Source organism: Takifugu flavidus, chromosome 10 (assembly GCF_003711565.1).
Source record: "Takifugu flavidus isolate HTHZ2018 chromosome 10, ASM371156v2, whole genome shotgun sequence".
Taxonomy (NCBI): domain Eukaryota; kingdom Metazoa; phylum Chordata; class Actinopteri; order Tetraodontiformes; family Tetraodontidae; genus Takifugu; species Takifugu flavidus.
In genome coordinates this window covers 14134257-14278435 of record NC_079529.1, presented here as the reverse complement: position 1 = coordinate 14278435, position 144179 = coordinate 14134257, and the positions used below count along the sequence as shown (strand labels likewise).

The 144179-nt window shown below is 42.1% G+C and overlaps 4 protein-coding genes and 1 long non-coding RNA gene across 14 annotated transcripts; 2 read left to right on the top strand and 3 right to left on the bottom strand.

Moving 5' to 3' along the window:
* Positions 1-49620: 49620 nt before the first annotated feature.
* LOC130532608 (uncharacterized) lies at positions 49621-59386 on the bottom strand. 8 transcript variants are annotated; one of them, XR_008952374.1, is made up of 5 exons: positions 58393-59386; positions 56888-56949; positions 55795-56737; positions 55425-55705; positions 49621-50657 (listed from the first exon to the last, which is right to left on the bottom strand). It is a non-coding gene; the product is annotated as an uncharacterized LOC130532608 (long non-coding RNA). The 8 variants fall into 8 exon arrangements; XR_008952376.1 differs by lacking the exon at positions 58393-59386 and having other exon boundaries at positions 55795-55937; positions 56661-56737; positions 56888-58382; XR_008952372.1 differs by having other exon boundaries at positions 55795-56949.
* A 482-nt stretch (positions 59387-59868) lies between these two features.
* On the top strand, positions 59869-63395 carry pou3f1 (POU class 3 homeobox 1). Its single transcript, XM_057045336.1, has one exon. The coding sequence runs from the start codon at positions 60014-60016 to the stop codon at positions 61169-61171; it is 1158 nt and encodes a 385-aa protein (XP_056901316.1). The 5' UTR covers positions 59869-60013; the 3' UTR covers positions 61172-63395.
* Positions 63396-83386: 19991 nt separating this feature from the next.
* Positions 83387-85561, bottom strand: utp11 (UTP11 small subunit processome component). Its single transcript, XM_057045801.1, has 8 exons — positions 85370-85561; positions 85138-85199; positions 84951-85053; positions 84722-84838; positions 84421-84514; positions 84205-84335; positions 83839-83949; positions 83387-83734 (listed from the first exon to the last, which is right to left on the bottom strand). Exons 1-8 carry the CDS (start codon positions 85427-85429, stop codon positions 83651-83653), a joined length of 762 nt encoding a protein of 253 aa, XP_056901781.1. The 5' UTR covers positions 85430-85561; the 3' UTR covers positions 83387-83650.
* Positions 85562-89179: 3618 nt separating this feature from the next.
* fhl3a (four and a half LIM domains 3a) lies at positions 89180-110363 on the top strand. Of its 2 annotated transcripts, none has more exons than XM_057045375.1 (6): positions 89180-89416; positions 106113-106277; positions 106923-107097; positions 108291-108460; positions 108574-108760; positions 109194-110363. In XM_057045375.1, the coding sequence occupies exons 2-6, from the start codon at positions 106122-106124 to the stop codon at positions 109352-109354; spliced, it is 849 nt and encodes a 282-aa protein (XP_056901355.1). In that variant the 5' UTR covers positions 89180-89416; positions 106113-106121; the 3' UTR covers positions 109355-110363. The 2 variants fall into 2 exon arrangements, with proteins under 2 accessions (XP_056901355.1, XP_056901353.1); XM_057045373.1 differs by having other exon boundaries at positions 106923-107103.
* A 9822-nt stretch (positions 110364-120185) lies between these two features.
* Positions 120186-138277, bottom strand: rspo1 (R-spondin 1). Of its 2 annotated transcripts, none has more exons than XM_057045693.1 (6): positions 137821-138277; positions 133373-133780; positions 131214-131408; positions 126853-126996; positions 126276-126503; positions 120186-122724 (listed from the first exon to the last, which is right to left on the bottom strand). In XM_057045693.1, exons 2-6 carry the CDS (start codon positions 133467-133469, stop codon positions 122522-122524), a joined length of 867 nt encoding a protein of 288 aa, XP_056901673.1. In that variant the 5' UTR covers positions 133470-133780; positions 137821-138277; the 3' UTR covers positions 120186-122521. The 2 variants fall into 2 exon arrangements, with proteins under 2 accessions (XP_056901673.1, XP_056901674.1); XM_057045694.1 differs by lacking the exon at positions 137821-138277 and adding an exon at positions 136068-136284.
* Positions 138278-144179: the final 5902 nt, after the last annotated feature.

Below are 144179 nucleotides of genomic sequence, written 5' to 3'. Positions count from 1 at the left end.
AGAGTTGCGATGATCAGTTCTGTGCCATCATTAATTTAATTTTTTTCTTTTTCCTATTTTTTTCCCCCCTTTCCGCTGACCTGAAATACAGTCATCGGGAAGCACGGTTCATGGCATTCGATGATTAAGAAAGAACCTGTTTTTTCACTCAGGTTTGGCTTCCTTTTCCGATCTCCTGCGCCCTGTGAGAGCACCGGCTCTGCAACTTGCTGATTTGTAAGGAGTCGTCCACAGGTAATTCTTTTAGTGCCACGAGAGAAAATACAGAATAACTCAATGCAAAGCATATACAGCACCTGACAATTTAATTCTCCTCACATTTTTACAGTTCACTCTCCTCTTTGCATCACTGCCAGCAGCATTGCAAAGTACAAATACAACATGGCAAGCGTGTGCAAATTCATCATTCATTCGGGAGGATACGAACCGTTGCTTTGAAGCTAGTTTCCAGTAAGCTGTTTGAGCTGCGGAGGGACATAAATCTCCCTGCACTGCTGCCCTGACCTCGTTTGTTCGGCCCTGACCATTTCTGACTTCAGGCGCGCAGTGGAAGGATAGGCTACACCCATTGAGTCCTGGACCAAGGAAAGCACCACGAGCCCAAGGGTAGGCAGGGTCAAGTGGCCTGTCGCAGGGGTCAATAATTTTCAATAACCCTACTGGCCCAGAGCACAAACTCTTGACCTCAGCTGTGGTTCTACACAGAGTCAAGCTGAATTACAGGTCGAGCCTTTTCCACCTCCGCATTCACCTCTGCTTTGTCTGGCCGCACAGGTGTCAGAGGCTCCCGTATACCTAAAAGGTCAGAGGTCTCTGTGCAATAGGGCATCCTCTTTAAAATAAAAAATCACTTCATTTTTTTTTTTGCTTGGGTTTAATAATGCCTTGCGGTTGCATCGGGTAAAGGAGGTCCACAGTGTAACACCCACGCTTCCACCTGATGCAGCTTCTAGACGTGTCACACGATGTTTCGTGCTGTGACACACCCGCATCGTTTCATCCGAGTGGAGCATCTGTCGTCTTGTTGATCTGGTGATCTCTGTTTTTATTCCTTCTATTCTCCCTTGGAGAACAGGAATTTCTGTTTTTTTGAAAGGTCCGCTTTTCTTTTCACAAACCACGGCCTGCATGCAGGTTTTAGCAAAATGAACTACTGCAAGTTTCTCCCTGCCACAGCAGCACTCTCTGAGCACCCCAACCTGTCAAAAACAGACCTGGGTATTCTCCACCAAGCTAAGCGTGCTGCTAAGGATTAGAGCATCAACAAAAAAAACAACCAAAAAACCGCCAAAAATACACACTTAAGTTTCTGGATGTTGAAATCTGAAGCTATAGCAGCACCCGTGCAGCATCCTTATCTGACCTGTCAGGGTCTCAGCCAGCTTGATTATTGGAAGGCAAATGTGCTCACCAACCAATTTAAAAGTTTCCTTGTGTTTCACCAACCAATGTGATTATTTAGGCTAGTTGCAGTTTCTAATAACAGGATCCAGTTTTTTTTTTTTTTTTTAAATGTAAAGGATATTGAACAATGTTAAACTCGGGGAAAAAAAGGGAAATGTTTGGAGAACCTGCTTGGAGAGCAGTGAGAGCACAGCTGGAATGTTGAGAGTTTGTTGCATGCTGGGGGAAGATATGCGCCTAAATCGGAGAACCCCCGCTGAGACAATCACAGAACTGGGAGTCTCCTTATTTGTTTAGCAGCCTGAGATAAATAACAACATTCTGCTCTGAACTAAAATACTCCCCGTCTCCTGCTCTCCTTCCTGCTTAGATCTCCCCCCACACACACCTCCTGCCTTGCTCGCTTCTCTCTTTTGCTGCCTTGACATTTATTTGTATCTTTGTTGCTCTCCACATCTACCTGTCTGCAGCTATTCATACAGCCAGAGGCTAGCTGTTTCTTTTCTCTTTGAATTATAATATCTCCTCTTCATTCGCCTTTGCAGCTGTTCTAACTGACTTGGATGCTTCTAAATATTATGTGGGTGATTTTTTTCCCAGGAATTAAAAAAAGAAACATCTAAATTTGAATAATATAAATCTGACTTATATTCACATTTATTAAAAACGGTGTTTTCTCATTAGCCTGTCACCTCTTGGTTTTGTCAAGGATGAATATTTTTCTAGTATTTGAAAAATTATCCAATGGAATTATCATTCGTCGCGGAAATTATGACAAACTCACAACTGATTGTAGCCTGTTTGCCTTCTAAATATTCCTGTAGGTATTCTTTACTTACCATTATGGTAATTCTCTACACATTTATCAACAGATCTCTTAAGGGTTTAACAAAACAAGGTTCTGAAAATGAAAACTTGTTCTCATTCCAATACAACTGAATATTACTGAATTAAAACCTACATAACGCCCACAGTGGTTAATATAAGAGTGAAAACTACAGCTGAATTTCAAAAGTGATTAGACGACTTGGTTGTTATCACCTTAATTTTTTTGATCGTGAAAGTTTCATATAAAACAGCAACTCTTGTAAATTATTGTTGAGTTAATTCCCAGATTCATGTTGTACAGCCATGTTTTTGAAAGACCATACCCTCGCTATAGATTCCAAACATGTATGAGATCATCAGCAACAAACCATTGATTGGCATTAAAGACGTCACTGTAAAGAAGCTGGTGTATGTTCAGCAAATGAGATTTATGGTGCATTAGAGCCCCTCTTATAGACCACTGGATACATCATTTGGTGAAAAGTGTCAGAGGATGTGTCATTGTGTGTGTTTTAACTCAGTACTGTGGGACTGCAGACGTGTGACTAACAGACTCTTAATTTTCTTTATGGTAATTGATGTAGCACATTTCTTTTTATGGTTTAAGCATATTTTTGGTTGTAAATCTTCAGAGCGTGCCTGGGGAATATGTAGGTATCTTGCTTTCCTTCTTACGAAGGAGAAAATTACTGTTTTCTGCAGAATGCTGTTTGTTTTCAGAGTTTTGAACTGGAAACTAGCAAAAAGTCCCTGGGTTCTTTTTTAGTTTTACAAGCGAGATGTCCGCAAAGCCTGATGGCCCACATCCAGACTATGGACCTTTATAAAAAGATGTCTCTTTATTTATTTATTTTCCAGACGGGCTTAATATTACTGACCCCGACTGATGGAACCTAGCACCAATGCCAGAGGCCAGGCGATGGGGGACTGTGGAAATTTATGAAGTTATTGATTGACTTGTTTGGCTATCACTAACCTTAGCCTGTCACCTGAGCAGAAGCAGGAAGGAAACCATAAACAATTTTCTGAACATGTCTTTTTTTGTGTGTGTATTGTGGCTTCTCGACTAAATATTAATCTCTTAATTCTAAATTTTTAATCCGGACAGAGAGAAAATAAATGCCTCTGTCCGGCAGGCCCTGGTAAATAATTAAAATTGAAAATTGATTGTTTGCACCGGTCCTGGGATTTATGGGATAGGGGTCCCACTGCACCCTCGGGGGACCCACTCCCACATCTACACTCACCAGCCTTGTTCCAGTGTACTAAGCATTTTTTCCACGTTATTCCCCACCTAATATGCTAAAGAGAGTGTGTGGGGGATGAAAAGGAAATGAAGAGGAAGAATAGGGGTACCTTTTACTAGAACACTATATGGCACTTTATTATTTTCACTTTTCAGCGAGTCAATGCTTGAAACTCTCCCGTTGATCCACACAGATCCAATATGTATTTAAATGTCCTATCAATACATCTAACGAGGTTAGTTTTCCCACGTTTTGCCAAGGGAATTCTGTTCAAGGGAAGTCATATCTTTTATGCTCAATTAAATCCCGGTCATCAATGCAGGGAAAAGTCTGAAATCACATCACCGCCTCACCCGTTTCCCACCCGCCTCCTCAAACCCTCATGGCCCACGCTGTGGTGGTTCCTAACCACCACCCGCGCCGCTGAAAGCCCCCGATATGTAACGCACCTCTAAACACCAAGGCACGCCTTCCTTCTGATGGTTACAAACGGAGGAAATGTCCTCGCCTCCCGACTGTGGTGGCCTGCCATGTCAGCCTCAGCTGACTAATGAACGCAGGGAAAACAAATAATGTCTCCTGGTCAAATTAATGAGAGAGGAAATGCGCCTCACCTAAGGTTCATTTTTTATAACGCCGGCTGGCTTTCCCGCATGTATGTGGGCGTTCGCTATAATGATAATTCATGCCATGTATAGTCTCGCACATCAGGATGAATCTATCTGGTAACCTGTGGCTCACATATTCACTGGCATAAATCTCCAACACGGCAACATGAAAGAAGAACAAAAGAACGTGCATGTAATGCTGCGTTGTTCCCCTTAAATTCACAGATAATGGTTGTGATTATTAATTATTTGAGTCAGCCTTAAGCCGTGATTCTATTGTCCTTCAGTCGTGCCACCTTACAGTGTTGCTCCGTAAGCACTGCGCTGGCAAAAATTCAAATTTCTTCGTCTCTCTTGTTGCTGGCTGTGAACAGTCAGATAACCTCCACGGTTATGCTTAAATAATTAAAACAGTGATATGAAGTAGAACGCTGCTCCTTTATTTATGAGAGAGGCATACACAGTGAAGTGATTGTGTTGAAACCAGGCGAGTCCTTGATCCCTGACATAAGGGGTTGTATTTTCAGGGCATATTTGAATATCAATGCTGAGACATGATCACCCCACTAGCACAGCCTGACGACGCACACCGTCGGCATCCGGCCCACCACCACCACACACCTGCACACATCACCAGCGAGCCTGAGAAGAAGAAGGAGAGGGGCTGTGATCAAACACGGATCAGTCAACTGGCAAATGTGCACACCTTCCACTCTGCTGCAGAAATAGTGCACATGAACCTGACAGTGCTTTGATATTTATCTCTACAGGAACGCCGGCACTGGGAAACACATTATTTGTTTGATTGCTTCAAAATAAAAAAGCTAAAATCTGAAAACTTCATCAAGTCTGTTGTGGTGAGTTTAGTGTGGCAAATTCTCCGATCCTTGGTTGTTGGACAACCACCACCCTCACCACATCAGTAAACGCACCATCTAGCTCACCGTCACCTATCATTCAGCTGTAGGTCTCCCATGGAATGGTACACAAATAATGTATGTGGTCCTTCTGCCATCACCATCATCGCCTCAGAAATCAATTACTCCCACCGTGTTCTTGTTGGGCTACTATCGAGCTAGCGAGAGCCCACACTTTCTTAAAGGGACGCTGTTAATCAGGAGGGGCCACAATTTATTTCAATTTAAAAAAATGAATCCCTGAAGGTATCACAGGCCTACCTACTTACGTTAGCACTCACAGCACACTCCTCGGCCCTGCATTGGCGTCCCTTCCTTCACTCCCTGAACCAAATTGTTCAATCAGAAGCACCAGGGGAAACAAAAACTACTCCGCCACACGATCCATATGTGTCCGCGCATCAGCACGTTAGCGCACACCTGCTCCCGCCAACACACAAATGATTAGTAACGGTGCATTTTGGGATGTGGAATTTTTAGTGACTTCACCTTTCAGATGTGGAACGAAGGGAGATGTGTCAGAGCGTGTTGTGTGTTGCGTATGTCTGTTTTTAATGTGAGAATGATTTCGTCACGTGCAAAAATATGGAGAGAGAAAACAGTCACCTTTGTCAGCACACATGCCCACCACACACATGCACGCATACACACGCATACACTCAACCCCTCTCACTGCCACGGAGCCGTTTGTCAAGACATTGATATCATCATTATATAGAGCCTGAAATGGATTTATCAACACCAAGAGGGGGAAATAAAATGAAATGACATGGTTAGCTAGTGAGGTTCTTAGCATTTTTATTTTGTTTTACCAAAGTAACCAGCATTATGCTGTGCTGGTACTACTTTGTCTGCTCTTGCACGATCTTTCGACCCAGCAGAGATATTATTCACGTGCGCAAAATACTTTTTAAGAAGCGCAGCTGGACTGACTGTGGGATACAGGCTGGTTGGTAAAAAGGAAAACAAGCAAAAATAAAATCCTTGATTAATATGTCATGTTAGCGTTGCATTCCCCTTGATGGGTCCTTTTTTTCTGCCGCTCCCTCAGAGGTGGAGAACCAGAGGTATTTGAATTAGAGAGGGGAAAGGGAAAGGGCCTCATTGATGGTCTCTGCTCATTAAATATCCATGCTGAGAGGGAACGCCGAAATCTTCCAGCTGCAACAAACTGCACCGCCCCGGTTCTGTCCTCCTTACCTTCACTTCTATCCTTGCTATCTTACACTTGCCGACGCACACACACATCATAAATTTGACACTCTCCACTACAGAGAAGCATTCTCCCACCTCTGGACTCCCCCTTAAACCACAACCACAACATATGGTTCTATTAATAGCGTTCACACATCAGCATTACTATGCATGGAAACCTCCTCTGCACTATTAATAGGACATGTCCAAATCACTGCTGTCGCATTAGTGGCTAACCACTACAGCATGGGGAGTTTAAACGTTGCTAACCGAGCATGCCTGGTTTATTATGCCTTGTGTGAATAATAAAATACTTTCCCTCTCTCCTCTATTGCTCTCATCCCATCTCGCGCTTCCCAGCCCGCTCTCTAGCTGCCACCCTCAGTCTCATCACAGCACTTCTACATACATGTGGGAACTTGGCAGAGCACTTTGTTTGAACACTGAGTAGCTTGCCTTGTATCCTGAATATTTAACTTTCTCTCACGGGCTAAGGTTAACATCACTACAGAAAGGGGCAGATTAAAAGGCCGTCCTAGTGATTATCTAAGTCTGAACTAATGTTGCTCACATTTCTGATTCTCTTTTCATCTCTCCTTGATTCTTTCCTTCTTAAAGATTACAGCTAGCTGCAAAAAGAAGCAATAAAGTGCCATTTAAATAACTGCTATTAATTGTTCATGATAAAATCCGCTAATAAAACCTTGTATATATGGTTATTATATGCTGTAAAGCCAGTGCTTTACTAGCTGTTAGCGTATTGTGGTGGAGCTGAGCCGTTAGCGGAGCGGCGCTCTCAGAGGCCAAATAGGATATAGACAGGCAGTGTGTGAAGATTTGTTTCACTTTTGAACATATTAACATTAACAAGTATAAATGTGTTACATTACAGAGAGCTCACCTTATTTCTGCTTTATATTTTTTACAGGTGTATCTTCACACAGTACCGCCTTCTTCTTTTACTGCCTGCCGCCTTTTCTCTTCCTCTTTTTTTCTTATAAGGAGGAGTTCTCATGGGTTTCCATTTCATGTGACACGCCAACAAGCAGGGAATATAGCTTCTGTTAAATTGTGCTTTTCTTTCATGCTATTTTCCTTTCACTTCCACATTTTTGTCAATTCAGTTTACTTACTGTTATCTTTGATCTTTCCGATCGTTAAAATCTTTGTTGGATCTTTGTAACATTTTTTTCCATTTAAATTTCAGACTGTGAACATATTTGGTGTAAACTTGTCATCTTAGATTTCATTAGTTCTTTTAGTCTTAGCCTTTTCCTTCCATTCCCACTTTTCCATATTCCAAATGTCATGACCCTCAATTCCCCAGGACTCGCCTATCTTCTCAGTCTCCTTGGTCTTGCTTTTAGCCTCTCATAAGGTCAAGGCCTTATGGGTAAGATCCAAAACAGGAGAGGTCCATCATTTCTGAAAGAAATTGATTATTGATTTGGCACATCAGAAATAAGAAGATGGATATATGATACAAGAAGAGCAGTGGAGAAATAGAGACCTCAGTAAAGAATATTAACAAGTGTAAAAATTCCTTGATTTCTTGTCCTATTTTATTCTCCTTCCCTTCGTTACGGCCTTCGCCTACTGTAACTAATCATAAACAGGCGTTAACAAATCCGCAGTAAATCCAACTGCACGTGTGTTTCGTGGTGCAGGAGGGGAATGTCAGTGTGCACGATGGGACATATTACATGTCAGATAAATGTACTCTATTTTACCCTGTGTGGGGGTGGGGGTTCCGTGAGGTCCGAGTTCCTGCAGTGTTGACAGGTCTCTCGCATGTCCTGGCCACTCTAGACTAACCAAGGTTGGGTTTAATCTTATAATGGCTGAGAGAAGGCCTCCTTAAAGCAAATCGCAATGCATTGACCAAAAGGCTCATGCATTATTCAGGCCACCGTTTTTTTTTTTTCATATCACACAATCTCAGTGTACACACGCCCAAACACACACACACACACTCCTTCACTCTCATTTGCACTACTGCCTGCGTGTAGTGAACTCACTCACTGGCGGTCTATGTGCCCTACAGTAGACCACAAGTCAGACTGGGTTTTCTTGTAATTTGGATGAATGATCGATGCGTCACTGTGTTGACTGAATTAACACACTTGATGTTTTTGGATCAAGGGATATTTTGTTGTGTTTCAAATAAGGTTTAACTATAACGACCAACTGCTCATATAAGTCGGTTGTTTTTTTCATTAATGTGCCTGTTAAATTCAACTCACATTGGTTGAAGGAATCTCCCTTTATGGTTATGTTACCTATAGACGTGTGCTAATGTTGGGGGCTTTTCACATTTAAGGAGTATTCAAGGAGTACACCAAAAGAGAGATATCACGATGGGAAGAAAAAAGGTCGCAAATTTGAACCCCCAAATTTTAATTTTATTTCCATTCTATCAAAAATTCCAGCTGTTGTTCCATGTAAAAATGTATATTCTCTATCAAAGATGGAGAATACGTCCGTGTTTAATTGTTCGTCTGAGTTAAAACCAAAATGACACACAGCCCTGCACTTACAGACAGGTCCAGTCACTATAAGGAACGTATGGTTTTCTTTTCAGAACCACAACTATTGCTTGTGGTGTCGGTGGCAAATCACAGATAGAGACAGTTGTTTTTAGCTCAATATTTAGAATATTATCCCGTTTCAAGAGACAGCTTAGCCGTATTTTGCCTGAAGGGACACTTAGAAGCACATGAATATGCCCCGACCCAGACACAAAGAGATGACACCACATGCATTCGCGCACGCACACACACACACACACACACACACACGCAAACCTACATTTGAACAGACAGACACAAACACAGACAGTGTGGACATAAGCAGGACTGTGCAAGGTGTTTGATGCATACATAAATACACTCATCCATGTGTGAACATGTGCACAAACACACACACACACATGTGCAGGCTCATACTTCTACTCACCTTAATTGGCCTGCCAAGCATCACTTAAGAAGCCTTTGAGACTGAGACAGAGAGGGAGTGTGAGATAGACAAGGAGGAGGAGAAGAGAGGTTCAGTGAGACAGACAGAAGTAGGGAAATGATAAAGGTATGACAGAGGCGAAGGAGATCAAGAAAAGGGAAGGAGGAAGGAGAAGAGAAAAAGAAAGCTCCCCATGTGTTTCTCGGGGTAATTACAGATGCAGATTTGTGTTGCCACTTGCAACATGGCTGAATTCATTTCCATCTTCGCTCTGCCCTTCCCTGGGGTCCCTGGGGAGGTACAGACAGAGCTCTGTGTGTGTGTGCATGTGTGTGCGTGCGCACGTGCATGCGTGCGTGTGAGCGCGTGTTCAGTTCCATGTCTAAGTGTTGAAGGAGGTAAATCTGAGAATCTGCATAACAAGCTGAAAAAAGAAGGAAGGGAAAGGAGGATGAGTCTGAGAGAGAAGTGGAGTCTCCTAAAAGGGGACTCTATATTTGACATAAGACCCAGAGTGAATCAGAAAATGTATGTAGAGACAAACTGGTCATTCTGAAACTACATATTTATAAAGAGACCTTTTTTTGCACATTACAAATTGAACTACACGATGTCTGTTTTGTGTTTGTGTACACAGCAGATATTTATCAAGATATCTTTTTGAAAAAATCATTATCACAAAGATTCCTAATCAGGAAAATCAACGAAAATTGGTATAAAATTTTCATTTGATTGCTTCCTTGATGGAAATATGTGTATACTGCGTTTTTCTAGTAATCTCTTTCCCATTGCCGCCCCCCTGGACATTAATACAAATGAAAAAGTCCTTTGAATAATATTTAGTCCTTCAGTGATTCCTTCCAGATATCATTTAGTGTTACATTCACAGTCTTATATGCATTTTTCCCCCTTCCTACCTTTTTATGTGGAACTCTAATCATCAATAAATAATTAGCGAACCGGCTCCAAGGTTTAGTTTTGACTTTCTTAAAAATCAGTTAGCTTGTAAATGATGCCTTCACTCACATTAACAGAAAAACACTGTTTTGTGCTGTTTCCAATGCAAAACAATACAGGTGTTTGATGCCACATTAGAACCCCTAGTGAGCGTTTAGCTGCAGCTTGTCCTTCAGTCAGGAGAAGATTGATTGCCAGCGCTCCCCCTGCGTTCTGTTTATGTAGTGACAGGAAATGGCCACCAGGGGCGTATGGAACACAGTATAAAGTGGATGTTTGAGTGAAAAAGGAAATAAATACAACTTAAAGTGGCAAAAAAATAAAAGATTGTGTGTGTGTGTGTGTATGTGTTTCTACAAAGGAAATGACCAAATAGAGACACATTAAAAACAGAAAACTTAAACACACACACGCTATGCCTATCTTAGTTTTTAATCCTGTATAGCAGACACACACACATACACACGCACACACACACACACTTTCCTGTAAGACCACCTGGCTTCGTGCTGCCAGTCTGCCAGCCAGCACAGCAGCCAGAGACTTGGCCCGATTAATTATCTCACTGCTAATTGAATGTAGAGGGACTCTACAGGGATGGGTCATTAAACTGGTGCGGCGTATGTTTGTCTCCACTGTTTATCTATCCACAGCTAAAAGATACATCAGACGCAGTGCACACAAACAAGGCACAGGCATACGCAGGCTTTACTGAGGTCTACTGTACACACGTGCCAACACAAATGATGCTCATCCCTGCAAACATCCAACGTCTTTGTCTCTCAAACACACATACAAGCTCTGTACTCACAGGCACCATTCTTCAAAATAGTTTTAAGGGGGAAAAGGATTCATTATGGGCGAGCACAGCATGGAATTTCCCTTCATGAGCCTGAGAAGATTTGAAATGTAATTTGCACCAGTGAGGTAGTTACCTGTCTTTTTACTGACCCGCTGAAGTAAGGAAATTGCTTCTCTCTGCCTTATGGAGTGTTAAATCGAAAACTCGGATTAAATAAATAAATAAACAACAGACTTGTAATTTCTTGAATACTTTCCATTAATGCCACATCATGTTTTAATTATCAAAGAGTGTGTGCTGACTTCTTCTGGAAGTCTTAATAATAGAGTGTACAGTATATGGGGTGTAATTAATGCAAAGCACTTTAGGTGTGACAAGCAAGCCCTTGTTCTTGGCATTAAGCCGACATTGTTTCAGTGCTAACGAGAGGCCTTTCGCAGGATGCGGCTCTCTTCTTCTTGTCTTCTCCCCTGTATTGGTCTTTATCACTTCCTCCATGTTACTGATGTCATGTAATCCTTGATACTGTGACATGTAATTATGTTCCATCCCAGAGACAAGGGACTGGAGATGAAGACTGAATTTTTATTATTTTCTTTTAGTGGTCAGCAATAGAAAGTTTAAACAGAGTTAACATAGCTTTATTAAATAAAGGGTTATCTCTTTGTTCCTCTCAAAATTCCTAGTCAATTTAATACGACATACTCCTATGAAATGTTAATATTCGCGATACAATTTATCAGCCATCTGTTGAGTTCCTATTTAATGTGCTGGAACTCAGATACTCCTCTAATCTTTATCTTTATTATCATACCATTGACAGATGTTTAAAATTACAAATACATTAGAAATTTTGGAAGCAAAGAAGTCACAGACTTACAAAATATACCCCCTTCTAGTTTCTTAGTATTAAAGTTAGGTCAATAGCTGAATGCTAGCATGCAGTTAAACTTTTAGACTTATTTAACTACGTATATCTCTACAATTCTGTTGTTTTTTTTAAAAATGGAAACAAATATTTTAAGCATTATATACTAACGCCACCATCACTGGCTAGTAGACCTTATTATTGCCTATATTTCTCCCACCATGATGAAATAATATTGTTTGGTTGTATTTGCATTAGGGACCCTAACTCTGTATTCAAACATGTGCTGATGACCGTCACTGAGTCCCCCCCCCCACCGCACGCCTGCAAATGCATAATAGACATTTCACAGCTCGTCTGGGGGTAATGGAGCCTGGCTGGGCCTGCTGAGATGGATCGCCCCCAGATGGGGTTGAAAAGGGTGATCTGGTAGGATTCACAAGGCCTCCAGGACTAAAGCACGACACTCCAGCAGCCACGGCTCCTCATGGGTTTTCATTTTGTTTTGGCAGAGGGGTACATGATGGAGTACAGTAGGTTTTGTCAAAATCTTTGAGTGGAAGATGAATGCGTCGAGTATGACAAGAAATTAGGAGGGTATACACAAGTCATTCTCATCCAGACATTTATACTGATAACCAAATTATAGTTAGAAGTAAGTCGTCTTTCTGTTTGTGTGTTCCAATGAGGACTAAATAATGCAAAGCTCAACTGAACAAATACATCTAATTGCCCAACTCAATAAATTACCCCATCTCTTGTACAACCCACTAATTTCCTTGAAACTCAACCACAATACAACATGACTGTGCTGGTATTTGGACTGGACCTTTGAGGCGAGAAGCAGCTGAAGTTATAAATGGCGCGTGGTGGATAATGTCAATACTTTGTGATTGGACTGAGCCTGCTGAGTCGCTAAAGGTCAGGGAGGAGCACTTTGTTGATTGTTGTCCAAAGACAGCCCATTGAAGGTTCTCTGATAGGGGTCATTTGGTTTAAGACACACTGAGAGGTGAAGTTATCAGTCTGTGTCACTGACGTTTCCTCCTATAACGGAAGTGTTCTCTGAAAATGTGGCCTTAACTTTTGTTGTAGCAATGAGAATCCCTGAAGTTTGTAATCACTGTATCCATTTCACAGATTTAAACGAAGGGTGCCTTTAACGTGGTGGTGTTGAAGAGGGATGTTTTGTTATAACATGTTGATAAAAGGTTTCTCAGATATAAACGATACCCACACATACACAATAATTGCTCAATATATTTTTATTTTGCAGCTTCTCATCCTGCTATAGAGAAAATGCCATGACTGATTAGACATAAATTGGAAAAGTCAGGGCATGTCCCTGGTCCCTCCTTTTAAAAACCTCCATAGTGCAATTAGTTGCTTATTTCCTAAATTGGTTGCAATGGAAAACATCTATCTTTGCTGCTACGCATCTCACCCGCTCATAACCTTTAAGGATGCTTTAATCACAGCTGTCTTAATGTCCATGGAAACACCTCCACCACTTCACATTATGCATGTATTAACATCTCCTATTGAGGCTTTTAGGTCTAATTTCATGAACAATGTTCCCTTTGTGATATATCTGTGAAAAGTGATCAAAAACAGAAGATGCAAATGCGGATATTTGCTGTACCCATTCATTCGGAGGGTTTGCGTGTGTATGTTTATACGTGCGAGGCACATGTATTTGTGCTCACGACTCCGCTTGTCTCAGTGGCTCTTCAAAGGCATTGAGTGGTGCCCTTTGTGGCCCCCGCTCCCTCCCTTTTCAGTCTAGCTCCTTTTGTCTTAGTGTTTCATATTTAATAGAGCTGGCTCAGAAACAGAGCAAGTATAGGTACCTGAGCCTGAGGACGAAGCCCTACTGATGCCTGGTTGAAGTGTCTCCTCTCTCTGTCCGCATCACTGCCAGGATCCTTTCAAGAGTATCCATGAGCTGCACATCAAAGGACATCATTCACAATGATGTCTCCCTATTCTCTCAGGACTGCCTGGTCATTGAGATCCCCCCTCCCCCCCACCCACCCATCCCTCGCCACGAACACACACACTAGCCCACTTTCAAACAGGTGTCTTGACTGATAAGTGATACACATATCTAGTGGCACATAGAAACAAATTTGAGTGCAGCCTCTCCCTATTGCCCCCTTACCTTTCCCAATTTGGCATCCAGTCTTACCACACTCTCTTCTGTCTGTTTAAGCAAATGGTTCCTGAGTCTATCGGTACACTTCATTTCAGAGGTAGAGGGTTTAGTAATATAAAGTCCCATCAATGTATTCATTTGTTTGTTTAGAACTGTTTGGCAGCATTTGGGACACTTTTTCACTGCTCAATGTGTGGAGCAGCTCAACGGCACCACTTCTTCTGCACCTTCAACTGAACACTGTCTGTTTGGAAAGAGTTCACTTTTAATTCTCAGAATGTGTTTTCTTGGTATTCAACACATCCGTTGGCTGGTTTGTGGGTTTAATTGACATTATCTTGGCCAATCAAAAGTAACCAAAGCAACAACATTTTTAAACGTTTTATTCTAGGCCTTAGTTTTGGTGTGTCAAATCTTTTTTTGTCATCTGCAGAAGTTCCCTATTTGACTGAAGCTATTTTTGATGTGCAAAAGTCGACATGAAGCCCAAACTGATACTCAGGAGGAGACAAAAATGTCCAACCAGTGGTATCAATATGGCTTAAGCGGACAAGCCAGCAGTGAAGGAAGGAATAAGCAGCCTTTCACATTCCCCGTGTGCCTCATGATACCCCTCTTACAGTAGCGATGAGAGCCTATTGGCTTATGTCAAACTATCTCCCTGATTTTATAGCTGGCTTTCAATCACCTGCCTTGTGAAGAACAAGAACACATGTTACCTATTGATCATCGATCGATGATCAATTAGGTAAGCCATTTGTCCAATTAGAGCAAAAGGTCCATCCAAACCATCCACGGCTTATTTAGCTGTTTGATTGGAAGTGAGCGCTGGGAATGGATATGCTTGCATAATTGATCAGGAACAGGTCTTTAAACACTTATCTCTCATCCAAGTCCGATAGTTAGGCCATTCAGGCTTCCACTGAGGAAATTGTGGCCTGTAAGAGGGTCTGCAAAAGATCCACTAGACTAAACTACTGTGCTAGGGGTCAGAGAATCTGCCACGTGGTTAATTGTTATTCTCCATACACCTTATGATGATATATTATATATGACTGTAATGTGTTAATGTTTAAATGTTTATTATTGTTATTTTCCAATGCAGTAAATCTTGTTACAACCACTTATTTTTGTGTGTCATGGTGATCATTTTGCATTGTCCTCTGGTCCAAAATCTAAATCTTCAATTGCTCTTTGATAGAGGGGGGGTGGTATCTCACCACATCCGCAAAAATAACTCAAACCACCAATAATCTCAATCCCTTTCTATTTGTTTAATTGGGTTAAAGAGGTTGATATCTTGGGGGTGGGGGGGGCTAGGGGGTATTGAGCACCGCCGTTGTCCTTTTTCACAAATCGTCACCAAGCTTTTTTCTTTTTCACTTTTTTTCGACCCCTAGCCCCGCCATTTTGGTATTTGCCATTTAACCAGTCAGCAACAATCAGAGCTGACAGAGCAATGGGAAACAATCGAGGCCGGGTCATTGGAGGGGAGACCGAGGGAGCAGGGGGGTAGGGATCGAAGTGAGGCCCAAGCAAAAAAAAAAAAAAAGCATAACCCCAGTGGAGTGTCCCGCCTGGTTCTTTGTGCGGTCAGCCAGTGAGAAAATGGGACACTTAAATTCTCTTCTACATCCACCTCTTGCCATCAATCCCTCTACTTTTTTCCATCCATATCTCCTTCTCGTTTGTCTCCCTCACTCTTTTTTCTTTTCCCTCTTTGTGCCACCACCCAGAGGGAGGGCTCAGAGTGATAAAGTGACTGATGGACACTTTTCCTGCCATTTTTTCCTTCCCTTTCTCTCCGACAGAGTCTGTGACTGCGTGACACCCGGGTCGCTGATTGACAGGGGGCGTGGAGGTGTATGTGTGTTCAGACGGAGTTGGGGGGTGGAGGGGTTAGGCTGGTGTAAAAATGATGGTGTGTGTCTGTCTGGATGCTTTGTGGGGTGATGATGGTGTGTGTGAGTTTGGGGGGGGGGGGGGTGAGACAGGGAGGAGCGTTGATAGGATGGGAGAGTTGAGGGGAAGAAGTGTGAGGGTCAAGAGAAGAGGGGTGGGGTTGCTGGGTTTGGAGACGGAGCTCCGTGCACTCGCCCTCTAACACTCGCTGTGACAGTTTGGAGGTTTCACACTTAGCTGCTCCGCGTTGTTTGTCTGCGCGCCTCTATCGGTTTCCCATGTGAAAGTGCGCCCTCACTGTCCTCACTGTCCTCTTGTGACCGTTGGGCATCACAGCAGTCAGAACCAGGGCAAAGACGGACACTGACAGCTGGGCCTGGGTCTGCAGACACGAGGCGCGCGGCACCTCAGACGAGCTCCCTCTGGTTCCCATGCTCGCCTCAGGATTTGTTTGTTGTGTGTTTTACTTCTTTTGCATTTTCTTTAACTGTGTCAATTATTGTGACAGGGCGACAAGATATTAAAGTGTTTTTTTTTATTGTCCAAAATCTACCCTAAAAAAAGAAAACCATGAAACTCCATACTATCCATTACTACTTGTTAAGTGTATATTTATATATATATATATATATATAAATCTCAGTCACTGTATGCATAATAGTGTTTTAGTGTCTGGAAAATGTCACACTCAGTTGACTTCATTGCCTTCAAATATTAAAATAATACTCTGATACACATAATTGGAGGTCATGTGCTGGCAATTAAAAGAGTATCACTAGGTTCTCACTAGGCTCATCGTAAATGTATGATAATTTAATAATTTTGCCACTGGTGTCATAAATGGATGATTGATTAGAAACAGAGAGAGATGGGTGACAAATGGGTGGGGTGAGTTGGAAAGCACGCAGAGTGGGTGGGGCGGTGGGAGGAAAATGAAGGGAGAGCAAGGAATGAATTAGTGATGGGACAGGGGGAGAATGAGGAGGAGAAAGGGGGAAGGGAGAGAGGGAGAACATTCCTGGGTGATTCAGCACGAGGGAGCAGCGGGGAGTGGATGGACAGAGGGTGGGATGGATGGATGGAGGGAAAAGGAGGGGTGACAGGACTCCCCTCAAGCAACAGGGACAGATGGCGTCCCTCAGCGAACAGAGTGAGTCCCAGTTTTCACCTGCGGCCCCATGGGAAAATCCCCCTTCCTCACATATGTGGGCAGACAAGAGGCCCTGGAATGCTTGTGCAACACTATAGCAAGATGACGAATGCAGGAGGAGGGTGATGGAGGGAAAGATGGAGAGGCACAGAAGCGGGTCAAGTACTAGAGGATAGTCTGGAGGAAAGTTTAATACACACAAAGCATGTGGGATTAGAAGATTTTGGAAAGTAGAAATTAAAGGAATATATAAAAGGAGAGGGTGAAAAAATCAATAGGCACCATGTCTGAAGAAAGAAAAGTAGCAGAAAAGTTTCATATGGTGAAAACTTTTTGATGGATACTTTAGGAGTGCCGGAGCTGCACCCTTTGAGATGCCTCTCCTTCTCTCTCTCCAGTTCCCGTCCCTCCATTCTCAGCCGTCATCCTCTTTCTCCCCGCCTTGTTTTCATTCCCCTTCTTGCACTGTCCCTCTCTCCCTTACTCCCTGACTGTTGGGTCATACAGATGGTGCTTTTGAGGTCTGTGAATGGGGTCAGGCCAGGTTGGCAGGGGAGGGGGAAGCAAGGGAGGACCAGACAATAATGTAACGATTCGGCCCGGCCCCCCCAGACCAGCAGGGCCGTGAAGGAGAGTGAAAGTAAACAATGGCCCGCTGCTGAGGGGGTCAGTGGGAGTGGATGGAGAAGAGGAGAATGGGGTGTACAGGGGCAGATGGGGGGGGTGTCGGTCTCCCAGGGTCTTTCTGTAAGCTGTTGTTGGGATGAGGTTGAAGTACGTGTCTGTGAGAGTGTGTGCACACAGGCTGGCTGCTGAGGGGCAAGGAGGTCACAAGGTAGCCGCACTGCAGTGTTGGCATGTGGTCCGCATTTGCAGCCTGTTTTGGAAACTCATTACGGCAACACTCCTTTCAGTTAGAGCTTCTGTTGTCTGCGAGAGGCACCTCAACATATTTTAATGAAAAGAATTCTCTGAAGGAGTTTTGCTGCTTCGCTCCAGTACGAGTTGGCTAAAGTTGCCAACCAAACTCTGAACAAAGCTATTGATTGAATCAGTTCAAATGTTGAATATTGTCAAGCAACTACAAAATTCGAGAACAAGTTTCTGTTTATTAATTGGTTCACGCATTTACTGCAGGTCTCTTTTTTAAGAGTTTCGGTCAGTGTTCCTTCTCCTTCTAGCTAGATCATTGTTCTCTAGGCTGCCATGGATTGTATAGGTTACCATCTGTGCAGTGGCAGCATGTGCTGTGTACAAATGAAAGGCAGAGCAAACAGTGACAGTTGACACATGGCTAAGCAGACCCTAAAGATGCTGCATTGATCTAATTGACTGGAGAGGTGAAAATCAATGCTAGCGATCAGCAGGCCCCAGAAATCCAGTGATTTGCACAATGACTTTTGCAGCTAACCAGATGTTGGCCCTTTTTCAGAGTTTAACAAAGTAACGGGTCGGCCTGAGTGCATGTCTTTGTAAGAGAAATGCTGGCAATTGATCACTCTCCAGAATTTTTTATTTATAATCTCTCATTAGAAAAACACAGCTAGACTCAAATGGCCCAATTGACCTTTATACCTTTTTATTTGATTTGAATCTAACTTGAAAATCAGACAACAATAATAAAACCACAGATTCTTGTCAAGTCACTTTTTTGGAGGAGTTTATTTAATTGAATTTTAAGCTATATTGTTTTTAAAGCAAAATGTCAATATTTGACTCAACCTTTGATGCAGGAATAAGCCCAAAAATACACCAAAACAGACAGTTTGTTAGAGGTTAACATTAATTCATTAATTAATGTTAGCAGACCTGTAACACCAACCAATGTTGTTTTCACAATGGATTATGCCTCTGGTACATATACTGTATGTACAAAATTAAATACTTTGCCCTTTGACTTTCTTTACTCGACACTTTCCATCTCTGGCTTTTGATTAACGGCTGATGAGAATAGGAAAAAGACTTGTAGTGTAAAGATGAGAAGGCAGGAGACAAGCAGGAAACAAGTCACCAGCCACACAGGAGAACATCTCCTCCACCACCTCTATTATCGAGACAGGAAATGCGCGCATGTGTGTGTGTGTGAGCGTGTGTATGCGTGTGTTGGAGAGAGGGGGGAGAGATAGAGAGAAAGACAGTGCTCACATGTCAAAACTAAATGTAAAACAGTGTTAGGAAGTGTTTTGGAAAGGGTTAAATGACAAACATAGAAATGTGGAAATCCAAAAGAACAGCTTCGCTCCTGTTGTGTCTGAGTGGCACGTCTGCACAGAAAACCACTGTGCCAACGCACACCTTTTATAGCCCTCTTTCAGTTTCAGATACTGATCTGCATTGTGCAGGACACACAACACGCAACTCTAGCTGTTCTGCTAATTGGTCGTTTTCAAAATATGCTTGAATTTGGGATACAGTGACTATTAATTATAAAAGACAAGTAACTGTTTCACTTATAGTTCTGTGGCTTCATCAAGTTTTAATGTGTTAAAGTAAAAAACACCTCCTCTTCCTATTATAGCATGTCACATGCTACAGACTCTATAAAAGACAAGTTTATTTTGTTTTCTAAAGGTGGCAAGAAGACAAACATTGTGCTCTAGACAACTGTCTTTGAGGAAGACATGGCTACTAATTGTTGGGGTAAAAGAGGAGTATGGGTATTCATGGGCTTTCCTGATCACTGTGATCAAGCCTTGACCCTAACAGGCTAAAAGAGGTCAAAGGTCAACAGTATACCTCAGAGATCAAACCTCCTGGGCTTCGCATTTGTTGCAGCGTGCTTCATTCACTTTTTCGCTCTATAATCAAGCAAAATAAAGTTAAAACAGACATTTTGATTAATACATTTTAATGTATTCATTTTAATTAAACAAAAACAGACATTTTGACCAGAGATGCTCAAACATTTGCAATGCTACTGTAAACCCTTATTGTTAAACAATAGAGAAACAAGATTGAAGTTTACTACCTTTAATATCATTCTAAATTAACATGATTCTTGAAACAATAAACAACTATAATTAACTTTAAACTTAACATTCTGTCTAGAAACCAGATTCTTGGCATCTTAAAATGTCCTTCAGGGTCAGATGTTCCAGATGTGAAACAACATCAAGATCACCGCTGACAATTTTCTGTGACATTGTGGTTAAAAAGCAGACATATCCAAAAAAGTACATGTAAGGCAGCAAATTCTGCTGTAATTGGTGATTTGTACATTACGTTTGACATAAATGTGCTGTCAGAATGACTCATCGGGATAAAGATGTTGGCAAGTTGACTTTCTCTTTTACTTAGACTTATTTTTTTTTTATGCCTGCTATAGCACAAAGAACAAGGTTAAACATTAGATACAGTCAAAGTGGCAAAATAGAAAAATTCAATTCAATACTTTCCACTAGGTTCAAATGTATTTTCTCATCCATCCTTGAACTTGAGCATCTTAGTGAACATTGTGCAATAAATCTACATTCAAAGGTCATCAAATGTCTCGTGGATAATTTTGGTTTTTCCTTTTCCTCCCTCTGAATTCCTGAGTCAAATGAATTGATGCTAAATCAGGAACACGAAATGATTTAGAGCAACCGTTTGATTTTGAAGCGCTAACTTAATTGATGCTATGGAACTGGACATAACAAATGTTTGCCTGACTTCTCCAAATGTCAATGGCACACATTACTATCTGTTTAAATACTGCATTTACAAGATGAAATGGTTCAATAGTGATGCTATATAGGAAGAAAACTGATTTGTATATGGCCAGCTGTTGAAAAAATGCATGAAATAATGCAGATCATTATGTAAACACTGAGCATGTATATTATTTTCATTGATATATAGTTGTTCTTCATGTGTAGTTTTGGTTTTGTTTGTCAAGACTGGGAACACGAATTCTTGGCTGCATTTACTGTCAGATTAAGAATACCGTTTTAATTTGTTACCTCACAATTTGTCAAGAATATGGATCACTTTAATGCTGAATTTTCTTGATCTTGAGGTGGGATTTTGCTGCTTCATGATTTCCTCTGGTTTTACTTACTGGCAGACTGAGCTAAAGCTTCAGAAATTACTATTTTAAAAATCAGAGCAGCTTCTAATTCTGTGATTCAAAACTGACATTCAAAATGTGGAGGAAAGATGTAAAATAACTTGGTGTATCCCCAAGTTATTTTAGAGCTGTGCTGATGTGCTATTTACTTCACAATCTGGACTTTGTGTAGGTCTGACAGGTAACAAAGATACAAAAGAACTCATAATCATAACTGTAAATTGATACTGTAAATTAATTGTGACAAGGAATTTAGTTTGTTTGAGCTTCAACATACAATATATAGAAATAGAAATAGTAGTAAACCGTCACCTGTTTACTAACGTGAGACTAAATTGGAAAGATTTGGAGGATCCGGATGTTTAACCTGCAACTGTAGGCGTCCTCTCTGGTGTTTGAGGTTTGCAGCAACGCCGACAACATGTCTAGGTAGGATGCAGAGGAAGGGCACATGTGGGAGAAACGGGGGGAAGTGACAGTAAAGGAGTAAGCTGGTCGGGGCTTTTAAATGGGGCACAGCAGACGTTGGGCCCTGGCCCTAATTGATCTCTGGGTAATGCAAAGGGCCCTGCCTTGGGGGCCACTGGAGGGGTCATTAGAATGCAAATATAACAGCATGTTCCTTCTGCACACTCTAGACAGACACTGACAAAGTGGGGAGTGATAGAAGGAAGAGGGACAGTGGAAAAAGAAAAATGGTGGGCCTGTTTCTGTCATCCACCTCCTGATCTCTCTTATCCCCTTTCCTGCATGCTGTATACCTGTAAAGCAAATGAATTAAAGTAAGTAAAATACGTGCACCACCCAGCTTTAAAAATATTGGTTAATTAAAAGTTTTTGGGCCACAAAAGAGCAGCAATCAAAATGCTGTCCCTTACATTTCTATCTCTACAGTATATACCGGTACATCACATCCAAAACCACAAAGTGTATTCCTTCTACTGCGGGGGGGAGAGAAGGAAAATGCATGCTGGTTCTCCACACGTTGCCCTGCCTTTTGTACACATGTCTCTCATTATTTGTCTTTTTCATGTCTCCATTTTTAAGACAAAAGCTGAGGATATCCATGGCAGGGGAAGGGGGCTGGGGCCAGCAAGAGTAGGGATCGTTTTTTTCATTCTCCTCTAATTGACGTGAACAGTTCTTTTGACCCTAATTAGCGCTCTGTAATCTCTCATTTGCATATCACAAAGGCAACAGTATTTGCATATTGTAAACGAGATAGAACCTGCATCTGCATGCTTTCCCTTGTTTCTTAGCCTTCTTTCTTCTTTGGTCCTCACCCTTCTCTCTGTCTTTTTTGCTGACACAATCTCACCCCCTCTCACATAGGTACAAAGCCAGGAAGTGGCAAGAGGACAAAATGCAGACAGGGACCAGAGGGAGGCACTGGATAAATGGCACGAGACATGGCCCTGGCTCTTAAATGGGTACAATCAAGGAGAGGGAAAGTTCAAAAAATTTGAGAATTTATGGCTACAACTTAAAACTGCTCCAAATTAAGGGTGAGATCAGTGTGAGGGCCCTTGTCTTTCAGCATCTTTGCCGATTATCTCCTATATGATATAACTGGAACAGGAACACAAAAATACAACAAGAAGAACAACCAAAGAGACTTCCTTTATCTTTTTCTAGTATTGTGTATGTTGGAGCAACAATTTCACCAAACCAACACTTAGATTATTTGGGGAGCGGTTTTCAATACAGGTTTGTCAATAAAGGAAACCACAAGATGTGATCGGGGAGGTAAATAATGTAAACCAAAGGGGACAGCTAAAATTGGCATTGACAGCAGTTGGGGTTCCTGATTTTGGAAAAAGACAAAGCAGATCCTTTGACAGTCCTCCATGTAGATATCAAGAATGTGATAATATGAGTAGAACTACGTAGCAAGATTTAGCAATATTTGCTAAAAGAGAATATGGGTGACAGCATGGATGGGAATGGTCACACATTTGCTACAGTGTACTCATGCGTTCACTTTGGGAGCTGAATCAGACTGAGTGGTGAATCTGCCAACTGAAACTTTTAATGATACAATACAGTAATTTAGAGTTAAACACGCACCACAGTGATTAAACATCCTGGTTAAAGCAATACTCTAAAAATCTGCAGTTTACCAAATGCTCCATTCCGATTCCTTCCTTTTTTCCTTCTTACCCATTTTCTTACCCTTTTTTCCTTCTTTCCCATTCACTTTGGTTGTTTTTAATAATCATTTTGATTTAATATTTGACATTTTAAATTACCACCATTGTCATGGAAGCAATTTCAGACATCAGTTTTTCGTCTACATAAATTCTTCCCTTTTAAAAACAAGCCTTACAAAGTTCATCCATCGGTTGGAACAGTTGGATTTCAAGGTGACACGAAGGACATTCAAAGACAGCAATCTTTGGCCCACAGCTCCATGTTTAAATGTCGCATTGGTACCATCTGTGTCCACTTCATGCAGAATGTCCACCCCTGAAAAAGTTCATGCTGCAGCCATGTTAAGGGCTGAAGTTGTTGTGCTTGCAAGTCCACATCCCTTTGTCCGTCTTCCTCTCTTCCTTTGACCATTCTTGTCTTCCCCTTGTCAGTCTTGACCCAACGTTGTGCTCTATTACTATGGAAATGGGGGCTAATTGAATGGCCAAGGTGTAATGGAGAAGACAACACTGCCTACATTATGATAAGGAGCCTAGACAATAGCCTCACGTCCAGGGTCACCACTTGCCGATACGGTGGACTTAAGGGGGGACAGGCGTCCTTCTTGACCCATCTATCTATCTATCTATCTATCTATCTATCTATCTATCTATCTATCTATCTATCTATCATCGTCTCACAGCCTGTTTTTTGTCTGTGAACGTTAAAACCATTGTTAAAACTGAAAAAAGGGACTCTTTGGCCTCAGATATTATTTCTACATGTTGTGTGGAGGCACAAACAAAGTGTGTAGGCAGCTACTACAGGTAGAAGATGTGTTCACTGTTGTCTCATGGTGGGCAGAGAAGTGGATATCCGTTCGCACAGATGAAAAATAAATGGGGATGAACACCTGTTTTGCATCCAAGCTGCCATGAGGCCAGGGTGGTACGGAAGTGAGAGGCATTCATTTGCTCTCATTCTTTGCATTCGGTAATGTATTCAACAGAGAGAGGTACTCTGTCAAACCTGTAAGCGAGGGGGTCCGCTTGTACTTCCTGTTTTGCATACATGAAATTGTCTCCTGATTGCAGTGTTTTAGGACAATGTTGTACTAAACGCTGCTCTTTTACCATTTTGACACCTTAAATATTCACAGGGAGTGTAACCCTGAAACACGCCATCAGCAAAAGCACTGAAACAAGCAATCCCATACTGGGGAAGAGGATTGAAAGCAGGCATAAAAAGCAAGCCCTAGTAAACTTTTGTAGGAATACACTTGATTTTAATTTACCAAGGAATAAAATGACCATTTCAATATTAGAATTTTGATTAAGATCTTGGCTATTTAAGAGCTAATGTGGAAGGCCGTCAGGGTAATCTGAGTTACTAAATTACTTTCCCCTCATTTGTTTTCTTGTCTTCCCTTAGATTAAATAGAGCATTTTTGTGAAGTAGCAGGCAAATAACATTAAATAAGGCATAAAGTGTTCTTTTCTTTGATTTATTTATATTCTAGAAACTGTGTCATCTTTGCAATTAGCATGGTACAGTGTGTGAGGCTGCACTTGTGTCTCCTTGAATAGATAAAAGGTGGTAGATCAGAGTAAAGCCTGTTTAAGTGCTCTCAGCATTGTAAGACGGTCTGCAGTTGATGTTTTCATCAGGGAAGAAACTTTTAACCCCCACAATAGCGTCTTCAATGTTTTTGGATTTCTTCAGAAAAGATCCAGTGACATTTTTGTCACAGTTTTGTGGGTTTATTACAGTTCATTACTTGAAATGCTGACGATTTTGTTTGTTTTGGTCTCAGATCCTCAGAAGAGCAGGTAAAGTGGATACTAAGAAGGATGGTACTTTTGTCCATTGTCATATGTTGTCACCGTTGAACCCTGAATAAACCTAGTACTGCTTTCTTGAACTAAAAAATGGTAAAAAAAATTCTAATAAACAGAGAAGTGAATATACTTGATCACATATTTTGATATTTGATTACAATCGCATTAGTCTGCATCAGATAAATAACTTTGCTTTAATGCTAGAATCCACAAGTGTTTACTTGATCCTCACCTTTTCTCCCTAGTGCCCCACCCCCACCCCCCCGCCAAATGCCCTCTGCCAGTATGCTTCTCACCTTCCACACTTTGTTGATGTGAAACTCCTCGACCTGAGAGACCCAACAGCCATGCATAAAACATGTCATACATTGCTAGCGCTGCTACTCAGGGCTAGCCACCTTTTCCTTTATACAAAGTGCTTCTTCTGACTTTCGAAACCCGTAAAAAAAAAAAACAACTTTAAGAAGTTGGGCTCTGCTGGCTTTTAGAGTCTTGGAAGTCTTTTAGGCGAGCTAGAGAAAGGAAAAGTAAATGTGTGAAATATGGCATTTGGATGAAGGGTTGCTTCCTTTAAAAAGCAGCCCCCTACACACACACACACAAGCACACAGACACAGGCACCTCTACCGTTGCGCACACTGAGCCTGGTAGGAACACCTGCTTTGACTCTGCAGCAGGGTCAAACAGACTGTACATCCCAATCACAGCAACACCTGAGTGAGCAGAGCATCAGCGAGGAAAAAAATGAAAAACAGAGGAAAAAGTGATGAGAAAGACTGCAAAGAGAGTCAGAAATAGATGGAGGTACAGAGAGAGAGAGGAGAAGAGGTTGAAGGTGGAAGGGAAATGCAGACTGGAAAGACAGTTGAAACCCTGTCCTTTGCATGGTTTGGGTATCCTCCACCTTTTCCCACCTCCTCCTCTTGATCATGTTGTTGCTGTGTTTTTCACCCCTGCTGAGGGCCCACTTGCGCCCCCCTACCTCAACCCCATATTGGATCTCAGTAGGCATTTTTTGCTTTTAAATGAATAGGTAAATGAGAAACTGGGTCCAATCGAAGGCCAGTGGTGGCTGGTAGGGGTAGAAAAGGAGGAACAAGTAGCAGGGGAGCGGAGGCAATTGGGTCTTTGGGCGGAAACATAAGCCCCCACCCTTCATGCTAAACACTTCACACACGCACACACACTCAAATGTCAGGGGTGGCTAAGAGCCCGGGGAAAAGCACCTCATTTCAATATGGCCTCCTGCTGGGCACCCGTGATGCAGAGACTTGGAGTCCCCCGCTCTGAGACCCACTGATCTGTGATAAAAGCTCCCCCTGCATCCTCATCATCCCCTTCCAACTTCAAAATCCAATACCAACTCTTCCAAATTGCATACAGATTTTTCCTTTTTTTACCTCACATCTTCATGTGCAGCCAGACTTTGCCTGTATTTAGCCTCATCTGTAATCTTTTATTTTGTTGAAATCTTAATATTAATTCAAGTGTATCAGATATTTCATTGTTGTAAACATGATGTTCCTCATGTAAGTCTGGTTAAACTACCTTGATTTGGAGTCTTTCAGCATTGTTGACATTCTATCGCAAAAAGACAATCAAGAAAAGAAAGAATTTGAGCCTGTTCATTTATTGCGCACAAAAAATGGACAAGAGAAATCCAAACATTCATTATTATGTCAAACAGTGACAAATTCTTAACCATGTTTTTAACGTGTGATGTGACTTTTTATTATCATTTGCTTCAAGAAGGTAAAGCAAGGTCACTCTTAGGATTATTTAGAGAAAATAAAGCAGAAACGAAAGACAAATTAGATATTGTAAAAAGATGGAAATAAAGGGCAGGAGTGGAGACCCCAGCACAAAGGTTGGAGCAGGGAGGTGAAGTGGTGAGCTGCTGTGCACCCGTGCCATGGTGGTTCGGTTGAGCCGGTAGAGGGGTCTCCAATAAGGCCCGTTAAAATATTAATCCTTCCCCTCCTACAGCTGGAATGTGACACACACATACACACAATTTCATCAACACTCACCGAAGCTCCCACTGGTTCCTGCACCAAGCCTGCAGAGGGCCCTGAAATATTAATGTACAAAGTAAATTAAAGCGGCAACAAAAAGAGATAGGGGTTTCTCTGTCTCTTCCTGTATATCCCACTGCCTATTCTTTATGACTGCATGAGGGGGTTGCAGTTGGTGCGAGGGGGGAAGAAGAAAGTGGGAGGATGATAGAAGACGGGGGGAGGTGAAGAAGGTGGGTGGCAGATAAAGAGAGAGTGACATGTCTAATGAGTTAGAGAGGGAAGATTGGGTTTTTCGCCGTGACAGTTTTGGACCGTGGTGATGAGCTGAATGACTTTATTCAGAGAACTATATGAAAAATATAAAAGTTCAGAAACTTGGAAATATGAGCACACTGGTATGGAGAAAATACGTGGAAGCAGAGGAGTTTTACAAAGGTTCGATCAGCATTATTTTGAAGTGTCTGGGTCATGTCTTTTTTTCATCTTCTCCATATTTTGCCCTGATGTAAGGAATAGAACATTAGGTTGAGACAGGTCAGTCAGTAGCAGAAACACTGGACCCTTGGACCTTGATTGGCAGCCCTTCACATTTCCACCATAAAACAACCTTTTATATATTTTGTTCACACACCTACAGAGAATCTTCACAGTTGCTCTTGGCAATACTTCACTCCAATTATATCATTTCTTCTGTTAGTTCTCTGTCTATAATAATATATAATAAGAAGCATATAGTTCTTCTTGATGATGCCAACTAATCAAGCTAAGAAAGGGCCCAATTACCAACTCTGGAGTAAATTTCAAAAATTAAGCACATCCTGATATCATTTAATCAAATACTTACAAATAAAGCAATATCATAAACCTTTCACACTCCTGCGCTCTCACACACATGCATACGTACCTACACATAGACATAGAGCAGCTGCTAAGACTTTATCTCCACCATCAATTTTTTTTTCTGCATATGGCTGGAGCTGCTTATGCATGTACCATGAAGCTGTACTTTATCAAAGGGCCCGTCCTGGGCTTGGGGCCATGCATTATTTAACACACACACACACTCACACACACACACACACACCACACACACACACACACACACGTGCACACAGTAGCTTGGGCCTTGTTCCAGGGCCTGACTGGCCACAATATGCATTACTTAGCTATTTGCAAAGAGCAAATAGTAATAAAGGTCAGCAACTTCTCAAATCATTTTGAAATCGAGAGATGCAGAATTTAGCTTGAAATGATGCTTATGACGTATGTGGAAGGAAGACTATTTGTAGGCATATGTGCATAAAAACAAGATAATTCAATAATAGATGCTCTTTTTAATGTTACATGTGTATCTGAATCCAGACTTATTAAAATTTGCCATGTGGATGGCTGGGTGGCTGCCTTATCCTTTTTTCTAAGACAGTTTCCCCTCACTGCTTTGAAAAAGAATTGAACCTGTAAGATTTTGACAAATGTGATATACAATGCTTCATAAATGAAATGCTGTGGTGAAATGATTAAAACAGCTGTATTGTAGTTTTTGCCTTTGAATATGACAAATTTGGGACTAATGGAGGGATTCGTCAAGGAGAACCCGAGGCCATTGCTGCACACTTGCGTCAGCCATTAATTACAGGATGCTAAGACTGTAATATTGTGTGATATGTGTCTTTTTCTTCAACAGGTGTGAGGTGTCAACCAAGGTACCCAGCTGCTGGGTCACCTCTCTTTCACCCCTCTCACCTCCTCCGTCTGAACAAAATGTGAATAGTTGCAACAGCCGTGGCAGACTCTACCACATGCACATGTATACGTGTGCATGTGCGTGTGTGTATGTGTGTGTGTGTAAGATCTTGCCTCATCCGTTCACTGACTTGCCTGGCAGGTGTTTAAGGAGGCTCTTGTGATCTTAAAGACCTCTCAAAGTTTGATTGGAATCTGATTTATAGCTAGACTGGTGGATTTACGTGTCAGGGTCAAAGGAAGAGTGCTTTGTACCAATCCCAACCCCAACAACACAGAATGGAGGATTCTTTTCAAAATTCACCATGAAAAAACACTCCCCGTGGTCATTTTTTTTGTAGTTTTAGCTGTCGTTCCTCTGGGTTTGATGAAATTGGGAGACAAAAAATCTAGTGACACTGATGAAGAAATGAGAGTAGAATCTGACGAAGTCTCCAGAGTACTTGCTGGAAGGATAAAACTGTAGGATAGTAAATAAATGAGACAGTTTAGACAGAGCTGTGCTTACATTTCAAGATGATCATTTTCCCGGGAAGGTTTCGGATCAAGTAACCCTACATGAACTTGGGAGTGTCCCATTTTTGCATGTTTTGCAGTGCGATTTGGTTGCGTTGGCTTCAACATGAGGGTGGAACACAAATATACTGTTTTGGAGTTCACAGGTGAGCAGGTGGGCCAGGAAGACTCTGCTTGTCATGTAAATAATGAGTAAGTAACAAAATAACCAGAAATATGTTAACATTAAGCTTAATAGCCAGTCTTTGATATTACTAATGTGTTTACACATCTGTATAAGCCTGCTTTGAAGGAATGGTTACTAATATGTTTTAATGACAAAACTTCTAAAAAAAACAGTTTTGCTGAATAATTGCAAGGGCACACAAAAAACAAAATCAGTGATTTGAATTGTGTCTTTTTTTACTTTACAATCTGTTTTTTAATTGTTAATAGCAGTTGTGACACAGAAATTGCGAATCCTCACACCGAAACTTTTTGATTTTGATTTCCGATTACTTTAAAGCCATAAGAGTCGGAAAAAGATAGTTCTCATAACCAAGAAGGATGAAGGCCAGGACATGCACGTGTCATTTTATGAAGGAAGTGAGTTTGACATTGTCTTTATGAAGTGAGTAGATTGTATTAATATTTAGGGCAATGCAGAAGAACAGAAGGTGATGGGTATACTGATGAGCTCATATTCTCAGCTTTCAACTCTGACCACCCCCCCCCACACACACACACACACACACACACACACACACACACACACATCACAGCCAGCAGAGAGTGTGGTGAATTGTAGAGGTATGGGGTGCTGTAGACTATATCAGTCATCAAGGTGTGTGTGGGGCATAGAGGGCAGCGGATGACCGCTGTGTTCCCCATCCGACAGGCCTCCGAGACCTCAGACCAACATTGAAAACATAACCTTTGCAAATAAGGAGCAGGGAGACGATGGACAAAATGCATGCACTGTGGTGGGAGCATGAGAAGCAGAGACAGATAGACAGACACCCACCTCCAAACAGGAAATGTTAATGCAGGAAGTGAACTCCAAACGCCGACATGTTTCCGAATGACTTGTAAACATCTAGTGTTCCCATCTTAACAGAAATATTTCAAAGGATACAGCGGAGGTTCTGACCCAAAATCGGATGCGTGTCCCAACCTGCAATGGCAAAGAGGACAGGAACACGGAGGCATGCAAGGAATCACTTGTTTTCATTTCATGTGGTGTGGTGATGCTGAACTGAACACCAGGTTCTCAGAGTTTGCTGCAGTTGACATTCATGTATTGCGTGGAATTGAGATGCTGGACTGCTGCAGAGCATGTGTGACCAGGGGCATCATGTATGAGAAGTATGTTTGACTTGTGAGACCGTGGATGGTCTACAGCTGCTAACGCTGGCTATCGCCCCCTTACTGCTGCTTGAGGTTCCTCTGGATGTACAGCGAGATTTTCTCCACTCGTACGCTTTATGACATAGCTCCCTTTCATGGTCTGTAATGCAAAAACTAGCTCATGTTGAGAATGCTTTTGCTTTTTTTTTTAAAGATGTCTTACAACGGTCACAGCTCACAGATGACAAGGAATAAGAGCAGTCTAGCACATTTTGTGTGCCTCATTGCCCTCACACCCAGCTGCAACATGCTTGCTTACCCCAACAAAATGAAAAATCAATACATGTCTCCCATCTTCCCCATCTTTGCAGGACAATTGACCCTGACACCATGATCTCTCAGTGTGAGCGATATTATTTCCAGTAGGTTGGGCAAGAGGTAAGAGACATATTTTTCAATAGGCAAGCAGGACAACTCTGAAGGCACCTTCCCGCCAGCGGCCAATAAAGTCAAGTACAGGCCATCGGACACATGAGTAGTGGTGGTGATTCTATGCTTCATAAAAATGCAGGTATTTATAAAAAAAAATCAAGATTGAAAATAAATACTGTGTTTTATATTTAGCTGTAATTAGGGAGAAGTCTGTTAAATTAGCATATTTGTAAAAGAAAAAAAAACACCATCGTCTATATTTTGAAGAGGCTGTTTCCTTTTAGCATTTGTTCGTATTGCTCCAAATTTCCATTTTTTTTTATACCTGCAATAACTCGGGGACAGCGACTCCCTGCTGAGGTGCTCTCTCAAACGCAGCCAACTTTTAATGTATTAAAATGCACACTGTCAGCACATTTCTGAAATTATGGGGTAGATTAAACGGCAACTTTGACCCACCTGTCAGAAGATACAAGCTTTTTTGCTGAGAGAGATTAATGCTTTGCTCCAACATTTTCTCCTGAACCCCCCTGAATGTTAATCAGAGCCCACGAGCAGCAGTATAGGGAGACTGGTCATTAGGTGAGGTGGAACACATTGATTTTTAATTTTGAAATGCAAATTTGTTTGCCACCCTATTTGTACAGTAATCTGACCTGCGTGCATTCTTCTCAGCGCTGCTCAGCACTGTGGGATACTTTGTTTGAAAGTGAGTGATTAGTTTACTTTTCCTGCAAGTTGTGTGGAAGTTCACATGACTACAGACCTGGCTGTCCTGTAGTTGGCAATTTTAACGCTGGCAAAGTGAATTTTGTGCCAATAATTCTTATTATTGCCTCTACCAGTGAGGTTATGTGATAGCTGCGGTTTATCTATATGGCTTTGACCAAAATATCTTGAAAAGTTATAAAAGGATTTTAAATGAAATTTTCAGGAAAGCCTGTGTTATTATTGCCTATATATAGTAGATATAGTATCTGGTTACAAACATGACCTGAAGTTATGTGATAGCAAGCTTTTTTTTAAAAAGTTCTTACAATTTAAAAACCTTTGAAAATTGCTCAAAACTTTGAGTATTTTAAGATGAGCTGTCAACAAGAAAATAGAGTAACTAGAGAGGAAGTCATGCATGAGGTCACAAGCCTAACCTTGCACCTCAATGCAGTGTTCCACTGAAGCATGTGGACATTGTGGACATTGATCAGTGCAGGCTGAGGAGGTGGCCATGTTTCTGACCTCTGCTACCCGCCTCCTTAACAGGACTGAGAAATGGGTCTGGATACCGGCAGGGATCAGGCCCCTTAGGAGACACGGACCAGTGAGTGGAATAAACAAGACTGCGGATGGAAGAAAACACAACAGGCAGCATGAAAGGATGTTACAGGGATGAGGAAGGGTTATAGCAAAGGCTCTGCTGCAATTGATCCATTCACCTTCCCTCACACCTCTGGCATCGCACCTACTGTCTTTGCCAAACACCTGCTCTGTGCAAGCTTTGTCTTTGACTTTCCCCAGCACTGACGACCCCCCCTCATCTACATCTCCATGACTGACCTGTGTCGCTCTCACGGCTAGAGGATTACCTGAGGGTTTGCAGGGTCGCTGATTTGTATAGGTTGCTCTTTTTAGCTGACACTACTCTGGAGCTACTCTCACTCCTTCCAGACCACGTGAGCATCCGCACGCTTCACTGAATAGCCACCAGTGCAGCGGCGGTGTAAGTCATGTTAAAAGCGTGTTAGTAATATCAGGGGGAGACCTACCCAAACCTGCAAGTCTGTCAAGGCGTGTCACAAATTTGGCTCACATCGCCTGCGGGACTGTCAGTCGGAATTAGGAGAAATTAAGACATCTCTCCCAGACGTATCTGGCAGAAAGATAGAAGCAGTGGCAGGGCTGGTAGATTGACATATGTGCCACATATTCATTTGAGTGTGTTCACGGGAGCACAAGTGGTGTCAGCGACGGCACTTCCTCACCTCAGTGACAGTGAAAAAGGCACTGTGATCAGTGCGGTGGAAGACGCAGCGTGAGGATTTGGATTAGCTATGATAATATGATGACAGTAATTGAGCTTGTCATAATTGCTCAATCACTGTGCCTTTCCCCGGGGTCTGAAAAGCAACTGCTAGCGCTGTACAAGCCTTCATTACAGGGGTGTGATATCAGAGTAATTCATTTACAGTAGCAATACTGTCATTGTAATCATATTGTGTACATTATTAGATTACATCAATATAGAAATATGGAGAAATAATTCCATCTGTAGCATCTGAGTTAATGGTTGAACGTAAAGATGCATTTGTAAACCGTGGCCTGAAATAATGAATATTATTGTTTTCAACTGCTTAATGGCATGACCTTCTCATACTTAGATTTCAAGTCTGTTTATCTAAATCCTGGCTGTCAAATACTGATGTTTAATCCAGCAGTTACACTGCTCAGAAGTGAGATTTTTAGTGTTGATTGACTTAATAGGAACTGGAAGGCTATTAGAAGCACATCGCGATGCTCCCTCTAGACTCAGACAATGACAGAGGAGGTAGGGCAGGAGGGATGGAAGTAGGGAGTAACTGAGAGAAATATTGGGACAGTGAGGCGGCGGTGACAGGACCACCTCGTGACGGAATTTAGTGTCGGATTTTCTCCACAAGAATCTGGACCAAAAGGCCCCTCGCCATGAACGAGAGGACACAGAGGGAGGAAAAAAAGAGGGAAATTGGAAAAAACAGCTGAGGGTGTAAATAATTCATGCAGACAATATGACTTTTTTATGTAAATTCAGTGCATTAACCCTCTATTATAATGATGGACGACAGATACGGGTGATGTTTCCTTGGTAAGAGCTAATGGATGACCATCATAAATTCACTGCACATTTTATTGTGTAGCTGGGAAAATTGTGCCTGCAGGCAACGTTGTTTACTTTTATGTCAGGGAGGAGGAGAAAAATCCTGCCGGTCTTCAAAAGGAAAGAGGGGGAAAGAGAATGGGGAGTAAAAATAATGGGGCCCACACAGAGTGCCTTGTTTCCTACCTTCTGCTATGTTTGTACCAAGCGGTCCCACAACTACCTTGGCGTGTGTTCATCCCCTTGCACGCCCCTCTGCCTCTCCTTCCCCTCCACTTCTTCCTCCCCTCCAGCGCTGTCTTCCTCAGAGAACAGCGGGGTCTAGTCGCATTAGCAGCGCCGCACTCCTCCACAACGCTCGGATTACAGATTACTCACTTTTGCCGCCGCTGTTCGACTTGAAATTTGGGGAGGTAGAGGGACATCATTTTTCATTACTGTCTTCTGTGAGCAACGTGATGCTTGCCAGTGTGTGCACAAGTACTGCAGATGGCATCAGCTCTCATGAAATAAAATGCATTTTGAATGCTCGTCCGCAGAAATGCAATTTAAGCCATCAGCGAATCAAATGCATAATTGATTAATTCAAACTGGAGTGAAGCTTGATGGTGTTTGATGCCGACTCCGTAGCAGATAAGACTGAAGTAACAGGCATTCTGTTTTTGAGCCTTTTTTTTTATTGATGATAGTAAGAGCGCTGTACTGGTCTGATCAGTGCCTGGTTAGCCAGTCTATCATTCCCCTTTCTGCCTTATAGGCTGCCCCCAGGCCCTGCTCAAATCAACACCCTGCTGGCCCTCTCTCTGTTTCTCACTAGCTCGCTTTTCCCATCTTCACCGCCCCCCTATCTCTGATTTATCTGCTAATATTGGCTCCCTAATTAAAACTAGAACTGTACGTCTCATGTGTCTTGTTTTGGGTGGATTTTAGCATACTACACCCCATTCCAACCTTCAACCATTCAGCCTTTTCCTGGATTCTGTTCTGGGCTTGCTTGGAGCACACAAATCAAGGAGAAAAAAAAACCTATCAAGGGAAAAACCACGCCAGTAGTCTTGGTGAAGCTTTCAAAGAGGTGTACATTTGCAGGGAATAGATTTAAAAACTCCTACCATTTAATAGGTTAACACTAATAAATTAGCATAATCTGATATTTTAAATCTGATTATATTAAATGCAGGTAGGGGTACAGTATTATGGATTATACTAGGGGAAACACAACAACTGGAAAATGTTCATACGGCCATGTTCTAAGGCTGCTGAGGCAGAGGGGTAGCAGATGGTGTGAGCCAGCTGTTTTGCACCAAGCTGGCAGTGGGCACACATGGAGACACTAAAAGGCCCACACTTTCACATAAACACATGCACTGGTCTGGCACCATCTGGATCTTCATAGGGATTCTCTCTCACCTTCCCCAAGGACTTTGCGTACTCCCACGAGGCCACCACAGTCGCCCCGGCACTGCTGTAGGACTCACACAATCGCACCATAATCCAAGACTGCAGGTATGGCTGACCAGCACCTGTCTGGAGGAAGTGCCATCTATTATGGAACCTGCACACAGTTAAGAATTAGCACTTACCCACCGCCCTTCCCCCCCAAATCACCCATACACACTCCATAGTACATGGCTAAATGGGCCAAGTAGATGGTTATAGCACAAGTCATATATGTTGTCCTGGATAAGGGAGCCTTGCTAAAAACATGATGATAATTACCAACCCAGCTGCCTTGTGCCATGTGCCATAATAGGTCTCGCCTCAGCGCCGGGTCCTCCGAGACTTTCCCCACCCGCACGTTGCTAATTTCTCAATTTGTCCGCCACATTCCCTCCCTCTTTTTACCACGCTTAACCTTTCCTGGCTAATGTACACCTTCACAGCCTCTTTGTCAAACCTGGGCCAAAGTGATACTTCCTAATGATTCACTTAGCTGGAAAGTGATGCGAGAGATTCAAATGAACAAACAACAGCGCAAATCTCACAGGGGAATTTGATTAATTTCATGTACATAAGGAATTGACAAAGGGACTGAATAATATGGTTTGTTCAAAAGGCAACCCGTGCTTCCTAGGTATTTAGTAGATTTTGTTTGTGCTTAGAAGTTCCATCCTGTGCCCCTGGCAAAGTAGACACTTTGTACAGTGTCGGACCACTTTGCAGAGCCCAGCAAGTGTCTGGGGAGCATATCTCCATTGCAATTGCTGGAGGAAAACCAAAGCTTGGTGTCACACCCTCCTCTTGTTTCCAGGCACTTGGAGGCTGTTTATCTAGAAAAGAATAACAACTTGTTTTATTCATGTTGGGGATGGAAGACATTCTGCCCTCCTGAGAGAAGGGGGTTGATTGGTATTAGTGGAAGAGGGATAGTCGCTTTTTATGGCAGAACACGCGTTGGTCTGTGTGTGCAGGTGCTTCTGAATACTGGTGTTACACCTATACCCAGGGGTATTGTGTTGCTTAGGGGCAGTCTACTGTTGAAGTCCTTTTTCATGGAGAGGGTAGGATAGGTCGTATGTTACAACAAACCAGTGTTTGCACTTTAACCGTCTTTCAATATAGAACAATCTACATTTCATTTTAGGACATGGCTCATACAATTTATATTTAAATGAATAAAACCACCATTAGCCCCTTTCCCAACAGTATGTATCCATTCCTTAATTGCTTTGTCGTGCATAAAGCACATATGTGAAGCTCTCCATAACTGCATTAATCTATAAAAGGCTTATTGCTGCTGTGCGCTTGTTTTATTCTAGTCACTGTGTAAAGAACTCTTGTGGATACTAATTTGAAGCAGAGAGCAAGATTTATCTCCTCTCTCTGAAACCCCACCTCTATTGCAAAGAGGTAATTAATTTGATGCAATTAAAATATTCATCATCCGACTATTAATTAAGCTGGACGAGTGCTAGTTGTGGTTTTAATAGTGCTGCCATTTAGTGGTCAAAGTGACAAACCTAATGGGGCTACTCTGAGAAAAAGATGGTAATTGGCTTTGGCAATTCCATTTCTACCACCAACCATCCTCTCACCCACCTACTAGCTCATCAATAATTTATCTAATTACTGATATTGTGGCATGAGTCACTCTCAATTTAGGAGACAAACATGATTATTTAATAATAATAATGCTTCCAAACATATGCAATGTCTCCTGGCCTGCCTCATTGCCCTTAATTTTTAATGAGTTGTTAACACAATGGATAAAAGGGACCTCAACTGTACAACAAAAGAAGCCCATCAGTGGCCTTTGCCCATTAAATAATATGAGGAGAGTTGGAGAATTACTTTAAAAACATTCTATCGGGAGGGCTTAGTGTGGAAGTTCTCTATTTCACCGTGCGTGTGTGTGTGTGTGTGTGCCTTTATTATATGTTTCATCGATTTAAGAAAAGCTGAAAGTGGAAAGCTTTGTTAACCTCTCACAAGGTGTCTTCGGGATTCAAAACTGCACCACAAAGGGTATGGTTAAGGAGAGGGGAGGAAGGGGAGATCCGTATACTATCCACAGCCCATAATGATCTCAATAATAACCCTGACAACACTCATGGACATAAAATAGTGTGTGATATGGTGATAAGAGTGTATATGTGCAGTTGGCTCGGATTATGAGGAGCAGTAAAACACAGAGAAACTCAGTGAATATGCTGGAGGTAAATGAAGTCCCAGGGGGGTAATATTCACCTCGCCATAATAATTCTCCTGCTGTCAAAAGCCAGCTAGCTTTGCTGTATGTGTGTGTGTGTGTGTGTGTGTGGTGTGTGTGTGTGTGTGTGTGTCATGCACCATGAGCTAAATACAACTTTTCTTCCTTTCTTCATTTCTCTAGGTGACTAGTTCGACAACTCCTAACTTTATTAGTAGCAAGTAGTAACTAGTCATTTGTCCATTGTGCTGTCAAGCACAAGGTGAGTGAAAGAATGCGGAGAAGCAAAGCAAACTGCGATTCCTGCCTTGCATGAGTGGCAATGGTCAGGGAGGAGGGCAGACACAGTCCACTGAGGGACGTACTGGGTTTTATTAAGAGCTTCAGGGCTACAGGGAGCAGTGATCGGAAGGTTTGGTCTGTTGAATATGTCCCTCTATGTGTGTGTGTGCGTGTGTGTGTGTGTGTGTGTGTGTGTCCATTGCACCAAATGCATTATATGACACTCATTAGCCTCGTGTTAGCCTTGCTAGCTGTGATGCCCTGCGGCAATGGGGTCGCGTAGAAGGTTATGACTTGATTACACAGTAATGCATTTACTAAGATCCGCGTGTAAGCAAGACATATTGTTCATGCAGATTAAACAGTGGATTAAAAAAAATGCAATTTTTAGTAATCTAGGTCGATTGTCAAATGAGACTCTGTTAGGATATTCCTCTTTAAAATATAACATCTGTTCTGAAAGTAGGTCCTTTTAATGTAATTCATGCAGACCGTTAATAAAAAGAAAACAGCTATGTGTGTGTTCAGATTGGCAACATTGTTTCAATAAATAAAATAAAGACAGATGAAGAATTGCTTTACTATAATGTCTACCAAATTTTCTGCTAATAAACAATTGAGGGTGTCATTGCTCTTATGACCCCTGACCTTTCTTACAGCGCTACCATGAGACTAAAATTTTACTTACATACTAGAAATACAATATGTATGATATTGACCGACTACATTCTCTCTCCCTATAGATTCTGGCCTCCGCGTTCCACTTGACTTCATGAGATGTTATGCGGCTTAATTTACATTTTCTGGCACAATTTTTGTGCATTTCGAAATGCATTTTTATTTTTTCCCATTTTCCTTAATACCTAGTCCACGCGGCAGACGGAGATAATTTCTGCAGCACCTCTACTGTTGTTCTTCGTAGGAATTTCAAAACGCAATTGAAAAACAGAATAAAAAAAACTCAGAATTACCAAAAAGTTTGGAAAACAATCATTTCTGGCCTTATTTACTGTCTGAGAGGTCATCCAAATTGTGCATTACTCTTGGTGTGCGTGCATGTGTGCCTGCAAGCATGTGTGTGTGTGTGTGTGTGTGTGTGTGTGTGTGTGTTTAGGCTCCTACCCAAACTGAGACTCTCTACATGAAATTAGTCTCTCTGGGAAGACAAGAGGCATCACTGCGGCCTCCTCTTTGAGCCAGCTGGCCCAGCCCACAGCTGCCCAGCCACTGTCACACTGAGAAGCACATGTCATTGAAAGGAGACATTAATTGCCTCTGTGCTTTGGTAGCAACGCTCACTAGCTGTGCTCAGGTGCACCTTTGCTGCTGCCTTGCAAATGAGATGCAGAGTGTTGGTTACAGTACCTCCTTCCCAGAATAATTGACCCTTGGGATCCGCCTCGCGGTCCACCCAGCCTCCTACTTCTCTTGCTTGTCTCGTCTTCTTCGCCTCCTCCTCGCTTCTCCTTCTGCTACTTCCAAGACAGCACAGGACACCTCCTGATTGGTTGGTCGTCAGCAGGACGGCGTTGGCCTCCTCACCCAGCAGCCTACTCTACTTTTCCCTTGCCATCCCCAGCTCCGTCACAGTGGCATTCATTTGGGGATGAAACTAGGGAGGTCCATTACCGCAACCTTTCAGGGAGGTGCACAGGCCCCTCCCTTTTTATTTCTGATTTTGAAACTGCCCCACCCAAAGCGCCCACGTTGCTTTTGTTGTCAGAGCTCAGAGATTTAATGAGGTCTCGATAAACCAATGTGTTTTCATCTGGACCTTTGAAGGTGGTGTTATTTATTGATAGCTGTTGCACAGGTCAAGCTGAATGCATCCATCATTTTACTGTTCACAATGCAATGGTACATATTTTATGGATACTTTCTTTTAATTTGGAAGGCAGTGGTCAATGCAAGGTGTTTATTTTACTTTGTAAATTCGAAAAATCATTTGGACAGGAACGCCTTGAGTTGTCAGATCTGTTAAGTGTGGTTTGCTAAGGTTAGCATCAAAACTAAAGTGGAGATGTGCTTCTGGGATGCTCATCACAGGGGCTCCGTTACCGGGACGCTTGAATTGGCGTCAATTTTGCGCCGGTGACTGTGGCGTAGCTGTCACACCTCTGTAACACTCCTGGTAAATCTATGGTCCTTCTGACTTGTTAATTCCTGTAAATTGTCGTTCGCTATCAGGAGTTTTGTTTTGCAGTCCGTGGAGAGGAAATGCACGTGCACACCCGGTAAGTCATTTGCAGAAAGCCTTGTGTTTGTGCTTGCCTTCCCCTTGAGCATAATATGCAAAATGTGGCAGGGAATGACACTGTTAATCTTGAAGGATTACTTTCCAATGGTCCAATTTGTCACAGAATGGGTCTATGCTCTTTCCTTGTGTACTTTGTGCATAGCCTGCACTCTGCGTTTCTTCCTGCTTGTGTGCACTTATTTGTGGTTGTTAAAATAGTGAATTACTGATCTGGTGAAATTGAATAGCGAGCCATCTGTTCAGATGTTTATCTTCATTTTCTCCCTTTTTGTGTTCACGCTTGTGTATTCACACGTCTTATTTAGAACATATGTGTGTGTTTGTGTGCAGGAGTGTGTTTCATGTGCAACCCTAAACTGGCGGGAAGCTGCCGATTTGGTGGAGAGGCCAGCTCTGGCAGAAGAGGGCTGCGCTTAGTGCGTTTCATGCTTAATTCAGTGTCAATTAGTTGACTGCTACCTTCCCTCCAGCAAAAAGCACAGGGAGAAACACAAGCCCACAGAAATCCTCTGGCTTTGACAGGCGCAGTGTTCAATCATTTATCCCAAGGCCCGGGGCCACGGAGCACTGTCAACAAACATTCCATTGAAATCATATCAAGCCTCTTCTGTTCCCTCATTTTTGTGCGCTCACTCTTTCCGTCTCCCTCTGTCTCTTTATGTTTCACTTGTTCTTAACCCTCTGCTTCCTCTCTCAGTGTGTTTTTTTCTCTCTTCCTCCTCACCCTTCACCCTCTGGGAGTTCTCGCTGTCTTTCACATGTGGTTCGAGTTCAGTCTTTAAGCCTTCCTCCCTCCCCAGACTAGCAAAGTGCTAATTTGTTAAACTGCCCCAGTTTAACTGTCCCCCTCCTCCCACCAACAACTGTGGCACGTGGTCAAGCGACGGGATGTCAAGGTTAGCATCACAAATAGTGAGATCACAGGAAATGATACATTTTAGCTCCAGTTTGGTGCCCTTGATGTTTTACTTATATGCTAACAAATGGAGAAAATATGAGCAACCAAATTACAATGTACAAACTCTTTTAGCTGTGACATTTACAGTGAACACAAACATTAATGGAAATATCACCTCTTTTCTTAAAAAAAAAAAACAGGATGAAATTTAATGGTATCTTTGATCGTAGGGTTGAAAAAGGTTTAAAATCAACAATATTAGAAATACTGAATATTAACATCTACTGTAATCTTTCATCTTTACTTTTCCTTTTACACTGAAGCAGGTATAATTAAAAAAAATAGTAAGCATGATAAATAATTTAATTATCCTGGACAAATGTTCAATATTTATGTGTTGTTTTTGTTTATTTTAGAACACATGGGCCAATTACATTCACAGCTAAAATATATTTGCTGGTTCTTTGGTGGTTCTGGCCCACTGGAATTCCTGGAAACATGCTGATGTTGGATTTTTTGCAGGTAAAGTGGACAGAAGCCAAATGTGGGGTTTTATCCCTGCTTCCTCTGCTTGGGGGGGTTTACAAACAGACATATGGAGAAGGGAGGAATTTCCGATCCTTCCTCTCCACCGAGCATTTATCCCAGGAGAAATGTAACTCACCTGGGTATTTCAGTGTTGGAAAAGTAATAAATAAATGTATTGGATTAATAATTAAAGACAGCCTAAATGAAGATAGATGCTATCCTCTAAAGGCATGGTGGTATCTCTAAATCTGAAAAAGCTTAGATGTTGTTGTGATTGTCTCACTGGTTGAGAGCCACATACACACCATCAGTTAACGTATCTGCTCTTATTACCTTATTATTATAGTTTATTTGATTTTATTGTAATTACAAATAGTCTCAGTTAAGGACTTTTGACAGATTACAGGTCGCAAAGAATTGAGATTCCAAGAACAGTTAAAATATATGCACGGTTTGTATGAGTTAGATATTTATGGGCAGACCCAAAACCCACAATGTGTGAAAAACAATTACATCTGAAAATGCTTCGAATTGATCTATAAATATAGATAAACCTTTTTTTTCTCCACATTATCAACACAGTAGAGTCTCTGTGAGAATGCTCGCCAAATAGCCTGACTTCTCCACTTGCTATTCAGGTTACCTTCTACAACAGAACAGTCTCTTGAATTAGTCCCTGGACAAAGCCAAATTAATATTTAAAGATCATTACTGACGCCCCGAAGTAAAACAGAGAGGCTAGGTAATTAATTGATTGAGCTGGGTGGTCCGCGGAGAGATTAGACCGGATGAGTGTTGTTTATCTCTGTTGTTATTGAAGTATATCCGATCGCTTTGAGCAAATGACTTCCTATTGAATGTAAAGAAGGGGGACACGCTTCTGTATGACTGACCTGTAAGGCATATGCAGTGGGTTCATATTCTTTCAGCTATATAATCACTTGGGTATTGATTGCCCCCTGAGTTTTTCTACAGAATGTATGTAGTGTAAATTTGCCAGGCCGCTAATCTATTGTGTAATACAGTTTACAGTACACTTGCACGAGGCGGAATTTGGAGCCCAATTTCAAATGCTGCTTGGTAGCAGATGCACTTGGCGAGACAATCAAACGCGTTGTACATCATTTGGCCGATTTCTTGTATCAACTGTTGGATGCGAGCAGAGTGTCAACAGAGTGCTAATTGTTGTTCGGCATTTTGATTTATCACAGTCTCAAGCCAAGAGAGCACAGAAGATGGTGTTGCATTTGGCACCGTGTCCTGCAGCCACATGCCAACGGTTCCCTGTGAAAAGCATAAAACTGATGAAGATTTTTCAATCATTGGGGTGAACACAACTGCCACCACTGTCCACATGTTGCATCAAACTGTCCGACCATAAAAAGAAAAAAAAGAAAAAGAATCGGACTCAGATCTGAAAGAGGCGCACTTATTTGAATCAACATTTTCAATCTTCAATAAAGGTTTGCTCCTTTTAAAAGAGAAAAAAATCATTTAAATAACCATTAAAAGGATAATTACATACTCTGAATATTTGGTTATGTCAGAGTATATTTTGTCCAATTAATATTACTGAAGTCCTTAAAAATATCTTTCACTTTCATTCTACCAAAAGTAAAAAGTAAAAACTGTTTAAAATAACGGTATTTGTTAATGTAACACTTTTCTGCCATTTTGTTTTTCCACCTAAACATACTCTAATGGCTACAAATGTAAACTTTGCATCAAACGTGTGTGTGAGGCACCACACAAAAATAACGGCTCAGGCAGCGTAACGACCAAACTTTTCCAAGCCGCTCCGAATGTCCTTGGCTTAGAACACATGTAAAATCATTTTGGTCTGTTTTTTTCCCACCCTTTTGAAAACATGTTGTGAAAGGAGCATTCAAGATCCACGAAGGGTTTCACAAGTTTTTGGAGATGTCTGTCATGAATGAACATGACGGTGTGTTACATTGCCAGCTGGCAGAGGAAGCCGAGCAACTCCCAGAGATAAGCGAAGGGCCAGCTGGAGGCCTGCCGTGGGCTTTAATATGCTCTTCACCGTTGTTGCTAACTCCATCGTCCCATCCTGTTAACCGACACAACACAACGATAATTGTGCATTAATCAAGGAGTTTAGTTACCCATTCCCATGAGCCAGTGGTGGCGAAGGAGAAGTCTGTGTTTCACTATTTGCAAGACTCCCTGGAGTTTAATTTTGGCATTTTTTTCTGGCGGGTGGGGAGGAACTTGGATATATGTGTGGTTGCGATTTTCAGAGTTTAAATGGAGATTAAGGGTAAGATGAATATGCTGAATGCAAAACCAATTATTCATGATTGTCAGCATGATAGATGAATTCTCAATTTATTCAGATACAACAAATTTATATTTTGCTGACACGATTTATGTCTTCTTTACGCAGAATTGAGGAGCTATAGGAGCTTTTTTTTTTAGAATCGTAACTTTTTCCACCTGAAGTGTCAGGGTCAGGTTTGGAAAATATTCACAAGAGAAAACTTTAGCACACAGATTTGCTCCCGAAGACTTGTTTTAAATTATAAAAATTCAAAAAACAACCCTGAAAGTAAGCGTGGCTCTGTGAGAAAATGCTTTTCACCCACACATCACTGCCTGGTTTCCTGTTTTCCTCATTTTTATGCTACAGGCTGGAATCAATCATCAAGTCAGGTATCGCACACTGATACTGAGTTCCTTTTATCATCCGACAGCTTCCCTCCATTGCATGGAATTACTGACTACACGTTTGGTGACTTTTTGGAATTACTGCTGGCTAAAATCTTTCTTTATCTATCTGCCACATGTTAGACATTTGTATGGGACACAGTTCAACTTCAAATGTGCAAATAATTTAAAGGGTGACTTAGTTTTTAGGATTCTAGAAAGTGCCAAATAAGTAATATTTGTGTCAAGCTTCTTCTCACACAGAAGAAGTCAGTATCAAACAAATTCTGAATTCAACCTTTAACTGAATCATTTCCAATAAGTGCAAATTTGGCCTCGTGGGATGTTTTCCATAACAGACGCAACATGTCTGGCCTTTCTGTGCTAGGGGTCAAAAGCTGTTTTGCGGCTGTGTCTGCGATAGCAAAGCTTCTAGAGGAAGGCAGAAAGAGCAAGAGAGTGTGTGTGTGCGTGCGCATGCAGATGGTTCACAAGCCAACCTTTCAATTAGGGCTGGAGTATAAATATCCGTGGCTGATTGGAATGTGGCGGCTGCTGGCACAAAAGGCTCCCCTTGGCCTGTTTCCAAGACCCCGTCGCTCACTCACCCTCAGTCATGCTGGAGGCCGCCCAAGGTTACCTCCTCAATGGGTGCACTGATTTCTAGCTCCCTGTGTCTGCCACGACCACCCTTTATTTTCCATTTCTGTGTTCCAATCCTTCCGCTCCGTTTCCTGTCCATCCCATAGCTAACATTATATTTGAAAGAGGCCTCCAGTGGGAGTTTGGATGTCCCAACTTTTCCCTCATACTATCTTCTGCGGCGACTAGATCTCAGAATCCCCCTTGCGAGAGGTGTTAACTGGGTTTCAAGCTTAGACATTTTCCCTATGAGATTTTGTGTATACTTCTATATATTTCTGCCCATAGCAAATGTTTGGGTTCCAGTCCAGCTCTTAATCTTATTTAGTCAATGCTGCAGGTGAACAGTCCCTGTATCCCGCCTGGGGAGACCCTGTATATCCTTCACAGATTATAGGGATGAGCTCCCAGACAACTTATCCCTTCGTCCCAAAAGCCTGTCACTGTAAGCTGTCTGAGAAATTATCCACACACCCAGACACATGGCGAGGGTTTGAAATGACAAAGCAGAAACGTTTTGGGAGAAGGAGCTGTTATCACTGTCACAAAATGAGTTTAAATGTTGTGTAGTGCTCAGCCTACAAACAGGATTGAAAATTCTTCACAAGTCAGTATGACCTTCCAGCAATCTTTTTTTACTTTTGAAAATTTGAAATTTGGATTTTTTTTCTTTTCTTTTGAAAGACAGTGATGCGTATTTGAAAAAATCTCTGGCAACATTTTGCAAAAATGTCTTTCTCATTGTCAGGTCTCAGCAGTAATGGCATATTTCTTTGTTAAGAAACCTCCCCTTTTCTTCTCATCCCTTCACCCATCCCTTGTCCCCCAGCCATCTCTGGAACCCACCTACCCAAGCTGTGTGAGGGAACCCCTCCCCATCCCCTATGCATCCCTCTGGAATCAGGAGAGATTAAAAATTAGGGGATTAGTTTCCCCTCCTAACCCTGTAATCCAACAAAACAATGCTTTCTAACGTCAAGCGTGAGTTTCTGAGGCGTGGGTAAGTCCTCCATGTCAGTTATTCCTTATGGATGGGTTCCCTCAGAAAAGACGCACACTCGCTATCTGTCTCTGACCACCTCTTATGTCCCAACCCCCTTTTTATGAACCAGGGTTGTAATGAGGCAACATGGGAGATGGGGCCTAATATCTACTAATAGGGTCAGTGGAATAAACTGCTTTATAGGGGTCATTGTTGGCACAAGGACGGAAGCTAAATGCTTGTGTCCTTTGGTGAGGCAAGTGGTGACTATGATTTCTTTTTTAACAACAATACAGTGTCAGGGTATAATAATGATTTTGATAACATTGTGGCACCCTGGTGATGTAAGACACATGCGTGCCACTGAATTAAGGCCCTGTTTTAAATATGTCAATGCCAGGCTGAAACCAGAGCTATAGCCAGGGATGCACTCCTTTAATTTCATCGCTCTGTCAGCTTTTATTAAAACCCATTTGTCACAAAGAGAGAGACAAAATGAAGAGGAGAGAGAAGAGAGCAGAGGGTGAGAGAGTGAGTATGCAAAAGAGGGGGGCAGTATAGAGAGAGAGAAAAGGGAATTTGGAGACAAAGACTTTCCTGAAATTGTTGTTTTGAGGAGGGGCAAGTGTTATGGGTGATGTTGAGTGTGGGAGAGGGTGGGGAAGAGGGGTGGGTTGCCACCACCTTGGGGAGTGGGTCTTATAGGTGGAAGACAGGGATGTAAGGAGGAGTGGGCAGGTCTGAGGGGCTCTGCGGGAGTGATTAATGATGAATCTGGGGTATACCGGACTACTGGGACTCTGCCATCCTACTCATCTGCCTTCTCCCCACCTCTTCTCCGATCCCAGCCCTAACCACCCCACCTTCTTGCCCGTTTGTAACTATCAAGGGATGGGCTCATCAACTATCCGGCTCGGTGTCCCCGCAGTTTCTTGAAGAGACTAATCTATAATGTGTCCGGAAATGTGTCTTTCCCAAATCTAGTGCAGGTGCTTTCTTTTGGATTGCAGTCATTTATTGAGATCTAGATTAATTAGTCTCCCACTCTTTAAACAAGAGGGATTCCTTCAGATTTCACACGCAATGACCCACGTATAAGATGAATGTGTTTTGATGCTTCTTTTATTGAAATTCTAACAGGATTATGTCCAAACTTACATCTTTTATGTTGATCTTTTGAGCAAACCATGAGCAGAGAAAAAATTGGTGAGGCGGCAATTATTTATTTGCACTGGGAGCCAGGCTATGGTATATTTCAGTGTTTATGTGCCTGTAAAAGTGTGTGTGTGTGTGTGTGCGCGCGTGTGTGTGTGTGTGTGTGACACACAGTCTTCCCTCGTTTCAAAAAGCTTTGACTTGGTGGCAAACTGAAAGGGCATCAAAGAGGCTCCGTGCCACATTTCCACTTCGTCCTGTGGTCCCTTCCTCCCTGTCATCTACCTCTAACCCACGCTCCCTAGCACCTACAATCAAAAGAAAATTGAATGATTCATTATATCTCCCCGCCTACTTTACAAAGTGAAAACATAAAAAATAAAAGACAAGAAAGGGCTTTCACACCCCTCGCTGAATACATTTAACATTCATCCTATTCATTCCTCTCTTTCTAGCAGAATAGTACATGATGACATTTGATGGAGAAGAGGCAAAGTAAGGGAGAAAACAGAAGGAGAAAAGTGAGAGTACGAGGAGAGCGGGCGACTAAAATGAAGTGTGACAACATATGAATTTCAAATTTCCAAGGAGACATCAAAGTGCACCATCCGGGGTGTCTCTCCGACAAGGACACTTTCTGATTTTTAATTCCGTCCCCTGATTGTATCGTAGAGGCCCTAACGAAGAACGGAGAAGTAACACCAGCAAGTGGCATCAGGCGGCGAGAGATAGAGCGGGAGGATGATGGCGAGAGGGGAGTGGGGAGTAGCACAGAGGAAAGAGAGAGTAAGTGAGATCAGAGAGGGTTAGAAGAGATAGATCGTAGAGGAGGAGGAAGGAGAGAAGAAAGAAGTGCCTCATCCAAACACGGGCGGCTCGGCCCTTTGTTGTCGCAGCGATCATAGTTCCGCTTTCATCAAATGAAGAAATGGAGAAGAGAGACAGTGAGAGTGGGAGCAATCCACTCCTTTTTCCGCTGGGGTGACAGGGACATGGATAGGAGGAGGGCAACTTTTTTTCAGCCCTTTGCACATATCAAATCAAAGCTCCTTTTTCAAGGACTTATCGTGTTGTGCACGCTTTGAGCAAAATGCTGTGGGTGGGAGTGAACATTATGCTCACTTTAACCTGAAACAATATGTTTACACAGATTTTAGCTTGTATAATCACAAACTGTCATATAGCGCTAATCGCTAGTCCTGTTTATTCTTTTTCTGCTTCAGAGTTTAGGCAGCTGATCAGTACCGTATCCGTCTAATTGCCCGGGAGCTCCTCTGCTGGAGTGCGGCAGGCCTCTGGCATTCCCTTCCTCTGAAACCTCTGCTCCAGTGATGCTGAGCAGTACCAACAGCCCGCCCTGCCCTAAATCCACGCCAGGGGTCTATGGTCTCGTAACCCAGAGGGATCCCCCATGATGGGCGCTACCCCACAAGAGCTCTTTGGAAACGGATGGGAAACCCCAGGGAAGCAACAAAAAAGTTGGAAAGGTCATACAACTCTCCCCCCCCTCTCTCTCTCTGTCTCTCTCTCTTCCCATCTCTTTGACATTCGTCCATCAATTTGATTTCAACATGCACATTTAAATGTTACAAAGAGCTGTTCAACATTTTCTGTCACATGCAGAAACAGCTAAAGAAAATGTAAACAAAAAAAATATATATATTTTATACCCTCATTTAAAAAATGTGTAAATAAGTGTATTCGTTTATTGACATCATGCGATTATTATGATTCAAGAAATACTTTTCACAATTCTTTTAAGTAAAAATGCTTTGTTATATTTAACTGAAACACATAACTTGGGAAAATTGGGTAATATCATGACCATGTTTCTTTTTAAGCCAACAAAACCAGTGAATCTGTGAGTTCAATCTCAGGGAAGAGAAGGTTAAAGTTTCAAAGTTGTTGAACTTTACAGGCCTGGAGCTAGAGTCAAATATAAATACACCTGATTTATGGTTTTGTGAGCATCACCTGTTCAAATAATCTGCTGCCACAGCAATGTCGAGCATTTTCAACTACTTTTCAACTATAGATTTTAAAAGATTTGCTCTCTCTATTTTTGTTTTTTTTTTTTTAAACTCAGTTTCATTTTTACTAATAAAATGTAAACTTTGGACAACTTAACGGATCACGGGATTAAGACAGAAGGTCAAACAACCCCGTGACATGCACACCACGTCAACTTAATGCACAGGGGCACTCACAAGAGCCCCTTCTTGGTTGTGGAGAGGGGAGCATGGTGAAGCAGCTGGGAGACGTGGAGCCACAATGGCCCTTTAGGGCGAGACAGTCCTAATCCGTCCCCCATCCCACCGCGCCAGTGAAAGGGGGCCTGTCAATCATAGCAAGGCACCCTCAGGTCTCTGAGATGGGCGTGCTTAGCTTTAGGATTTACAGTACCTCTGTCCCCACCTCCCCCGCCTCAGTCTTATTAAAACGTCTGCAGACAGAGATACATGTATGCACATGTGTCCGTGCAGGCACACTTCTTACAAACACAGACATGCGTGCACTTTGCTATCTTTTGTCAGATGTGGCTTTATGTGACCTTCTTTGGGCTTATTTCAGTCTGGATGGAAGAAAAAGACCATTGCATCAAAAAAAAAAACAAGCTGATGGCTTCCTGTTCATATGGTCTTAAAAAAAAAGGCTTCACTTCAGAAACAACTTCATTTACAGTTTTTATTTGGATGATTTGTCATGACACAGAATACATGAGAAAAACAGCATCAGTTGAAACGAGACAATGTACTTACATTGTACAAGTTATTAGGCAGTGGCAATGTAAAATCAGTGAAATTCTGATCATCATGTTATATTGCAAAAGGCCTGGCATGCACACACACACACACACACACACACACACAGAGGCAGGCTTTCATACATACACTAAACCATAGCGAGAAAGAGTATGAGTAAACAGTTATTTAGAGGTGTCACACATGGCATGTTATATCCTCTGGCACAGGGGCTTTGTGCGTGTATGTGTGTGTGTGTGTGTGTGTGTGTGTGTGTGTGTGTGTGTGCGTGTGTGCGTTTGCACGTGTGTGTGCCAGTGAGCCGTCAACTGAGCTGAGCTGTATACTGTCCTTTGCAGCTGGGTGATGGTGATCACATCTAACAGACAGGCTGAGAACTGGAGCACGCTTTCTGCCTCAGAGATACAGTATAGAGGAAGGAAAAGAGAGAGAGAGAGAGAGAGAGAGAGAGAGAGAGCCTTTGGCCACCATTATTTCAGCGTGTGACTGTGTCCATGTGAGTGTGACAGTGTGAAAAATAGTGTTTATTTACTTACAGTGTGTGTGTGTGTGTGTGTGTTGTGTGTGTGTGTGTGTATGGGGGTGTGAAGGTTTGCTTGCTCGTGTGTGTGCCTGTCTGCTCCCAGTGAGCGTGTGTTCATATTTGTTGTTCAGTATGCTGAAGCCAATATTACTGACTGGGTGAAACTCTGACTTCTGGGCCAGATGAAATGGCTGCAAGGCCCAAGTCCACCCCTCCAGCCGGGGTTAAAACATACGTTTTGGGTTTTTGGGGGGTGGGGTTGATCACAGCTGGTACGTATATTCATTATAATTAAGAAAGTGGACTTACTTCATCTCTTGTAAAAGAATATTTGACCGTTTCTGGAAGCTTTCTGAGCGAGCGGAGCTGCCGACACTGACCACATCTGGACTCTGTTAGTATCACAAGCAGGGTTCTCAGCATCTGTCCAAAAAGAACAAGTTTTGTTACCAATTTAATTTTCACTAAAATATATCTGTCATTTCTTTTGATGTTATAATGTGAATAATTATATAAATGGATATGTTTAAGAACATGCACTCAATAAGTGTTGAGAAATGTTTCATTAATAATATTTTCACTCACTCCCTGATCTTTTGACAAAGAAAAAGTGACACAACAATTGTGATGGGACAGTTTTTAACTTACAACTTACAACTCTTGTTCTACTTAAAATAAATAACATGATTTTATAATTGAACTGTTGAACAATAGTTGCATTTAAAAAAATATCAAACTAGTGAAAATGAAATAATACACTATTAATATAATAATATAACTAAATGTCATATAATAATATGAGTTACGTCTACCATATTTTACTGCCATAGAATTTTAAACACCTCATCACATATCATGTGATTAATCATTTCATTACATTTAAATAATTTCCATAGTTGAGCAATGTAAAATATATATTGTTTATATGATTTAAATAACTGATCCAGTGCTCACATTCAATTACCGCAGGAACTGATCACTAAATAACAATAAACTGCAAATAATTATTAATGAAAATGACAAAGTTTGTTCTAACCAATTGAAAATGCTAAAATAATGTTTTTTTCCCCTGTAACCAGCCTGAACACTACACACACACACACACACACACACACACAGTCACCGGACTTTCATAGCCAGAGTGTGCGATAACACCACGCAGACGGCTGTCTGAAGCAGCTAAGCTTCATAAAAGCAACAATAAGGGGAAATATCACAACCAAAAGCTTTGAAACAAGACACAAATAAAGGCACTCATGCCATAAATATAAAACACAAACATTAACATTACACAGACACACACACACACACAGCTTAGACACTCACTCAGCCTATGCTGAATGACCCCCAAATCATGCAGATCTGCTTCATCCTCAATTTTTCCTATTTGTTAGTTCCCTGCAGAGCTAGGCCTCAACTCATAGCACGGTGCAGTAAGTTTTAATGGTAAATCAACAAAGGGCCGACATGAAAGAAAGGCTAGCTCTCCAGTTTGCAGGGTGAAGAATTATTCATCAGTGCTGTAGTGTTGCACTGCAGGCGAAAATCCTGCAGCAGAGCTCTATTTTAATTGCCAGAAAATGACTGTAAATGATACAGAGAGGAGGGGTGCGAAAGGGGGAGAGAGAGAGAGAGAGAGAGAGAAAGGAAGGAGAGTTTGAATTGAAGGTAAAAGAATATAAGGGAGGAGGAGACCCCCACCACCAGCAGCTGCCCCCCAAATTGAAGACCATGGTGATAAAAAGCTATGTGGCAATCAGAGAAGTGGAGTATCCCGGCGAAGCCTAAAAGAGAGATAGTGATAGTAGAAAAGAGGAGAGGAGGGCGAGGGAGCGCCATCAAAAAAAGAAGTGGCGGGATTAGGCCTGAGAGAGAGTTTACTACGCTCTTTTTGTGCGCCGAACCTGCAGGATTAGAGATAACAAATGTTAGCTGAGGACGGGCACCTGCTGTGAGCCAAGAGGGGGAGGAGACAAGAGGGGGAATGGAGTGACGAGCTAACCCGCTAAAACAGCAGAATGGGCTTTTGTGGCCGTGTGCAGAATAAGGGGAGGAAGAGAGGATAAAGAGCGAGGGGGTGCGGGGGCAAAGATGTGAATGGACTGGGTAAATTTGTAATTGTCAAACACATGAAGGAGCTGAGATTTGGCGGAGGAGTAAACCCTGAATGTGCTGATCTGTGGATCTGAAAGCACGCTTGGGTCGGAGTTACAATGTTGCCAATATGTGTTTCTGTTTGCCTCTGTAAATCCCCAGAATCAAACTTTGTGCAATAAAAGGAGCAGGACACTTTTATGCAACTTTTTTTCGCGGCAACACGGCTGTTCCTTATCCTCCGCCGTGTCCTAACTACCGATGTGCTATCTGCCTCTTCATCTCCTACGACTTCTGAGCAGCTTTGGAGCCTGTGTGGCTGAAATTACCGCTGGGGCCTGGGGACCTCCCTGCCTGCTCTTTACAATGACCCCAGTCCAGGAAGCACTCAGACTGGTCAATCAACAATTAAAAGCCTGTCTGTAGCCACTAACCCAATTCAGCCAATCAGCTTGGCCCTCCGTTAGACAGAACCGATACTGACTCCACAGCATTGACCCCTCACACATTTATGTTGTGGTCACTCCTACGCGGCCCTTAGAACCTTAGAGAAACTGTCTCAGGACTATAACGCTTCCTCTAGGTGACAAGAGGGAGCAGTGATTTACCTCAAGGCTGACTTGGACAAAGAGGTCTTGACCTCTCTCCTGCAAATATCTTGGTACCTGCACTTCAACCTGAGGGTTTAACCCTGCTTAGCGTTCATTACTGCGTCTGACCTTTTCTGAAGGCATTTACTGTAGCAGTCGGCGCGCGTGGCTGTGGGATGTGTGGATGTGTGTAGCGCAACTTTTCACACATGCTGACATAAATTCAGTATAATCATTTACATTGCTTAAGCAAGCACTTGAGAAAAAAAATGAAATCTAAAATGAAATCTGTCTGTAATCTGGAGGGGGTTGAGGAGGGGCAAAACTGTAGCTTTCGCTCTCCTCATTCATAAATGAGCCCTTTTGTGGTTGTATCATCTGCTCATTGCAAAAAAAAACAACAAATAAATAAATAAATACTAAAAGTCTTAAAATGTAATATAAAAACAAAAGCCAGGGAATAACTGCAGGGGCTGGTAAACGAAGCATAAAGACCCTGAGTGACCGAGGGGAATTATTTGGCTCCATTAAGCAGGCATTAACATGAATTACTATCTAATTAAAATTAAACAGCTCATTAATAACTTTGCGGTGGGGCCTTAGTGTGGAAGTTCTCTTTCTTACTCTGTGTGTGTGTGTGTGTGTGTGTGTGTGTGTGTGTGTGTGTGTGTGTGTGTGTGTGTGTGTGTGTGCTGTGTGTGTGTGTGTGTTATGTTGTGGCCAAGTGTGAGAGAATCAAGTGGGCTAAAACCAAGCAGCTGCCCCAAAGGAGAGTCAGGACCTGAGAGGGCTTACCTGTGGAACAGAACAAGTGCCCCAAATTAGTCAAAGGCAAAGGGGGTGATCTTCTGTCACTTCAATCATGCCTAGAACTGAATAAACAGACCAGAGAAAAGCTGCAACTTTCTGAGTTCTGATCAAAGCCAGTTCTTATCCAATGAAAACCCATGATTTAAAAGATCTAAAGGAGAAAATAAAATTGAAAAGATGCAACTGACATTGCATGTGCTATTTCTTCATCAAATGGGTCCAGGTCAGATTTGAGGAATACTGATATTTATTTGTAATCTGTGAGACATTAGTTTGGTTAGAGAGAATACACTGAATGCACTCACAAGATCTGTCAAGTTAAAAAGAATGCAGAGGACAAAAAAATGGGAGGAGAGGAGAGGAGGAGGGGAGGAGAGGAGAGGAGAGGAGAGGAGAGGGAGGAGGAGAGGAGAGGAGAGGAGAGGAGAGAGAGGAGAGGAGAGGATGAGGAGAGGAGGGGAGGGGAGGGGAGAGGAGGAGGAGGGAGGAGGGGAGGAGGAGAGGAGAGGAGAGGAGAGGAGAGGAGAGGAGAGGAGAGGAGAGGAGAGGAGGAGAGAGAGAGGAGAGGAGAGGGGAGAGGAGAGGGAGGAGGAGGAGAGGAGAGGGGAGAGGAGAGAGGAGAGGAGAGGAGAGAGAGGAGGGGAGGGGTGAGAGGGGAGGGGTGAGAGGGGAGGGGAGGGGGAGGGGAGAGGAGAGAGGAGAGGAGGGAGAGGAGAGGAGAGGAGAGGAGAGGAGAGGAGAGGAGAGGAGGAGGGGAGGGGAGGAGAGGAGAGGAGAGGAGAGGAGGGGAGGGGAGGGGAGAGGAGAGGAGAGGAGAGGAGAGGAGAGGAGAGGAGAGGAGAGGAGAGGAGGGGAGGGAGGGGAGGAGGGGAGAGGAGAGGAGAGGAGAGGAGAGGAGAGGAGGGGAGGGGAGGAGGGGAGAGGAGAGGAGAGGAGAGGAGAGGAGAGGAGAGGAGGAGGAGAGGAGAGGAGAGGAGAGGAGAGGAGAGGGGAGGGGAGGAGAGGAGAGAGGAGGAGAGGAGAGGAGAGGAGAGGAGAGGAGAGGAGAGGAGAGGAGGAGAGGAGGGGAGGGGGAGGGGAGAGGAGGAGGAGAGGAGAGGAGGAGGAGAGAGAGGAGGGGAGGGGAGGGGAGGGGGAGGAGGGAGAGGAGAGGAGGGAGAGGAGAGGAGAGGAGAGGAGAGGAGAGGGAGAGGAGGGAGGGGAGAGAGGGGAGAGGAGGGAGAGGAGAGAGAGGAGAGGAGAGGAGAGGAGAGGAGAGGAGAGGAGAGGAGAGGAGAGGAGCACAAGTTTGTATTGAGAGAAAAACCTAATTTTTGAAATCCTCTAGATTGTCCAAAAGCTGGACAAGATAACAGAATAAGGTGAAGGAATTACGCTAGATAGATGAATAACATCGAGGGAAGGAGGGCTGCGGAGTTGGACCTCGAATGTATGCCACTGCATGCATCAACCACCCCCTCCATCTCTCCCTGTGCTTCCTTCTCCTGGCCAGGAGCTGTTTACTTCTCTATCAGCGGTGCTCTCTCAAAGCAGGGACCCCATCCATATTCACCGACCTCAAATTCCTCCGCTTATCTTCCCCCAACTCTCAAAAAAAAACCTTCCTGTGTTCCCCGCTGCACATACATACATACATAAACACGTCTTTATGGAGGCAAAGGTGCTGGGGCAGAAGGGGGCTGGGGATAAAAATCACCTTGAATTCAAAGCAGAGGATTGTGGCTCCTTGGCAGGTGGATGGACTGTCAGCCAGCCACACATGCTTTAGAATCACACCACTGTGACACGCAAATCACCAGACAGGTAGAGCGGCTTTAGGGGAAAGGAGCAGATGTGTGAGCCAGGTACCGGCCGTGCAGAGGATTTGGAGTCGTGAGGTGTGATACACAAACTGTGAGTTGGTGGATGATACCGTTTGGGTCATTAGAGGGTATAGCTGCATGCACAGGTGTTCTTCCTAGATGAAAAGCCGTCCTCCTGTTCGACGTCACCGTGTTAGCATTTTAGAATAAAGGAGAGGCCGTTGTTACTAAAGGTACATTTTGCTCTTGTTTGGTCCCACTCACTTTTTAGACCAGCTATTGCCCTTGATTAGCTGCTGGCGCTTTACCTCTGCATCTTCAGGCAGAATGTGCCTTTGTCACCTGAGCAGGTTTAGATTTTGTAATCATGTCTGCGTAGATTCTCAATTGTAATCATCAGATGCATCCTGATGTGTGAAAGAGAAAAGAGACACTAAGAAATTTTAGAAGCTAAGAGCCGAGATGAATTTTCCACATTGGAACAGGCTTACCATTATTTTTTATTTTATTTTTTGTCTGGGTGCATCTTAGTTCTGAATTTCTACATACAAGGTAGAGCTTTCTAATACTCTTTACACCTCTGTCCATTTGTCAGAAAGGCTGCTCAACGTGAATGTCGCTGAATTCCAAAGAACTCAAAAATGTCAACCAACACAAGAAATACTGCACATTTCAGAAGTCATTGAGCAAACTAATTGGATTAGCTGTTATTCCCAACATGGAGATTTACATGAAGTGGACAAATCACTTGGCTGGTGGCTGCTTTGAAAGTGGGAGCAGGAGACTGGCTGATAAGAACTGAGAGTATAAGTGAGGGCTCAAAGAGTGCTTGAGCAGCAGCAGAGATGCATGGAGGGGGGACCGTTCCTCTGCGAGCTGCCTTGTTTAGAGATTGAAGTTGGGAACTCTCTCCACTGCTAATTGCTACTGGTGCCTTTCATGAATATTCATTCTGGCGTGTTCAGACCCCGCCTAATTAGCCGAAAGATAGACGAAGAAACTCGCACCTTTTTACCAGAAGAGACCCCCCCACCACCACCACCCGCACCTCGCATTCTCTGGGGATGCTGGCAGAATGGCCCAAGTTCATTAGCCAAAAAAAAAAGGAAAGGAAGAAAGAAAAAAGTTACCTGGGACGGTTCGGTCTTCAAACTGGATGTGCAAACAGGGTTTTTACTAGCGCATATTTAGAAGCTATTACGCATGTCTATCAAAAAAAAAAAAAAGAAATACAATTATCTGATTGAATGAGCCGGTAGATATTATTCTACTGGCTCGAGCTGGAGATACATCATATGAATTTTAAAATCTAAACATGGCTTGTGGCGGCTCCCCCTGGAATTGGGAAAAGTCTTACTGTATTTAACAAATCAAATGAGGCCGAGGCTCTTTATAGCTGCTGTGTTATTCCTGGATCACCTGTGGAAATAATAAAACCAGATGAGCCAAAAAGTTTAAGTCAGACGACGACTCGATGGTTTCACTCGAGATTCCATTGTGTTTCAAACGGATTAAAGTTGAAAACACCGTTTTACGCACACATATCCAGCAAACGTCGCGGAAAACGAGGGTTGGAAGACGTTTAACAAGTGGTTGCCTGCGTCCTTGACTACAACACTTAACCCCAACCTTAGCTGCGCAAATACACCTACTTTTGAGACCTTCCGTCAATTAAAATCATTAAAAGTAAAAGGCAAAACGTCAGCGGCCAAAGTTTCGCGTGTCATCTCCAGGGCAGTAAAGAAATTGCCCAAATGTTGAAGAAATAATCGGGGAATTGTGTGTTTGTTACAGAGAACACTTGTATCCAAACTTTTTTCTGGGAAAAGGGTTTTTGAACTTCCTCGACACTCATGTAGTTCACGCCGTTTCCTTTTTCCCCCGCTATATTTTTAAACCCATCATGTGGCGCTCAGCCCCAGTCGCTTTTCCTGTACTCTCTGTCTGCCACCACTAACTTCTGTGTGATCCCTTTCATCAGGCGCACCATGGAAACCTCGCACGTCCTGGCAAAAATGCACCTCGACGCACACAAGGCCAAATTCTTTACAATAGGGCCAAGCATCGGGATCTTTTCTTTCCAGCAGCTCTTCGCTGGCCTGGAAGCGCAACAAGACTTGGTCTGTGCGGCAGAAACCGCCGCTTTTTATAGACTGACAGACAAGAATGAGTGAATGGCCAACGCATCTTCATTAACCAAGAGCCGTATGGAGCTGCGCTCCCTCAAAGCGGAGCGACTGCTGTCTCTCAGGAGCTCAATGCGCACAGAACAGGCACTGGCAATATTTTATATCTCTCTCTATATACACACATCACCGTTATAGGATTTTAAACGAGTCGCGCCGTTCACTTTTTTTTCCTGCCAGTCCATAATTTCTTAAAAATTAATAGTGCGGTTTGTTATAATTGTGTTGATTACGCAGTCATTCGAATTCACATGCTTATTCTTGAGATTAAAAACTGTACAAAATGTAAACTCTGATAATCGTTGCCAGACGTTTCTAACGCGGAAATGTACATGCGCCACCAGCTGAAGGTTTATAACGCTAAATGCGTCAAATATATTTTGAATTTGTCGACTTTTAAACTGTATTTATAAAGTTATTACTGACAAGTGGATTAAATAAATAAATATATATATACGTAAAACGTCTGGGCAAAAACCACGCCTTTCAGGAGATGATGACGAGCACCTGTGACCCCGACGAGATTTTTCACACACAGACACACACACACACACACACACACACACACACACACACACACACTCAGAGCGACGCGCACGCACGCACGCAAACACACTCACTACATTGTTAACTCTGAAGACAAGAGCAAGGACGCGGCAGAAAGGAGACAACTTACCTTTTAGTCATGTAGTCCCGGATTGAAATGAGCACATGGAGTTGAGTCATCATGTAAATAGTGAAGAAAACAGTCGCAGTGGGAGGATGAGAACAAACAAACAGGCGACAAAGATAAAAAGGGTAGCGCTGCTTTCAGGTAAATGATTAAAATGGGACTGTTGCGCCTGAAAAACCTTCCAAAAAGCTCCTGTTTTAAGAGTGGAACATGTGCCTGATTGCAGAGTTTTAGTCGAATGGAACCGGAGAGATGTAAGATTTGTTTAAAGCCCCGCATTTCCATTTAAGAACGTGATTGTGTTTGCAAAGATCCCTTTCAATCTTCGCATCCCCCCTCTCTCTCTCTACCCCTCAGCGTCTCCGAGGCTGCTTTGCAATTCATAGAATTGGTAATTTGCTATTGGGACAAAACGTGAAGGGAAAAATAATCAGATCAACCGGGAGAGGTGGTAAGGAAGGAGGCAGCAGGGAGAAACACAAGGCTTCTCTCTGCAAGTTGCTGCATGGGTAAAATGTTCCGAGAGGCAAACGGCAAAAGCACGGGAGCAATTTTATTTTGTGGAAACAGTTAAATCTACAGTTCCAAGTCTATGAAAATGTTAAATCCCGGCGGCGGCTTGGCGTTACAACCACAACGTCATGTAAAATGACTTTTTCATGCCTTAAAAAATGGATCAGTCTCTGAAATCACGTCAACGTTTTACCGGTAAAACACTGAATAATATAAATTAAATGTGCGTGACATCTGTCACCTGCACCCTGCTCCTGTGTGCCTACTTGTGCGCGTGTGTGTGCGTGTGTTTGTGCGAGACAGGGGGAGTGTCGAGAGCGCTCCGATGTTCTAAGTGGGTGGTGATGATGAGATCATACAACACTGAAAATTACCGAGACAATACAAATAAATGACACACGTGGAGACTTTCAAACAGCGCAAATGCGTTTTTCCCTATTTTCCACACATTTACAATTGCATCCAAAGACTCCTGACATCGCGTTTACTTACACGAGTGCGTGGGTGGTTTCAAAGCTGGAGCGTCTCGCCTGTTAATCAGTTTAAAACGAGCGTCGCTGAAATCATCAGTGGCCCCGTTCTGAAAAGGGTTCGCGCGTGTGGATTTTTTTTTTTTAAGTGCATGGCTGTCGGAGGGGCGTGTGTGCGTGTTTGTGCCTGCGTGTTAGGGGGACCATTCAAAACAGAGCTCTGTGGTCCCCCCGTGGTTATTTGCAAAACAACCCATCTAAACTGGAGGAACCTAATTGTGCCCCTTCTGCTGCAGCCGCGTTCACGGTCACCGGCGAGAGGCGCGGGACAGGATTGGAACAGAAAGTTGGACGTTATCTGGCCATTGCAAAAAAAAAAAAAAAAAAGAAAATCAAAAGGTATTAAATAGGAAGAACATATGTTTTCCTATAGTATATGTAAATCGAAACTCTTTTCGTCTTGTGGAGAGAAAAAAATGCTGTGTACCACGCTCTGAAACCCTGCGCCTATTAAATGCGTCCCTAGTGGGCTTGGATCGGAGAGGAGCCAATACAAGCAGAAGGGAGGCGTGTCTTCGCTCTCCTCCAAGACCTCCCAGAGCAGGTTGTTGCGTGTTGGCTCTAAAGCCTGGAGACCTCCGATGAGCTCGTCAGTTTTCGAAGTAGGAGCCATGGCGACAACAGCTCAGTATATTCCGCGGAATAACTCCTTACCGTCTAACCCGCTCATGCATCCGGATTCGGACAGGATGCATCAGGGGACGACCTACAGAGAGGTGCAGAAAATGATGCACCACGAATACTTGCAGGGGCTCGCAGCGACCAACACGGGACACCCGATGAGCCTGACGCACCACCAGTGGCTGCCCACCTCAAACACCGACTGGTCCAGTGGCACCCACATCGGACAGCAGGATCACAAAGCCAGCGTGCAGGCGACCCGGGAGGACCTGAGCAGCGGCTTTCACCACAGATCTCACCTGGTGCACCAGCAGACGCAGGGTGGTCACCATGGCTCGTGGGCGCCCGCCACGACCCACCACTTGTCCCCGCTGTCCCCAGCATCCAACAGCCACCAGTCTCTGGTCTACTCACAGCCTGGATACACAAACCTCAACGCAATGCTTAGTCCCCAGCCCGGCACTCTGCACCATGGCATGCGGGACCCGCTCCACGACGATTCGGGGAGCCACGATCATCAGATGGAGTCGCCCCAGCAGGCGTTCAGCCATCACCAGGACCACTCGGACGAGGACGCGCCCAGCTCCGACGACCTGGAGCAGTTCGCCAAACAGTTCAAGCAGCGGCGGATCAAACTGGGCTTTACGCAGGCGGACGTGGGCTTGGCCTTAGGCACCCTTTACGGAAACGTCTTTTCTCAAACCACAATCTGCAGGTTTGAGGCGCTGCAGCTCAGCTTCAAGAACATGTGCAAACTTAAGCCGCTCCTAAACAAGTGGCTGGAGGAGACAGACTCAAACACGGGCAGTCCCACCAATTTGGACAAGATTGCTGCGCAGGGCAGGAAACGAAAGAAGAGGACCTCCATTGAAGTGGGAGTGAAAGGGGCGCTGGAAAATCATTTCTTAAAATGCCCAAAGCCGTCTGCTCACGAAATCAGCACTTTAGCCGACTCGCTGCAGTTGGAAAAAGAGGTTGTCCGCGTCTGGTTTTGCAACAGAAGACAAAAAGAGAAACGAATGACACCAGTGGGGGTCCCTCACCCGAATATGGAGGATGTATATTCCCAAGCAGAGACCCCTCCTCTACACCGCACACTTCAGAGTCCCGTGAAATGACTATTTTAAAGAACAATCCCAGCATTTACGCATGGGGGTAGAAAAAAAGGAGAAAGGGACAATGCGGAGTTTACAGTATTTAAGTTTGGTTTTGTTTTCAGGAGAGGAGAAAAAAAAGACATGGAAAGTTGAACAAATGAGTTTTGCTCTTAATATCTGGAGATCGTTCTGTCCAAGAAATACATGGCAATGTTTTAAAAAAAAAAGAAAAGAAAAGTTAAAAAAAAAAGCCGATTCCGTGCTAATTTAAAGTGAAACAAAGATCTTTATTTACCAAAATTATATTGACATGCATATAAAGTAAATTTGAAATCCCATGGCTGTTTCAAATGGGGACTAATTATGTGGCAAAATGTGGCAACTGAGGCCATCTCCTCCTGGTGTATACCACGAACTGTTGGCGCTCACCAAAAACCTGGAGAGGAAAAGCCCATAATACAAACTGAATGAACTTTTGCGGGCTTAACCTGATTAACCAGATTTCTGAATATCAGTGAATACTTTCTTTGTTATAAGTGTGATGCTTTGGTTTGAAGCAGTGTCTCTTTCTGATCTTTCCTTTTATGATTATTATTATTATTTGATATATTGTACTGTAACTCATCAGAGCAGCCTTTATATAGAACTTTTTCTTTCTTTTCTTTTTTTTTTTTTTTTTGTTGTTTTGAGGTGGCGGGACAGTTTTTGTATGAAAAGTGATGGAAACTCCGGCATCCGAAACCAACAAAAAGTCCAACACAGCTTAGGAAAAGTCCAATACAGCAGAGTCCAGCTCATCTTAGAGACTATTTAACGCGTTGCAGCTGACCATACGTCGACATTTGCAAACAGCATCAGACGCTAAAAGAGTAATTAAAAAAATAATAAAAACGTTCATTTTTATTTATAAGGAGAGGAGTTCTAATTATTATTTACGTTGCATGTAGCACTTACTGTTTTGTTGATATTATCATGATTATTATTGCATTTTATTTGTGATTGGAGCTAAATCTCCATAGGCAAGCACGATAAATCTCATGTTTACAGGTTATCACCGTGCACGGAGCGCTGCCAGCTCACACTGCGTACTGTCTGTTATCCTGTTGTATTTCCAATATTTCCAGAGAGATTGGTCAAAACGAAATGTAAAGTCATAAGAACTCAGGTAATTTCAGTGCCCATATCAGAATATCACGCCTGTGCACCAGTTCTGCTCCTCTGTGTTTGTAGATGTTGAACTCCAGCGTTTTTCCTTTGTCCTGTTGTATTATATTCAAACACTGGATTCGGAGCAACGAAAATAACGCCAATTCCAATAAGATAATAAGGGACGTAACTATTATATATATTTATTTTTGGTTTGGTTTGGTTTTTTTCTGACCTGAAAGGAAATCTGAAATCTCATGCGTTTGTGTGACACTTGTCAATGCTGGATCAGTCCAAAAGCCCACAGTAGTGCTATTCAGTACAGATGAGGGGAAACTCTTTTGTTTTTCAAGAAAATGATGATAATAATACTTCAAAAAAACGATTTTAGAGATGTTGCCAGGATTATTTCCGATATGTAAATATGTCTAATATGTAAACTTGTATTTGTTCGAGATATTGTTTGTTATTTTTGTTTGTTTTTTTGTTTCTTTCCGGGCAGTTTTGTACACTTACTAATTCCAAGAAGATATTTTAATATGATTTCATTTATGAATCTGACCATTTATATATATCTATTTATTTCTTAAACGTGTTTGGAGCTTTTTTGTTTAGCTCTGTTAATGGTTATGTTGCAGTGGATTTCAGTATGGTTTTTTTTCTACATTTGTTGTATGTTGATTGCTAAATGTTGACTGCAAAGTCACATTTATATTTATGTTATAGTAATATTTTATTACTTACATAAAACCTATATACAAGAAATGGTCTTTTGTCTTCATTAAGATCCAAATCTCTCGTCTTTTTTTTTCTTTTTTACTGTCTATCTGTAGCATCAGCGGGCAAACAAGAAAAACGTGACCATGATCATAAAGTTTAATGATGTTCAGTGTGCTGAGCATCGGGGAAATGGACAGCACACCGTGTGTTCCGTTTAAAAAGCAGTGATTCGTTATGTAACTGGAGATCGTTTCAAGCAGAAGCTGTGTACATGTGCTGTTAAAGGGAATAGACAAGTTTTACCTCAGGCATTCCCTGACAGTCTGACCTTGTTCACATCTTTGTGTAATAATCACAGTATTAAATGGTGCAATATTAATACGGCCTTAGTGTCTTTTATTGTGCTGATCATTATCACTATTATCACCATCACCACTGCCATTATTACTTTCTGCGGTGTCAATATTGCAGGTGAAATGATTTATCGAAAGTTGCCGACCACAGGCCTCCTCTGAGCAAACTCCAGCCTTCCTATTTATAAATCATCGAGTTTCACTTGTCATTTTCAGCCGTTTCCTAGCGAATCTTTGATCTGAGACAAAAGTGCCTAAAGGCAAGAATCTGATCCATTTTTTCAAAAACAGACGCATATATGGAATAAGCCAAGGCTGCGGGCCCAAAAGTTGAAGGCCTACATTTTGTTTTCATATTTTAATGCACCTAGATAATGCTTAAGCTGCTCTGCGTCATAGAATAAATTCTTACTTTATAATCTGACCCTTCTGTGTTCCGCGTTCCGGTCCACAGAGGCAGCGCGCAGTGTTTCTACAACCATTCGCATATTCTAACATCCCAAACCTGGACGGGAGTCATTTTACGCGCAGGCAAATGTGAATTTCCTCCCCCTGGTAGTTTAGTCTAAAATAATTTTAGAATTGTAGAAAAGTGAAAAGCGAATAAGTTCAACATTTAGAAAGTCTGCGGCGAGCGGCTAAACAGGCTGGATCTAGATTCGCAATTATTTTTGTAAGGACGTGGAATTCCTTCTGACCGACTTTTGAATAATTGTACACGGGAATGTGCTTTTTATTAGACTTTTTGCCCTCACAGTAACCGGCCCATTATCAACCATATAGCCACATGCGCAACAAAAAGTTGAACCCAGCTTTAAATAGCTATAAGAAAACCTGCTCACGTCAGTTTTGCTTGTATGATATTTATTCACATTTATCTTATTATTCTACTGCGTATGTTGCACGGGGTCCCAGAGAAAACCCTTATTTCCTCTCGTGTTTTTAAGCGATCAGTTGCGCAGCGTTTACCATGTTTCGGAACATCACTACAGATGACATATTAGAGTCCAAATCACACCAAAAGTCTCACTTTTCGTCTTGTCGTTTTGGGGCCACTGTGGTGCAAGTGGCGAAAGTGTTGTTGGACCGGCTGAACTGGTCGAACTGTGGGACAGAAGGAGATGAAGGAGCAGAACACCATCGAGAGAACAGCGGGCCACAGGCGCCTCCTGCTGGTAGGACATAATACTGCCTAACTTCTTCGAATAAGAATCAAAGTATCAATAAACATTAATTATGTTTCGATGCTAGAGACAAAATTCCCGTGAAACTCGGCCCTGACACTTTGTAGCGCCCTCCAAAATAAGTCATTGTATTTATGTACAAAAGAAAATGGAGTTCCATTTTTGAATATCTGGTTGGTGTGTGCACAGTCTTTTAAGCTGGACAGGATATGCGAGTGTTGACTCATGCAAACAACATAACAGTCCAAAATAGCCACAAATAGATGAGAGTTTTTGGTGATGGGAAGCAATAGGGGTTTCTTGCTTTAATTTGTTGTTGTTTTATTATGATTTTCAGCTTTTATTCTTCACTGTAAAGAGGAACACAGCCTCCATTATACTGAAAAATCAATATTACATGAACAGAACTCATCGCAAAACAGTAGAACCCGCCTGTTTGACCTACAAATCACCATAGTTCATTGTATTCTCCAATCCTCCTCTTCCAGCCTCTGTAGCGGTTGTCCTTCCCTGAGTAGGCCCTCGGCAGCTCTTGCACCGGATCTCCATCCTCAGCAGTGCCCGGGCGCTCCTGCACGCTGACGCCTCCTTCATCAGGGAAGTATCGTCACACAGGAGATGTGGATTAGTGATGATTAGCAGGGATTATGGCTGGTTAATGGTGGGAAAATACATTAGGAACCATCAGCTCGGGGATGGGGAGGGGATTTCACTCACGCTTGTGGATTTGCATTGATCCACAGCAAATGAATGAGGATTAGCAGCATCAAGCTATCTGCCAACAGATAAATAACATTAAGCGTATTATACGCCAATGCCTGTTATTAATCACATTACAAACACAAGTACAATAATGGCAATTATGGAAATAATAGGAGCAGCTGAATAATAACTGTGTTTTTTGGGGGGGTATTGCCATTTATGATCATGTCTTATGTACAAGGATGAGAGATGATTCATGACAGCCAAGCTGCTGATAGGCACCAAAGCATTTATTTTTTATTTTTTCCATTTATTCATTCATTTTGAGTGAGTGTTTATAAATGATTTTAAAGCATCACGGATAGACAATAAGCCATTTAGCGGTACCTATTAGGAAACCGTGTTGTGAAACAATCCTTTGCTTGGTGTGTATTCCTCATTCCACCCTAAATATATAATTAAATTATGTATTACTGTATTATTGTAGACAGCGGTGGGAGCAGACCAGCAGGAAAAAAAGGCCTTGATTATAACAGAAATTGCAACATGTTTTACACCTCCATACACAGTCAACAAGTGTGCTTTCCCCCTGACAGCTAAAGGATTTGTTTCATTTCTCTTTGTGTTTGGCAAAAAAAAATGGGCAAAAAGTGAAGTGGAAATAATATTTTTTGTGCTTTACTTTTCAGCAAAGCGTAATTGTACAGCAACCTTAGACGAGCTTTACCCACGCCATCATTCGCACTATATCACATCCTGAAGAAGTGACGCTTTTGTTTTACAGCAGCTGAATTTTAGTGATCACACCTTCGCTTTTGACTCATCTCATCCTAGAGATAAGAACCGAATACACTTACTCCTGCATTAGGCCTGTATTTTAACTTGAAGGAGGCTGTAGACTTTTTTTTAACCGTCTATTACTACTGTCTTCCTCCAGCTGAGTTCTTTCCTTTTTCACCATTTATGTAATAAATACTCTTTTCCCACAGTGAGTGGCACAGTGAAAGGGGAGGACAGAGACAGGAAAAAAGAACGGAATAATGTATTTTTTCATCAAAAATTCCCTCTCTTCCCCTACCTCAAGGTTTCCCCCTCTGAGCCACTTGAAAGATGGGCAACAATGTGGCCACACAGTGAACACCTAGTTACCATATGAAACACTCCAGCAGTGAACTGGAGGAAACGGATCTAGGAGAAGAGAAGTCTTGTGTTATTTATGATACTGGGCCTTGTAGCTATACGGATTCCCTCCTTCATGTCTACTCCAAGGTATGGCCCCCATATGTGAAGAGGTTTAAGTGTGGTTTTAGAAAGTTACTCTGCCCTCCTCTCTGCATCTCTTTGCGCCTCACTCGGAGGTTTTGAAGAAGAGAGGTATCCCGTCTTCCTCTCTCATGGCTTTGAGGGACATTTCATATTGCCTCAGGTGCCTGTCACTGTGACTAACAGTTCTGAGAGCGGAGAACTAACATCTCAGGCACTTGCCTGCAGGCAGCAACACATAGATGTTACCGCTTGAATCTCACAATGAAAAGAAAATGCTACTTTCGAGGCATCAGAACCAGTTAGTACAGATTCACTGAGCTGGTCGGTATTAAACAATGGATGTGACAGGTGATAATAACAGTGGGAAAAGCCAAATAAAGGCAATCATCTGAGCTGCATCTGTGTGGGGGAAAAAGGTTGCAAATAGCCCGAGGATGTGTATTAGGGATAATGGACAAAGCAGGCGAAAGAAGTAATAAAAAAATGGGTTTATCTGTGTTTTTAGGACTTCCATCTGAAATCGCAGTGTGCAGCTGCTAAGAAGGCCTTTTAAACTACTGCCAAGGTTGAAAATATAATTGTCATGCCTAAAAGGATATGGCTTTCCTATGTTAAAGGTTGTCCACACTCTTCACCTTCAAGCTTGGCTTTTGTCCAGTGCCTGGCTTTGCAGCACCTCTTGTTTAGTAGCAAGGTTCACCGCAGAGGAGGGCAGAGGAAAAGAAAAGCCAAGGCCTCACAGAAGAGAGAGATACACACGCCCATGAACAATAGGAAGGTCATCTTTCCTGAGAGCACACCAAGATGTTCAGGGCCTTCTTCATCAAGGATATTCAAAAAGGGAAAACATGGCTATTCAGAGTTGTCAAATGGATCAACCCAACAGCTGAAAGATCATCTTCCTGCATGCACTTTGCAGCTCAATTGTTTCTTTAAAAGATATGCAGGACAGGAAAGGATAGCAAACAATTTCCACACAGAGATCTTGGCAGTACAGAAGTAACCAAACAAGGTCCATAATCCAAACTCAGACAATATTATTTGCTGTTGTCCTTTACCCATGACTGATCCTTCGTGTTATGCATGATTGAATGGATATTATATTGTGGACCCCTGCAAATTGGAGCAGGACAATAAACAGATCATCAAAGATGATCCCGCTGCCCCCGACGGTCGGCTTTGCCCTGCGATGCTGAGTTCAAAGAACGGGGGATCGGTGGGCAAATGAGCGCTGCCGCTCAGCGCAGAGTCGACTGAAACAACAACAAAGATAAGCCTGTCGGAAATAAATAAATAAGGCTGGAGGAAAGAGGAGCGAGGGGAGAAATAAGGCAAGAGAGGGAGGGGTCTAGACTCAGTGCAGAGATGAAATGCAGACCTGCCACTGTGCTCAAGGACACCGCATGCCACTATGTAATTAGAAATGTACACAGATGATTTGGATGCAGCGATATGATTAGGCAAAGCAGTCCCGGTCTTGGGCCTAATCAGCTCACTTCTGAGAGATACTCCAAGGCGGCTGGTGTGTGTGTGTCGGGGGTGTGGTTGGGGGGGTAAAAAAAAGCGAAGCAACACACTCCTACAGCGTCCAACACTGCGATGAAGGTGCCATATGAAGACCGCTGCACACAATGACGGGAAAATGTAGATGTGTGTAAGCAGCGTCATGCATTTTCTTTCATTTGAGCAAGTTAACACGCAGAAAGGCTTCAAATTGAGGCTGCCGTTGATGTAAGATGAGCACCACTGTTGAGCCAAACAGGCGGAAATGGACGCGAAAAAGAGCAGAGTAGGAAGGTACTTTACTGGGGTCAACAATGCCATAAAGGGAAACATTCAAACCGCATGTGAAACTGCTTCAGATTACCTCATTGAAAGGTCAATCTAACAATTGAACAAAAGCACCTCAAAGCCCAACACATATGTGCTCAGAGCTTAGGAGCTGATGGTCTACCAAGACCTCAGTAATGAGCAGAGACCAATTAAAAAGACTTGCCTATGCCTCCTCATCTGCCCCCCTTTCTTCCCCTCCCTCTGTCTGTCCTTCTGCCTCTCCTCCTCTGGTGCCTTGTTATTGATCACCTTTAACCCCGACTCTCAGTGGTGTCAAATCTACCATTTAGGATCATCCCCAGGGCTGAACGTGTGTCGATCGCACCCTGCCCCATAAATCATTACTGGGAGGAGGCTTCTGAAGACTCCAGTGTGCCTGAAGCGCATAGGACAGGTCTGACGTCCGCAGGCGCATTTTAGAAGTGCACCACCCTGATCCTCCCAAAGGTCAAGGGTCACCGACGGTCCCGTGGATTAACACCCAGACACCCTCGCGTTGGCTACGCCAAGCAGCCCAGCTCTATTCCCCTGCTGGGTTAACAGTGGCACCTCTTTGATTTTTAAATAAGACCAAAGGTCAGCCTGCGTCCTGACCTGCCTCTGCCGTCATCTCCCGGCCGACTCATGACAATTCTTCTATATTCATTAATGAATCCCAACATCAGTGTTGTTGCCTCAAACTGAATGACAGGTGGAGAGGGGATTTTTGTAAAATGTAAAGAGCTGAACGATATGGTTGAGAGAGCTCGTCTGGTGTTTTTAGCTGCAGGACACCATTGTTATCAGCGTTAATGTTTTATCTGCTCTGGCCTCATGCAAGCTCGTGCAGGGCTGGAGGCACCTCATCGCCTCGGTACATGGCTTCATATCAGCCAGATGCTACATCCGCACGCAGCCCTCCTCCCCAGTTTTACCCGTCGCCTCCCCTTTGTCACAAAGGATAAGGCAAATAATTCTGTCCAGTCGTCTTTCTCGGTCAATTTCCTTCAACCGTTCCGCTCTCAGGCTGTTTGCGCATCTGCTGCCCATCACGCAGCAGTCAGGTTCTTGGATAAGTCACAATCGTAGAGCCTGGGAATGTTGAGACAGTGGGAGGAGGTGACAGGTCCTTTGTTGGGGTAACGACTCGTGACCCATGAACGGAGAGAGACACATACCAGAGAGGGGATCCGGCCCTCAAAACTAGACCCTGTGGGTTCCAGTCAACAATCTGTTAGCAGTATATTAACTCTGTTCTTTAAGAAGCACACTTGGAATGACAAGATAGCATAGAAGTGTGACACAGTATTCCAATCACAGAGGAAGGTCACCATAACACAAAGGTGCACTAAGTAATCATCTGATTGCACCGAGTCTACCTTCAGCTGGACCCGATTGTGCTGGTTTTGGAGCCACAACAGTGGGAGTTGGACTTCACCGATCAGTCTATTGCTACCCTGTTCAACTTTCAAAATGAGATATTTACCGCGCCAAAATTAACCCAACTGTAGAGGTTAAAAGAAGGATTCTGACCTATATTGTACCGTTGATTGAAATGATAATCAGTCTGATGATGGATGATCATCCTTACATTGCACAAAAGCGGTGCCAGCAAACACTGGAATAAAGGCACTGCCTCGCTGATGACGATGCAAAACATTTCTGCTCCAAGGCTGAATCAGGAACTTTCTGTCCCAAAGAAACCAGGCCAGATTAAAAGTGAACCAGGTTCCAGTTTGCTTAAGGGGTAGAATGCAAATTATATAAATATATATGAAAACAAACAAAAAGGAAAAAAGTAATTCAACAGTAATTTATTAATAAAACTGCTGTACAATGCATTCAATCAATGGGAGGGGACCAATCAAAACAACTGAAAACGAGCATCTTCCCACACTTTATTGACTGGTACTGTTAAAGTACACAACACTTGAGTTACTGTGAGCCTCCCTGCTGTCGCAAATTGTGATTTGCAGCTGGATCTTTTTGCGTTCTGGGTTGAGTGGGCTTTTCACACATTTCGTATGTATCATTTGAAACAATGGGCAATTGTCCAAACATTTAAAATTACTGATAGTCAGCTCCATTCAAATATGAGTGATGCAGCAGCGTTTGTACCCACCCATCAGCCTGATGCATTATTTGCATATACAGATGAAAGATCCATTGATGTTGAAGGGGGATGGTTGTGATGTTGAGCAGAGGGTATGGATTTGGTACCTATTGTTGGAACGGGTTCCCATGTGCTCCTCCACCCACTCCACCCCACCCACCTCTCCCCTGCGGGACAGCTCTACTAGGGGGCGAAGGGAAGGAACACTGAGGGGATTAATTGGTGGCACCTTTTGGGTGCACATGGCCAAAGCAATTAGCTAGTTGCCGAAGGCCTTCAGTTTGCCATTGCTAAACCAGTGACAAAGCAGCAATTTATGCCCTTTTTTTTCTTCGATATTTGAATCCTCATGTGAGTGCATAAGCCAGCGAGATTGAAAAAAAAAGGTTTTGCAGAGCTACTGTGAACAGAACTAAAAGAATGTCAATGAACGGCAATATTAAGAGGTTGAGAAGTAAAGAGATTCAAGTATTCAAGCCGTAATCATTGAAATATAGAGCTGCATTTTCTCTAAATGTGTCTACCTATCTTACGAATGGACATTTCTATACGTGCTCAGTTCAGAATGTTAAGTTGGTCTTGTGGTTCTCTTATCAGCTCTTCTCCCTGCAGCCATCAATTAGTAAGACTGTGTGTGCAAAGGTCCAATGAGCCTTTTTACTCTCTCTCTCTCTCTCTCTCTACCTGTCTCTCTCCCTCTTTGAGTGAAACTGAAAAACTAAAAACGGCAGGTTACTCTGGTGATTCTCTCGGGTATTGGTTGCCGTCTACCCCATCATAAGACAGCCCGGCCCTGAAGCAGCGACACTCACCGTCTACAGTCTTCAAACACAAGCCTGGGTGAAAAGTGAACCTCTGACACAAAAGGAAAGCTGTGTCAGCTACAGAACCATCTCTCTTACCACAAACAGGAATGAGCCTATATAAAGAACCGTATGTGCACATTGCGTAGTGTTTACAAGAGGCATAGATGAATGTTACTACAGGTTGGAGAATATGGAAAGAATCCAAGGAGATCTGAGGAGAGATAATGCAACCAAGAACATGAAGAAGTGGGAGGGTAGCATAAAGGGAAGGGGTTGAGGAAAGAGCATCCCCCAGCAAATAAAGGGAAAAGGAATGGTTTGGAAGGGATGGAGTGGGATCACCCATTAACTGGGAATTACTCAATGAAAGGAATAAAGGGACAACATTAATGAATGTAGAGAAATTGTTATTTCCTGCAGAAGATGTGGATTGAATGCTCAACAAAATAAAAGTAATTAAAAGAAACAGGTGATAGATAGGTGATAGTAGGGACTACATTAATTGTTGGACGAATAAGGAGGAAGGATATAAAAGGTAGGTGATATTGGAAGTGTGTGTGTGCGTGCGTGCGTGCGTGCGCGTGTTTATGTGTGTGGGTGGGTGACTTGGGGTTTAAATAATCAACAAAAGCAGTGTGTGGTGTCCTACCTGAAAACGCTGACTCCTGCAGATGTAGAATGAAAGTATCGAACTTTCAGAAGAAAGCCTGATTAAAAATGTATTGTTCAAATGAATGAAGTGTCTGCAGCCTCAGGAGCCACTGAACGGATGTAGGGTGTATTTTATATGTAATTTTCACTTAAAGTGAGCAGAAACTGGCAATGCCTGCGTTGCTGTGGTTAAAAGGGGAGCTGAGGGGGAGATCTGTTGGCGCTCCTGTCACTTTTGGGCTTCAGAAGCCAAAACAAACATCAAGAAAGAACACAAAAGATCTTATTGTAATTAGAGTTGCTGTGAACATTAAACATTCCACTTTCATACACTTTCAGTCATCATAAAGCCCGAAATGCTTTGAATATTGAGTAGCTATTTCGAGTAATTCAGGCTCCTGTGGGTAATCAGTCACTGATGCGGCAAGTGAATTACCAGCTTTTGTAATTCAGTGTAAACTGAAGATGCAGCAGTTTATTGATTCCAGAACCTCAATAAACAGAACCTCAATAAATTGTTTTATAGAATCGCCGTAACGTTTAAATGTATTTTAGAAAGTCGAAGTTATTGGATTAAATTTAGATGATGGTCCATGTTAGGATAACCAATAATGAAAACTTCATTTTAGAGTGAAGAGAAAGTTTGATGCAAGAGGGCCAAACAACCCGCCCCCCACCCCAACCACCCGGCAGCCCTGCCCCTCCACTGTCTATCCCAGCTCAGCTCTCCAGACGCAGGCCTGAAGAAGGGGGTCAGACTGTTAACCATCCATCACATCCATCTGACCCGCCCCACAGTGCTGAAAAGACCACGGCTATCATTCACCCCTGACACCTTCATCGACATTTGCCCTTAGATACAGACACACACACACACACACACACACACACACACACACACACACACACACACACACACACACACACACACACATCCACACATACAAAGGTAGTGCAGAGCCGCACCATCTTTGCACTCCAAAATGTCCTATTGCTTCTCGGCCGTCCCCTTCATTGAACTCTCATCACCATCCATCAACCCACATCATTCACAAAAATGCCAACACTCTCAACAGATGGCTCGAAATGTATAGAATGACAATGACTAGGTAACCCCCATCGGGGACCAGTCCCGTTAGATTCCACTTTGTGCCCACAAAAAAAAAAAAAAGTCTTGGAAAACCGTTGCAGAAGGATGCCAGACTCTCTTTTTTTTCTTGATCTGAGTTTGGAGTTACAATAACACGCATTGTCGCCCTGCCTCTTAGCTTTATTACATACGTATGTGTTGATTGGTGCAAAACAACAACGCTGGTGCATGCAGTCGCGTTACACAGGAACAATAACAGTGCTGATCGGTGCTCCTACTCAGCGTTGGATGTTTATCCAACAGACCCGTGTGTGTACGCCCAGGACCCAATGGTGTGAAATACCAGCACACGAGGCAGCTTGGAAAAACCACTGACAATTAATTTCTCCTCTTTTCAAGTATGCACACAGATACAATTACAGATGAAACCGTGTTCACTCTCCTGGGTCATGGGAACGACTCCTGGCTCTCTCCCAGGTGTTTCCTGTTGAGCCTGAATGCTAGGCTTTGTCTGGAGATCTTGTCGATCCACACAATTTAGATGTGTGAAATTGATATAGAATCCATAACACAATGAACACATATGAGAGAGCCCTTGAGGACCAAAAGGTCACCTGGCCCACCCACGTCACCATGGTGTGGAATGCCAGTTGGGGGTCACTCTGGTTAAAAATCTTGGGCTGGTCACCCGCTCAACCCTGCAACCATCGTGACACGAGCAATGCGCACCCTGTGCTATCAAAGACCTCCCCACCCTTGGGTCCCATTCACAGAAACCCACACAGAGGCAACATGCGTAGAACAACCATCTCCGATGCCCTTCTGCTTCTCCCCGCTGGCATTTCGCAGAAGAAATTTAACGCGTCTGCGTGCGTTTTGCATTGCTTATGTGCGTATGTGTTTGTCTCAGAGTGCAGAAGGTGGGGGGTGGGGGGGAATGAGATGACAGGAGTTGCGGTGCAAATGTCCTCACAGCCACTGGCTCCTGATGAATGGCAACTGTTGTGATGATGACGGGGAAACGAGTTGGAGGCCTTTCCTACGCACCACAGCCATCTGAATGACTGGAATTCAACACAGTCAAAAAGACAAGTGAGCAGTCTGGAAACAAAGTAGCCTCTTTATTGTTGTTTACTTTTCTGTATTTCATTTCTCTAACTCATGTTGGTTCTGAGTTACAACTGCTCTGTCAATATAAGGCTGATTATCAGCGCTCCGACCACTAGTTTCTTTCTGGCACCAAGTTGGCATTAATGATTAAAAAAAAAAAAACACTAAACATGCGTACAAAATTATTATTCTTTTGGATTATACAACTACCGCAGAAGAAGAAGAAGGAGACTGAACCTGCTGAGACAAAGAAACTCCCTGTATCGATTGGAGGTTGGAATAATTGATTTGAAGTGGAAATGTTATGATTGATCTATTGATTTGCTGTCTGGAGCTCCTGCCCTTTTTAAGAGAAGACACACAGCTTCGCTCAGGGGACCGCGGAGCCCAGGCTTCAGAGGGACACTGGGGCCCATCTCCTTACCATGTGACCACCAGGACATGTATACAAAAGAGAGACAGACTTTTGCGGGTTGCTTCATATTCAGCATCTCGCTGACCGATATAAGTCACTATAGGCCTGTTTTGTGAATTGAGATGCTACAATCTTTATTTATATGTAGATATGTGTAATTTATAACATCAAACATAAATGTGAGCACCGGAGAAATCACACCAATTAATGAAATCTCCCACGCACGGCATCGTATGGAGAGCATCGTAGTGATGGGAGGTTGATATAAACGGGTGATCTGTCATATTGGAGGTTTCATTCATGGGTACATACTCCTTTGACATAATGGATGATGGCTCCGTGCAAAACGACGGCAGACACAGCGCTGCGACTGGCGGAGGCTGTGCAGGTAATTATGAAGATTAATCGGTCAAAGGGATGAGTCGTTCATCCTGTAAGTCAGACAGCAGATAAAAATGTCATACAGAAAAGCCCAAGCGCATTCACTGATGAACAAAAGTGTGGCGACGCAAAAGCCCACAGTCATAGCGAGAGGTTAGTTTTAAAACACTATGTATCTAAAGGTTTGGATCCCACACGGCTCTATTTTTTTTATCCAGTTGCGAGTAATGCTGACGACCAGATGACTCACATTTAACAATGAGATAAATCACCCAGTTCTTATCTGCACACTCACATTCAGATCAACGACAGACAGCAAATGTCCATCGTGATCCGAGAAAAGGATTCTTGTTGCGAGCAGGAAGGGTTATTGTTCGCTAGATGCCAAGGCGTGGGCATCGCGGCGCAGATTAGCTACAGGGCAACATTATCTCTCTGAGCCAGTTTACAAGACCGTCACAGTTTGGTCATCTAGGTGCTTGATGTTCTGAGTGGCTCTTGTCTCCTTTAAGAACAAAGTGCGGGCTTGTTGGAGAAACCCAAAGGGGTGAGTCTCTGCTCTCCTCCCACCTCCTCTTTTCTCCTCTCGCCCCCAGACCAACTGCGAGACTGCTGGAGTTCAAGTCCGGCCACGTGTTGGCCATTACTCTCCCACAATGACCTTGTTGAGTTCAACATTTTGAGTCTCATAAAAACATTATTGTCCAGCTCCTGGGATCATTTGTCTACTACCACAAAGGCTTAGAGAAAACCAAAATGTTAACCCCCCAGGGTTCTGCAGAGGCACATTTCTCAGATTCTGCCTCTTCTCTTCCTCTTTAGTCATCCACTCTCTTGGTAGCACATTGCGCCTCCGCTGACGTACATCCCAGCAGTGCCCACAGGGCACATCTGGCAGCAGTTCAGTGAGGGAGGCTGCTTGGTCAAAATGCTGCCCATCAAATTGTCATTTTGTTTTCTGTACTCTTCTGCATAAATCATCATTTCAGCCTCCTTGCATTTTATTGTTTTGTTCACAAATGGTCCCGTTTGCTGTCCATCCATGCACCCATAACAGCAGCTAGTCCCTAATGGTCATTCAGTCTCCAAATATGTTCATTTACATCTGCCGGGTTCAGGTACCTGCTGAGTGAATGGGCAAGGTCGTGCCAGCCTATTAGCCATATTAAAAACCAACCCATTATGGTAATTGGGGAGGCCTAATGCATGTAGAGCTAGGTTGCTTAGCGTCCATGTATTAGCTCTGATAGATGACTCAGTGATTAGCATTGAAATGTAAAATGTGGTACATTGCATCCAGCTGTCCCTGCACCCGCAATCCTCTGATCCCGTCTCTCAATGTTTTGACCTCAACTATGAACACTTAGGTCAGAGCACGTCCCTGACCGAACGTTTGCTGCTGCAAATTAGGGTGACCACTCCAGACAATGACCGTCGTTTTTCACTCAGTCAGTGGCTAAGAACATTTGCTTTTTTTGCTGCGGGGAAAAGACTATTTTACCTAACCTACAGTAATTGTTCATAACTGATAAGGAAAGGTAGAAAAGGACCGTTAAGGAGGCGCCCAGAATCCACAGTCAAATTGGTGAGAGTGCTAATAGGAGTACTTCAGTTTTATATTCAGAAATGCATGAAGGGATCTGTTTGTCTTAATCACCCAAATCACATTTTATTACATTTTACCATCTGTGTTGAGCCACCAACACTTACTCCCATCCCCTGCTGTATGAGAGGCCCTGACTGGGGCTCTCAGGGAGAGAAGCACATTCTCCTTTCATCCCCTCTTAGAGGACAAACATCAGTCCCATCTTGCTCCCGCATCCATATTCATGAGCCGCATATAAATATCTGATAGCAGCCTCGCTACAGCTGCAGAGAGCAATGTAAAGCGTCCAACACACACAGAAACACACACACACACACACACACAAACAAACATTTAGCCCGCGTAGTGCATGGGAGTCTACAGGCATGCATGCCTAAGCTATTACTGTATAGTCTGGTGTTTCCTGCCCATAAATGCACCGGACAGAGGACAGATATCTTCCCAACATCTTCTAGCGGCTCTACCTGGCTGTCCTTCTGACATTATCTGCTTAGTGCAGTACTATCACTCTCTTGCCCTCTCTCTCTCTGTCTGCCTTTAATTATAGCGTAACTGTGACTACAAAATAGGAGAGGAATCCTTAAGTGCCGTATTTACCTTTCCTCTGACAAGACTCCGGCTTATCAGTGAGGTGAGAGTAGAGCCAAGAGACAGGCACGACTCAAAGGCCTGAGTAATCACTTCTTTGTGTACACACACTCTTGAGTATCTATCTGGTAACACCTCATGCATATGGAATACAAATGCTTCGTTATCCCCAATTTGAGCAGCTATGATTACCGAATTAAAAAATACAGTAAGTCTGTCACAACTAAAAACATCATTCACAGCAGCTCACAAAAATATTTATAAATATAAGCAACAATTTCCTGGATTTCATGCGAGAGTTCAGAAACCCTAACTTTAACCATTATATTGTGGTCGGGGCAGTCATGACCCCTTTACGTTTTCTTGCTGAAACAAGGCTTTAAAACTGATTTTGATTTATACACACACTCCTGCACCAAAGTCAGGCTTAGCCACGGCGCTAATAAGCTAAGCAATATATTTCTAAGGGATGGCAATCAAGAAGAAGGAAATGGGAAAGTGGATACATTTTGGAGTCTGAGAGAACAAGTGAACAGGATTGTGGGCACTGAAGACATCAGTGATGTCATCACAGCATTTGGGGCTGTGACCCCCAAGCGTGGTGAGTGCTAGCAACAGCTAAGAAGCTGCGCGGGCTCCTCAAACTCTCTAGTAACTGGTAGAGGGCCCGAGCTTGTAGGAGGAACGGAATGCCTGAGAAAATGGATTGACTGATTGGTCAGTGATTAAGCTTTACTCCTTACTCTAACTCCTAAAGGAGGAGCTATGCAACAATGTATGATTTGGAATTTTTGGAGTAAAAAACAGGAAGGTGGTAGGAGCAGCTCCACATCGCCGTCAGGTAGTGGCTTCCTAATTGTACAGAGGAAGTAAATGAGAGGAAGGGCGAACAAATGGGGGAGAAGACAGGGAAAGAAAGAGAGAAGAGAGACAGAGCGGCATAATCCAGCGCCAGCTGAGTATGGCACAGTGCAGTCGGTGAATTCCACTGGCACAGCTGCCTGCTTATTCTGGAGGGTGAAATACTCCAACATGCACTTCTGAGGAACTCCTTCATTTGCTTCTTTTAAATTAGGATTATTTTTTAATTTACTGATACATAACCGCTCCCAGTCACTCCACTTCTCCGGCTCATTAGAAACATTAGAATTGCTGATGCCGGCAAGAAAACACATTTTGCTTCAGTCTCAAGAATATCTTTATTCTGTTTCCAATACAAATAGGAGATTTAAATATTGCTCCCCGGGAGTATTTGTGCGTAAGGGGAAGCAGAGAGAGAGAGGCAGAGAGTATGTGCACGTCTGTGTGCTGAGCGGTGATTGGTTGCGCATATGAGAGGGTGAGAATCTTGTGTGAGCTTGTACTGTACAAGTATGCATGTGTGTGCCAGACGCTGCATTCCCACAGGGTATTTCCTGCTCTTCTCTTGAGCAGTGAACAACAAGAAGGAGAAAACAGCCTTCAAGAGCAATCCGGAATTCTTCCATTGACCAAAATGATGGTGCAAATGTTAATCGTGACCCTAAATGACAGTCAAATTGGTTGGGATACAGTTAACCTGGCTAAGGTTGGAACTCTAGTGCAACAGGTGCATGGGGCTGATTCCACGCCTAAAAACCTCGTGAAAATCGACGGCAAAATGAAAAAGGACTAAAAATTCAACAGTTTTGTTTTATAGCGAGAATAAAATATGAATGTATGAATGGGGAAGGAAATGAAGCGTCACTAGTTAACATTTAGTTAACATTTAAAACCTGGAACAATGAAAGGGTTGGAAAAAGAGATGCTGGCCTCGCTCATTAGCCATGCAGAGCATCTTGGCTCCTCTCCCACACCTCCCAGCTTATCACCGCCTGGGCCCTCGCTGCAAGCGCACCCCCACCTCTCTGAACATCCCTTTCTGCCTTATCCCTCCATCCCTCCCTCCCATTCCAGCCCCTATAATCACACCCGCAATCGCAGCCCCTAATTAGGTTAATTAATTTGTATCAGCCCTTGTAGGGACTTGGCTGATGAGGCAGCCATAATAGCTTCAGCGAACCCCCCTCGAAAAAAATTAAAAAAAAATAAAAAAAACAGCAAAGAAAGGGGGAAAGATCTAATGCAAGCCTGTCTGTGACAAGACAAGACCATAAACCATGATGTCCCATTTACATCCCCACCCCCAATCTTTTTTCTCAACTGCATCTTTTCTACCCCCTAACCCCGGCACACACATCCCACCCCCATCCCATACCCCCTGCTCTTCACTAGGGGTGACACTGACACCTAAATAGTGATATAGTGGTATATCCCCTGGTGTCAAAGTGCTTCATTATGTTCACTGGAATGAAAACATCCTTGTTAATAATAATTGAGTCGGGAGCTTCACAGTGATGCACTTTAATATAAAGAGAAACGTGATGCTTTACTTATTTGTTTACATCGTCTAAGGCGTTCTAAAAGTGTGCGTGGGTGGGTCGGGGTGTGTGTGTGGGTGGGGTGGGGTGGGGAGGGGGGTTGTCGTCTCTGTAGTTGGCAGAGGGGCCGATTGAAGCATCGCATTGCAATCAGTGGCCCTCATCGCCCCTCATCAGGCCACTGACGAACAAACTCTGATTAACACCTCCATCTGATTACTGCAATCACACAGGCTAACCACACACACGCACGCGCGCGCACACGCATAGACACGTATTCATTCGGCAGCTCTCTAAAATAGTGCTCATCATGCATTGTTGCTGTTAGCGAGGTAAGCAACAACAAAAAGTGCATTCATGGAGCGGAGTAGGGTTTTTTTTCCCCCAACATAGAGTTGTGATAAAAAAAGACAAAATACCTGAATGTTACAGCGCTGCACGGGCAATACAAAGATCTGGCTGCCTTCAATTGTGATGCAAGCAGACACGTGCATAAATATACACGCAATCTCGGGCAGACAATGACACGAGGAGGCTTGGCGACAAGGACAGATCCTCTAGTTAAGGCGTAATGAACACGTCCCTGAGGCGTGCGACTGGCATCCTCCTGAATGATAGACTGACAGTAATACCGGGGCAGATGGGTGCCCTCCACGGCCTGTTCAACACACACACACACACACACACACACACGCACACTACCTTCAGATAGGGACAGGATAGACCAGAGGAAGAATGGATGTGTGCATGTGTGCGTGTACCTAGAGGTGGGTGGGTGATGGGGCACAAGTTTGCGGCCCCTGCTATGATTTAGGCTCCCATGCAAATTTAATCAATTCGAGTACCTCTCGCCAGACAGGGCTCATTAGTGGCAATTTAAAAAGGGGGCACTGTGATCCCCACCTCAACGTATGAGCCAGACGTTCAACGGAGGCACACACACACACAAACAGGCTAACATACACACATACGCACACGGCCGTGCACAAAACCACACACAAACGTCAGGGGCACCGTCAAAGCTATAAAGATTTTCCTTCAGATGTCTTCCCCCTGGCATGGAGAGGGACTCTGCCTGCACGCCAACCAAACACCCCCCCCCCCCCCTCCTCTTCTCCCCAGTTTGTGTCCCTCCTTTCTATCCACTACTTCAAACACCCCATGACAACCAGCTTCAACTTAAAGGAGAGAGGGATCCTAAAGACTACCTCTGATCCCCCACCCACCCCTGGCATTCTGAATCACCCTCCTAACACTCACCCCCCCAAGGCAACGTCTCGCTTCTCTCTCAACCTCTCCGTCACCAGTTCTCCATCATGGAGGAGGAGGGGATTGATTAGTATTGTCCTTAATCCTAACCCCAGCCATATGCACCGGTTTCAGAGCAGAGCGGAGCGGCGCCGTGATGCCAAACAAGGCAGGTGGGGGCACTTGTGGGTTTCAGAGGAAAAGTGCCACTTTAAGATGATACAGATGTATGAGGATGTTTGCACGTTTCATGCATTTAGTGTTTGAATATATGCGTGTCTGAAACTTCTGAGATTATGAGTGTATATTATAGATTTCATCTGATTCATTTATCCGGGGGGGGGGCATTCAAACAAAGGCGTTTCTTTGCACTGAGCTATGTCGCAGCTCTGATCCCCTTTACTGCTGGGGGTTTATCGCCTTCGCTGCGTTAAAATGAGTCTGCAATTCTAGACATAATTCAGTCAAACAGGTTTGGTCTTGACATGGATTACCATGAAGAAAGGCTAATTGCACATGTTATAACGTGACTTAGATCTTTAATATTGCTTAATAATCCCAGCACTGGTCTCTTGGATTCTATTATGTTAACCTCACGTTCTGTCATTAGTGCACTGAAAGACAGTGGTAATGTGTCTATTAAAATAAACAACACATGGTTTAGATTAGCATAGTTCCAACATTTAAAATGCATAATAGAGAAACTGGACTTGACCCCCCCCAACTGAACTGGTCAAATAAAGAATCATTGTATGCAGTAGTTTTTAACCAGGCTGCATTTTTACTCTCCCTTACCAAATCTGAGGCTGAATGTCATACCCTGCAGCTGTGTGACTGCCACACAGCCCTCCACTTCTGCCTCCCCTCATTCCAAAAGTGACCGTTCGTAGCAAACCTCTGGGGTCACTGATGTGAGATGGGGGATACGGCGGCCCTGTGCGAGTCGTCAAATGAATTATGAGGCCTTTTTGACAATAGAAAAATGCCTGTCTATATCATTAAAATCAGAAAGTCGCCCCCTGCCCACCCCTGAGCACCCTCAGCGTAAGCGTCCCGTTGCTGTGGGGGAATGAAAGGAGAGCTTGAGGAGGAACAGTGGCTTGTCTGTGCCTGGGTTACAGTCAGAATGGGGTCCCGGAACTGCGCACATACTGTTCTGACCCCTGGGCTCTCCTCAATGACCTCCACCCCCTCCGCTTATGGATGCTGGGCCCTTAGGGTCTCCATACAGACACGCTCTCTTCACAGTTTGACGTAGTAGCGGAGGGCAGCGAGGGTGGGAGGACAGCGTGGGGAAGGAGGACAGCCTCATTCTTAAACTGCACACAACAGTGAACTTGTCAGTCACATGTTAAACTTGCATGATCGACAGCAACAGTATGCTCCGTTGCTAAACAGCTACGTTTTAAATGAAAATATGCCATATATAACAGTTTTAAAGTAGATAAACTGGTCCAAATGATGGCCAACCCTGGTCATCAGTGTTAGGGCCAAGACACCTCAGGTCCCCCATCTCTCATTACATCCGGTGACATTTTTTGCTGGCTTCCTCTCTTCCTGCCCCCCCCTCTACTCTCTACCAGGGGAGACTGATGGATGGGGCCTGTTTATGAAACTGCTGCCACCGCGGTGATCAATCAAACCTGGGTCACTACTGAAATCTGTTGCTGGCCGTTAAGATTTTCAGTCGATTTTATAATTGGATGAGGGCGCCATAGATAAAGTTGGTACCGTCTCACTTTGACGCCTCCACAAAAAAGTGGAAAAAAACAAAATATGAGTAGGTTTTAAGGTAAATTTCTTACAGTGAAGATAGAGAATTAACTTTTATACCTGCAATAGGAAAGACAAGAAACAGAAACGGGTGTTTAAATTTACTTAGCTGCCTCAAGAAGAGCCATTATGAACATGGATTTCCTATATGACAAAGGGCAATTTTATTTTAACAAAAATCTAATTGGAACACACCTCAACAAATAATTAAAGAACATTATTAGTTGAGCACTTATATTTAGCTCTTCAGGGGGGCTTTTAGCAAAAGTACTGTATTGTTTGCACAGCCACAGCTGCAAATAATAAAATGAATAATGGGTAATTTTGATTAAAATGAGATCATCAGCAAGCAATGAGAATGGTAACATTACGATCAATGCTTACCAGGACCTAAATTATTTTTAATTTTAGTAGTCACAGCTGTGATATGGATAAAATGGATTTTTTGGAGTGTTTACTGTACTTTTTGGCAAAGGAATGCATATAAAGTGAATTGAAAACAAGCATCAGGAAAGTGTGTTGCAACCATGTTACTACTGGTGCACTGCAGCTTTTTGGTTTAAATAGCTTATTCATTTTAATTCATTTCAGCTTGACTAGGTCCAAGTAAGCTGCAAGATCAATCTTTGGCCCAATAAAACAGGTTTTAAGCAAACACAGAGTCAGGGATTTGACAATCTGAAACGTGGGTGAACATTTTACGCAGTCAAATCACCACTGAGGAGTTCATGACAGAGAACATGTTAGAACTGGTCTTCTTCACGTTGGTGACCAGCGTCGTCGCTAATAAGGAACACCAATGCCACCTAGTGGTGAAGGCAGGAAGTGGCGTCTGAAAAGTAAACTCTTAGATTAATTTCAAGATTATATAAATATGCTAAACACAATTTATTAAAACCAACGCCCCCACACTCAAGATCAAATATACAAATCCAAATATCAACATAGATCTGTTAACTTTTATTTACTTGAAAGAAACTATAATCTGATGATAAGTATCCATACAAAGGTCAATCGCTGCACAAACAACTGAAGGGAAGATTATTAATTTGTGTCTGTGGATAGTTGAATGAACATTGGATTGTCCATTATACTCAATAGGAAAGTTGGTGATTCGTTCCCCCTGCTGTCCATCTCTCAGCGTTTTCTTTTGGCCTCAAACTTGTAGATAGCTGCAGTGGTTTGGGTTTCCTTTTTGACCTTTACCTTTTTATTCTTATCCTGTTGTGGATAAAGATATCTTGTTGTTTATTCTGTGGTTTGATATGAGAGCAATGCTGACGGTGGAATGTAAAACTAAAATGCCTCTGTCATCGTCTCCTCACCTGCAGATCCTTCCGGGTTTGGATCTTCTGCGCGATAACAAACATTTTCTTTTCTCGATCAATTCTCTGGGAAAGAATCTTATACTGGTGTTTTCTTATTCTTGCCAGTTTCTACAGTCAAAAATAGGACAAAACACAAGGAATTCATCACCAATTTGTTTTGTAACTGAGTCAATTGTTAATTTTTTTTTTTTTAATGAAATTAGGAATGGCAGACAAGGACAATTATAATATTACCATAATATTAGAAAACCATTTCAACTAGAATTTTTAAATTGTATGATTTATACTTGAGGAATTAACAAAGAATTAACAAAAAAAAGACATGTCCAGTTTCATATTAAAAGCCAACATGCACAAACATACCATAATATTGTGTGGGTTTAGGTCTCCCTGCACACTCTTCCTCTCCAGAGTCTCCAGAGTGGGTCTGTTGTACACTCGATTCACCAACTCTGGTGCAGTTTGCAACTGATTGGCCAGGTCAAAATTCTGCACTGGGAAGACAGACAGAACAAGAACAGACTTGTTTGAACTGATGTCGCCCATATCAATCAAAATTCTCAGAGACATGAAATTTACCTTCTTTTGCTGAATCCACAAAAAATGTGTGCTTGTTGTTTTGTTTTCCATCAGCATCCAAAAGATGGAGCTCACCCTTTAACCTCTCTATTTTCTGAAAGTAAATGACCAATAATGACTGACAGCCACTGCATCTGTCACTTCAGTTCTCGGTAAGGACCTGGATGAGGTCCATCAGGTCCTCCCAAAAATCACAGACTGCTATACGAGTAGTGGAGGTTATGGTATTTAGCTTCCTTGTTGAGTACGCCAGCGTGCACGTTCTCTGTTTTGAATTTGTTACAGGGACCTTAGAACTCACTTTTGCCTCTGCGACCCGTTTCATCTCCACATATTTGATGTCCTGGGTCCTCATCACTTTCTTCTGCTCCTCAGTCATCATCTCCTCTTTGTCCTTTTTTGCTACGTGAACTCCATCCTGTCATCATGACACAATATGCTGCATCGATACTCAATAATAAGCTGTTCCAGTTGGTATCTTTTGGGGGTTTTGTTGGGTGTTTTGCTAAAGAATGTTTAAAAGATCTTACCTGCAGCTGAGAGCTGATCATATTAAAGTAAAACTCATCTGGGTTCTTATCCAGAGCTTTCTTCCGGAGAGCAGCAAGCGTGTTTTGTTTCTTGTGGTAGTCACTGGGAAACACCAAGGTAGGCAGAATTGAGTGCTTTTTAATATAATTTTTGTACAAAAAAAGCTGATTGAATATCGAATCTCACTCTGCTCGGAGTTTGTAGTCCTTCTTCTTCTCCAACAAGCCCAAATTTTTCCTGAAACCCGGCTGACACAAAAACAGAAACATAAATTGCACATGTCTATGATTTTGTGTCGTATTTCACTAAAACCTTGAAATAACATAAACAAAAGTCTAACGTTGGTTTAAAAAAATAATAAACGCTAAGCTCTGCGAAAGCGCTATTGTAAAAGCAAATATAAGACTAAGATAATCACCTGAGATCTTTCATGGTGGTTTCTCTGTTGGGATTTCAACGCTTTTCTGAAAGATGACATTTTAAATATAGGCCGAATGCGTAAGCGGGTAAATAATAAATATATAACCGTCTGCTCAAAAGAAACAACACTTGTGTTGTATATTATTTTAACACATTCGCTTCCTCGGTCTGAACACGTGGGTTTTAACTTCCGTTCCGTTCAGCTATTTCCGGTCCGCAAATCCTTGACTAAAAAAAATCGTTATAAACTTAAACAATAGCCTCAGGAAATTGTATTATTTCTAAACGGTTTACAGATTATAATTTCGAATTATAGATAAAATCGGGGTTTTTTGCGCTTTAAATTCTCCATGAAATGTAGTGTAGATGCGAAAATAGCCACTAGATGAGGCTGTTGTAAACATTTTATTTTTTCTGACATAAATGTAGAATATATAAATCACCTGAGGTGTACTTAAAATTAGTGTTACATATTACAGGTCACAATACAAAGCTGTTTCGTCAGTAGTTTAAAGTATATATATATATATATACACACATATATATATAATTACTGTTTGAATAATGTTTTTCAATGTTTGAATGCTCAGTAATACCTAACTTTAATTGGAATAATCAAGATTATATGTTTTATCAATTAAAATAGGCTTTATATTAACATATTTATCCAAGAAAGAGCTCTTCCATTTACAATTATTAGAAGTGAGGCTTGGCATAGTATCAGCATCAAATGGAGTGAGGGTTATCACAGTGTTGCTGACTCAGTTCATTGTGGCTTTGCTGTTATATACTAAATTGTTTTGGTCATTATAATGAGTACTTATATGGGCCAGAATACGCTGCTAACACTCATTGGTAACATGTTTATGTTTTTCCAATGTCGACATTTATTGGATATTTCTCTTGGGGTTCCAGACCACTGGATAATTTTTTCATACCTATAAGCATCTAGTGCTGATGGTTTGTCTCTATTTGAAAGACCAAAAGTGATTAAAGATAAGCGAAAATAATATCTAATTCCTAGAATGATATTTTGGTTATATGATAGACAAACCACAACGGCACCAGGCCCACAGTCTAAACCAGGCTGCCAAGTTGTAAGATGGGGTGATATTCCACTTATGGCAGCTCTCTATGCCCCCACCGACCACAAGGAATTTGTTTTACATGTGTGAGATTTGCACAGCATGCAGAATGTTTTGTGGGTGATTGTAGCTATGAATGGGATCAGTGTTTCCACATTATGTCACGGGCTTGTTATCGGTCTCATGACCAAAGGACTCGGTTCTTGTGAAGGGATCAGATCATAGCCCACCTCATCCAGGAATCATTTGAACAGGTTTTTTACATTAAATATCAAAACATCTGAATTTATTGTCCATTACTCCACTGGAGCATTTACCAAAATAAATGCTAAGGGAAATGCTTGCTGAATCAAGGTAGGGGTACAGATGCTTTGGAAACCAGTGGATGGGGACCCGCTAATGCAAGAGCAGAACATTTGTTGTGGGTCAGCAAAGATCGAATACCCTTGTGGAGCAAATGCAAATCCATTTGCTTTTCTGATACGGTCCTGCAAAAATAGCACCGCTGATATATTGTAAGATTGCTGCACTTGAGCTGAGCTCACAACTTTGGTATGTCTCCACAGATCGTGGTTGGTCCTCAGCTGCAGCACGCACGCTGCTAGCCCAGCCCAGTTGAAAAATGCATGAGTCAGAAGTCCCTTCTCTGTGTTTATTTAGATGCATCTTGTTAAACCCAACAACATAAACAACACAGAAAGCCAGAGAACAGCATATGGAATTTAGAATTATATCATTTGTTGTGTGCAAATAGATTGAAAATCGAGAGTAAATATAAGTGGTTAATTTTTTGTTTTTCTTTATTTAATTTAATGCTTTCAGCCAGAAAAAAAAGCATGACAGGGGGAAGATCTTTACTAGCTACATTTGAGGAATCTCCGGCGAACTTTGTAGATGTACCACCTGTCCAAATCCCACAGGGGGCAGATGGCAGGCAATGCTAGTGAAACTGTACTGATTAGATTAAGGCAGTTATTTGCATTTCTGTTTGTTGTTTATGGACGATCTGAAGAGGGTTGATAGACACTTTTTAGGGGTGATTATGATGAATTGACCTTTTATTTTAATCCAGGCTTTGATACTTGACATCCGTTCTGTTTTTGTCATACCTGGGGCAAAGGAGTTTAGGTCAAAGGTCGAGGATGAGGACAAAGATCAGAGCAAAAATGTCAAATTAAAACCTGAAGATCTGTTAGTTTATATGGTGCAGGAGTCCGTCCAGTTTAACCTAAAAAGCAGTGGGGGAGGTGAACAAGGAACACCTGGTGGGGCCCCAAATTGTGAAGTCTTCAGTCACCAGAATGGAAGAATTGAATGTGCATCATTGTCTAACAGTACAAATATTTGTTTTAAAAGCACACGCTATTCACTTTAGACAGATGGGTTTTAAATGCTCTGTATCACCTTTGTTGGGATGGTTTCACTGTTTTACCTCATCCAAAATGCTTTTCTTTATCACCCAAATACACCTTGCAAATGCATTTTGTGCATTCATGCTCTTTTAACAGATTTACTCAATCACTGCTCGGCTTAGAGTAAAACCCATGTTGTCTTGTTTCACCTTATCCCTGCAAATGCTATAAAAGCAGTGGTGTCATTTACATAAAGTATTTTATTTCCAAGGGTGGTGGTAGGTCAGTCTGTTGGGGACTGAGCTGAGGGTTCCTGGTTCAAGACCTGATACAGACAAAACATGGAAGGTGTTCTGGTAGCAGGAGAAAGTACCAAACACCTCTGGAGCACTGCCAAGGTACCCTTGAGTAAGATACTGAACCCGCAAATGCTTGATGGACTGGAGACCCATCCAGGGGTGGATCCTGCCTTCACCCATATGTGTGCCCTCCCTCCTTTTTGCTTTTCCTAAAACATAAAGTGCAGAAATGACATGATACCTTTTGTTTAAACATTTGCAGGAACACGGGTGGGGGGGTAGAGGTTACAAAGGCAGTTTGTTTTCAAGTTGCTGTTTGTTCCAGGTGGTTAAGAGAAGCAAGAACTTCCTGAGCTGGGTCACTGGCTGCAGTTTGGCTGCATAGTGGCTGTTTTGTGGACAGTCATAGCACTTCCTCATCTTCTTCATTAATGTATCCTTTTGTTTAGTAAGTCTGAATTAATACTTGGTTTGTCTCATCTTTCTGACCACTTTATCCCTTTCCGGGTCATGTGGAGGGTGCACATATGGGTGAGGGCAGGGTCCACCCCTGGATGAGTTGCCAGTTCATCACATCAAAGGTGAGCATTTTTGGGTCTAATTCCTTGCTTAAGGGTTCCTAGGCAGTGCTCTATAGGTTTTCTGGCACCTTCCCCTACTACTTGAATGCCTTCCGTGTTTTGTCCACACTGGGATTCGAACCGACAACCCTCCACTTCCCAGCCCAGTCCCCGCTGCCCGACTTTGTTTGCTACTACTACAATCTGAGTGCTTGAAATTACCTTTTATTTCTCAGTTAATTATTAGAATAACCTGACAGATGCATCAGCCATGTATATTAGAGTAGATTTACAAGGAAAATACCATTACTGTGATTGATTCGAGGGCTTTCAGGGTCTCAAGATCTCTGATATTCCTACCCGGGAGAATGAAAATGAGCAGCATTATTTCAGCTCTTCTATCTCCACAGAGGTGTCCCCCTGTTTCGCTGTCTTGCAGAGAATCGGTTGAAGTTGCTTGAAAGGAGGGAGGACTACTTTTTTGGTGGGGGGAGGGATCTCGTGACTCCACACGCAACTTCCTCGGTAGTGGGACAAATGTAACCGGCGAGCCGCATCAGTCTGCACCGCAGAGGTTTGACTATTGTCAGAAGAGACAGTAGGGTGGGAAAAAATACAAAACTTTTTTAAAAAAAAAAAAAGGTTTCCAGCTAGAGGCGACGCTCCAGAGCTGCCGGGGAAGGGAGCGATCTGAGCGGCTGTCCTGTGACAGAGAGAAGGAACTGTTGCTGCACAACACATCACCCCTGGTAGGACTTTATTATCTCTTTTTAATTCTCTTCTTTTCAAAAGACACCTCAAATGACACCACTTTTTGAACGTTTAAGGTCTTTTACCGTGAAAAGCAACCTTAAACCTCATATAAAAGACTAACTCGGGTTTTTAGTGATAATGAATGAAACACATGATCGTTATTCTTCTGCAATGATCTTGATTTGTTGTGTTTGGTGTCTGGGGTAAAAGTCGTATTTGATGTCTTGAGTGAATCTGGGAGTGTAAACTTTGGAGCCGATGAGGTCGTGACAAGCCTCAGTGCTTCACACCTTTATCAAACACACTGCCTGAGGAGAGGAGGACAAAAGAGAACTCACTTCCTGACATGACTGAGCTGCTCTGGACGCCTTTTTTCTCGTTTCTATAATCAAATCCGTGTTCCCTTTCTAATCTTTCTGATGCATATAAGTAGCTGAGTAAAAAATAAATAAAAAAAGCTGTATTGGAATCTCTGCGGAGCACGGATTAAGGAGCAACTGTTGTGTCACAGAAGCTCCCAGCTGAGTGTGTGTGTACAGTATGTGTGTGTGACTGGGAAGGCCTCACACAGCAAAGTTCTAAACTTGTCTTTCCTTCAGCAGCAGCAGCAGCAGCAGCAGCAGCAGCAGGAGCAGCAGCAGGAAGTGGTCTCTGGTAGCGTGTTTGGAATGGGTGTGTCTGTGATGCAGCTTCATCATCACAGCTCTTGTAGTCATCACAGGACAAATGTCATCCCTTAATGATTACTTCACCTATTGCGTCATCTTGGTACCGCCTATGGACTTTGTTTCTCTCACCTGTTTGAGTTCCAACAGGAAAAAAAAGAATGATTCCCTTTTTTTTTTGTCATCTCGACATAAGAAATGATAAAAAATTCAGAATATCAACATTCAATGAGCATTTTTTTTAGGTATCATCTGGCCAAACTTTTAAATCCACATGCATAATAAGATCATTTTTCCTGTTGGATTTGATTATCAATCAATTCTAAGTGAACAAAGCAATCTTTAAATGTATGTGTGTGCGTGTGTGTATTTAAGGACTATGGCATCTTTGGCATGATGCTTTTCAGCCGTGCCAGCTTTTATACAAACTGTTTGTCACAAGCAGAAATAACCTAACCAAAAACCAGTCATTACGTCCCATTTCACATCTGGGAAGCCTGCCCTGTGGAGCCAATGGGATGTATAATGTATTTGTTTTCCCTTTTTCCTCTTCCTCCCTGCCTGTCTGTTTCATTGACCATGGCCGCATTCTTCGGACGTCTCAGTGTTTTCCAAAGGTTAGCCCCGTGTGGCGGTTGGAGAGCGGCCAGCTCTAAACTGCAGTGGGACTTTAGCTAAATAACTCGCTCGTGGTTGTGGCTGGTTTTATAGGTTGGCATAGTTTAAATAGAGGCCAAGGATAATGATGGAGAACCGGTGGTCAAGTAGTTGTAGGTTGGTAGGAAGCAGAATTTAGATCCTTGTTTAAGCTGTTTGACGTTCTGCAGCCATCTGTCCCTGCAGGGTGTTTGAGAGAACTTGCAAAGTTTCCACGGCTCTATAGCCCATTCTGTTCAATCCGAGGCTTTTCCAAATTGCTCTGATGAGGTCTGTGTGTAATATCCTAAAGGTTGAGTTGTTGGGCTTTAAATTTGTAGTAATTTACACATTTACACACATCTGTTGATATGTGTAACTTGCTTTCAGCCTCTTTCAACCATAATCAGACAGTGCAGCTCAACCCAGCATTTAGCTGCTTAGGCAAAGAAGTGTCACATCTGTGTTACATGTGAGTCCAAAAAGGAAAACTTGAATATTTATTTAATGGAACTTGTCATGAACACAATTTCTGAGCTTCTGAAATTTATTTGTTTTAAGCCCTGGTGGTTTACCGTCTCCAAGTTCAAATCTTCTCTTTACTTGTGTGTGTGTGCGTGCTTGTGTGTGTTTCCGTTTTATTTCCTGCTGGTAGTCAGTGAGTCCCCACATCCTACCCAGTAGGGGTGCGGGGGCACGTGGCTGGCAGCAGCAGTGTGTCTGAATTCCCTGAAAAGGGAGGAAGTGACCTCAGGTTTCCTGTGTGAGGATGGCCAGGTGCATCAGTGTTATTGAGAGGGGCACTAGACTTCCTCCATGAATGCTTTGTTGGTAAACGTCTGAAATTTGATCTTCTGAGTCAGCCACCCCCCCCCCCCCCCCCCCCCGTAGGAGGCAATGTGTAGTCTCTCACAATCCAGTCAGCATGCCTTGTTCATTTTCTGTCTCGTCTGTTAGTTTGCACACCTTAAAACCTTCCGTTATGGGGTATATTGTGTAAAGAGAATATAAACTTTATATAGGAAGAAAAGAAGTGTAAAAGGTAACTGACGCTTTTAATGGGGTAATTACACCTTCTAGACATACAATTACAGATCTATAGCTGGCACTTACCTGCTGGCCTCAAAGGAAGGTCTGATTTTAAAGGAAATAGCAAATTCTAAGAAGAGCATTTGTCTCATGAGTGCCCATTTGCTAGTTCAATAGAGACTGATTATAAGCCATTAAAGAATGTATCAGTGTTTCTTTACTCAGTCTTTAATGTCATGTTCTCCACTTTGGCTCGCTGATATTCGTGACAAATCAGACTATTGCTACACTCCGCCGTTCGTGTTTCTGGGTTTTCTCACAGAGGTTTATTGGGAGCAGAGTTTTGATTCACTGATGCATCATCAGATTGTGTGGGACCTACGAGCATGCATGAGTCAGCCACGGCTGTTTTTCTGCTCCCTGGCCGAGGAGCAGGAGGGTAGGATTGGGTGTCAACGGAAGCAAATGTACATTATGACAGGATTTAGATGACTGGAATTCTGTGATGCAAACCTTCATCTGTCACCTGCACCAGTAACATGAAGCCTTTATTTTTTTATTTACTAATCCTGATGTTTTCCTCATTTTATCTTCAGATTTCTCATTGTAGTCATTTTATATTTGTTTAGAAAAATATAACGAAATGACAAATACATCCTGCATGGCTGCTTTTAGTTAGAACCTTTATGATAAAGCACCTAATGTACTATTACAACACTGAAATATTGCCAAACTATTACTATCGCAGTTGTCTTTCCAACCCCCCCTCCATTTGTTCCATTCTGGCATTTATTTGAGACCATATTTTAGCCATGCATTCATACACGTCAGGACTCAAATAACACAATAATAAAAGAGACTTAACTGGTCACTTTTTAAAAAGTGAAGCATTTGTAACAGTGTAAACTCAAAAATAGTCGACTGAGGGATTTTCCTCTTCAGAAACATGTTCGGTGGACAATTACCTCATAACAGATGTGTTAGAGACGCAGTTTTGCCTTGGCAGCTTATGCTGTTTGTTCCACCGGTTCCACAAGTGTAACATCACTCCCTGGCTGATGTGATAGCTTTGTCTTTATATGGCCAGCAGCTCCAACCTGCCACAATTCCGACTGCATTAGGGCTTGATTGCTCCCCTTACACTTAATTGGCTACAACATCTGTAAAGAATGATCCCAGGCTGTGTGCTGATGGTAGGCGTGTGGGTGTTTGTGTAACACAACAGTCTTCCACTGATGAACCTGAAAGACTTGACTTGTTGGGAATGCGTGAAAAGGCTGTTACTTGTCCAGATTAGATGTGTTTTATCTTGTCGCTGATAAATGCACGAGTGTTTGTTTGGAGTGCAGCTGTGAGCGAGAGCGTTCCCCCTCACCGAAAGTAAACACTTAAAAACCTTCTGCTCTGCGTGAAGAAACTAGTGCAGCAATCAAGAATGTGACATCGGCGGCATGTAACGCAGACACACACTCACTCACACACACACACACACATAACATGTCTTGCTCTCGGGTTCTGTCTGCGAGGCGATCTGCAAAGTTGACAGGCTGAGGCAAGCCAGAATTGCTACATAGACTGAGGTGTGGATTTATGCTAGGCATTGAGAAAAGCAACATTCGGGCATTCTTTGGCACTCATTTGTAACGCTGTCAGAGGTGCATTCAATATGAAATGGAACAAAGGTGGATGTTTCCCAGCCTGGTTTGCCACCCTGCTTTCTCACCTTTGTGGGATAGCGGCCATAAATGGCAGCAAGTGTCCCAACTGTGGCTATAAAAGGACGCGAGGAGATGATGGTGATGTATGACAAGTAACAGGGGCCAAAGGAGGTCTTCAGTTGGAGTTCTGAGAGGAAAATGAAAGGACGGGATGGAGAGGAGTGGCTCAAACACACTATTACTGACTGTGGGCGCATCTCTCAACGGTCTGCCACAGAAAAGCATAATCAGTGACAAATAAGGATCCTGCACGTGGTTTATGCTGCGTGTACCACGTCTACATCTTGCAAAAGGTTTCCTTGGTGCACACAAATGCAGAAGAACATGTTGTGACTGACAAGAAGCATCTGGCCTTAGTTCTCATTCAATTTATGTGATTTCAGTACTTCAAACTGGTGGTGCAATGAGGTCATTAGAGTGAAGTACACTGTTTGGTTTGACAGTGTGTTCACAGGCAGCCGACTCTTTTTGAGCTCAGGATGTTTGAGTACTCAGACATAACTCAGGCCAGAGGGAGAACAGAGCTTTTAAAATTTCTGCTTAATGAGCAAATGATTTACAGGCCTCGTGTTGCTACAGGAAACTGTTTTGTCTGGTACTTAAACACAATTAGTTGCTTCTGATAGATCCTCGTGAATTAAGTCATTTCCACATACAGACACTCACAATATAAGGCCGCATTGATACATAAACCATATTTATAACATAAATATAACACATTTACCATCCTGGCAGTCTTTAATGGTTTGCACAATGTACAGACATCACAAAAACAGATAAAGCATTTGTAAATATGCAAATCACAGACCACAGATTCACGCTTTTCTTCTACAACTGCACAGAAATGTATCAGACACTTATATTACACTATATATACACATATGTTACAGTGCGCGTGGATTTGTAGCAGTTACATAAATTTCATTTATGGGGAACAGTTACGGATGCCTAGACCTAATTGTCGCTGTCATGTCTTCATAATATTTATATTTTAAAGCCATTCATCCTGCTATTTTAAACATTTTTTATCATCTGAAAATCGCTGCAGAAAGAGCTGCCCCTCGGCACTTTAGATAAATCTTCATCAGGTGTAGAATACTAATAATTCTCTTATCTCAACAAGAGTTATTGTTCAGTTCTTTGCAGCTATGCTTTCAAAATGAGGCTTTTTCTGTGATGTCGGCGGATTGATGTGACGGATAAAGGCCCATGTATCAAATGGGGTCGGGGTGCAGTCTGTATATCTCTGTCATTCATCCAAACCACCTACAGAGATGGTAGCAGCAGCAAATTATCATTATAGGACATTTGCAAGCAGGCTTTACATATTCATCCATCAACCATAACATTAAAACCAGTGCGCACCATTGCGCAATGACCAACGCTCATTTACAAGACAGCTTTCGGTCCTGGTGATATTTGGCACAACCGACCCAATTTTGCAAAGCAATTCAAACCCTGTGGGATGACGTGTGGAATAACTCAAATGTGACACACAAATCTGGCCTCCAAACTTAACTTCCCTAAAGGCATTCGAAGGACGCATTCAGAACTACAATAACCAGCGGATCCATCAGACAGACAACAATAAATTCTATCTATATTAGGAAGAGGCGATATTTAGATAGAGGGAGAACTTGGATTCTAAAGCATTATAATTCCAAACTGAAAATAAATACTTAATAAAGGATATAAGGTGCTTTTTAATACCCGAGATAAAAGCACATGTGCATTTGTAACTGAACACAGACTTTACACTCTGCTGTTTGAAACCTTCTCAAAGTCTGGAAAAGATCTCTAACTTGTTTTTTTCTTCATTTTCCTGAGGTCTACCATGCGTATGCAGCTCTCTTAGCACTGTAATGGGCCTAAACATTCGGCTTCATGCAGAACCACATCCAGTGTTGGCAATGGAAATTAGATCAATGAGTAAAATAGGGGCCAGACGGTGAGCAAAGCACAGCAGAGGGCCAATGACACAAGCACCATGATTTCATTGTGGAAGTATTCAACCCCCCTTAAACCTCCCCATCCCTTATCCCATCGCACGCTCCCTCCACAGTGGTGAGTGGAAAAGTGAGTAAGATTTAATAATCGTTTTAGACAAAATGGAAGGAAAAGCATCCTATATTATGAGACTTTTGCTTGATGATTGGGGTCATTGGGGTCACGCTAATTCATGCTTCCAATGATCTCTAATGGGAATATTACACTGAGTGCAGGGATTTGTCTCCAAATAAGTGCTATGGAGCTGTTACCATTCATTCACAAGCTGGCTCCACAAGGGAGCCATGGAGCCATATATTCTGTTCATTTACACAAAGCCAGACAGATTTAGACACTGCTTGATCGATGAGTAGGCAGTGGAGCCACAGCTAGAACCTTGTTCCTCCTCACTTTGTTTGTATCTGCTTTATGTTTAGCCTCAGCACTGTTCAGGTGTTGCCCGAAGCCAACAATCCTCCCTATGGAAAGAGAAGCAGAATGAGGTCGGGCAAGACTGGTTAATAGATTGAAAGAGATATACAGATCTGCACGGGAACAACATAATTCAACCACCCTATCAGTGTTTACCAAAGCACCTGTTTTCACGCCGTCCCTCCATTAAACTGCAGATGGGATTTTGCATTTTATCGGCAATAATGAATTAGTTGGGGAAGATAAATGGTGTTTTGCATGGCTGCATGATAAAGAGATTTCAGTGTGTGACAAAAGGAGATAAAGACTTGATGGATTACAGGTCTATCCTGGCAAAGTCAAAAAAAAACTGCTACTACTAGCCACAACTTGCTGCTATACATTGGCTTGCACCTTTCTTTTTATCAATGCTTAACCGAACATCTTTATTAATCTAGGAAGTCTTCAGTGACAGCCATGTTTCCTTGTAAGGACTGTTTTTCAGGAGACATTTAGAGAATACCAGTAAAATAGATTACAAAATGTGGAAACTGTTGAGACCTATTGGATCGGTTGAAACTATTTTTGCTGTGTTGCAACTAAAAAGCGATCATGACATATTCCATTCGTGGAGAGGAGACCACCCACCTCAGAGGGTCATTCATGCTATTGAATCATTATAGCCACTCAAAATACCCAGTAATACCACGTCAAAATGGGATAACGATGGGAAATCACATATGCACATTTCCTTTGTAACAAGATGACAACATAGAAAAAGAGAAGAGTGGAGGGGTTTGTCACTGGAGGACACAGATGGTGGAGCCAGTCATGGGATGCATGGCAGCGTGATTTATGGACACCTTTGAAGTGAGCTTGTTTCAGCCACAAGGCCTCCATTTCAGCTCATCGACATTCTCCTGGTAGTAAGGCGCGGGGGGGGTGGGGGGGGGGGGGGGGTGACTGACCCTGAGTTCTGTCATCTTCACGAGTGTAGCAGTTACCTGTGCACATTGCTAAACTTCATCGGCGTGAAAAAGAGGGGCATCCGACAGGCGCCGTGCTAGCTCTCTGTTAACCTACTTAGAAATGAGAAAAGCAAAATAAATGGAGAGTATGACAAGAAATAGAAATGGTCCCACTTTGAGGTGATAAAAATTGGGTCAAGTATGTCCCGAAAAAATCTTCCAAATAAAATGTGCTCTTTTTAGCTGCAGTGTGCAAACTGAAACCTGGAGATAGGTACAATGGGCAGGATCAGCAGCAGCGTCTCTATGGAAACTAATGGTTATCTTTCCTTTCCACTTTTGTCTTCATTGGTTTCATAAATGATGATGACATTCTTGGGTGAGGATTGACTAATAGTCAATGGGCCAGGGTTGAATTGAATTTTTTTCTTTTTTTTGGCGTAGCTGGATCACTACGCTGATAACTTCCAATTCAGAAACTCATTTCCTAAGTACATCACATTGTTTGATCTTATCAGCTACGCTTCTATGAGCAGAAATGCCGGGGATTGGAAATACGAGCCGCAATTACACCCGAGGGGAAGTCTCCAAAAGGAGACTAAAACAAACTGCGAGCAGTATCGGCTCTTCCTGCATGTGCTGCACACTGTTGCCAGTTGCTGCTCGTGTTTATTTTTGTGCGACCTCCCCTGCCTTCAGGCTGCACGTCGTGAAACACTGTAGACATGGGACTGTTTGTCCGGATACGTGACCACAGGTGCATCTCTGGGACTTTGGCCTTCACATTTCCCTTTGTTACTCCGTGTTTTGCAAATGTGCATGACTCTCTGAGTGAGAACTCCCAGAAATGTCTTTGTTTGGGGTAAAAGGAAAAAGCGGAGTGGGTGTGTATTTTCATATTGGCTCAGACTCCTCGTTATTATTTGGTGCAGATGTTGTTGCCTGTTAGACAAAATTAATTAACAATTGGTTCTCCAAGTCAGAGAAAAAGGGATGACAATTATGTTTTTATGACAGGAAAAGGTCCTGAGTGTTTCGGATATTGGTTATTTATATGTTTGGGGGTCTTTAAGATGTTAATTTAAATGCAAATTACAGTCTGTTTATCTCATAAGACCCTTAAAATATTCTAGAATGAGTTAACAAACTTCAGACATACAACGTTTGAGGTCCACGATGGGGTCATTGTTTTCTTGTGTTGCAACACATCAACTTTCACATCGTCACAACCCCATAAAATGCCGGGTCATGTCCTCAGTCAACAGTGCATTGAATGAAACAAGAGCTAATCGTGACTGCCAAGAGGTTTACGGCTCTGGGGAATGGGAATACTGTTGTGTTTCCATGGAGATATGTCTGTGAGGGGGGAAAAAATGGCTACGTATACTGGAAATTACTTCTTAGATATTCATCCCAGTCATTTCAAACTGGCCCAGGGAACCTCAAATCTTTGAGCCAACCCAGTACTTCAAATGACCCATCTTGTCGGGATGGGAGCGAGTTTATTGAGTCTGAAAGATGATTCCTGCAGCTAAGGGCAAATGTTTCTTCATGTGATCAGAAACATTCACCTGCTAACAAACACACGCAAAGTATTCACGTCAGGAGATGTTGGAAAAGCGTTCTTAGAAAAATCCCCTTCTTGTTTGGGCATTCACCTCAGGGTCAGGTGCCATCAGGGCAGCCACGAGCCACAAGTCTGAATGGGTTATAAATAATTGCTTGCAGTTGTGGGTGTGTACTGTGTAGTTGTGTGTGGCTTGGATTGCTGAGCATGCGGCCTGTGAAACCTTAGACCAGCTCCTTGATGTCAGGGCTAGTTCTGCCGACTCAGCAACATTAGAGGACCACCTGGGATTGACCATGTCTGTAGGAGCCATTTTGTGTGTTTTGGTTCACACTTTAGCCTCATGTTCAGTGCTTGTGTGTTACTAATAACCTTAGACCAAATGGATACACAGCTGTGGTCAGAAAGTGTTTAAGGAAACATGATGACACACTCATTGAAATGCTGTTTGCTTGGCTCAACTATTTCGTTATATTTAACGGTTGGATGTTGAAATTAAGGACAGGCAAATCTGTTTGTGTTTGGAATGTATATAATCACCTTCAAATGGCATTTTATTAATCAGTTATAGAATAGATTTTGAAAAAGCATATTCATCCTGACTGATTCATCCATAAATAATAATCTATAAATCACTTTCATTCTTTACTGCAACAAATGTTTTTTTTCTCAACACAAAGAAATCATAAAGTCACTTGAGAGTAGTATAAGTAGCTCTTATATCACGGTTATACAGCTTTTTAAGAAAAACAAAGCAAACAATAAGGGCATGTAGCCATGGCAGGAAGATAAACGTGCATGACTGATATCATCCCAACAACTGGAAAGTTGAAATATCCTCTTGGGAAGCGAAATTTCATGGTCAAGTCCATGGCAACAACTCAACTGCACGTGCCTCAAATCCATATATGGTAAAGTGTAAATCGAGGCAGGCAAAGTTGGACCACAGATCTCTTGTATCCGGCAGTTTGCAGAACTTGGGTTTATTTATAAGAGCTGTCCAGAGGTAATTTTCCATTGCAGTGACATCTTGGAGCCAGTAGAAGAAAGACACAGACACGGGTTTATCTCTGTTCTGCTACTGCCTCTGAAAAAGGGTTCTTTCAGTTCTTCCTTATGGTGGTGATATTTTGGGGGAGGAAATACCCAACCAGAAAGTGAATCATGTAGCATTTAAGTGAACGTAGCTTCATGTTGTCAGTTGCAACAGTCGTGAATCAAACAGGTCGAATTCTTAACGCACTTCCGTACTGCGAATATGAAAACTCGGATCTGAAGTCGCTGATGAAGATGTTGACAGATTATTACAAAAGTGTGTATGGTGGAGGACAAGAACACTCATCAAGTTCCCTCCCATGCAAAACACACCTGGGCGGGAGCTGTCGAGGAAAGAGGCTAGTCTAGTCGAACTGTTGTGACTAATTAACTGTTTCTATTGTGCAATTTCAGCAATTCAGGGCTGTTTTAATAAATTTAGTTGTAATGTACATGAAATAGGGAGAAAAAACGGGGGATAAATGGAAATGGGGGTGGGGGGCATGTATAAATAGAAGCATAAAATGCCCAAAGGAACTTTTATCATTATTAGTAGTAGTTCGAGGAGTATTAATCTTAAGCGGCAGACCAGAAAAAGATAATTTTTTTCAAAAGACTCGTATTGAAATGTTTATTTTAACACGCTGCAATGCCAGTTCAAAAGCATTGGACGCGTCAAATAAGAGCCGGGTGGCTTTAGGTTTCAAAGAGATTCCCGATCTCTTTGATCAGCTATCGAGGAAGCCGTGGTTTCAGAGAGCCCTCTGTGACCACAAATATGCTGTGAGAAGAAACAGGAGTTCCTGGGTATTTATGATTAAATGTGTTTATTAAGTCATAATAGGTTTTGCCAGTTCTGATTAAACAACCCTACTCCACCTATTTTTTGTAGAGCCTGCAACAGACTGAGGGTCCCAGAAAATCTAACCGTTACCCTGAGATCTTTCAGCACCTTTCCCAGATTTCTCTCTTATTTACAGCATGTTTACATGTCACCGTATGGTTTTGTTCAGCAGGTATAACCTTCCATCCTATTGTTGAATAATGATTTCTGAGAACCTCTCCTTAGCACACCTTTGCTCTTTTAACGCTGCATTCTTTACCATCTCCAAAGACCCTGTTGACAATTCTAAACATTTTTCTACTCTCCACATTTGATTTGCTTTTCTCTTCTCTCACTCTCTTTTCACGCCATTTCAACTTTTACCAGCAAACACTGGCACAGTGACAGAGAATAAAGACAGCCTTCCCTGCATTCTCCAGGCTGGGACGCTCCAAAACTTCCACTGGCACACAAAAGTCGACTGCATAGTTTCCTCAATGCAAACCAGATGTTAAGACCTAATGTATGGTAGCGTTTTTGCCAAAGGAAGACGAATGTAGGCCAAAAATGTGTTCCTTCATCCATCCTCACAGCAGTAAATATAAATTCAGAGTTCCTTCCTTCTCTTGCGGTAGCTGGGACGATGTTCTAGAATTATTATAATTATGATGGTGTTGTTTGGTGTCGGTAGGCTCGTAGAGACGGTGCAGACGCGAAGTGAAAATTACATATTTAGCTGTTTTCCTTCAGAAGTTTGGTGTGCATGGAGATGGGGGCCTCCGTGCTGCCATGTCCCCATGCCAGTGTGCCTTGTGGCTGTCACATTATGACAAATATCTGTTTTAAGTGTAACTAAACAGAAGGAAAAGCAGGCTTATGTTGTGTTTTTATTATGTTTTCATTGCACTCAAACCGCCTTGTCAAATCAATTAAATGATGGAGTCCAGAAGGTTAGGTGTCTTTTTTTTCCCCAACCAACTGCTGTTCACTCACAGCTTTTCTGTAATAGTTCACGGTGCAGTGCACACCAGAACAAAAGCTTTAAGGCATGTCCCTGCACTTTCATGGTCATTAAAAGTCACCAAGAAGAGACAAATTATAAAGGCCACTGTGACATTTTCTCTTGGAGGTAGTCATTTCTCCCTTTGTGTTTACAATGTTAGCTTTCATTTCTGTCCTCTGTCCCCTCCTTCACCACACTAGGCAATGTTTAAGTGCTCAGAGACAATAACAGGTTGGTGTTCCAGCGTCTGTTCCTGCACCGTGCGCTCTCTCGTCAGGCCTGACCCAGTGCTCCCACAGGAGATTGGTCTCAGGTGCTCTTAGACCACCATGGGAACTCTGTCCCGTCTACTAAGGTAATTGCTAAAAGTAAATTTCACAAAAGTGCCCTTAAGTTTTTATTTCATAATCAGTAGAAGTTGCAAGTAGACGATGTGTGCACGCCGCCGTGGACTAGCGTTTAGAACGGATGGCTCCAGAATGAGCTTGAGCTCAGTTGAATTACTGCCAGAAGCTTAAAACCAAATACTTAAATTAACATATGTCTCATATGTTTTCATGTTGTTTCCCTTATGAAAAGCCCTCTGCTGTCTGGAGCCAGAGGAATCAATAACCAAAGCCACCATAATCAGGTTCCCTGATGGTCTTTTCCAACCCCAGCCTTTGATTTCGTACTACTATATTTATTAAAGCTCAGCAAGGCCCTCAAATCATAGACTTAAATGTGAATTTTTGTAGTTTTTCTTCATCTCCAAGGCAACTTGGAGCTTTACTGCCTGGCAGGCGTCCAGTTATTCAAAGGACGATGTGATGGCATCGATGTATCTTAACCCATCAGGTTTATTTTGCCTTAAGTTTATGATTTAGTCAAATCCCCTGACTTTTGTTCCAAAATTTCCCTTTTGGCCTGTGGTTGTGCATCCTTTGTCCCAGAGCTCTTAAGAGGAAACAGAGTCCTGGGAGATCTGCTCAACACATTTCTTCAGTTATTTTTGCCACTTCATTGATAAAAAAAAAAAATCAGACTGTGCTCACTGAATAGCAAACGAACACTCAATGGAACTATAAACAGACCAAAGAAATAGAGGAGCCGTTGTCCTGGAATTCCAGCTATTTGCTATTATTTAAACTATGTTCATTGACGATCACTTTAAATCATGTCCACTACAATTGCACAATCCTTAGTAAACTAAATTTGATTTCCAAGGCAACATTTGCAGAGTGATGCTGTTTCAGCCCCCTTCAGGATCCAATGGTCAAATCAGCTACAGTGGCAGGATCTCTGCTGTTTTTATAATGTTGACATGTCATATACATGTTTAAATGGATGTGTGGGTGGTACTCATTTGTTTTTTCTACATCTGTTGATTTAATTCCACTCGCACCTAGGCTGCTCCATCTGAACAGCATTATTAGCCATTTTCTATTGAATACTTCTTTGGAATTCATTATACGTATTCTTAACAGTTTATTTTCTGACATTAAATCAATGAAGTTGGAGTAAAATTGATCTTTGATTTTGTGTTCTGTGTTTTTCCTCAGAATTTCTTCATTTGAAAAATGAGAGGAAAATTTCCTGCTCATGTTATGGAACCTGGCTTTTATGCCGGTTGCAAACATGGCGGGCTGACCTTAGAGACGTAACTATAAGCTTCCTATACATCCGCTGTTGTGTATAGACTGTGTCACTTTAAAAGTAAAACTCAAAGGAGATCAATAGTTCATTTTAGAGCTCATACTACATTTAGAGGCTTTAATCATGAGTCTGTGTGTAAAGCAGAACAGAATGTGTAAATGTGCACAAAGCATGTAGTGACTAATGTCATTTGCCAGAAGCTTTTGTCTCCAGACTGTCTCCATTGTTAGTCTTCATTTAGCCGTTGAATCACACTAATCCACAACTGGCAATTCAGCGTCTGCTTTCCAAGACATACTCTGACAGCCCGTAAATTACATTTTCTTATATTGGCCTGAACACACTTTTTAAAAAAAATATTTTTCTCCTTTCTTGGAGGTAAAATGAAGGTTGCAGTAGACATTTTGGACTTGTACAAACACTTCAGTTAAGATCCTCTATCTGCTCCGAGGATGTATCAAAATGTCAAGTTCTCTGCCTTTGCTTAAAAAAACAGATAGGTTACATGCAGGTTCTTGTAATGCACAGCGGGAAGAACTGGTGGGCTTGTTCCCAGTGGGCTTTGCGGAGTGTTCGTTTGGAGTCAAACAGAGCGTGAGCAAAGTTTGGGCTGGGGATTAAAAGCATGCCTGTGGGACTGAAGTGATCAGGGCGTCTGCTAGCCCTTCAGTATCCAACCATGACTTTTTTTCTCCTGGCAACAACATACAGCCTGATGCTCGACCCGGTGGATGGCTCTGTGGCGTCTCACAACTGGCCCTGAACTTCATCCTTAATTCCAATCAGGCAGCGTTGTCATGACTAAGAGAGCATAGTCCTCGGCATTCCTGTGCCGTTGTATAATTTATTAGCGCTGGGTCAATATTTGCATCTCCAAAAAGGTTTTCAAGAGGGGTTAAACCTGTTATGCTTGTGTAAAAGCAAAAGGTAAGTAACTAAAACTGGACAACTGCGTGCGACACATTTTTAGAGGGGGACTTCCTTGGATTTTTAAATTTCTGCTTCTTCCATCATTTATGCTACAACTTTTCCACATCTAAGTGTGAGTTTGGGTGTACTTTTTGAAAACTCATGTTGAACACATTTGGAATAATTCTGTTTGGCACTGTTTGAAAAGCTGCGTTTCCTGTTTTCCAGTTGCCTCTGCCGATTACGTGACCGTTAAGAACTTCAGATCAAGATATGGACTTGTGAATTTAACCTGTCCCATACAGCTTTACTTTTGACTTTAGGACAAATTCTTCTTGGATTACTACGGGTAATCAAATTTAAGATTTTTAACATCAAGCAGGCATTCTTACCTTTTTGCCAAAGAAGGATAATTAAATCTTTGGACCATTATTCTGGGTTGAGGCTGTGGTGGAGAGTTCTTTGAAGCCCATTCAATTCCCAGGGGGTTGAATTCAGTCACAGCTTTGGTATTTGTTATTAACCGAGACTGTGGTACTTAGCCAGTAGGTCCTGGATGTGACGAAAACGGACCTTTGCTAGGAAATTATCTTCTTTGTACACGGTAGTAAACACAAAGCCCTGTGAGAACTGCTCTCTAGACTAGCCCATTGTGACCCAGATCTCTTGTCTTTAATTTTGGAATGTAGGTTTTGGCTCAGAAATGGCCGCATGCAGTCACGTCTTCAGTTTATCACTGAGAGGTCAGTGCACTGACGTCAGGCCCCTCTCTGTGAGAACCCATGCCATCAGCCTTTCAAACACCGATAGCATTAAACGCTAAAACCTAGAGGTCAAAAAGAGACCGCAGTCTGATTTTGAAGTCATGAAGATTGTCTGTGTGTACTGGTGGACAGGATATTGTTACACACTCTTAACCTGCTGGCACACGACTAACTTTGCCTTAAGGTGGTCCTCTTTAGAGACCACAAAAACACTTGTAGATAAAGAGGGAGCAGGCCAACGCTGATCCAGAGAGATGGGAATGCCATTTTAGGTAGGGGAAAATTAGAAAGACAGAAAAGTCTGTCTCCAGAGCTTTTTAGGAGCGATGATCCTTAATGATGTCGAGGAGAAAAATGAGCAACTGCTTGATATTCTTTTGAATACTGAAGCCGACACCAGACGTCAGAGTTCTGCCTTCTCAGCTTTATGAATCGGGCCTCAGCTCATTCTTTTACCTGGCAGGCTGGAGCAGCATATGGAAACATAAATTAACAGCGCTTCCACTTCAACACAGGGCATGGAAATCAGCACCAAATGTCAAAAAAGTTCATATGCGATGACATCACCTCAGTAGTCCTGATCATGACATCGCATAACATTCATTTAACAATGTTTTTTTCTCTTCTGATTTCCACCCGATGGCAAGTGAGTGTGTATGGTTGGAAACAGTGATGTGTTTACCAAAAAAGCCTGCAGGTTAAGCATGAGGACTGCGAGCAGGTGAGAGCTGTCAGATCTTGACATTCTCCCCCCCGGCTCATTAACAGCTTTTGTCTGGCAAAGGGCTGACACAGAGGAAATGTGAGACGCCGGGACAGATGTTTTCTTTGACGATAGATTCTGTCTTATTTTTTATGTGTGTCTTGTGTGCGTGCAGTTTATGCATACGCTTGGCATGTGCACGTTGCTGCAGGACGGGCAGTTTAAAGCCTGATTATTATTATTATATCACACTGTCACGCTGAACAAAAAGTCACCTTGTGTGCTCAGTCAAGAAAGAATAACGTGCAGCACAGTTGAAGCCTCCTGTTCCTGTAAATACATGTTATTACTGTTGTATTTCATGCTTAGGGGAAGCTATTTTTTTTCTTATTTAAACAGCACCAAGTGTGTGTGTGCATACATGTTGGTGGTCCATGATCGACTTGGGAAAACATGGATAAAATAAATATTTGGAGATGGGTGATGTGCGAGCTTCTTGGTAATCCCAATGTTGCAAGATGAGAAGCAGTTGTCAGCGGCAGGAGGAATTTGGAGTTACTGAAAAAAGGCGCAGTGGGGGTGCCCTGACCTTCTCCTCCTCCTCCTGCTTCCGGCTTACTTTGATTACGCGGCATTCAAAATCAAGGATTTATTTCTCTTTCTCTTTCTTCACCTTTGTCACTCTCTGCCTTTCCACCTGTTCCCGCATGCGTGGTTTATCATCCATCACGTACCTGAGCCGAGTATTTGCTGAATAAATATAGGCTGTGGAAATCCCAGTCTTCTTTGTGTGTGTTATTCTGCCTTACATTGCCAACGTGAGTGTTTGTGCTTTTCCAGAATACTGCCATGGCTGACCGTTTTGACTGCGACAACTGCAAGGAGTCCTTGTACGGCCGCAAGTACATCCAATCGGACGACAGCCCATACTGCATCCCATGTTACGACAGCCTGTTCTCAAACACTTGTGATGAGTGTAAAGAGCTGATTGGCCATGACGCAAGGGTGAGAGGCATTTCAACATGACCAGACATGCAGCCAGCGGAGCTGAAACATTATTAAATGTGTTCCTGTTGAGTACAAGCACGTCTTTTCTGTCAGGCAAAGTTTTATCTGACCAATAAATGTCTGCTGTAATGACATTTAACTAGAAATAGATGATACCACATGCTTAAGGCAGCCCAATTAAGCCCATTGGCCTCAATTCGGTTAAAGTTTTAAACAGTCAGCTGGAGGGAACGTCTCCATCTGCTCTACGATCGAGTTTGATTATTATCCTGGAAACCACTACCATGAGGATTTAAGACTGGCATCCGCAGATTAATGGAGTTTACAGAATGAAACACAGTGCAGTGCTCTGCAGCTTGCTTAGCTGAGTGGGCCAATGAGTTATCCACACCCATGTGGGCAGTAAATGGTAAATAAAGGCAGTATTTTCTTGGCGCCGTGCCTTTTGTGCACTCTATTCAACTTCTGTTTAAACCTTTTTAAACACTGCGTTATGTACACGGATGTCTCTAAGCATGCATAGCTACCACGTACACCAGACTCTGGGTTTGCGCATTATTAAAACTGAAATCTTTACGTAAGCCTGATTTCAATAATGTGATGGTCTCCTTTAAAATGCTGCTGTTGTTGGGTCGCTGCCAGGAACTCTTCTACGAGGACCGGCATTATCATGAGCACTGCTTCCGCTGTTTCCGCTGTGATCGCTCGCTGGCGGATGAGCCCTTCACCAGCCAGGATGAGGCGCTGCTCTGCAACGACTGCTACTGTAATGAGTTCTCCTCCAAATGCGTCGCCTGCGACAAGATCGTCATGCCAGGTGAAGGTTTGCACATTTGGCCCCCATACATTTGGCTATTTAAAGATCCCTTCCACTGTGGGTACAGATATCCCAAAGACAGGGGGCGGGGGGGATTAGGATTGAAGAGGAACATGCTTGTCAATGTCTTAAAATTGCCATCAACAGTTCCATCTGGACTGTTGCATCTGATTTTATTTCAGAAAAGGCCTTAAAATTAAACAAAGATAAGCCAATAACTTGGAAACAATACTGGTGCTCCCATGATACTGGTGATATAATAAGATGAGATCATTTATTTCAATTTCATCTCTCAACAGCCGCAGCTCTCATGAAAACCAAATGGTTTCAGTACCGCCATTGAGCTCACTTTTCGACAGCGAATAAAATCTTCAGGATCAGCTTTATTCTCATTTATTGTATTTATGGTAGAAAGTTAAGGGTTAGTTTTGTAAATTGCTCTTAATATTAGGTATTAAAGGTAGAGTTCACAGTATTAAAACTGCTAGCAAGATTTGAATGTAGCCTCAATTCACTAATCTCGCCTCCTCGTGGGTATCTGACCAAAGCCACGCCCCTAATGTGCATGAGCACTATTTACTATAAACAAAGTTAAATCTGGAAAATTATTGATCCTTCAAAACAAGACGAAATATGATCTTACCAGTTCAAAAGATGCCATGCATCCATTATTTTTTATCTCGTGCATATGGGGTTATGGCATGTGATTATGAGTGTGTACTCGGGAAAAATTATTATAGTTCGCTTCACAGAGAACGCATTTCTAGCTTCACCAAATTAGCAGCGTAGCAATAGTAAGCTAGCATTACCACTGTACGGTAAGCAAGCCGACGTTAGCTGAGGCTGCTACATTGGTGATATGACTTGTTAGTAATAGAGTGTTATTATACCACTAAATGTTTGTGGTTTTAAATTGTTTTTTTTTAAATCTATAGTTACATGAGGGATGGGCTTTTCTTTATTATATTATATATTATTTTTATTATATTGTTTCGGCTCCTGAAGCCCAAGGTAACAGGTCTGTTTGTATATCCCTGCACAACTTACTCGGTAGTTTAATGTAGGCTATACTGTGGTAACCCTTTGAAAGAAGCATATTAATCTCCAATAGAATTAGACAATTCTCCATCTGCTCAGTCATTCTTTCCACCATTTTTTTTCCCTTTCCTTTCATCTGCGTTTCCCTCCGTTAGGTACGAGGAAGTTGGAGTATGCGGGTTCGACGTGGCACGAAGGCTGCTTCATCTGTCACAGCTGTGAACAGCCCATTGGCTCCAAGTCTTTCATCCCTGACAAGGATGAACATTACTGCGTGGCCTGCTATGAGGACAAATTTGCCCCACGGTGCACCCGCTGTAAAAAGGTCAGCAGATATTGAAGACAATAATAAAAACATTCAGATGAAATCGGAAGGCAGGGGACCTGGATTATCCTAAATATCACCCAAGTTTGATAACTCGTGACCTGCGTTTTCAGACCCTGTCCAAAGGTGGCGTGACCTATCGCGATGAGCCGTGGCATAAGGAGTGTTTCGTGTGCACCAACTGTACGACACAGCTCGCAGGTCAACACTTCACCTCCCGGGACGACAGCCCGTACTGCCTCAAGTGTTTTGGTAACCTTTATGCTAAGAAGTGTGAGGCCTGCACTAAACCCATCACAGGTAAGACGTCATCACCATGTTTCATGCAATAACATTTCCTCTATTCAGCTCACCCCAAAGGAAATGGAGAAATTCTCACTAAAAAGTTTATGAAAATTCAGTCTTACGGGAATGGGCTGTTTTGTCCATCAGTCAAATCCGTTGTGGTTATTTGGAATAAGATGTTGTAACCGGCTATAATCAGCCAATCAGGATTGAGCGGGCTCTAACGACAGTCTCGCTGATGTTTGCGGGCCACGGCTACAGCGAAGCTGTTCTGAGTAATCACGTTAACTTTTATTGTTTTGTAATGTTTCTTTGTGAATGACTCACAAAGAAATTAGTTTTAGGCTTTTTGATGAAATTGTTCCAACTTCAGTTGCACAATTCAAATCAGCCTCCTGAATGTGAACACAGGAGCTGAACTGTCTCAATTTTTTTGCCGTTGTCCCAGGTTTTGGGGGAGGAAAGTACATCTCGTTTGAGGACCGCCAGTGGCATCAGCCGTGCTTCACCTGCTCCCAGTGCTCCGTCTCGCTGGTGGGCGCCGGCTTTTTCCCTACCGGTGACAAGATCTTGTGCCGTGAATGCAACAGCAACCTTTGCACGCTATAGAGAAGTTGCTTCCCATGTACTCACCCTTGCCTTGACTAAACGTTTGCTATTCATCACGAGAGTGAAGAAGCCCAGATCATTACTGAGGAAGAAAACGCCGCTTAACAAATGCCACCGCTCAAAGATCTTATTATGACAGCTCGGTTTGTTGCCACACAGGAACTACTGTCATGTGCAAAGATGAAATGTCCTTCATTTAATACTCAGTGTTTAAGATAATGACCAAAAGGTTTTGTCTTGTCAAACAAAGTTACAGAGTGCCTTAAAAACAGTAGTATACCGTTATGTTGCATGTGCCATTGAACCAAACTGAAAGTGAAAAGCATTCATATTTTAAACCCTGATTCAGAACAGTGATAGAACACATTTGTAAACTTTACAGTGCTTATTTACAAGTACACTATAGGTGCTGTCGTGATGATCTTATAGCTGCAATTTCAATTGCAATGTCAAAAAGCAACATAAACAAGGCAATAAGTTATTTGCACTTTGAATGAGATATCTGTGCACATAACGACCCATTTTATAAAAAGGAACACTTTTTGTAACTTTACTTGTGTTCGGCCTTGCAGTGACACTCATTTTTTACAAAACTTCCTTCATTTCCTATCTTTTTTTGTCTGTCATGTTGGATTTTTGTATTCACTGTTGCTCAAAGAGCCAGCGTTTATAACCAAAAGAAGCTGTAAAGTAAATGTGGTACCGTTGTGTATTGCAGGAGAATGCATGTCTCCAGTGTTCTGCCATAATTAGGAGTTGTTTCGCTGTTAACACTCTCTGTGTGTCCTTTTTGCGTTGTTAAGCTTCACGAGAGAATTGATTAAACTAATACTTATATTTCATGCTCTCAGCTTTGATGCTGGTTAGTCAGAGTTGGCAAATTTGAATGTGTCACCGAGGCAACAACAGTATGAGGTTACTGTAAAAATATAATACGGCCAAATTCTTCATGTTTCAGTTTTGGTTTTTTTTGTGAAGTTATAAAGGAAATAAATTTACACTGACCGTTCTGTGTGTATGTTTACTTCTCGTGAAATATCCTTGACTGTATTTCTAAGTATATGTTGACTTGTGTTTGCTGCTAAGGGGAGAATCCTGTTGGTGATTTAAAACCCAGATCGCCGCGGAAAAAAAGGGGAAGAGTCGTGGAAGTGTGTGAGAAAGTGTTTGAGAAATAAGCCATGTGTGCGTCGAAACAAGAGTGTGCAATTTGAAGATAGTTGTTGTTAAGTGTGTATGTGGAAAATGTATATACAGTATATATGCAGTTGTTTATGCTGAGTTGACTGTTTCATCACCCTGATGAAGCACTCGTGCACAGCCTGCCAAATGTGCGCTCCTGTCAGCAGTGGTGAAATGTCTCCCTGCCCCCGTTTGAGATTTTTTCACCAAAAAAGGAAATGGAAACACTCTTTGCTTTCACGGGGGAGGGAGGGGCCGGGGAGACTGCTGGTGGAAATGGGAGAGAGAGAGAGAGAGGGTGGGGGTGGGGGGGTGGGGACGTTCACATCTGGATTTGCTCTATGGGCACTTTCACTGGAGAAAAAATGGGGAGGGGACCCGTTTGGATTTATTGGCAGGAGGAGTAGGACAGGGAGGTGACAGCAAGCAGAAAGGTTCAAAAAGGAGTCGTTAATAGTGTCACATGACACAAACAGAGAGAGCTAGTTCGGATCAGTAGGGTTGTGCAGTCATCATTAATCTTGTGTTTATCTGTAAAAATGACAACAGTGTTGTGTGTGTTTTGTGAAGAAGACTTAATAATAAAGGAGAAACACCACACAGATCAAAGGTTATCCTTTAACACTGCAAATCCATACTGGGTTATAATCACACAATATAATTACTTTAATGTATAGAAGGTTTGGGGATTATTTTACAGCTCAGGAGATTTTCTTTCTCATATACTTACATTTCTCCTGCATTTAGCCAGTGTCTAAGGGCCCATGGGCAGCGGTTGTGCCAGTGCTGGGCACCAGATCGAGTCCTTGAGTCAGTGCCCTGGATATTAACCTCACATGCATGTTTCTGATTGTTGGGGAAATTGGAACACCTGGAGGAAATCAAAGCAGGAACAGTGAAAAAAGTCCCACAAGTGAGATTAGAATGGGATTTATGCTAAGTGTGGCGTACTTCCTCTTCAGCTTCTTTTTATTTTTCAAGTGAAAAGTTCAATTTTACAACATTACTGGAAGTCTGAGTAAATGAAAGAGTGATTAAGTCTGCATGTTTCCTTTTTACTCTATTTCTGTACTTTAAAGTATTATTCTGCCATCACTGGTGTTGTACAATTGGTGCTGCTGGTATCTTTCCTCATTTAACAAACAGTGTTTTGAATTTAACCTATTTATATATTATATTATAATATAACATATATTATAATCATGTCCAAAATCCAAACATTTGTTGGAAATCATATAACACAATACTGTTTCATGACATTAATATGGAGCTGTTTTTACACAGAAATATCCAAAATATTAATTGGAGACAATAAATTGTACAATTAAATGGTACCAGGACCTCCGTAGTAGGAATAAGCATCTGTCCCCAGTGTCAGGTTTGTACCACAGTCTTTTAAGGTAGCTTTATTTCAAGCCTGAGTCAAAAAACCTACACTTGATGCAGAAGTGTTTGCTAACTATAGGTCAAACTCGACTACGACTACCCCAGATGGAATAAACTTCACACTTCACACAGTTTTGGTCATAGTTTCAAAGCACATCGGGGTGCAGAAACAGCACTCATGAAAGTCACGAAAGACATTTTTACAGCATCAGATAAAGGATTTATGTGTCTGTTCTTATCCCATTAAACCTTAATTCTGGTTTACATCTTACCTATCAGATCTGTTTCATTTGTCCATGTTAACAAGTCCTCCTCAGCTACTAAACTATCATGGCGCTCCACAAGGTTCAGTGTTCGGTACAATTCTGTTTATTTTACAGATTCTCCCTCTTGTATTGTAGTCTAGGTGGTATAATCACAAATCATTAAATAATTTTCCTTTGTTATTCTGATGACATTCAATTATATTTGTCAATGAGGCCAAACCAAACTAATCAGCTCCTGAAACTCCAACCTGGCCACTCGTAGCACTTTCCAGTACAGTTACTGTACAGTCACAGTAACAAGTTTTAAGGTCCGCTTTTTATCACCTGTGCAACATTCCTAAAGTGATGCATAAAGATTAGTCCATGCATTTACTTCTTCCACAGGGGATTACTATAAGTCACATCTGAATAGCTGGCCTGGAATGCCACTTCCCAGGTGCTGTCAAGAACCACGGAAAGAGACCACATTAGTCCAATTTTCAATAACTCCTTCTCCTCCTCACCACATATAAGGCTGATCATGGTCTTGCTCCCTCTAACTTAAATTACATTATCATCCAACTGAGTCTTGTAGAGACTCAAAATTGCATGGCTACTTATCCTGTAGATCCAACTTTAGTTTCCCAAAGTAGTGTAGGAGGCAGAGCCTTAAGCTATCAGGCCCTGGTTCATTGTTATAACCTCCTTTTTAATAAGGCTTATAATTATGGTCTCGTCTTCTTAACTGCTTTATCCCTTTTGGGCTCACAGGGAGGGTACACCATGGGCACAGGCAGGTCCACCACTGAATGAGTCGCCAGTTCATCGCCCTGCCATACACGTATAAGCATTTGTACTCAAGGGTACTTCAGTAGTGCTCTGAAGGTGTTCTAGCACCTTCTTCGACTACCAAAGCACCTTCCATGATTTGTCTGCCCTGGGGCTCAAACCAAGAACCTTTCAGGTTTCCACCTAGTTCCCAACAGACTAAGTTACCACCGCCCTTACTCTCAGTTATGCTGCTACAGGCTCAGGCTGCTGGTGGCTCCAATAATGCACAGGGACCGCTCTCTCTATCTGTGATTCCTCTAGTTGTAATGTGTCTATACATTTGTATCTATACACATAATGTATCTATACACATTGCATAAATGCACAGAACACTGCAGAGTCTTGTCTTTTTGCCTTGCGTTGCTGAATCCAGTTATAGCAAGATCTGAGTCAGGCAGCCCAAAGCTCTGTATGAGGACATGTGAAGATGCATCTGAGCCCATGGACTTATTTTCTATCTATATGCCTTCTTCCACGGTCAGATCATAGGAATAGGGATCCTTCAGGTTTCTACTTTTTCTCTAAAAAGCTTTCTTAAGTTTCTCCTGACCCAGGTTATGGCGTAACAACACAGGGTATCAAAATGGATGGATGGATGGATGGATGGATGGATGGATGGATGGATGGATGGTGGATGGATGGATGGATGGATGGATGATGGATGGATGGATGGATGGATGGATGGATGGATGGATAAAACCCTCGTTGTTTCTGACCAGACCTTACTTCGTCTTTTTGATAGCACAGATCCGTATTATCTGAAAGTAAATGTCAATAAATTGCTCGTCATACTAGTATCTGTCAAATATTTCGATATTTATAGATAAATACAGCAAATGGGGAGTGGTGAGCCTTGCAGGAATCTGAGGTCATACTGTTGTCTAGACAAGCAAAGTATGAAAGAGTCAGTCAGTGAAGCATCCTTAAAAAAACAATTTGCCCCTGTTGAAGCTCCTGGCCTGACCGTTCTTCTGGTCTCCATTCTCACCAATTGTAAAATGTTTCTTGATCTTTTGTGTTTAAGGGTGTTTTATTTATTTATCTTCCATTTTCCTTGCTAGGTGGACGTTGTTAATGAAGTTAGGTGAGCCTCTTCAGTACCTGGATTCTAAATCCTGGATTCTTGATGGTTTGATGGAGTGTTTCTGTGATTGGGACTCTACCTACATTAACTAAAAATCACCAGACCTTTTCTTGAGTGCCAGTATGTTGCATGTGGCCTATGTTTGATGCCTGATGATGAATTTCGGTGCCTTCATTTTGAAGCCCTCTCTGGAACCATTGTATAAGTATGCATACATTCCCCAGCCAACAATGGTAATTATATATATATCATTTTAACAGCGTCAAAAAAAGAAAGAAAAGCAGGGTTGGTGGAAAAGTTGGGAGTAGGAATACATGTTGCATCTTACCTTAACCTATCTGACCTCCTCCTTCTACTAGACATCAACAACTATCTCTGAACATGGTGTTCATCCCATCAGCTTTCTTTGCAAACTACCTGGGAGTTTCCCAAAACTGAGATGATTTCGATGACTTATCATCTACTTGCTGCCTCCTCAGAAGTTGTTTGTATTCCTGGAGATGAAGTACATACTGTACCATAACATACCGCAGCATAGTGTGACTCCACCACAGAGCAGCTGAAGTGACTCTCTGATGCCGAAAGATCTGCATCTGCTCTGGACGGACAAGAAAAAAGCAAAAAGAAAACAGACACCCATCTGCGTCCTGGCCCGACATCCACGGGTCTGGTGCTATTGGCAAAGTTTGGAGTCTGCCTCTGTGGTTTGGCCCAAGCATTCATCTTCTCCATTTGCTCCCATCTGAGGTCAAAGGGTTGTGCTTGCTTGTGGGAAGCTCTCTCATTCTGTCTTGTAATGAGCGCTCTCAGCAGGAAAACAAGTCCTTGTTTTTCCAGTGTCCAGGGTCACACACACACACACCCAAACTCCATTAGAAAGGCTGCTTTACAAAAGATTCAATATGATCTAACATATGTAACAACTTTCGAATGGAGTTAATACAATTTTGGTACAATTTTGTGGACCAGTACCAAAACTGTTATTCTAATGCCTGTCGTATTTTCATCTACTTTCAACATCAATTCCAGTGCATTTTATCAAATATGGTGCTGCGTGTTAATAACAAGTTAATAGTTGTGTTGTTTTAAAGATGATGAGGTCTAGTTGTGAGGAGCTTTGAGTCATGTGTTGCTTCTTCTCCTTCTGAAAGCTAAATTTTAAATCCAAAAAATGAAAAAGGATGGAGGAATTGGATATTTTTGGGTGAGCTGCCTTCTGAGGGAAATAGTCTGGAAAACGTGGTCTCACTGGTCTTTCCTTTGTTGATTAGGTGCTCTTTCAGACTCCAATGTATGCGTAATATATGACAAACTGTCCTGAATTCTTGAGATTTAGCCCTTTTAAAACACTTTGGCTAAAATGGTTCCCTGATGTGGGAGTGCAGGAACGCGAGGTAATTATTTTTTGCCTTGACATGTTTGGAACACAAGAATATTTGCTACATCTGTTGTCGTTGCTCTTTAAGCTCTCGTGGTAATTGCTCTGGTAAACACCACAATGAAAACCCCAAATGCCTGAAATAAAGTGTAAGCACCAAATCCTCTTCCTGTCCCTGAAGAATAAGACAATTTATTGTCATAAATTACACAACTTGCCTTTTTTCCCATATTTGCAGTGGTGTCGAGCTGGTCTTAGGTGAAGCCATTGAGGCATTTTTGGAGGCTAAAGGTTTTGGCTGCGATTACAACAAACCGATGGAAAAAATATTTCTTTTGTTAGTTTGAGAGGTGCAAGAGAGGGATGGATGGAAATCAGCTGTCAGGAGTCAAAAATGTAGTTTAGTGATTCCCAGTGTGGATGTCATGCAGCAGGCACAATCAGGCCAACAGTAAACTGCATTAGGAAATCAGATCAAATGGGCCAAAGCTGTGGGCAAAATAAGAATTCTCTTGATTGCCTTTCAGCTTTACATCTCCCAGAAGATGTAAAGCGGGGGTTAGTCTAAGAGCAGCAGTCCACTGTGGAATATGTCAGATAAAGTCAGACTAAAGACATCAATCCCTAACATAAAGAAGTAAATAAATGAATACAATACAATAGAATTTGGCTACAAATTAAGATAACCAGAAAACAAATATGTCTTCAGCTCCATTTAAATATCTCAACGCAGGTCACAAACGTTTAGTCAGACATTCTATTAGTATCATTATTAAAAAGATTAGATGCCGATTTACGCACAGAACACTGAAATATTACAATCTGTAAACTATATGCAATATCAGTACAATAATGATGAAAGGTTTGGACTGCTTTCCCTAGGATTTCTGCTTTAATAACTTTATTAATGCTGTAAAACACCCACACATTGGCTATGCAAGACATATACAAACCCTTTCAATACTCCTAAATGTTGGCATCCATTTTTGAAACAAACGAGCAGTCTTTGCTGGGACAAGCCACGTGAACAATAGCTGTAAGACCTCCGCTGGTGGGACAAAAAAAGAACTACAAAGAACTCTGTATCTAGTGATTATACATTCTATATAAGCCAGAAGAATTTAGTCTAATAGTATCATAACTATAAATGTTGGTAACAAATGGCACGGTGATAAAATACAGCTTTGTTTTCAGATTTCTCTCTATTTGTAAAATTGTAAAATCCTGGCCAACAGTTTAACTTGAATGTTCATTTCTGAGTAAAACATTCCCACAGAAATTCAGGGAGAAGAAAATGGTCACGGAAGAAGGGCCGTATGTCATGAAAACTAGCACGTCAGCTGTCATAAACAATTACAAGGGGGAAAAAAATCTCTAAAAGCTTTTTTGGTACTTGGGAAACAATGAAACTTTGTAGACAACAAAGTTGCCCCCCAAAAGAAGCTTTTTTATATTGATATACAAAAAAGGCTTGGATTTTATTTGTTTATTCTTTTTCTGAATAGAATGGGATTTCTTCTAAATCCCAAATTTTTGAAAACAATCACGAGAAACCAAAAGGATTCATGTTACCAGCTTTAACAAATGATCCTTTCCAGAGTAAAGTTTACCGAATCGTGGCACTAACTCAACATGATCGCAGCATATTAATGACCAGCAGCGAATAAAGTACAACGCGCTTTACTTGGTCTTGACTCCCCCTAGTGGCACTTTTCTTAATAGCACCTGAGGAACCTGGTTGGACCGTACCACTGCCGAGAGGAGTCATTTCAGTAAAATATGAGCTCTAAAGACGTGTTTTTTAGTATCAACTAGGAAAATTGGCTCAGCACCTTTCACCTAAATTCGTCATCCTATAGAATGTAAAGGTTTTGTTGTGTTTATTTCATAAATTCCATTTAATAAAATAAATCTTAAAGTCACTGGAGAATTACCTTAAGTAGAAGTACTTTCAGTTTGCTGAGATTGGATCATAATAAACAAAGATGGTGTCAAATTTCGTCGAAGAGTACCCGAAAGTGTTTATTAATTTATTTTTTAAATAAAGACACTTTGGAAGAGTCAATCCCGAATTACACGGTTAGTCGTTCTTATGCAGTACCGATTAAGGCCGAATGGTGGCAGTATAGACAGGACATATAAACTTTGCTCTTGCCTCCCCGTCAGGAGAGTTTGACCTTTTGCTCCGACACAATAGGGTGACATTAAGTTTTTTAAATAGTAGCAAGATCTTATTTTATATCTGTATTGTATGTCCCATGCATAACATCCACCTACATATCTTTAAAACATGCTTTGTATACTATTTCTTTCAAAGAAACATCTTTTTCTATAGTGAAAGCCACAGGCTGATTCTCATCAGCGTGCTAGTGGTGATGATGGGGTTGCTAATAGTGACATGAGTCACTAAACAGACTTAAGTCTTTATTTTCCCTTTGTGTTGATCGATACTGTCAAGGTGTTGGCGCCATCCAAATTTGGAAGAGTTCTCTACTCTAATGATTTAGCAACCTTATCTGTTTGTGCTCAGAAAATGCCAAACTGCTGATGATGAACTGACTGTTGATGAGCACTTTTTTTTCTTTGTAGTTTTCCAGAATCGGCCTCTCAGATCTTGAGCCATAGAAAGAGAATTGCTGTGGAGCCTACCAAATAATTATGGATCAATGGGATTTCATGACAGGACATCTCCAGCAGCTGAACTACAAAAGCTGGAAACGGCTACAGCAGGCAGAGAGGGGTCCAGTAGATACTGCTGGCAGGCATTGGTGATGAGACAGTTGGACACGCATGTGACAGACAATTGTGTCGTTTTATCATCTGACTGATGACAGAAATTTTAAGGGAGGATTCTGCAAACAATTATGCCACTGATGTTGTGCATTATAATGGAACTGGAAATCATCCCAAATGTAATACTGGTATTTCAAATGAGATGCAGTGAAATAGTGAATATAATCACTATAAGGAGATTTGCGCGTCTGCCCCTCCCTGAACCGGTTTTCATTACGGGGTGTTTACATATTTACTGGTTACCCAGTGGAGGTTAGTGCCAGGGAATGCAATTAGGTCAGCCCTCATGACATTTCCATTTAACAATTTATTTTGTCCCTAATGTTTAAACATCATTTAGAATTTTTGTACAGAATTTCATCAAAGACATTTACAAGACTTTTTCCCAGACAGGCTTTAAATTTCTTGTTTATTTCCTTCAAATTCATCCTGTTTGAGGTGCAGCCTTATGAAAAAAAAAAAAAAAAGAGGGGAAAGGGTCACCACTGGATAAATACACCGCCAATCTTAAATGAAGTTACTTTCTAAATTTATTTTTTCCTATGAGTATTTTATTGCTAAATGCTAAAGGGTTCAGTCTGATTATCATTAAAATTAGAAGTGATATTAATGATTTTTAATGTAGAACCTTTTTCTAGGTCTGTTTGTGACAAGTAAACCTTTTCATAACTGTGACAACCACTGTGCATAGGATAGGCTATTCTTCCTATAGAAACTGTAGGGTTAGAGTGTAGACCATCACCGGTCCTACAGTGTAAAGCGCAGTTAAAAGAAAGTAACAATCTCACCTGGCTGATTCTGAAAAATTAAGTCCATCATTTTTGAATTATGAGGTTCAGGACCTATCTGGTGACATTGCTGTTTAACAGGAGGGACAGGCCGAGGGTCACTGTCAGCTGCTAACTTCAACTAAATTGAATTTCTGTACTTAAATTTCACCTTAGTTCGACTGACTACGCAGGCGTAAGTTGGCGAGTGAGGATAATCATCCTTCAAAGAGATTTTTATACATTTAATGGTAAAAACCTGTCATTTGCTTTGTTAAAATAGTGCAGGCTCCGATGTTGGGTCATGGGATAGCGGAGGGTCAGCCCAGCCACCAGGAGACGTGGACTTATTCTCCATTGATGGGATGGACTCCCCGGGTTGCGATATAACAGCCAAACTAAAGTAATGAAATCATTCAGTGTAATGGATCTTGGCGACTTAAGGGCACTTATATACTCCACAGATTTGTCATTCATTTCTTTTGGAAAACAAGGGAGTTAGAATGATGAGTGAGCGAGAGAGTGGGAGGTGAGGGAGCGCTCTGTCCAAAGGAGCTGGGGTAAGAATTTACGGCCAGGAAGAGCGATGAATGTGTAATTTACGGTGCAAACTCTACCATTCCCCCTACCCTCCCTTTTGGTAATGAGAAACGGCTGTTTTGTTGCAGGGCCCAGGCATGGTACACCCCCTCCCTTCTGGCTATGACACACCATTAGTTTTTATTTCTGTCTCAACCCCTGCCCAGGCGCCAACATTTGGCCGGTGATGGGGACCATCGCACCATCTAATCTCTTCCACCTTCTAATATGGCCTCCTGCAGTCCCAGGAAAGTCCTACCAAAAGTCTGGAAAACATCACACGTTCTGCTGTCAAACAACTGTCAGAATACTTTTTAATCAATCAAGCCAGATGTAACTTCTATTGACTATGTGATTTTATGACTGATGAAGCTCTGTTTCTCTCTGTGGACACGAGCTGCAATAAAAATGGACCAGAGGAGCGAACCCTCAGTCCGCAGCCTTGTCCTGAACGCGTAAACTACTGAAAAGGCCTGAAGAATTGACCCTCCCAAAAATACTGATACATCCTCATGACTCCTGAGTCTTAATCGTACAATTCCATATAAACTACATATCGGTAAAGCTAAGATCAGTAAAATAATAATACTGAGCATCTGAACTTTATTTATGCTTTCACAGAATAAGCCATACATGATGATGCTGATGTATCTTTAAGACGGTTGGACATAATTCATATCACAATCCATAGAATGAATGAATAATGCAGTGCATAGCTCCTTAAACTTGTATCTGGAATAAAACAAACTGAGTTAGGGGGGAAGAAAGGACAGTGACAAAGCCAGCTCAAGGAGTATAGATATATATATGAATATGTGTGTCAAAAAAAAAGCAGTGAACGTTCTAAATCTTGAGCAGGATGAAGAAACTTTATAGTTGTGCAAAATCTTCAGACCCTGTAACAAACAGCCATGGTTATTGAGCAGCTGATGATTTGATGGCTTATACAAAAATCAGTGGCTTGCACTTTGTTCATATACTGCATGATATATCACTGTGCATTTACATCTACTTCATTGTTTGTTCCTGCTCCTTCACCTATATTTATCTACATACGCTCTATTTCAGTCTATGACAACCACATCAGCACATATGTGCAAAACGTAAACACAGCTGTACAAAACTCCTAACTTCAATTGGTTCTGTGCAGAAATGCATTAAACTTGTACAAACATCATCATTTGAGGCACAGAAACATGAGGTTTGCACAGCTATCCTTGTTAGGACATTGCAGAAACTTGTGTAGAAGCCAAAACACACTAATAATAATATTATAATATAATTGTATAATAATAATAATGATATAAATCATGCTACAGACCAAACTGCTGTCAGTTTTTCAGAAATGACCGGCCGTTGCTCCAGCCCCTATAGACATAAAATAAAGATGGATGACGTTGTGGTAATGGCTCCACATCCTCCTGATGCACACAAAACATACAGAAAAATATTAATTTGGGTTTGGCCTTCTCGCACTCAGCAAGACTTTTTCATATTGCCGCCTGCTCACAGTTGCGCAGGTGGCAATACAATATATTCTCACTCCCTTCTCTTTAGCAACCAAAGCTTTGGTCATGGCCCTTTTGGGGTGAGTTTCTGTTGCACAGGGTCTCCCTCAGAGTCCCCTTCAGATGCTCGGGGCTTTCAGAGGATTCCCTCTCACTGCAGACAGTTGAGCAATATTGAGAGTCAGGACATCAAAAACATTCCAATGGTTGGATGTCACCGTTCAGAAACCTGTGGGGAGAATGGATCCCCCTCATAAAGGGGTTGGCCCACAAAACCCGGTGACCCATGAAAAGGTTGCACTTCACGTGAAGATGTGGCGCTTGGGCAGGATGTGGTCGTTAAAGAATGACAAGCGCACATGTGTGTTTGAGATGCTACCTGGGGGGAGAACCACTGAGCTGAAGGATTAGAACCATCACCTGACTCTTTGGGAAAGGTGGGAGATGAAGGAGGAGGAGCTTATTCTGTTACTGTCATCAACCACTAGATGGCGGTGAAAATGCTTTGGCTTCGCCTTTGGAGTGCGCTCATGCTGTCCATCTTCAGCAGTCTGTGGTCAGGTAAGGGTTCAGTTTTAGGCCAGAGAAGTCCACACGAACACGAACGCACGCACACACACACACACACACAAACAAAGGCATGTACATGCACTACTGTACACATGCAGACGCTCCTATTTTTACACGTTTTCTTTGTTTTCTCTGCAGAATTTTTTTTATAAACTGAAACAAACTATGCAAACAGATGATACACGTTTTTGTCAAGACACAGGAGGATATGAGCGAAGCTTCTATAATCCTTCTCCAACACACTTCTTGTTCTGTAATAAACTTCTCCCTCAAAGTTAGAGCTGTGCTAATTTCCAGTGCCTTCTTTTTTTTGATTCATGTCACAGGAAATCCACATAATATCGACATCCGCTTTTAACTATCTTTACATCACACAGTCCAAGAGCGACTTTTGTAAAAAACAAAATCCACCTGCCACTTCGGAAAAGCCTGAAAACGATGAAGAACAGATTAGAATTTCTGCAAAATAGGCAGACGACTACAAGAGTGTTCTTTCACTGTCAGGCCAACCGACACGAGAACTGCACTTTAAACCCCAGAATCTGCTTTTAGCGGAACATCAGTCCATAAAGCAAACTGTTAATTCTGCTTTGTTCATCAGAGATCTCAGAGGGATCAACAAGTCCTTTTTAGGTTAACGCACCCCTGTCTATCAGATGTGAACATCAGTTTCAAAAGCTCAGAGATTCTTTTTTTTTGCAGCAATCATCATGTTCTTTGTGCATTTACTACAATGCATAGCAGCAGTAATCCAATCCTTCACCACTCCATCTTCATTTATGCCTGTTTGGTGCAGACTGAAGCGTCATCTGTCTGTTATTTAGCCTCCTTCAGCTGAAGCGGTTTAAGAGACAGAGCTGGTGGTGATGCTGGGTGCCGAGGTGGTCCTGCTCTGCCCTTTTCTTCTCCTGCCTCCTCCGCCTCCGCCGCCTCCTCCGCCTCCTCCGCCTCCTCCCCTACCGCCACCTTTATTTCGTCCATGTCCGCGGCCATTCTCCCTCTCTCTCCTGTTTGTGTCGCCCTGCCGATCGCCCTTCCCATTCCGCTCTGAAATTAGAAATAAAAAACAAACTCTTATTACGCAATCCTCTTGAGATAATAGTTTTCAAATGAAGTGGTGATGAGTGATGTTTTGTTGAATCGGGAATGTGAAACGCATCCACTCATGATGGCTGGCAGCTCTGCAAACACCGATGCAATGGAAGGAAATACTATACATGTATTTGGTGCTGCGACTCTGCCCATGTTGCTGCAGAATTTGAATTTTTTTGGAGCGTCCAAAGAAAATACAGCCTGGAGGCCAACAAGAGCTTATGTGGTACTGATAGTGACTGTCACCAAGTGTCCCAACACAAATCAATCACGTTATGATACTCAAACATTCTTTTTGAGGGCTAAATAATATTACACAAAGACATGAAAAATGGAAACAGACAATGGTCTCGATGTCAGATGGCCATTGTTAAGAGGAGCTCAAAGTATTTGGTCTTGAGGCAGTGTGGCTGCAGCGGAGAACATTTGTTAAGAAATTGCATGTTGAGCATCTCTGCACATCCTGGAAAATGAGGGACCACAGGCCAAGAGCTGGACACTGCTCCGCTGACAGGGCACAGCTTAACATAGCACCATGGAGCTTCGAGAGCGATTCAATAGCTGCAAGTGTGTGTTTACTTTTTCCAAACCAGTGATTCAAACTTGTTGTGCAAACTGTTTTGAAGCTTTGAAAGCTGTCTGCCAGCAGCACAGGTTTAAGATTTCACCAAATAGCTAATGAAAATCATTATCAAGACTAATGACTTTCATTAGCTGGTAATAAAGTAGCTCTGCTGTAGTTGTATGTGGGGGAAAACAAGCGTTTATTTGCTCAATAACCATTGGGTGGGCAGAGCCACATTTGCTTTGTTGTCAGCTAAAACCTACGGGAGAGAGCTAATGGTGCCAAATTTATGAAAATAGTGCAGGAATCCTTTAGTGAATTCACTTCCACAATCCATAGCAGCATGAATGAACTTTACAGTTCCGTACAAGCTTTATTGTTTGTACAAGCACTTAATACAAAACAATAAATGATTAATAAGGTACAGTAAACTACACTAAAGCCTAGATGAGGTGTGCAAACTGAAAGGACTTAATGACTACTTTAACAAATCACTATTGTAGCCAAATGTGGGGGACCCCAGCAGTTTATGACAGAGTCATCCAACCTATTTTTCAAGCACTTTCAGTCCAAACCCTGAGATCATGAATGCTACGTGAAGTCCAGAGCCATGCTGACACAACATATGAATTAATAAATGTTCCTTATTTTTACTTAGGAGAATTGGTTTGAAGCTACTTTGAGAAGAGTGGTGAAGACTAGAAATAAAGCAGAGCCCCTGAAGGGCATTTTGGAAATCCAGGTATCGAGACAAGAGGGTGGGAATGTAGAAAATGTCAAACTAACAACTGCTGCAACCCCACAGAGAACTTGTGTAGCTCAAAGAAAAGGGAGCATAGTTTACAAGCACCATGGTATTGTTACGACACATCTGTTTAGCAGGAGCTCTGGAGATTGGGGGTGATTAAGGACATTTAAAAGCGGCAGTTCACACAACCATGACGGCTGCTGTTCAGTTAATTGGTCCGGTTCAACGGGACAACTGCAGCAGTGTGTTCCTTTAGGTCTGAGACTGGTGACAGCTGAACCTCGGGTCTGCTGGTGTGGGACTAGCTGTAGAACTGGAACTGCATGACTACCAAAACATAGACTGTCTAAAACACGTGAACTGACCAAAACATGCAAACCAGAGTTTGGCATCTGGGTGAATAAAAGAAAGGTTGAAAAGTTGATCCAGTTCTTGAAGGAGAACTAGAATATTAATATTCACCAGCTGGGAACCACAAGGTTCTGGTAAACAGATGAAAGAAGAAACAAGATTCCCTCAATATATTTGGATAGACTGTCAACATGGGGGACAGACAGAGATACAAGCAGTTCAAACTTAGGTTCAGCCTTCGTTGCATTGACATATGTGGCCAGATACATTAAATTGGATGTTAAATGACTAGGTGGAGTACAAGGGGACTGGAAGCCAGGCTGAAGCCTAGATAAAGAGGCTTCTAAAGGGTGGGCAATTGTATTTTGCATTCTAAAACCAGAAAAGCAGTTCTGCCATTTCATCACACTTCATTAAACTGGGCTGAGTCCTTTTAGGTTAAGACGTATTATCCAAACAATGTACTGGACACTGCCCACGTGTGTTTTGAAATGGCGAATTTTACACTACAGATTGTTCAACATAAAAACACAAGAGTGATCTAAGTCATGACGACATCTAAATTATGACTTTTTTAAAGGAGAACAGACAAATTTAAAAGGGAATATTTTTTTTTAAAATGGCAAATGAGGAAAACCCAAAGAACATAAAGGTCAATGATAAAACAGGACTATATACTTCAACATTAATGAATGATAGTAATAAGATACAGATGGAAATAATCAAACAGTGGAAGAAACACAGAAATGGTTGGACAAGAATAAAAACAGCAAATGTAATGTAAGACATGACACATGGGGAAAGAACTACAAAATAAAACAGGAATGAACAAACCTAAACCTAAAACCATAACACAGGAAATAACAGACTGGGGACTTAAAACCATAACGCTCAAATTATGCTGTCACAGCCTGTCAATCAACAGTCCACTACTCGCTGAGCAATTTCAAGCCCCACCAACATCCTTCCCTCAAGACATGACCGCAGATCTATGTGGGACAGCGTTCTCTTCTTTTGACTCACAGCCCCATTCCAGCATAGAGGGCAGACCGTCAAGCAAGCCTCCTCCATGTTTTACTCACATATATTCAGTCATGTCATCTGTAACGTGCTGCAATCTGCAGGGGGTGCCAATATTCGGACGCTCATTTTCTGTGATTTATGTCGAAAGAGTGGTAAAAAGTGTAACACTCGAAGAAATAGGACCACTAATTCCTTGGCGCTCAGTAACAACATGTACCTATTTAAGGTGGAATTAATCGCCAAGACTTGCCTTAGCTGCAACGGCGGCCAAGAACAACTTGAAATTTTTGAAAGTTGACAAAAGCCATTGACTGGAGAGAATGACCAACAACCTGCCAGAGATAAAGCTGCTATGTGGATTATAAGAGCCCGCGCAAACATGTCATACCGTAGATGTGTAAACCTCACGCTACACTGGTCTTTTGAACAAATAGCTCTTTCTAGCTCTGATCCTTGTCCAGCTTTGCAGTGCCTGCCCTTCATCTGCTTGGCTTGTAGCCTGAGTTTATTGTTTACATGCTAAAAAGTCAAGATATTCTGTATCCTCCTGTGAGCTCAGCCAAACCAAACCCAATCAACACACTGTGGGTCACAGACGCACTGGCAGAAACGCAGCCTTTCGGGATGTTGAATAATGGTGCAATCAGTCATCACATTAACCGTCTGAGACATTTCATGAACCACATGCTCTTTACTATTTCTCAGCAATCTGAATACTGTCATCGAATTTCATTTTTAACCTCAAAAGTTCATTCAAAAGTTCCTACCGCATGTCTTTTTCAGTGAGGTGTGTTTCCTGTGTTTGAGCGGAGCATTTACCTCTCCCACATGGTGCTTTTTTGCTCAGAGTGCACTTCTTTCTCTCTGTTTCTGGGGCGCAGGTCTGTGAGGGTACAAGGGCCAACGAGGTGTCTGGGCTATGGACCTGTGGAAGGGGCACACGGGACCGCGACTGCGATCCTTTCCTAAACCCACATGTTTTGTTCTTCTTCATACAGGAACTCCACTGGCTCCACTCACCAAGTTCGCAATCTGAAGTGCGCTGACCTGAGTAAACAACACATGACAGAGACTGAGGTAGTGAGGAACTGGTCCACAGATATGACATCTCAAAATTGTTTGGCAAGATTTATCTCAGAATAATGAGTTTTAGTCTTCTTCAAATCTGAGAGCAATTTGATCATTTTTTTAGCTAGAGAGAACAAAACAAGAAGGCTGAAAACAGGCTTCCTGCTGTTGAATTCACAGAAAGGACATTAATCCCAGTCGGCTACAAAGGTCCAAACATCAGGAATCTACCACAGTAAGACAAGATGTTTGCATTTCTATTGTTAAGATGGAGAAAAATGCATATGATAAAAGAGTGGCTAAACAAACAGAACTAACCAACACTCACCAACACACTCCATGGTTTCATTTACGGCGCTCTGGTCTTGAGGACAGCTGACATAACATCGTCCGCTGTGTGAATACAAGCCCTCCTTACATTTTGTGCAAAAATTGCGATTAAAACATGCTTCACAATTTTCAATTTTACATTCTGAAAGACACAGGAGAAACAAAAAGAGAGAATTAAAATTAAATATCAGATCAGTTTCAGTTGAAAAGTCACAGTTATCAAAACAGATATGACACAAACACACATACATTTTAATTTCAAAATACAAACCCCTATGTTACAAAATATTGTATTTTGTGTAAAATATACAACTGTACTATTACACATGGTCACATAAAGGCCCTTTTATAAGTGTTTTCCCAATTATTTAAAAATGAAAAGCTGAAATATTGCAGTGACATGAATATTCAGACCCTTTAACTCAAGTTCAGGGGACCTTCCATTTCTCTTTGGGATGTTTTTACACCTTGCTCGTGGTCCACATGTGCTAAGCTCAACTGTGGGGACAGGAGTTGGGAGGACACACAGCTGCCTGGACTGTATAAGCTCAAACAAGTGACAATCATATCAGAGATTTAACCATCTGCCTCCAGAGCTCAGAGGCAGGAAAAGAGCACAGTGGCCTCCATCCTTATGAAAATGGAGGTTTTTTTGGAACAACCAGAACCCTTCCTACAACTGGTCATCCAACCAAACTGAGCAAACTGGGGAAAAGAATCTTGATAAGAAATGTGACCAAGAATCCAATGGCTGAGCCCTGACTGCAGATGGGAGAACATTCTAGAAGGTCAATCATCATTGGTCAAGGATAAGAGAAATCTGATTCAAGCAAAAGATCAGACGACTGGGGAAACCTTAAAATGGCTGTCCAGTGTCCACAGACAGTCTCGTTCACACCCAACAGAGGTGAAGCTTAAGAGGTTCTGCAGAGACAAATGGCAGTAGCTCCTCAAATCCAGTTGTGCAAAACTTTTAGCATCATACCCCAGAAGAATGGAGGCCAAACTCAGCTGAGTAAAGGTTCTGAATACTGATGTCAAAGCAATAACTGAGCATTTCTTTCTTAATATTAAAAGATCTTGCATTTACAGAATGTTGGAATACCATCAGAAAAGCATCCACCTTGTGCAAACTCACATATGGAAATGTTACATCAGATTGCCTGAGAGCAGATTGTTCTGACATAATTCACGGAGGAATGTTCCCATCGTAGAACCGGTTCTCAGGTTCTCCATGTTCCTTCCATCCATTTATTTTCTTTTCTTTTTCTTAAGTAGCTCTTGTTTGTAGTTAGGTTGGTAGTTGGTGCTGGATGAGAGGCAGGATTATATGGTTTTACCTAATAATAGGTCATATGACTATGTTGAATTTTATCATTTTATTTTGCTTATGAGATGCAAGTTCTAGTTGTAAATTTGCTTCTGAAGAATTTGAAGCTTTGACTAGAAGTGAGTATTTATAGTTAATAGTATAAATAGTTAATACCTCCCACTGAGAGTTGCAAAGCATCCTCATGATTATAGGAGAGCTATGTAGTTGATCTTATCTAACACTTGTAGTTTCTAAATATTAAATTCATTATATGTTATAGTTTATTCAATTTGTTATTAATAATTACAATGAAATATGAAGCACCTTTTTGTCAGGTAGTTTCCCTTATTTTCTCGACAGCATAAACTATTCCATAATGTTTTTTTCCTTTATGCAAATTTTCAGAATTGGCACAATCACGTTAAGGAAATACAGAGAGTTGGGGGTTCAATTCCAGCTCTGGCCGTTGTGTGTGCAGGCTGCATGTTCTGTTTGTGCCTTCTGTACATTTGCGGGTACTCCAGCTTCTCTTAAATCTCATGAACCACATGCACGCCAGCCTTTTCTTTTTCAAGGAAGCTTGAATGAGGACAGCTGGTCTGTATTGGTTCAAAGGGTTTCCAAAACATGGGTTTCTCCACACCTCTGACTCATTAAAATCTTTAACTTTCCAGTCAAATAAACAACTTCTTGACTTTTGGATGTTTACAAATGCAGAAGGATAAAAACCAGATATTTGAGCAAAAAATCTAAAGGGCTTTGATTTCATCTCTACAGGCACTTCCTTCCAAACAGTAAAGAATCTGCCATTTTTTGCCAACTTTTCTGTTCAAAATCTGTTTGGATTTAGTATTCATATACTGACTATGTATGCTCTGTAACTGGTCTAATCGGAAGGACACTGGTGAATCCTCATTTAGGCCTTCAAAGTCTATCTATAAAAGACCACAACAGGCAAATCTGACAATACTGTTCCTTACTCCTTACTCATTATAGAGGGGAGTGAAAACTCAACAGTGTTGCATAATAATGAACTTATTAATGAATATTATGCACTCAATGGTCATTTGTTTGTTGATGTACTATGATGCTCTTTATAGCTAACTTTAGTTTAAATTTATAATTAACATCATGCCTAGGATATAGGATATGTTGTTCGGTTAGGAAGTATCGGTTACACACTATTTTCCGCAATGCATTATGGGATACAATGACTGCACTTCATAGGGTGCGATGATTCTCACTTAACATTTGGACGGAACTAAAAATGGACAGCCTCCTTTGTTAGTGCTCTAGATAAGGAATGGGCGGTGAATTTGGACACAGCTCACGACTAAAAGGTTGGCACTAAGCGCAATGAGCAAAGTGCAGTGAGGAAATGGGATAACACTTGTTGCAAATTATGGATTATTTTGATCAAAATTTAAAAAAAAAAAAAAAGCACTGTTTGAAACATGGCAAATCAAGACAAATGGCTCAATATAATTTATGCCATGAACCAAAGTAATAAAACACAGATTATATCGTGTCTGGCTAATATAAAGGAAGGGAAAACAAAAAGGTTCACACATGCTTCAGGAATCAAGCTTATTTTTATTACACTACATGTAATAATGTTGCAAGGGAAATATTTTGAATCGGACACGCTGGGACTGAGACACACCTTTAACTGCAACCGCTGCAAAAAGTGCAGCGTGGGATCGATTTTGTCATATTTGAATTGATAAAATAATTAACAAGGGCATCTTTCAAAGCATGTGAGCTCTATTTACATGGAGTCGGAAACACTTCATCAAAAGATTCCTTTTTCCTGTAATTAAAGTACCTCCAAAGAAAAATAATTTTTAAAAAAAAACGTTTGTTTACCCTCGACTGCCATTCAAATAAACCTTTTTAATTCGGTGGTTACTTCAAAGACTATCTACAGACTGTATTTAATACAGTAAGTAAAGGTGTATTGAAACAATGTGTCATGGCAAAAGCATAATAAACAAGTATTGTGGGCTGACAAGAATCCAGGCAACTAAAAAAACCCAGACATACTTTTACGAAACCAGCCAAACAATAATGCATTAGAAATGTTTTTGTTAGGGTTTTGTTCCAGTCCTGTTTTGTGCACACACGTAAAGGGTAACAGACAACAGACAAGGTTGCTGGCTAAAAAGGTGGGATCTGTGCCACCACTTTTGTTAAGTTTGGGTAGTGCGGTGAGTGTGGCCTCCCTTTTTTCCCTGCCTCCCAACAAAGCCAAAACTTCCATAATGGAGACCAGCCCAATTAGAACTTCAGCTCATTTTCCTCCAATTCAGCAAATACTTTACTGGATTTGGCGGTTATTTTTGTGCACTTTTCCACACAAGTATCAGCAAAAGACAGCTTTGAAGGTGTTTTGCATGCATTTAGTCGTTTCCATATTTGAGTTTGCAGAGGCTGGTGCAGCTATATATGCAACTGATGAGTATGGGAATGCCCTCAATCATATGCTAACACTTATGGGAGGATTAACAATCATCATCTAATGAGTAAATTAAATAGCTTTCAAAAGAATGTTGTTTATCCTACTAGGCTATTGGAGACTTGGGAAAATAAGGCAGATAAACAGAAAAACTATTCTGTGATCTTGTGGGACCAGTTTTAAACCTTTAAAGTTGCTTAACCCTCATTTCCTTTTTTTTTATTATTAGAGTGCACTAAAAAATATTTGCAAAAAAATATTGACTAAATATTGACAAAAATAAGTACTTTCTTTCTTTTTTGCTGTTCTTTACCTCACAAAGTGACATTAAAGAATAAAAATAGGAAATACACAGATATGATCCAAAATGCAATGAAACTAGCAGGATATCCCTTTGCTCCTCCAAATACCCCCATATTATACATAAACAGGAGAGAACGCCAGAGATAAACAGATCGTTTACACTGCAGGCTTGACATCAGCTGTGTGATGTTGGCCAACAAGTTCAAGTCTGCACGTGTCTGGAAGTTTCCAGATGTGTATCTACAAATCTAATAGGCTCAGCATGGCCACAACTGAAAGCAAAACTCACGGGTGCATCTGTTGTTGCCTTCTGGATTCCTCATGCCAAAGTATCCAATGGGGCAGGAGGCGAGGCACACACCTATCTGACGGATGTCATTGCGCTCCAGGAAGATGAAGAGCTTGGGTTTACATTTAATGCAGCCGTTATACTCAGAGCATCGGTCACAGCCTTTGGGGCACGATAGCGGCATCTCAGGACTTACTGTTAAAACAGGCAGAGAGACAGGACCACTCAGGTTGAGGTATGCATTAGAAAAGAATGGTAGCAGGCTGCATCACCACAAAAAAATGTTCCAGTCAGATATAAATTTTAATGAGGCAATGCAGAAAGGGCACTTAACAACTTTATGCCTACGAGAACAACAGGGAGCTTTAATATTTTGCTCACATCTCCCGAGCTCAAGCCATAAACCTCCCTGCTTGTTATCACTCCAAGAGGGAGGGGCTAATACTTGCAGCATTCCAACAAACATCTTTGTTGGAACATTTCCTCACTGTTTATTTCAAACTGCTTTCTGCAGATCCTTGGCAGATTTTCCTTTAGAGAAACCTGCGTAATCAGAACTGACGGCAGACCAAGAACTAGTCAAAATGAGTTGACAAACATCAGATAAAGCTACCCATAATTCAGCTGTCAGAGTTCAGAGCACCGGAAAAATGTGCCAATACTAAATACCACTGTCAGTTTTAGTATGCCGCAGCGTGCAACTGCTGTCCAAGGTCTAATGGACCTGCACTAAACTGCCTTATAATCCCAGATTCAGACAAAAGCCCATAGGCAGAGTCAAATAAAATAAAATACTGCACAGGATAAGTGTGAAAGCTCTGAGCGCTGTTGGAGCTGATTTACACACCATCACATCTAAATATACACACTTGTACAACAGAATCCATCTGTCCCACTGACTCCAAGAGACAAGGTGACTGGTAAAAGTGTTCACCCTGAAACAAATCACTGCACGTGACTCACGGTCAGGCTCAAATGCAACAGTTGTGTTCGGGTCTTTGCTCCATCTTAACCAATATTGATTGAACTCTTAATGGCGCTGGGGAGTAGCAGAGAGGTTGGAGAGATTCTGAGAATGCGGTAATTGTAAACTGTTAGTGACGTGCTGGGAAGGGGGGAGAAATTTGCACGAGAATATTTGCACTGCCGGAAGCATGATGAACATCTCTGCTCTCATTTCCATCCTTGACACCGAAGGAAATCTGAAAGCGCCCACAGTGCACATGCAGAATCTCAAGGAAAATTAAGAAAGACAAAAATCAGAGGTGCACACTGCAAACCCACTTCCATACCTGGAGGGCAGAGGCTTCAGCTAGAGTGTATAGAGGGCAGTCATGGTATGGTGGCTGACCTAAATCTCTCTGTGCTCATCACAATGGAACATGAAAATCTGTAGCAGCACCTAAGGCCACAGTGAGTGTATGTGTGTGTTTTCTGGAGGGGGGAAGAGAATAGTTTGATGACAGAAACAACATTCACTGACATTGCCTCCTTTTCAGCATGTGTGATTCCAACAAAAACACATCTGTTACCATGGCCAGTTCTGGTATTATATGAGTTATGGTTCAAAGAGGGTGGGGTTGAGGCTGGCATTGACTGAAAGGTCCTTGTGTGTAAAGGGGGAATTATTCCAAAGCTGACATTCATGCTGACAGTAACACCAGCACCAAGGATCAGAGGTTAAAGATATACTGCATGTCAGCCTGAGCATCAACTTTGTAGTTGCGTGAGGTTAGAAAAATGCTTGCAAAAATATCAGTAGCACGATCCAATAGAGAGCTTAGGACTGTCAGGTACTCATTCCATAACGTGCCCACAGAGCCAGACACAGAAAGTGATGGCTTTAAGGGGGAATCCATCAAAAAACCCTCCATAAATAATCTTAATACCCATAAAAGTGTAAAATAAAGTCAGAGGAGCCGAATCTTAAAAGAACAAAGAGAGAAGAAGCCATTCATGGGAAAGGCTGAACCTAACTTAACCCCCATAGGAAAAACAAATAAGCCTCATGTGGAAATAAACAAAATGTTATCTTTACTTTGCTTGTTAAATGTTTATAAGACATGCACCACTGTGACTCCGGCCACAGAAATGAAAGCCAGCAGTGCCGAAAAGGAAGAATGGAGAGACAAAAACAAGCTGAGAAAGTGAGAACTCACCCCGTCTCTGCCTTCTTGCCTTAGAGAGCTTGAGAGCATCGCTGTGACCCATGGAGCTGAGGAAGATCATCGCCAGCACCACCAGTCCCAGCTGCATAGTCCTCGTTGCCTTTCTGGCCACACAGGGTCCCCCCCTGCGACCAGATGGAGCAGGTACGTGGAAGGCTTCCTCTATACGACAGGTGAAGACCTTTGCGGCGTGGAAGGATGATCCTTCTTTTTTCCGGTGGTACTGCTCACTCCGCCTGCCTCTCCCTTGCCCACCCCTCTTTTCTTTTCTTTCTTTTTTTTTGCGCTTGTCTCTTTCACTCTAGGACTCGCTGCATCCGCAAGTCTGTGAAGGGTGATGCTGCGGTCGCACATCCAAACAAGCCCGAGGCACAGCACGCCATCACACTGGTGGTAGTTCTGGCAAAAGGGGGGTAGACAGAAGAGTGGAAGGGAAGGTTGAGGGTTTTGTTGAGGATGAGAAGGAGGAGGAACACCAAACAATACAATCCTGGTGGTTCAACCCATGAAATCTGGGCTGGGCTGGCAGGCAATTGACGCACCCGCTGAAGCAATTTTGATCAGTTAGTACCTGAGTCGACATTCATTAATCTTAATAAAGATGCTCAGTGGAGATACTACATGACAGTTAGAGCTTCTCGAATATGTTTGAGCAGCCACCTAAAACAGATGAAGAGCAGAAGCCATAGAGAAAAACCAACAATGACCAACCTTACTGGGCATGTTTTGAATGCGATCCTGCTTCTCCAACCATTTATTAGATATTAAATATACCAGGTTTTCTTCATAAAATGCCTGTAATTAACATAGTTAGCCCAAGTAGATAGCGACATCTTTATTCTTGACAACCTAATAGTTTTTCGCTAATTGTTAAGTACACAGAACGCATTAACCTTCATCTGCGGTGAACCGTGCCTTCCTCCATAGCCTATAAATCAATAATTGCCCAGATTTCTATGTCGGTTTTATTTGTTGCTTTTCCACTCCATTACCACATTTGTGGGTGAGAATAGACTGTGAGTTTTCAGAGTCTTTTAAAATTGTTGGGGGAGCTGGTGCTTTTTATACTTTTGGCTGAAAATTTACTCGATATTATGCAACTGCTAATGTCTGTTGAAGACCATTCCATGAAGAAGAGGCTAAAATAGTCCCAAAAAGGGTGGTTTTATGACCAATTTTTTTCCAGTGATGTAAACTTGACTCAAAAGGGGGCAGTTCACCTTCCAGTTTACCTTGTCCTGTTTAAACATCCCTAATATATTTTAGTTCCTTTGTTTGCATCTTTTATAGTATTTATTACAACTTTTTGCCCTTTTCCTTTAATCAGAACCTTTGTTGGGGTTCAAATGTAGTCCTGAAATGGCCCAACATATTATGCTACGCAACGACATGGAGTGCAATCTGTTCATCTTTGTACCTATGATGACCAAGATTGGTTTCCATTATGCTTCGTCATTATGCTCCATGGCTGTTTAACGTTCTGGGATTATGGATAGTAGAAATGGGATCAGTGTCTGTTCTTGCCAATACCATGTGTCACTACATGAAAAGCAGGATTTTTATTAAAGCAGCATTTCAAAAGCACATCCTTTGTCAAGATACACTAGCCTTATGAGCTTTTATTGGCTGTTATCTGGCTGCAACTGTTCACACTCTACTGACACTTTAAAGCTAAAATAATAAACTGGATGGATGAAGTTGCTGCTAAGTTTTAAAGGTTCTTTTCCCCTGTCACCATGCTAATTTGGTGTGAATAGCTGCTTGGAGGATACATTGTGTTAATAACCAATAGTTCTAATTCTAGGAAACTTGAAATGTGATATTTATTGTGTTAACATGTTATAAGGAGCAGAATTTATATCAGAGCAATAAAGTTTCCTCAAACACATTAGCTTAAGTATAGAGACTCCTAAAACCTGGCAAATTGAGGAACTCGGTATGTCACCATCAAAACGATGAGTTGTGTAGCCAAGGTTATGGCATTTCCTTCATTATTTGCACAAACGATAAATGGTACATGTTTATCTTTAAAAATACAATCAAGTCGACTCTCCGAGGGGGAAAAAGCAGCACGAACCGAGACAGAGAGCCTTAGCCATATTTTGTGCAGAGATCTCTATTTAGATAGTGTCATACCCTGCCAGTATTTACAGCTCGTGTGTGAAGAGGACACACAGAATATGTTGAGATCTGAGCAATGGGAGGTCCTCCCTCGCAGCTCAAATAAAGAAAAATAGGGCCATATTTGGCTTTTGTTGATTGTGGCTCAGAATCACATAAAGGACAATTTGGTGCATCTAAAGATTACAGCATTGCACTCTTCAAAAGAGTCAGATCATTTCAGCTGTTGTCATGTTCCTTCCCGATGCATCGAATTATTTGTGAGAACATTTGTGAGTTCTGTTGATTGCCTAAACTCACGCTGACATTGTAAAACAACCACACACGTTCTCCCACGTATATAAATGAAGACAGTGAAATTCAAGATTCACACCTTGTGATATAAACTAATAAGCAGATCCATTTTTTCCCTGCATGGTAAACTTTAAAAGCTTTGTTTGCCCCTTTAAGTGCAAAAATAATGTCAAACATCATTCGAACAAAGGATGACGAGCTTTCCTGAAGTCTCAGCTTTTCAGTGGAAAAAAAGAAAGTTTCTTGTACAATTCCACAAATTTACACCTACCAGAATGTTTGCACCCCCTCCTTGGACGGCTTCAACCCCTCTTCTCCAGCAGTTTATTTACTTCTAACACTCAATGACTCACAATGTCAGTAACATCTCTTGGCTACGGTCATATTTACAGAAAAGAGCCAAAAGAGTGGCGCAGCCAGTCATCTGCAGCACCTGTTGGTTACTTACGAGAGTGATGATTAGACATTGGGACATTGCTAAGTCTCTGGAACGCACAGAAGACAACCTTTCCAGCACTGAGTAACTCAAGACATGTGCCAGAGACTCTTTCATAATATAGCACTCCCACGACTCTGCGCAACCTGCCAAGAGCCCACCTCGGCCCATCCATATTTGCTCTCGCACAGCACAGAGATAAGAGAAAGTCTCTGTAGGCTGTGAACTTACTGTGAAAACCGATTAGCAATCTGCCTTTATTCTAACATGCTGCCTCCCAAATAGGCAGCAGCGGTGCCTTCGTGGCGTGTTTAGAGGGTTGTCCGTCTCTGCCCCCATTTAAGCGTCTTTCCTCTCCATCAGTCACATTCAGCTGAGCCTATTGAAACTCAGTCCGGCTCGTGAAAGAGTCAGCAGATAAAATTGCCTCCTTTGTGAATTAAGTTTGATCTATCAATTATTCAAGTGCTGAAAGGGAGCTCCCACACAGGGGAATTTGATGAACTTGAGAAGGTGCTACAACTCAGCTTTGTGCAAACGGTCTCTTCTTCCCGCAATGTCATTAACCAAAAGCTTACATTTCCAAGTTGTTGCTGCTGCATGTGGCACTTCAAAGGGAAATTTCAAGACTCCATCAGTAGAAGTTCTCTATTTTTTTATTATTCAACGAAGCACATGTCGTCCCGCTGGAAGTGGCGGGTTGCGAAACAAAGTAATGAGCGTATTTATAGTAGTCAAAAGCACTTGTGTGACAAAACCAAACCCGCAATAAAAATGAATAAGATGATTCATCAGCAATGATGTGTTGCTGAGTGCTCATCACCCTAATGTACACACCCTCGCTGTCAACACATTCAAATCCACATCTGCAGATGATAAGTAGTCAGCTCTGCATGGCTTTCTGTGAGCTGTACATGAAGACACCACCTGACTGCAGAGCCAGCACGCACAGGAGCCTCCACCGTTTCAATAATCACTTCCTCTGCCTTGCAGCACGAGGAGTTTGGGCAGTGAGAGGTCAAATGTGCAGCACTTTAAACACACTCGAGCAGCACAGACCTCTTCCTTCAATCAAAACAGCACCATTCTTGTTAAGCTCTTTCATCTGGGTCTAAAGCCCCTACAGCTCCCAGAGTCTGGGGATTGATCCCGTCCAGCTCAGTTGAGCACGGTTCAGCTTTGTCTGGCGAACTCGCACACCATGCTGGATTACAACTGTTTGCACTGCGCTGCCCTTCAAGGGAGAGGAAAATCACATGCAGCCCCACACCTGCCAGCACACCTCCGCTGTCACGTCACTGTCACTGTGGAGCTACAGAGGCTGATATTTATATAACCGGTGGATTATCTGTGATTGACAAAAAAGTAACTTGAGCTCTCTCTCTCTCTCTCTCTCTGTCTGTCAGCATATACACTCATATATGCTATAATAATAGAATAGTAAAGTATTTAGTCATGTTATTAGTTTTTATGAAGCTAAATTCTTAAATATTAAATTTTGCCTATATTATTACTAGTATTATTGTTTTATGCCAGATTCTGTCAGAAAATTTTACATAGTTAATCTTCCAAAGCAGAATGCACCCACCTGTATTTTAGCGTCCACGGCGTTTGATTGAAAGGTCCCGACCAAATTTCCTTTTTTATAAGGGACAATCCGTTACTTGTTAGGTCACAAAGGACTCCTCCTCCAGGACACCCCCGTGGAACCTTTCGCTGTCATCATTTAAAAAGATACGATTTCATTTTCACACTTTGTCACAATTGCGAGGCAAATTCTGGACTTCTGTAGAGGACGCAATTGAAAGAACGTTTGTTTAAGAATAACCTAAATTTCTCCAAGGACAATATGATATTTTTTTTTATGTTTGTTTTTTTCTTTAAGTAATAATAAGACTAAATATCTCCCGGTGTGGTCATGCAGGCTGCTTCTATTTCGTCTTTTAAAGTCAGGACGCGCGTTTCTGCAGAAAATCCAGCGAGCTGCGCTCTTTAAATCCACTCAGAGGCGGCGGACTGCATCCGACCCCGACAAGTAAAGTTACAAAGCCGTGATATTTGCATCCAAACCCACCGCAGCCGGCGGGCTTTACAGGCCCCACCCCTGAAATCCTCACTGCGAGATGAAAAACCTGCGGTGGAGTTAAGTCGACTAAATGTTGCTTAAATAGTAAAAGTATAATGCACATGCTCATTTCAAGTCACCCTCCACCCTTAAGGCAAACAACGAAAAACGTGACGCTAGTATTACATGTAATTGTTCATTTAGATAAAGTAAGCAGGTTGAAAAAAGGAATCATTTTGTTGCACCTTTTTTTTCTTACATCGAAAGTAAGGATGAAAAGTTTTTAAAAGAAAAAGAAATAGACCTACAATTCACAGGCGAGGATCCATGCGCCAACGTTCACTTGCACTGTCTTTTATTTGCATGGTTACAATGAGAGGGAGTACTGGAAAAACACCAATCACATTAAGTTATACTTATTCTGCTGAAAGATTTATTATGAGAAGAAAGTTACAGAGGAGTGTGTTTTTATGTCTAGTCGCCAAGAAATAAACAGTGAGTACCCGGAAAGTCACACATCATCTGTAGTTTTTATGGTAGCCTGCGATGCATCTGCTGCTAACATACAGACACGCTGCTGGCATACCTGCACACATTATTCTTCCCATTAAGTGGTACATTTTTCACTGACAAGTTCAACGACCTGTATTTCAGTTAAGTTATAAATGGTGGATGCAACCACTCCCACTGGAGCAGCAAAAGTAGCTGGATATACTTTTAAAAAAAAAAAAAACCACACAAACTGTAACAAGAAGTGGCAGAACAGAGCAATGAGGTTTTGCTCTTGAACCATTTCAGCCAAGGGTAGTGATGAGCTAATACCTGGAGCATAGACAATAGCGCAGCCTGTTTCAAGAAAAAACATGGGAATTAAGGATGATTTATGATGGTTCGAGCCGTGTGACTGTGTTCACCAGTGACACAATTGGTAAAAAGACACACAGATGTTTATCATATATCCTTTTGATGAGGAAAGAAACAGAACACTGACCTTGCTCGAAAGTATTTACTCTTCTGATATTTGAATTCCATGTAATGTGCAATTAATTTGACTCTGAACTGTGCCAATCATTTTGAGTTGTTCTTGTGATCTGTATATTATTATCTTATTCTCCTTTTCCCTTATTATGACTCTTATGACTCTCAGCTCCAGGCAAAAGCTTCCGTATGAAATTTCCTTATTTCCAAACATATCAACAAGCCCAGTCATGAAAATTTATGATTACCTTATGCAGTATAGGTCATTTGTGGTTAAGGACATAATTAAATGTAAGAGCAATACAAACAACACATGATATGATAATGCCATATTTATATAGGGATTAAACTGTCCACAAGTTATCATCCATGTTTGTTTGTTTTTTGTTACTGTGATATGTTTTAGTACACTGTCAAAAATGACGTTAATCTAGCAAAGATATATCAGATGAAAACGGTTTAGTTCAAAAGAGCTTTTGCATATTTTTGTGAAGGAGCCAAACGTTGCTGTAATATTCTGCATTGTCCAACAGCTTTTTACCACATTATCCCCACATTATTGCTCATTGTTCCCTCTGAATGCCTCACAAAACCGCAGCAGGGCCATGATCCAAAGTCAATTGCCTCCTCAATCATCTACGCAGAGTTGCTTATGTCCGTGGTTTATGAAACTGTATCATTTTGTGGATGATAATAACATAAGATAATACAAGATGAGCATCTCCATGCACTGTAATAGCTGACTGCCTTAAAGAGAAAAAAGGGCCTATTAAATGTACACCCCCAAATAATTTCAAAACTTGTATTTCTTAAGAAAGTGGCCCAGTCTTAGATCACTTATTATCATTGGGGTTATTATCGATGATAACAATAATAATAATGGGCACTACATTGAAAAGAGGGTGCTACTATGCAGTAGCCCAACTCTGTATTTCCTCCATTTCTCCTTCGCTACATTCCAACATCCACTTTTCATCCAAACTTTAGTTATTCTGCAAGTTCTGTCTCTCTAGGTAAGCCAACATAATAAACATATTAGTCTCTCCAACTTGGACAACCTGTTCTCAACCCGTAACACATGATACGTATCTGTGCCCACTGAGAAAATGTGAATTCAAAAGTGAAGAAAAAATGATGCAAGATAAATGTATGTATGGGTTTATGTAACATAAAATATAAATTACTATAAATAATATGAAAGAGTAACAAATTGGAAGGAAGTGCCAAAGGCTTCATCATTATTTTTAGACTTTATTTTCTGTTTTTTAAAGACAAAACAGATTGCAGATAGTACTATTTCCCAAATTTAAAGTATTTCAAAGATTTGTTTAGTAATCATAAGACTAATTTTAAAGCCGCGCATATTCACAAACACTGGGGCTAACTCAGTTAAGCTCTGTGAAGTCATTTAATGAGTTAGGTGAAAAACTAGCACAGATTCAAAACAGAGCAGTTACAGCAATTCAAAAGATTCCAAAGAAGGACCACGTAGGACGGCCTGCCTCTGATTCTGTTCCCCTACCAAGTAGGAGCACTTTATGGGACTGTCTGGAAATCTTGGAGAGTTCAGAATTCTCTGAGACTTTGAGCAGATAATTTCGGCTGTTTCTAAATCAGAGACCCTGAACTGCCCCATTGGTTCTCCTTGTTTACTGAGTCACCGGCGATCTAGTCGGCACTGTCTCGTTGAGGTGCAGACTTAAAGCCCTCGGGGAAAACAAATAATTTTTACCAGCGTGTTGATAGGTAGATGGTGTAACTCGAGATGATTCTGGACCCCAACTTCAGAGGAAATTCTCCACGATGATTTGTGGATGTCAGTTTTCCGTCACCCGAGGAGAGTATATGTTAAAACAGATCCTGTTTTTATGGAAAATAGGATAGTTTTGTTTTTGTTTTTTGAAAAATTGAGAGTTCACATATTTAAAAGAATAAAAATGGCTTTTGGTTTGTGAAAGTGGAGCCTGGACCTGCTCGTGGTTTCTTCCAGTTAAAGGTTTTGTTTTGGTTTTACTGTTTCGTGCTCAGATGACCAATAATAAAAGAACAAAGGTGATTTCCTCCTTATTATTCTTTGAACGCACAGGTCTCTGTGACAGCAAATCCTTGGTTAATAGCAAATCCTTGGTTAATAGCTCTTTAACTGATACTTATATGACAATACAACCACCTGCTGCAGTTGACAGAGTTGATTGCTGCTATATGCAAATCATTTAAACATTTTAATACATTCTAGCTACAAATGATTTCATCATTTCTACTTCAGCATTTTATTTGAACGACTTTTACAGATGGATCAGGCCATTTTCAGCCGTTCAGAAGTCGTTAAGGTGGATGTTAGGCACAAAATTAGCATCTTGTCTACTTCACTGCCTCCCCTCGTTCTTACTGCCTAATTATTTGACTTGTAAAAATTGCCAGACGGTTGAAATACTAATATATTTAATGGTTCTTCTGTTAGGAAATTTATCTCATCATGTCCATGTATTTCTACGTTTATAATTCTTTTCATGGCTCAGCATCAGAGAATGTACCAGTGCTTCTTTTTATTCGCTAGAGAGATGTTTTTTTATGAGAATAAATATACAAGGTTCCATCTAAAAATAAAAGCATCTCCAGCCCTGAAAAGCTTACCCCAGTGGTGTGCTTGTGTAAATGTTTGAGTGTGATTGGCTAAAGGGGCTGACTCATTTGTTTAGAGACAAAAGGTTACTTACTGTTTCTCTAAACTGATGACTGCCACAGTCCTATTTTAAAATGTATAAATATCATATTTACAAACAACAACATTCTTTGTGCGGTTAGGGCTTTGGTTCCTGTAATTGCGCTGTTCCTAGGGCCCCCATGGAAGCTGATTACTAAAGACAGAGCTGCAATACGTTTGTTCCCATCTGATTGCTCATAAACATCATGATTAAGGTAACTTAAATAAGAGGCATCCTGTCAAGTGGAAAGAAGAGACATGTAGAAAATGTTATGGGAAGCTTTGAAATCCTTCCCACTACTTGAAAATGAAGATTGATCTCAATTGAAACAACATGCAGTGAGAGTTTGGTGCTGCCAACAGATGTTTGCCATATTGGTGTTGAACGAGGTTATCACCAGATTTCTGTGCGCAAGAGCGCCGAAAGGACATGCACATGCATAAAAAAAAATCACTGCGCAAGTCTAACAAGCTAGGCCATGTGCTTTAGATAAGTAAATATATATTAAGCGCTTCTTATCTCAGTGCTGATGTAGAATGCAGATATTGTGAGATTAAAGTTATGATAAACCCACTCCACAAATAGAACTGGATGCTTTTTTGACAACTCTTTTCATCATCTTCATTTTTCACTCCTTTATTCTATGACAATGTGAAACAGGTGAGCAGCATACCCAAAGGTTACAAATGAGATAAATCTTCCAGAGTTAACAAATGGTATTAATTTACTGCTTTAATGTGCTACCTGGAAATCTCTGTTTGTGTAATTTGATGGTAAAGACGGGTTTTATTTTTAGGTTGATTGGAAGGTTTTTTGCTGTGACCAGGTGGAAGACATTCTCCACCTAAAGAGTTGAGGAGCCAGAGAGGAGATGAGGCATTCTGCAGGTCTGCAACATGTCAAAATGATCCAGAATTTAAACTTGGACATTTTAGAATAAACTTAAATAAACTTGTTTATCACAAGATCTCTAAGCACATTTGTGCTACTAATCAAATATCATATTTGCTTTCTGTAATTTACCCACTGTTTTTCAGTCTGACTGACAGATGACGTCAATAGTGATGTCACAGCGTATAAACCGCACCCTCAACACTTTATCATTAGACCATGATAAGATATTTACCCACTGGAAGCAGAGCAGGATTTTCCTGGCTTACTGCAGGAACTCCTAAAGGCTCTCGCTGTAGCCAACAGCATGGGCCTTCATCATCAACGGCTGGAGGTTGCCAGATCTATATTTTATGACAGGTATTCACCAAACGCCTGTAACCAAATACAAACAGTAATAGCAAAAACGTGCTGCGCATCAATTTGAGCGGGTGATATTCTCAGTGACTTCAGTTAATTCCTATGTCATTAAAAATTTTGACCTCAGACTATTAGTTCACTGTGTTAATCACTAGCATCTTTATAAGAGAAAACAACATCCAAAGTGTTTGAACAAAGCGTGTTTTTGGAGGTCAATGTCATAAACTGCTTGTTGTCTGGCAGTTGTTGGGGAAGATGATTTGTATATGATTTGTCCCTGATGTTGCTGTCTATCCCCACCAACTTTTTCCGTCGGCTGATACGCTCCCACCATTTGATAAGTCTGGATCTGGAGGTCTCCTTAGCCCATCTCCTTATTCTCTATCACATTTGGATGATATGTCCAATTTTGTGCCGACACTTCCAGTCTACACTCTGCACAGATATTCCTGTACATGATGTCATCCATTTATAGAGTATTCTATCTACATCATAACTGCCAGTATCTTGCACACAGCTGTAATGTGCTGGACTGTCTCAGGGGCAACTTTGCTTTTTGGGACTTGTGTAATGTGGTACATTTGTTTGAAATCAGTATTTGGGAACACTGCCACCTACAAGAAACATCTATTCTAGCAGGTATGACTATTACTAAAGGCTTAGGCTTCTTAAAGTGATGCTTGCCAATCAGATGAACTCTGATCCTGCGTTATAGTAAAAACACCCCGTAGGTGTTTGACCTGTGGCTCAGAAATGCTGAAATCCAAACATTTTTTGTTGTTTATGCCTCTCCTCACTGAAGTGAAATGCTGTCCTGACCTGGAAAGTACATGAGGTGTTCCTGGACACGTCTACGTGGAGCCATTTCAGTGAATTTTTTTTTGTTGTTGTTCTCCTTCCAACTATCACACATTGCTCTTTGAACCCATACAGCTCTGGAAAGTAAAA

Bases quoted from the DNA above. Each gene is read 5' to 3' on its own strand.
- pou3f1 (XM_057045336.1), top strand. From the start codon at position 60,014: ATGAGCTCGTCAGTTTTCGAAGTAGGAGCCATGGCGACAACAGCTCAG.
- fhl3a (XM_057045373.1), top strand. From the start codon at position 106,122: ATGGCTGACCGTTTTGACTGCGACAACTGCAAGGAGTCCTTGTACGGC. The intron at 106,278-106,922 runs GTGAGAGGCATT...GGTCGCTGCCAG, and splicing joins TGATTGGCCATGACGCAAGG to GAACTCTTCTACGAGGACCG. The intron at 107,104-108,290 runs GTTTGCACATTT...TCCCTCCGTTAG, and splicing joins GATCGTCATGCCAGGTGAAG to GTACGAGGAAGTTGGAGTAT.
- utp11 (XM_057045801.1), bottom strand. From the start codon at position 85,429: ATGTCATCTTTCAGAAAAGCGTTGAAATCCCAACAGAGAAACCACCAT. The intron at 85,054-85,137 runs GTGAGATTCGAT...GGTGTTTCCCAG, and splicing joins GACTACAAACTCCGAGCAGA to TGACTACCACAAGAAACAAA. The intron at 84,336-84,420 runs GTAAATTTCATG...CTGTCTTCCCAG, and splicing joins TGTGGATTCAGCAAAAGAAG to TGCAGAATTTTGACCTGGCC.
- rspo1 (XM_057045693.1), bottom strand. From the start codon at position 133,469: ATGCAGCTGGGACTGGTGGTGCTGGCGATGATCTTCCTCAGCTCCATG. The intron at 131,409-133,372 runs GTGAGTTCTCAC...CTGTTTTAACAG, and splicing joins GGCAAGAAGGCAGAGACGGG to TAAGTCCTGAGATGCCGCTA. The intron at 126,997-131,213 runs GTGAGTTTTGCT...TGTGTCTTTCAG, and splicing joins AGGCAACAACAGATGCACCC to AATGTAAAATTGAAAATTGT.